Raw genomic sequence first — 142512 nt, 5'->3', positions numbered from 1 at the left:
ACTTTCGTTACAAATCTACTGACATGAATAAAGCAGCACACCAGCAGAGGTAACAGATCAGATCGAAAAGATATGGCCTCCGGGTACGTACGTACATCACCTTTTGGTTTGGGCAATAAACCAGGTTCGCGTACAAAATGGGCCCATTTGATCCTGAACTGTCGTCACACCAAAGCGTGCATCCCATCGTAACGAAACGTTCCCGCGTTCTCCATTCGGTTATTTTCCACCTTTCATGGGATAAGTTGATTTATATCGAAGCTTCATCGCATTGACATGGTGTGATAATGTGTAGCGTGTGACTTTCTATCTCCAGCACCTGACTTTACGACCCACCAAAGCGACGATGACGACGGCAGCATGTGCAGGTGTTTGCGCGCAACATTCCCAATCTTGCGAGGCTCCTGCCACCGGCCCGTAGTGTCGGATGTACGGTTGAGTACATCAAATACCGAATATCTACGCTTTGCTCACCTCACCAACCATTCTTTCGCTCCGAAGGGCGAAATCAGATCGTTACGTCTACGGAATCCTCGCCGTGTGGCAAGCACAGGAAATCGGAATCGGTTCGAAGGTGTCTTACCGATGGTTCGAGGCATTTTTACATTATTATTATCTCCGTAAGTTGCGCTCGACACAACACTCTGCCACCGTGGTGGCGTGCCGATGTGTGATGACGCCATGCCGTTGTGAAGCGGTGCATTCGCCGGTGAAACACGGATGTCTTTCGCTCGGCAGCATTCAGGCACGGATTTTCCGTCCCGAAAGCTCATCCAGGTGAAAGCGTAAAACTGTGCAGATTCTTTATATTCTCGTTCTTTCTCTCTTCTGTTTTCTGAATGCAAAAAAAAGCTTTTCTGAAAAGGTAAAAAGTGCATAAGACGCAGTTGGCAGCGTGGACAATTTGTGATTCAAGAAGCTTTACAGTGAGTGGCATTTACATAAGCGTCTCGTAAGGCTGTACATGCACGGAGTAAAGTGGAAACGCTGGAAGCACATCGTTAAAACAATGTCATTACAAAAATGAGGGTTTATAGCTGTATATCAATAAAAGCTATGATTGAAAAATAATTGGAGAGTTGCATGAACACAAATTCCTCTCATCTGCGTGGCACATAGCTCCTAAAAGTATGCAATCTTTTTGTCTATTAAGGTAAAAATTTACATAACAAAATTAGATACGTATTGCATACTTTCAGGCGTCATGCAAAAATCTTCAAATTAATCGTACAGTAGCGATTAATTACAGTACAATAAAGATGGAGATTGATTTTTTTAGTCTTTTATTCATTCATTTGTTTGTTCGCTTTATTCATTCAATGGTTTCTTATATATTAATTAATTTATGTATTAATTTGTTGATTTATTGATTTATTTATTGATTTATATATTTATTTCCTTATTTAAATATTTATTTCCATACCAAACATAGTGTATAAAGATCATCAGTCAGTACACTGAGTAACACCAGTAACCAGTTTAACACTCAAAAGAAACTATAATCATCGATAGAAAACAAATTCTTCTTTCTTTTAGAAAAAAACACCAAGAAAATCATGTCATATTTTTTACGAATTTTAAGATTACAATGCCTTCCAACGTCATGCAAGTTGTTGCCACCACAGCATCGGAATGAGAAGCCATCATCGACCAGGGATGCATACAAACCCATAGCATACCCATTGACGACAAGCTTCCAGCAGCATCCGGTGGATTATCAGATTATGCAAAGCACAAGCATCCGTTGCATGGTGCAGTTTTTCTCTATCTCTCTCTCTTTTGGAATGTCATTGCTTTCCTTTAAATTGGTATAGTCTATTGGTGAAAGACGATTCAAAACCACCACAAGCGTTTTTTTTTAATTTTTTTTCATTGAAAATAAATGCATCAAGCACCAAACAACCTTGAAGTCTTGGTTGGAGCTCAGATGTATTCCATTTTTTGTTGTCCGTTTTCTCAGTTCTCATTGTTAAAATTTTTGGCACAGATACTTATTGCTGGCTGTATGATTTATGGGGTTAAAAATTAAAGCCGAAGCGCATGATGCATTATCCTTGGATAATCGATAGCAAAATCTATGCTGTACAAAAAATAATCTCTGAATGTAAAGGAAAATAAGCATTCAAAACGAACAGAGGAAAAAAGTACATGTCAATCAAAATTAAAATCAAAGAGTATGTGCCAAGTTTTAGCTTTGTTTTAGTACAGTGTTCCCATAACAGAAAAGAAGGGGAAGTAATCAATCAGTGGCATTCAACATCGCACTCACCAACACCTGAAATGCACAATCAATTCGATCCGCAAGTATCTCGACCCAGTTAAAGCCCCTTGTTTAAGCTGAGCTTTGCCGGTTGGTCAGCCCCGCTTTTTTGGCATTAATCCAACGATACTCGATTATCGTTATCCTCATCGCTTCGGTTGGTTTCACACGACAGTGTAAATTACTGAGCCATCTCTACTCTCGCCGCCCGGGCGTTGGACGCCTGTGCACTGAGAGGGAAAATATTTTTAATTCTCGCTTGGCGGCGAAAGGCGAAAATGCTGTGGCCACCAATTTGGGTAGGCGGGATAGTGAAAGTAGTGCTTATGTAGGGCTGTAGGTGCTGTAGTGGGATTAAGGCACGATTTTTTTAATACCCACTCTATAGTGAATTTCCCTTTTTCCGTATTACCTTGGCAAACGTTTTGAGCCGATTATCAGGTGATCTCGATATGATTTTGCACGGTGTTTGTCCTTGTAAATTCGATAGGGAATTATTATAAATATGTAGGGCCAGGTCCCTTTTTTCCCATAAATTGGGTGTCAGTTTTTGCCCTCCCGCTTGCTATTACTCATCAAAGATGATTTAGAGAATCACATGTCTCCAAAACTTAACAAGATGGCAACAAGTTTCCGGTATGACCTTCGAGGAGCAACTTTCACAAGATTGACAGCTCACAGCTCTCTCTCTTTATGATGCTGCCACTTAGAACGATACTGATTCGCCCACAATCTGGCGGCATGGGTCAATCTTCGTCGACGGCCATCAAATTGGGCCACCCATAAACTATCGCAAACGTATTGCAAGCGCCCCATACCTGCGCCCAGCAATCAGCAATCACACAATATACGACGGAAGAACAAACACATAAAAAAGTGATTCCGTGCCACCCCTCCGCCACACGGAAAGGATGTTTCTGGACATTTCCGGTAGCCGTAGCACACAGACGCGCATTTACTTCAGGGATCGCTACTGACGCGCCAAAATAAAACCACTCGTAATAAATCACTTATTTATTGGCGCACTTTGCTTGCTGCTGCTGTTGGGCGGTCGGACCCAAAAAGATATGCTTTAACCTCCTCCTCGCGGCTGGACATCATGCAGCGCGACCTTTTGCCACCCCGAAAACTGCTATTGCATGCTGGCTGGCTGACTGACTGGCCGGCTTGTTTTCGAGGATTAACGAGCAGTGAAAGCATTTGTTGCTTGCCGGACGACGCGGACCGCGTTCTCTGCGCTAACGATTGTCACGATTTATAGTTGGCTCGCCACCCGAGTTTTGTCGGACCACCCCGCATCGTGCTCCACTTTGTTTGGCTGGCATGGCACTTTGTTTCGCGCAACGGGCAAGAAATCAGTACGCCGAAGTGCACCAGCTGCGGTTGCTGTGGTGAGTTGTTTGTGCTGACGCTGACCGCAAGCTTCGCCAAACTTCCCTACAGCCCGAGCTCGGGGAGCAACCGGCCGACGGAACTATGTCAGGGTCCTTTCGACCGGAAAGAAAGAAGCACACACATACACACACACACTTTAGTCTAGGAAAGCATGAAAGAAAGGAAAATAATCCCTCAACTTCGTCCGCCCCTTTTCGCGTGCCCTTTTGCCTTCGGTCGGCTGCATCTTTTTGGCCATCGTTCAACAGTTGCACGACACACACACACACACGAATGAAGAAAGATCGCACCGTACTGTTTGATAATTAAAAGCGAGCAATTTTGTTGTTTGCTAAAGAGTAACAATTTTCCGGCATCAAGCAAAATGTCAAAAAATAAGACCTCGAGCCAAAAAAACAACCGTTGTATCAAAAAGCGAAGGCATTTTAAAACAACCAGAAAAAAAGTGGAGCAAATTTTAATTACGAGCCGTTTAAACAATAAACATTTGCTCTATTGGAAATAGGCATAAACATAACATAAGAGTCATGAACTAACAGGTGAAAATGCGATGATAGTGTCAAAATATATAAACTATGTTTTAACACTTTTTGCAGGTTCACTAGTTTTGTTGATATTCACATAAATTAAATACGCTATTAATGTGGACCGTGGAAATAGCGTATCTCGAATGTTAGTGTAAGTCGAATTTCGAGGTTTTCAGACAAATTATTGCTAATTTTCGTACAATTTTGCTTGACAAGGTGGGTTTTTAGCCACTAATTAAATTATACGATCTGATTTCAATTGAAGATTATTATGTTGTACCTTTTAAAATGGTTTTTAAAATTCGACCAAAAGGGAATTTATTTTGCATTTGACGTTTGACGTGTCAAATCTGTACAATTTGTTCAAAGAACTATCAAATTTAGAAAATCGCGTATAGCGAAATGGCGAATATCAGGGAATACCTGCACAAAAACCTAAGAAAACAACAATGTAATATAAACGCTACTTTGTTTATCAAAATTTTATTATTATGAAAACATTAAAGCTGTACGCAATAGGAAACAAAACTGAATTTGAGGTAAATATGCACTAAGTAGAGAGTATTTTGTGGTACATATTATGCCCAAACACATACATGTTGGAACGAAAATATAATTTCTTTCGTTGTGTCATCATCGTTCTTCTTCTTCTTCTTCTTCTTCTTCTTCTTCCTCTTCTTTGGCACAACAACCGCTGTCGGTCAACGCCTGCCTGTACCCACTAGTGAAGTGAGCTTGGCTTTCAGTTACTTACTGACTTACTTTTGTATTGTTACCATAGCAGGATAGTCAGTCCCACGTATGGGGTCACAGTCTATTCGGGACTTGAACCCATGACGGGCATGTTGTTATGTCGTACGAGTTGACGACTGTACCATCAGACCGGCCCGCCATTATCACTACTTTTCAAAAAATATTCCGATTTGCGTAAAGCAACTGATTTTTTATAAATTTGAACTGATCAATAATGCAATAGAACGGAATTTTAATTTTTATTAAATAAGTACGTAATTCAAACAAATACAAATATCAGTCTATCAGAACAGTTTAAAAAGTAATAGATATAGGTAGTAAAAGGAAAATAATGAAGGTTTAGCAGAAAAGTTTAGAATAAAAAATCCATAACTGAGCTTAAAGTAAACATTTACAAATTTAAGAGCATTTTATGGTGCATATTTTATAAAAAAAATAATTTATTTCGTTAAGTTGTGATCTTCACTTTGAAAAACGTTACATTCCACTTACGCCAAAATACTCCGGAACGCGTTATTCGCATAACTCGGGGAATGGCTGTAGTTTAAATTGTCTCTATTCCAGAATACCCTAAACTGTATGATTGGAGCCTCGATAATGTTCTACCTCATGCTATTTTCTCTCTTAAGAGGGTTTTCTACATATTTTTGATTTACTCTGGAAAATGATAGAAAAAACTAATTCACGTGACAGAATATTACCTTCAAGCAATGGATTACAAGAAGTATTTTTAAAAATATCCACCTCACTGATAGTATTACTCCTGTTCCTTATATTTTGAGTTATATCACCTTCCATGTGCAGTATGTTTACGCCATTCTTTTAATTCTGTGTTTATTACTTCTGATACTACCATCTTCTGAGACACTCCAACAGCTTTTATTACGTCTTGGCCCCATCCAACAACCGAGGTGCCAATCTGTAGACACAACCGATTTTGCAGCATTACCACTAAGAAGCGATAAACAAAAACATCTATTACCAGCTACCAGCTGCCTCTGCTTCAGTGGCCACCAACTCGCACGCAAAGTACCATTAATCGTGCGACCTAATCCGTCTCAAGCACGCCGCAAGATAATAACGGTAGACTTAGGGTTCCCCGTTTTGCCGCGAAATTTCCGCCTGACCTGCGGCTATTTGATGGATCTGGTCTTGATGATTCGTTCCAGACGGCCCCTGGAGCCTGTCTTCCCCGTCCTACCCAAAAACCGCTTCATTGCTCTATGAAAATGTTGTTTTTAACCAACAGCGGGGGATAGAAAATACATCAAGAGGAGATGCACACACAAAAAAAAACTAACTAAGCGCGAACTTTTTCCCTACTTTTCCTACAGCGCACCCGTTTAGGATCCTTCCGTTGGGCACCCATCTTCCGACCGATAAATCTCGGCCCGATTTTCCCCAAGTGCGAGAACGGAAACTGATATACGTCCGTTCGGTCGGTCGGTCGGTCGGTCGGTCGTTCGCAAAAACCCCTTCGGGGGAGTGAAGACCCCAAAACGGGGAACCTTTTCTCGTTCGGCACACATCACCGGCACTTATTATCGACGTGACACGGGCCAGCGCTCACTTGCCCGCGAGCTGTTTGTCGGCCGTCCTCTGTCAGCCAGGGTCAAACGGGTGCCATTATTTATGAACATCGCTGCGAGACTCGAAGGCTCGGACGGAATCGCTCATCAGCTGTCGGTACTGATTTAGCCGCATTGAGCACTGGTTGGTCGGTTGTAGGCAGACACTAAATTAACATGCCCTTACCATGCATCTCTCTTATCTCGGGCACTATCTAGAGGATGCTAGGGCAGGATGCAAATAACGGGTTTCTTGCCTACCTGCTCACTAAGGTAAGTCGTGATGAGCCGAAGAAAAGGAAACTTAACCGCTTGTCGTGCCCTGCTTCCATCATCAACCCGGGGGAAAATGGAATTGAAATATATTGGAAGTTTTTTGCATCCCATCCTCACTACTGCTAATGTATAGCCAAGTTTTGAAAGGGCAACTACTACTAGCCAATATGAGCTTTTGCATCAGCAGTTTATGTTGCGCCCGTCATCGTCCAGGGAAAACACGGGAGCACGCTGTGGTCCAGTGTTGGAGGGAAATGGAATTTTAATTTGTCACTACAATTAAGCGGAAGTTTAATTTCCTGCGAGGCAGTGCTTTTGGGAGTAAAGTTTTTTTTTAAAGAATCCATCACCTTGCTCTTGTGCTGCCTGGTGTCGGTGTTCGTAAGGTATTTGAGGAAGTGTACAGTTATGGAAAATAGAGAAGCCAAAGAAATGTGCTTGCTGCAATGCTTATTTCCATTACAGTTTCTGTCTCACGTCCGCGCCTTAGCGCCTGACCGGAAACCAAACATGACACAACATCTACTACAGGGCAAACCGCGCAGTACATTAATCACACGAGAAGGAGAATGGTATTAAAAGTATTTAAAATGGTGTTGAGAGTGCCGAAAAGGGCACAACATTAAACTCTAATTAAAAATACATGTCCGTGTGGCTGTCGTACCATCTTTTGGCAGGTTCACTTTACTTAGTTTTATTCTTTTATATTGTTGTATTAATATACCATTCTCATTTAGCATTCAAATGATTTAACTTTTAACTTGTTTAAATTTGATATAAGATATTTTGGGTTTTTTAGTGACCTATTGCCTATTTCTCCACACTTTAATTACCCAAGATATTCAATTATATCCTGAGAGCATTTGAGCTTTACAGAGTTTACCTACTGTCTATCTCATAGTTCGCGGTCAAATGTGTGACATCGGTGTTATACTAAACTCAAAGTTAACATTTTGAGAACACATCTCCTACTCAGAAGAATGAAGAAACTAAAAAAAAGACTTGGAAGCTCACAAGCGAGTTTTATAGCGGAGATAATTAAGAAACCCAGTGTTTGCATCGGAACACAAGCCACGACATTGAGTAAATGCTCCCAAAAGCTTCACGATGAGAAGATAAAAAACAAGAATACGTTTTTAGCTCCTACTTGATTGTCAGAATAAATATAAAAGACTTGTCAATTGCACAATAATGATTTACCAAGCGGCTCTCGCAATGCCTCTGTAACATCATCGACATCCATAGAATCCGTTCAATACCAAAAAAGAGACTTAATAAAATTATAATTTTCCGTTATTTACGGGATTCATATCCAGTCCCTCTGACCCAAACAAATTTCGAGGACTGCTCATAATTAAAGATCCATCAATTCAATTACATTACCCCAATCTACTTCACTCAGACACACACGGCCCGATTGTTTGCAATTATTCAGTTGAAATTTATTGGCGAACTTACCGAGAATTCCGCCGAACGCATGCAACGCCCAAGTGAATTGTCCCAAGTGAATCAATCGAAATCCAGCCAATGTAGGTACATCGCCCTAAATACGGGTTGCAATCAGTGTAATTGAACACCTCACGATGGAAAACCATCGTCGTCGTGCTGCAAATGAGCACGTGTCTAGCGTGATGCGGAACTACAGTTTTTGGGGCGCATTTACTGAGTATAATTTCGAGTGGTTCATTCCAGTTTGGTATGTACTAGTCCTTTATTAAGGGTTCAATTGATAGATTATGCACATCCCTGAAGCATGGGTTAAAAAGTTCCACCCGTAGAGTAATAAATTAAGCATTCACAACACGACAAAATTAACGCTCTCATTTGTCTGCGCTAAAGTCGAAAACAATCCAAAAACTGAATCCATTCTTTAATGACTTTTGAAATAAAAAAGCGTCCTTCTTGCTTCCTTATATAAACAGCTTGCTGGAAATTCAGCAAAAAAAGTCATATCTTCCTCCGGTCCTAGCACTGCGTGTGAAATGGCCCTTATCCTATTTTCAGGCCCCACAATTAGATTAGTTTAACTTTTCGCCGAGATAATTGCCCCCGAAAACTTTATCCGGACGTTGTTCTTTTTTATCGCTTGTCTTTGCACTTATTTCTAAGGCAGTTTTGATGGGACATTTCGAGTGAGTAAAAACCAAAAAAATGATTTGATGTCCCAAGGACGGAAGTTTAAAGAAAACGAAACCACAATACATGAAAGCTAACCTAAAACCTGACCCTGATGGACTGTGGGTGGAAGTTTCGCTGGACGGTGCGAGAAAGAATAGTAGCCGCTTAAGAGTGTAAAGTGCACGCGCCAGCGAAACACTTTGGCGACAACGAGTGGCCATTACTGAAGCGCCAGTACTGCTGCTGTGTTCGTCCGTGGCGGGGCGAATCGTTTCGTCCCGTAAGCGAACCACCATTATCCAATCGTCTTTGAAGAGTTCAATAATGGATGTTGCAAATGGAAACATGAAGAGGAGAATGTGTTTATTTTATGGGAAAATTTGCTACATTTCGTTTTATGGTAGAATTGTCTTACCAAGGTTAAACCAAAACATAAGTTACTAAATCAGTAATAATCGTTTATATTATTGGTATTGCGGAAGGTTATACGTAGAATTGCTAATATTTTTTCATCTCCTCCTGCTTCTTCCTCAACTTCTTCTACGGCTCCATCCACTGATTTTAATACTTTCTTTCCACTTATCCGCCTCCAATTATTTCAGTATCACAATCTGCTTCTAACCTTACTCTTTCTTCTTCTAGTGATGTGGATAAATGTAAAATTGAACTCAACTTTGTAAGCTTCTTATTGACCATTGCTGTGTTATTACTTCTTGAAGATCTGCCATTTTTTGAAATTTATGATTAAATCCAACGAATTGCCAGAGACTCTCATGAAGTAGGATTAGAAAGCATAAACCCAACTAAATACAAAAACCATAGATCGAAGATAATAAACTAACCTGTAGTATGCCTCACAGCGCAAATAAAATATGCGACACAGACCTTAAATGTCAGATTGGGGTAACGATCACTAAAACTACATTAAACTCGCAGCACACGCAGAAAAGCAAATCAGACCAAAGCAGATGCTGCAGCGTTTCTCTGCGATATGTAGTGATCTAGCATGGAACGATCTAAACTAGTGTAAAATAAATCAACGATTCGAGATATAGTAGATCACTGCATCTGTGGTAATTCAACTAGATTTTTCAAAAACGCAAAACAAACTTGGAACTGGAGGAAACTCCTGACTCCTTGACTCCAAATAGTGTACTAGTAATAGAACCAGTTAGTTTTTAGATCCAATTAGGTGATATTACAGGTTGATCCATTGTCATCCTGCCATTATTGCCCTTATTACATAAACCGTTGAACTAACTGCAGCTATCCGACAAAAGTCCATCGTTTTACTGTCAACCGCAGCTCTTCGCTTAGACGTTAGTCATCATCTGCCAAAAATGATTGTAAAATTTCTTGACAATTGTCTGTGAAAGCAATTTTAAATCTCTTCGTTCTCTATCCCAGCTCAACAAACAGTCAACAGACCAACAACACACACTAGTTGGTACCCCCATGTACCCCATCGTCCTTCCTTCCCTAATGTGTCATAATCGATTCAGGGCACTACCGAAATGAAAAATCGTCCGCCCGCCCGTCATGGGTAAAGGAAAAGAATGTGCACTACAACAGGAATCCCGATCCTCCGCCCGCTCCTTCTCCCTTCAATAGTCGTACACTCATTGTTCTGCTGTCTCATTACATGCTGGCTCATTGCGGCCCTTATTGGCGAGTCCAATCACTGCGATCCAAGTGCAATTAGATTCCTGCCAGGGCCATACACATCCGGCATACCCTGGTGACTCCCTCCCCGGTAGAGAAAGTGCATATTGCGAAGCGACGCGGGTGTAGGTGTAGCGTCGAGAACCCATTTCGTCAGCGCTTGACCTGCCTCGGCTGTGACACACTGCCACTGACACAAATCCACTAGTTTCACCCACTACGCTGCTCGATTCCGCATGTTGTACATGACACCGTCACCAACATCACCACAAGCTCTCTCTTTCTCTCTCGGCGGCTTTTGTCATCTGGTCGAAGGTTACACTTTTGTCTTGCAGCTGGGCCGAGATATTCATGCCACGTCGTGGCAGGCTTCCGCCACAAAACCCGCTCACTGTCTCAATCTGCCAACAGCGCAGCACACTTGCACTTGTCCACTTTGCATTGTGACTTTTATGCCTTTGGCTTTGTCATGCTGTCCTGCCGACGGACTGGCTCACGGGGCTGTATGGTTGGAATGTTTGTGGGAAATAACCGGGTAAACCGATTTGTGACAGACTAGCATAAATCTTCTTTTATGTTGTCTTTCGATACAATTAGCAGCAATATTTAGTTACTCATTTTATTATCGTTTGAAGGGATTTGAAGAAACAATAAGGTCTAAGTAGTATGGAAAGATCTAATTGAAGGATTCAATCACTACATCATGATGGATTATTTTACTTTTCCATCTACTTAGGAGTTTGATAGCTAATTCTTCCTAATTGACGATCGATTGAAGATCGATCCTAATCGAAGATAACTTGCTAAATATAAGTGTAAATCTTATAGAAGTTCTAGCGACATTATTACGACTAGGTCTTCCTTTAATATTTGACCTTATAATTTATGATTTAATAAAACTATAATAAAGCTGACTTAAGACTGTAAAGGTAATACAGAACTCTACAAAGACTACTAGTTGATATTATTTCTAGACCTTACCGATTTGAAGCGAAAAAGAAATATATAAATGTAAGAAAGGAAAAGCGCTAGTGGTAGTGAGAGAGAGAAATAACGATAGCGAGATCAGGAGAACGAGAACGAACTAGGAACGAGTAGCGAGAGAGAGAACGCGCAGCTTTAAAATCGGGAGCGCGGGTTAAGCGCGAGGAGTTGAATTCGGACCGCGAAGCGAATAACATGTTGTGAACTGAAATCTAAATAAAGCGTTATTTGTCTAAACCGAATAAAAAACTCCACATTTGGTGTCAGAAGTGGGATGAAAATCCAGCAAACAGTGGTTTTACGTGTAGCTTGTGGAATGAACAAGAGTGATTAGAACGTTGAGTAGATTGATCTAAGAAAATCAATTGAAGTGAGGGAAAAGTGATCCCGTGACTAATTGATTTGAGGTGATCAGAGTTAGACTCAAATTTCTGTGGAGTGAAAGTCAGTCAAAGTGAAGGAAAGTGTTCGTTCCTGTGACCGATTGATTTTCGCCAAAAAAGTTGACTGATCAAAAATGAATGAGCTGGAGCAGCGCATTCTTGATCTGTGTGAAGAATTCACGAAGACTGGCCTAGCGAAAAGGTGCCAGCAAAAAGGGTTGCCCTCAACGGGAACCAAAGAAGAAATGGCAAGATCACTAGTGGAAAGTGAAGAAATGTCCATCGCGGATGATTCTACAATGGATCAATTTCATGACATGGAGGAAAAATCTGAAGCGGCAGCTAGCAGTGCAGCAGCGAAAGTGGAGCCGAGCATAGTACAGCAGCCCTACTCCTTTAGGGACGTGGAAGAGGGAATTGAGGCGTTTTGTGCAGATGGCTCGGTGAATTTTGCTGCGTGGCTGACCGATTTTGAGGATGTTGCGACCATGGCGGGATGGTCAGATGAGCAAAAATATGTGATGTGTCGAAAAAAGTTGGTGGGCACAGCGAGAAGTTTTTTGCTAACGATGCGTGGGGTCTCATCGTTCGGGGCTCTTCGCAAGGCGCTTGTAGCAGAATTCGGAGAAAAAGTGCGTCCGATGGACATTCATCGTCAACTTGCATCACGACGACGGAAAAAAGGGGAATCTGCTTTGGATTTCATTTACTCTATGCAGCGAATTGCCAAACAGATTGACCTTGACGAAGAAAGTGTGTGTGAGTACATTGTTGATGGTATCGCGGAGAGCGAAGCGCAACGCGCGGCATTGTACGAAGCGCGCACGGTGAGAGAGTTGAAAGAAAAAATTGCCTGGCAAGAGCGTGCAGCGCAGAAACAAACACGTGCGGTGAGATCTGCATGGCACGAGCGCGCGGGGCAGAAAGAGAACAAAAGTTTGCCGGTTCAAGACACAATTCCTGTGAAAAATGCAACAAAAGCACGTTGTCTTAATTGTGGTGTGATGGGACATATGGTACGGAATTGTCCAGAACAAAGAAGTGGACCACGGTGTTTTCAGTGCAACGAGTTTGGGCATCGTGCGAATCAGTGTGGGCAAAGGAATAAACAACAACCGGGTACAAGTACAAACCTGATAAACCATGTCCAAGCTGAGCTACCGACAAAAATGGTCCAGTTGGGGGGAAAAAATATAAAAGCGGTTATTGACACAGGCAGCGAAGTGTCGATTGTCCGTCAAGACACATTGCAAGATTTAGGGTGTGTACAACAAAGGATGGAACAATCCATACAACAATTGCGTGGTTTTGGTGGAATCATACAAAAGCCGATAGGCGAATTGGTAACAAACATTGGCATCGATGACGTTGAATACGAAATCGGTTTGCTGGTGGTCTCTCCAAATTCGATGAAGGTTCCAATGCTGGTAGGCATGAATTTTCTTCGAAGTGTTTGTTACGCTATAACCAACGATGGAGTGCAGATTTTTAAGAAAAAAAGTGACAATGAGGAATCGGGTAGCGATCACGAAAGTGCTGTGTATAAGATTGATTGTGAACAAATCCAAGAACTGGAAGTGCCGGAAAAGTTTCGAGACAAGGTACAAGCACTGAAAAGTCAATACGAAGCTTCAGTGGTGGATAATTACGAAGACAATTGTCCCATACAAATGAAGATAGTGTTGGAAGAAAACGCGTCACCTTTTCGGCATACGCCCCGTCGCTTGCCTTTAATGGAGGAAGAAGCAGTCGAAAACCATGTAGGGGAATGGTTGAGGAAGGGAATTGTTCGTCCATCGACGTCAGACTTTGCAAGTCGCGTTGTGGTAGTGAAAAAGAAAGACGGCACTAGTCGGATTTGTATCGACTTTCGGAAACTGAATACAATGGTTCTAAAGGATGGGTTTCCAGTTCCATTGTTAGAAGAAGTTTTGGAGCAGCTTCAGAGTGCAAAGGTGTTTACTGTTATGGATTTGGAAAACGGGTTTTTTCATGTGCCGATAGAAGAAGCTAGCCGCAAGTATACCGCATTCGTTACAAAATCGGGATTATTTGAATTTAATCGTGTGCCATTTGGACTATGCAACTCGCCAGCGGTGTTCATAAGGTTTGTGAATTATGTTTTTCAAAATTTGTTAAGAGAGAATGTGTTGCATATTTACATGGACGATATTGTGGTTTGTGGTAGTACGGCTGAGGAGTGTTTAGAAAAAATGGGGAAAGTGTTTGAAGTAGCAGCCGAAAATGGATTAAAAATAAAGTGGAAAAAGTGTCGTTTCCTTCAAACATCGATTGAGTTTTTGGGACATCATATTGAAAACGGATCGATTTGGCCTGGACAAGAAAAAGTTAGTGCGGTGAAAAATTTTCCTATACCGAAAAACATAAGGGCGGTGCAAGCGTTTTTGGGTTTGACAGGATTTTTTAGGAAATTTATAAAAGGGTATTCTATTATGGCCAAGCCTCTTACTGACTTGCTGCGGAAGGATGTAGATTTTAAAATGGGTAGTATAGAAATCGAAGCCTTTAATGATTTGAAAAGTGCGTTAGTGAAAGAACCGGTGCTCAAAATATACGATCGAAATGCTAAAACAGAAGTGCACACGGATGCTTCCATCAAAGGGTTTGGGGCAACAATGTTGCAATGGTTTGATGGAGAGCTGCATCCCGTATATTTTTGGAGCAAGAAGGCAACCGATGCAGAGGCCAAACATCACAGCTATGTGTTGGAAGCAAAGGCTATTTATCTTGCGTTGAAAAAATTCAGGCATTATCTCCTGGGGATAAAGTTCAAGCTTGTGACCGACTGTAATGCATTCAAACAAACATTGAAGAAAGCAGACGTTCCGCGAGAGGTGGTGCAGTGGGTTATTTGCTTGGAGGAGTTTAGTTTTGAGGTGGAACATCGTGCCGGAGACCGATTGAAACACGTCGATTGTCTCAGTCGATATCCACAGTTAACAATGATGGTGACATGTGAAGTGACGGCTCGTGTTAAAAGTAGTCAACAAAGGGACGATTCAATAAAAGCGATAGTTGAAATTCTTAACACCAGACCGTACGAAGATTACAAAATAAAAGGAGAACTTTTATACAAGTGTGTCGAAGGACAAGACCTTTTAGTGATTCCGCGTGATATGGAAAAACAAATAATTTCGGACATTCATAGTGAGGGTCATTTTGGACTATGCAAAACCATGCACGCCATAAAACAACGGTATTTTATACCGCATTTAGAGCGAAAAGTGAAACTGATCCTCAACAGCTGTGTGAAGTGTATCATCCACAATAAGAAGTTAGGACGAAAGGAAGGGTTCCTGCACCCCATTGACAAGGGAGATCAGCCACTGCAAACCCTTCACCTCGATCATGTAGGGCCGATGGACGCCACGGGAAAGCAGTACAAATACGTTTTGACTGTAGTGGATGGTTTTTCCAAGTTCGTCTGGTTGTACCCGACAAAAACGACTGGAGCGGAGGAAACGTTGAGGAAGCTGGAATGCTGGTCGACAATTTTTGGCTATCCGGCTCGTATCGTAACCGACAGGGGCTCAGCTTTCACAGCCAACGCATTTGGTGAGTACGCTAATCGCCATGGTATACAGCACGTCGTTTGTACAACAGGAGTGCCGAGGGGCAACGGTCAAGCGGAGAGAGTGAACCGCACCATGATATCGGTTTTGACGAAGTTGTCATCGGAAGATCCTGGAAAGTGGTTCAAGGTGGTGCCTTCTGTGCAGCGAGCGATTAACTCTCATATTCACGTAGCAGCTGGAAAGTCGCCATTCGAGTTGATGTTCGGGACAAAGATGAGGACGTCGGAGGTGGAAGACTTGTCGCGGTTACTGGAGGAGGAAGCGTATGATCGTTTTGATTGTGAACGGCAGGAAATGCGAAAAGGAGCGAAGAATGACATTTGTAATGCGCAAAATGTATATAAAAAACATTATGATTTATCACGAAAGCCGGAATATGCGTACGTGGTAGGAGATTTGGTAGCCATCAAAAGAACACAATTTGTAGCCGGAAGAAAGCTTGCTAGCGAATTTTTGGGACCGTATGAAGTTATTAAAATTAATCGTAACGGACGATACAAGGTTAAAAGGGCAGCCAATTGCGAGGGACCGAACATAACAACAACAAGTTGCGACAACATGAAGTTATGGTCGTTTGCCATCAGTAACGACAAAGTATTTTCGGAAGATGAAGCAGAATCGGAAAATGAATAAAATGAATTAGAAGAAAAATCTTCAGGGGCTGAAGATAGGGTAGGACGGCCGAATGTAAGAAAGGAAAAGCGCTAGTGGTAGTGAGAGAGAGAAATAACGATAGCGAGATCAGGAGAACGAGAACGAACTAGGAACGAGTAGCGAGAGAGAGAACGCGCAGCTTTAAAATCGGGAGCGCGGGTTAAGCGCGAGGAGTTGAATTCGGACCGCGAAGCGAATAACATGTTGTGAACTGAAATCTAAATAAAGCGTTATTTGTCTAAACCGAATAAAAAACTCCACATAAAGTTACAGCATAATAATAATGTTAATAATTAAATTGATTGTGAGAAAATCCATCCCAATCAGATTGGATTCCATTGGCTTAAGATTGTGTGGTCTTTTCTGAACAAACCGTAAATCCATTTGTGGTTTAAATCATTTTACTACATTTTTAATCAAGCCAGTAAACAAAACCAAGGATTTTGATGATTACATGACCTATCATCATTTATTGAGTGTTTCCCAGAATTCTGAGAATTTCAAATTTTTCTGGGAAAAAAATAAATAATTATTTGAAGATTCGAATAAATCGTGGAAACAATTGAAAAATACTAGCCAAAACATGACCATAATAGATTACTAAAAACTATCTAAAGGACTCTGGTAAATTGAAAAATCGAAAAAAGCCAGTAAACAATTACTGATTCGAATTATAAAAAAGACATATTTTTTAAAACATTACACTGTGTGTACTAAGCGCATATATCGAAGTATGAATTGAATAGTATTTACTGCATCTACTGCCCGATTAAAGAATCAATGTTTTAATGCCACTTATGATGAATTCAATGACATTTTTCCTTCAAACGGAAACCTCATTTACTTTTCCAAACACTTAATGTGTGTTGAAAGCATAAAAATCAATGCGAATGTGTAAGCTTGTTGTAATCCGTCAAGCAATCCGTATCCGGCGCAATCGGGTTCGTAACTTTAACGCTTTAACGATCGAATGGAACGTCCAACGATCACACCTCGGTGTTCATCTGGCTGTATCGGTAGACTAAACGACATTTCGCCCATTTTAAACCCAACTACTACTAATAAAACAACAAGATGGTACGAAAAGCAACGTACCAACGCCGTGCTACAGCTCGACAATACACTCCACGCCAACCACAGTGCCATGGAATCGCAATCAAGCTAATTTCTCTGTCAAAAATTCAGCACAAACCTGTGCCGTTACGATGACCATCCCCATTAGCCCGCTCCTATCCTTTAAGTGGCTCCTTCTGTACGAACACCGGGTTCCTCCGAACGTCCGATTCCGATCGGGGCAGGGACACATTCGGGAAAACTTTCTAATTTATTACTGCCCAAGACAGTTAAGACAGTGAGACAGAGTGCAGGATAAAAAACATAAAAATAGCTGCCACCCGGTTCCACTGGCTGAGAAGCACCCGATAAACACCGTTTGCGGAGTAAGAGGTAAAGCAGTTGTCATCGGTGAACGGGGTGAGTGCCGGTAACGGTTGTACCATTCTTTCGATTTCCCGTAGCAGAGGTAAGTCGTGTGGCCATTCTATACCGTGACACTCTTTAGGCTCTCTTAATTTAACCCCATCCGTGTTAGGTCCGCAGTGTCTTGGCTGAATTGTTGCCGCCACCACAACCGGGAGCTGGAACGAACGAACGTAATGCTTCGATTGTAAATTAAGCTGACAGTCGGTGTTTTACTCTTCGCTCTCTTCGAGTCCTGTTTCTCTGCGCTCTGTTTCCCCTCCCATTAGAGCAGTCTTTGTTTGGGCACGTCAAATCTGCTTAACATTTTGTCCAGTATTGTTCAAAATTTATTGGTAGTTTTTCATTACGATTTGAACAGATGGTAAATACCTGATATCTGAGGGGCATTTAGGTTTATCGAAAGACATTTTCACTCAAAATAAAATTTTAAGTTCAATCTCATTAAAAATTTATACTATTATGTTGTTGTTTTTTAGCTTTTTGTTTATGATATTTATTTTAAGAAAAACTAGTTTCTTTATAATCAGAAGAGTTTGAGATTGAAACAAAAAAGAGTTAGAGAATTGTTATGTTTAATTTCCAGCATTTTCAAATATTACAACGCCTAGATGTATGCAATGCAATGCAGCGTCACGCTACGCATCTGAGCAAATACAGATAGTGCCAAAGGTGTCAAACCCTAAGCAACTCGTAGCAATGAATGCATTGTAGCAAGCACATTTAAATTTTATTCAATTTAATATTTTTTGTTTTTGTTTTAACGATTGCAATGAGTTGAAGATATTACCGTAGAATTGCACAAAGATCTGTAATATGACTTATTAATTTATAATATGTTATAAATATTATTGTATCATATATTATATGACTACTTATTATTTCTTCATTTTTATGGCGATGTTGGATGGATTGGATTCCTTCGCCTCGGGATTTTACACTGTGTAATGATATGTTTATCCACAGGAGCAGTTGTTTTGAATGTTTTGAGAATTTACGAATCAAAATTGGCAGAAATTTCTCTAATCTCGATTTTCACCATTTTTAAAAGATGAAAAGACCATTTAAAAGATTTCACATTATTTAAAAAAAAATGATTTAAAAAAGTAAAACTACATTTTAGAGTGAAAATTAATAAAGAATAATACTTTAATAGTAATGTCGATGTTCAATATTGTCTAAACTCTTCATCAATCTTTCATGTACATTACCATAATACATTCTAAGCAAATTAAACGATTTAACTCACAACAGGCTGTGAAACCCAAATTGTGAAAATTTTAAAGGTATAGCCCTGATACAATATTTTACGATTGATTGTTATATTATTCCTTTATATACTCAACAACTCCGTACCATTGAATATTGACAAGTTCCTAGCACAATATCCCTGATAAAAATCTTTAAAAAATGAAATTTAGGGACTCAAGTTCATAAACATGTTCACACAAGCGCAAGTTATTCTTTAAAATCTCATACGCTTCCGCCAGCCCATTTTAATTTAATTTACCCGTAATAATTGAAAACAAAAAACACTCACCTTCGTTTTAACAAGCAGATTTAACAAGCAGAAAAAAGTCGTAAGTTTCTTTTAATACACCATGAACACTGAGTCCTTTTTTTTAAGAACTGTGCGACTTTTGAACTACCAGCATACACAAAAAAACGATCACGCAACACTCACGCACCAGGCAAGTGCCGGGAAGCAAACAAACTTAATAGGTGTTGATTGAGCTTTTGATTAAAATTCAACTTCACTGTTTTAGCACACACACACAGAAAAAAGGACTCACGATGAAAAAGACACACACACAAGCGCTGGTGCACATACTCTGCACGGCTTTGCCGTTTCACTTTTCCGGCGGGCGTTCGGACTAAGAGAAATTAAGAACAAGACACACACACTGTAGCGGCATTGGAAAGAATCCTTCCATCAGCACGTTTTCAAGTGGATGATGAAGTTCGTCGGTGCTGGTGATCTATTTCAAAGAAAACGAATCAGTACTAGTGGTAGTAGCGTGTGTTAAACATTACCAAGGAAATGAAATTTAAAGCAAGCAGAATCTTTCACATTTTTATGCACAAACTTTCGCTTTGATGTTCAACACTTTTCTCCACTTCGCTCGGCTAATAAACGCAAACACCTTTCACCGCAAAATCGACCGGATGCGAAAAACGGCTACATACGGAGGGCAATTTTTGCTTCCTTTCTTTTGCTTTTACAAAGTTTTCGCTTCAAAGGACATGCAACACGCAAAACCATGCGGGTAAGGGGATTTTTTTATATGTTTGTCCTGTTGTTTTCTTTTCTGTTTCTTCGCTCTCTCACCTTTGTGTCGCTATCAATAAGGAAATTACTTCATTTCTTTACACTCATTGCCTTTCATCGTTTCTGCTTAACGCTGTAGAAGCTTGCCCACACACACACACTTTCTTATCATATTCTTTTCTGATTTTGTTTGCCTCACTCACGCCTCATCACGCACGGACGGTGTTGTGCGCGCTTACACGGCTCACATTCATAGTGCGTTTGGCCGTGCGCCCGAAACAAGCAGGATAAAGCAATGAAATTACAACACCAATAACAACGAACGAAAGAAAACCACCCACACACACACACACACTTTGCACCCTTCCAAACAAAAAAACAACACCGTTTGGTATGAAATGATTGGTTTTAAATTAAATTTCACTTTAACGGGCTTCCTTTCATTTCCCATTTAGCAGCGCGGTATCGGTTGTTCACTTATTTGGCAAAGATTTGGCGCCGTGAAAGTTGGAGCATTGCTGTTTCTTTCCATTCATTCTTTCTGCTGTTTTTGCGTTGCCTTGCGCTTGCCTGTCGGGCGCTAAGAATCGGTAACTGGTTCTTCATCGCTAGCGCCACCAAATTCAATTCTCCAAAAACTACAGTTCCACACTGTTTTTTTTTTATCCTGCTGCTTCTTCATTATCGACAGGATATGCAATCACGCGTGTGAACTAGTTTCAAACGAAACGGGGGTAATAAAAACGCATGTTCTTAGGTTGTTTGTACATCAATGGATGAGCAGTAGTACTGCACGCTTCAAACGATCACTTTGAAACGGTCAGACAAAAAGAACGGTAACAGTTTTGTGCATTAAACCAACCGTTGGTGTATGTGCGATTTGTTTTTTTTATTCACCTTCCACAGTAGATTGATGGTTAAAGACAAAAGTAAAAAAAAAGTTAAAGAAAGTATTTTATATGAATTTAAATTACACGAAAATTTTAAAAATATTAGAGAAGAATGAAAAACTGAATTTTGAATAATATTATTACAGTTCATACTAATTTTAAAATAACAAATTATTCTCCAAAGAGACCCTTATTAAGTTTGAAAATAAAAACATTTATTTTTCATTCACTTGTCAAAGCTTCTTTCGTTAAATTTATCTTACAATTTACATTCTCACAGTATCTACACTCACAAATAACTAGAATTTTGCATTCACACACTCACTAAACTCAAAAATTAATCACAGTTTTTAAATAACAATTCTATACACAACTTCACTTTTCGCTCAATGCTTCGTCAGAAAACCGTTAAACCGCTCCCTGAATCGCTCCCCCAAAACCGTTAGCGCGACAACGCGTTCACACACACATAAAAATCGAGCGCCCCACCGGGGAGCGAATGCGTTCGCAGCCGACCAACTCAACGCAGCTACTGGCAGAAATGGTTTCGACTTGCGACTCGACGGCACGCGCGCGAGCCCGTTTCGTACGCCACCATGCGCCTCCTTCGCATCGTACACACGCAACACGCGGTTGCCGTCTGTCCAGTTGCGCGGTTGCCAAGGTAAACCGATGAACCAAATGGGCAAAAGAACTGATCTTCACGGTGTGGGGAGGGTTGGGGTTCGGGTGTAAACACGCGATCTTGCCACAGCCCCGAACGCCGAACACACGAACCCTTCAACCGAACCAGAGCGGAGCAATGGGCGGATGTTGAACAGACGGTTGCCTCGTTCGTGCACAGGCGCCGATGGCCGGCCGAAGCTCAACACGTGCTTTTGGCACGAACAGCGGCACCCGAATGATGGTGGCAATGTAGCAGCTAGCACCAGCTACGAATTTTGCGATTGGAATAACTTTCAATCTGTAAGGGAAATTGCAAGCCCGAAACAGATTAACGAACACACGGACCCAGAAGTGAGTCATAAAGTGGTGTTTTTGAAGCCTCAATAAAAATGATAAGTGCTGTACCATTGTCCCTCTTCGCTGCACTATACGTCACAGCCAGCAACCGCCATTGGTAGACGTCACCCGAAGGAGGCTGGTAGTGGCGCTTTTCTTCCTCGATTTTGACCATATAGCCATCATCACACGCGCTCGCGCCCGCTATTGTTTGCAACGGTTATGCTGGTTAACCGCAGGCCGGTTTCGGCTGCACCGGACAATGTGGAGCGCTGGCTGACGTGATGATTATTGCAAGCGAGAAGTGAGTAGCATTTGCACACCCTGCCTACCCCCACCAGGGCACTGTAAATCGGTTTGTGGCAACCGCAACACCCGACCGGGTAAATTCAGCCGCCGGGCTGATAAACCGTGCAGGAGAAAGAAAGAGAGAAAGAACCAAACAAATACAACAACATAAATGCCAACACCAACTTTGCACGTGCATTGATTGTTACGGCACCAGCCAGTAAGTGGTTTCATGCGGTTCAGATTAAAAGCGAAGGGAACAACGAAACAATTGTACTTTCAACCCATTCGTTCCTCATTTTATGACAATGATTATTGATGTTGAGAGAGTTGTTTTACACAATTTTATATTTAATTTAGAAATGCTTGTTGATAGCGATAGCTTTGTATACAATTTAGTTCAGCGGAGTATAAATACATATACTGCTCTACAATATCAAACTTTTTTTTGTCAAAAAAGTAAGAACATGAAGCCTTTAAATTTGTTTTTAGCATCAGAAAATCTTAAGTACTTGAAAAATGTGTGCTAATATCCTAAATGTCATACTGAATTCTTCCTAATCGCAAATAGCCTCACATATTACGAATGGTCTTTTTTGTTCCTTTCCGTTTCACAGGAATACAAATTTCCAAACATATTACACCAAGTCCATGCACATACCATGTTCCAAGAGAGGTGTTTACATCAAAAGAACAGTTACATTACATTACAGTCCCTCATGTAAAAGAAAAGAAATGATGTTCTTATTTCAAAGTGCATGTGGTTCCTTTCCTGCTCTAAAGTTTCAAATTTCAGAGATTTCAGGACATCATTTTTACAATTTATCGTTTTTACATTGTAAAAGACTACTTTCCTATGAAATGAGTAACAACATTCTTCTTCTTTTTCTTCTTCTTCTTCTTCTTCTTCTTCTTCTTCTTCTGCTTCTTCTGCTTCTTCTGCTTCTTCTGCTTCTTCTGCTTCTTCTGCTTCTTCTGCTTCTTCTGCTTCTTCTGCTTCTTCTGCTTCTTCTGCTTCTTCTGCTTCTTCTGCTTCTTCTGCTTCTTCTGCTTCTTCTGCTTCTTCTGCTTCTTCTGCTTCTTCTGCTTCTTCTGCTTCTTCTGCTTCTTCTGCTTCTTCTGCTTCTTCTGCTTCTTCTGCTTCTTCTGCTTCTTCTGCTTCTTCTGCTTCTTCTGCTTCTTCTGCTTCTGCTGCTTCTTCTGCTTCTTCTGCTTCTTCTGCATCTTCTGCTTCTTCTATTTGACGTAGCGTCCTACACGGACATGCCAGCCTGTACAGGCTAAAGAGACTTAATTCATTACCACGTAGCCGGATAGTCAATCCTTGCATGGTCCCTACTGGGCTTGAACCCATGACACGCATGTTATTGAGTCGTTCGAGTTGACGACTATACCACGAGACCGCCCCTACAATCATATCTACTACAACCATCATATTTATAATGAGTCATTTATTTACAATAATTCAGAGCTTCCAGGTGTCATCTTGTTAGAAGTTTTGTCGTAATACTATTATTAATAAAACAAAATTTTAGCATAGATCACAGTCATAACATAAGAAAATACAGTAATTTGCAATTATTTTTTAGGTATATTGCGTTATTGGTCATACATTAATATTGATAGAAAGCTTGCAAAAAAATATTTTTCTTGATTCTCAAATAATGTACAAACTAACGTTGTTTACAGCTGTTCTAAGAATGTTTTTGAAATTGTTTTTGACGATTGAATAATTCCCACATATTGTAGAATGGATCTGTTGCCCAAAATACTATTTTGCCAAGAACTGATGAGCCACATCCCACCAAGATGGGAAAATGTCAATCAATTGTAGGATTAATTTAAACATAATTGCAAAAAAATCTCATAAGATTTATTCACAAATATGAGAGGAATAATGACTAGCTCATCTAAACAGTTCAATAAATTAAAAAAAAAACGAAAGAAACTATTTTGAAACAAATAAAATTTCAGTAAATTAAAAGTTAGAGAAAATTAAAACAAATAGTAAAAACGTTTATTAAGTAAGAAACATTAGAGGTAAAGATGCTACTATTTGTAGATTTACTTTGTCTCGCTTGGACATGCATACAGCTTTTCAGAGCCAAATGAAATTTGTCCAGATATATTAGGATATTAACATACCTCACCTAGAATGGGAATGTTAATTATTTATATCAAGCAAATCGTAGAACAAACTATGAAAACATGAACTGCACTCATGATAACAGCAGCACCAAACTCCAAATTATGGTGTAAATAAAAACGAACTGCAAAATTGGCAGACATATACCATTAATGTTCAAGTAAATCGTCGTTATTTCTAAACAGGGTGAATTGCAATCACTACGCAATCAATGCTCTTTTACGTGCGATCATTCCTTAGCAGAATTACCATCATCTGTATCATCACATTACAAGCTCAACGACCATCGTAACGCAAAAGCAAACCAAATAATTAATCCCATCCGTACTGATGATAGCAAATTGCATCATAACCGCCCGTTTTCTACGCTGCAATCGAAAAGCAAATTTACGCTCCAAGCTGTTGGAAACCCGGTTCCATCGCTCTCGGTGACATTGTGTGCAATTAGTTTTATTATCAGCTTTTGCCTTAGAAGTGAATGAGATTTAATTAATCTGTCAGCACAGGCTCTTTCGCGGAGCGTTCGTTCCCTTTTCGTCCGTTCTTCATCACGTGTATGATGCTCTACTTCTTTCCTCGTAAGGATACACCTAACTTTTCATACCCCTTAAGAGCTCTTTCTCTCTTGCGTAAGCTCTCTTCTCTCTATAAGCTCACGATAGACATCACTTACTTCTTCGTATCGTATATCTTCTCGCTTAGAGGGTGCAAAAATCCCCCCCAACGGCGTTTAAAGTGAACGAGCATCGTGGTGAGCATTACGTTTGCAGCATCCTTAGCCAATGATTGGAAACGAACACCGCGAATGATTGTGCGGAAATACTGTGGCACGTGTTAACTGGGTGGCATTTCACGTGTCACGGGCGTTAATATGATCTATCGTACCTAACGCCGCCATTATCCAGTTCAACAGGTTCATTTAAAAGACTATGACGAAGGGTGCTCTTTTATGCCGGTAACAATTGTGTCATGTGAGCATGTATTGTTAAAACAGTAGAAAGTCTGAGGAATTGTCTTAAATCAAAAGGGATTTTGAGAAGGAGAACTTAATTTTATACTCTTTATAGAAAAGTACTTTAAAAATGATCCATCAAGTATTACATTTATCCAATGTGCACTTTGGTCCAATGGTGCACGAATGCCACATATAGCAGAAACAAACGAATCCTCTCCAACACATTCAAAGCCAATAGTTTGCCTTTTAATTTACTGTTGAGCAAATTTGCCGTAATGATTTCTACAAACTCCCACGCTTGTCCAAAGCTAATGCGGTCTCACAACACTGTATTTTGAAACACCCAAACAAAAACAACACCCCAACGGTCCGGCAAACTAAATGTGGGACAACTCTGGCCAACCTTCAACTCGCATGCAGTGATACTACGCCCAACAACGACGACGACGACGGCGACGGCGACGAGGAGTGTTAAGGACTGATTCAACGCTGACATTTCCCCCACCGCAACCGTACACGAGCACTACACCACTGTGGTTGGTCGGGGATGGTTGGCCTGTGCAAAATAGCTCAGTGTTTTGAGCGGTGGACTCGACACGTGGTGGAGGAGCCGCACTGTTGCAATATTCAGCAGCCATCCGAGTGGAAGATGACCGATAAAGACCAGCAACCAGTATAATCCAGATTTGGGTCATGGTTTGAATAATCCAAACAAAAAGTGTATAAAAATAGCAGTAAACTAAACTAAAAAAATAGTAAATACAAAACCTAAATCAATCAATTGTTTCAATAAGTAATTAAAATAGAAGAAAAATGTTTAACCATAAGAAAAACATAAACATGTTGAAAACAAACAAACAACAAAAACTAAATTGCTGGAGCTGATAAAGAAAACAAAATAAACCAAAACAATGATAAACCAACACAATAAAATTACGAAAAGGAACTGAAATTCTAATAAAAAAAAGACTGAGGAACAGTAAGAAATAAATGGATTAAAGATAATTCATTAACAATCAAAAATGGATTCAATAAGAGATTAAGACAAAAAACAAAAATGAATTAGTAAATAATAAAAACGAAATAAAATAAACATAAAAATAAATAAATAACATAATAACAAAAACAAAACATAAACAAAAGGACAATTTAAATAAGATTATGAAACAGTATCATAAATAAACTAAAAAACGATTAGCTGACGATCAATAGAAAAGAAAACAGTTCAAAGCATAAAACCCAACATTCTAAGAGCACTGCAACTCATTCCAGCACAATAGCACACAAAGTCCACAATCCCACAGCCAGGCGTGAGTGAGTGTATTTAAATCCTAATTGATATTGTTGTGCCGAAGCGTATGTTTAGCAAGTTGTAACCATTAAACATGAATGGAGGAGGCCGTTCTAATTCCCGGACCGTGCGCAAATAAGCTGGTCAAACAAAGCCACCGGGCAGGGCACCAGCGTCCGTCGCCACCCAGCCAGCACCCCGCGTGAAGGTCAAACACCATGGAGCCGGCGGAGCAAGCGGAGCCTACATCTAAGCCAAGTCGAGACCATGAGAACAGCCAACCAACTACCTTCAATTAAAGCCTGTCGAAGCGTAATGTGCGATTATTTGTGTGCAAACTTAACACCCGCAGCAGCTGTCCCCTTGCTGCTCCTTGCTAAGGGGAGTCTCGGGACTCGGACTGCCTCCAAGGGTTTGAGTTACGCTCCAGACTCTTTCGTGATGTTTGGTTGTCGACATTGAGCCGTTTACAAGTTTGAGCGTTTGCAGGGGCAGGAGAGTGCCCGAACAGCTCCAGGGATTTTGCTGCAAAATCTGGACCAAGCCTTTGGCTTCAGGACACAGTCGTGCAGTTGTGGCAGTTCGTGCAGCAAGTTGAATAGTTCTAGAACCTACCGGAACGCTCAAACCGGAACTGACAACCGGATCGCCACTCGAAAAGCCCTACAGAGCGGCCACCGGCCATCCGTTTCCGCCACATTCAGCCACGTGTGCTTGGAATTGTTTTTATGATATCATACACACAGACACACACACAGGCCGACATTTTAATGGACATCCAGCCGGATTCCTCCAAAAGTGCAATCATCTGTGACGCGTATGATAATGAAGCTTTTTACTGCTTATGTACTACTACCACTACTACTGTGCCCGATCTACTTTCCCCCCTTCTATGTGTGTGAAGGTTCGGTCGAAAACCAAAATCATCCCCATTTGCATACCTTCAGGGGGTTTTAGCGTATTTTTTTTTTGCTGTTGCTATTACTCACTCCCTTTACCCCGTCCCGACGTCTCGGCGGTTGGCGGCCTTGATCGAGACTGGGCCGGCCACTCCACATTCTTACCCAACCAGCCCCCCAGCGTCCTCCCATTACCGCACATTCCTTTCGATATGGCGGTTTGATTACGACCAGGCACGACCTCTAACACGGCGGCGCTCGTGCCGCAAATATTACATTCAAATTCATTCTAGCTCCAGCAAATGGAATGGCTTCTTCCATTCCTGCGAGCCACCACGCCTCGCGGTAGGCTGGTGCGTTATGAATGTATCTGTGTGTTTGTCGCTTCCGTTAAATTGTTCCGCTCTTCTGGCCTCAGTTATTCCAGCTTCCAGCATCCCTTTTTTTGTCTGCAAGAATCTGCACTAGAGTGTTTGGAGTTGATGCTTTCGCTGTCGATTTTTTTTTTTTCGCTCTGCCAGCTACCATTGTTCCTCATTTTCAAGTCCAACAGTTCAGCTGGGTGGTGCGAAATTTACACGGCAACCCCCCGCTGGAAAGGGCTCGGGGTGACTAAAGAGTGACAATAATTCGCCACCGACCACTTGGGCACGTTCGGTTTATGGATTTCGTTTCGAAGTGAAATTTTTGCCCCCTTGCCCGACCCCTCCCCGCTGTCTCTGATTGCTCTTTTTTTTTGATAATGGTGGTCATATAGGGAGCTAGGATGTACGCCGTACGTGTCCTTTAATCGATCCTATCATTAGTGCGGAGGACTGAGGGGAGGGAAGGTTGGGGCGAACAAAACCATGCACGCACGCACGTTCGTACCGAGTGGGTTTGCATGTGAGTAAAATTGTACAACACACACACGCGTGATACGGTATTGATTAGAATTGGAGCTTGTGATGAAGGTTCTGGGAGGTGCTCCATTTTTTGTCGTTTATTTTTAAGAGGTGATATCAATAATTCGCTCCAAGCTCATTTATTACATCAACAGTGACTGCTCGTCTACACGCGTTCTAATGCTGAGCAAATAAAAAGCAGACAAACACACGTTACCATGTGCACGTTGCTGCTGGCTGGTGTCAATCAGTTCTTTGTTGGGTGAGAGAGAGTTTTTGAAGTGCCTCACAAGCAATAAAAAGCAATACATGATCAAATGATATCAATAAAATCCAAAGGAAACCTCCCACAAAACAATGCACGAACAAGACGAATTTGTCATTAAAAACAACGTATTGTTAAAAGAGTTAGGTTTTGTAATGAAAGTTCAAGAAAATTTTATCAAGCGATATCTTGGGAAGTCAAAACAACAAACGAATTAACATATCAGCAGTACTCAACTCAAGAAATAAAACGATAGCAGGGAGCAATAGAGAAAAAAATATGTCTTGAATTTAAACATGTGTTAGCCACATAAAGGCAAAGTAGAGATCGTTAAAAATGTACAATCGTTATGCGGAAAAGCCTTTCTATCCCTCGATTTAAGGACACACTGATCCTGAAGGTACAATAGGGAAAATTGCCGACAGTGCAAGAAAAAGTCCCATTTGCACAGTTCGTCCCTGTTTACTAGAGATGGACGAGCCAATACGGGTCATATAAAGCTATTCACTCTGTGCCGAGATAGTAATTGATACAACTGACACAAAATTCTTTCAATTTCATTCTTTATACATTATTATGAAAATAGATTGTTTTATCTCTGCCTAATTCTAAAAATTTCTCTTGAACATCCTATTCATTTAAGAGTCGCGTGTTATCAGCATGTTATCTTTTGCTTAAGAAGAACTTACATATTATTAGCCAAAACAAACATAATTGAATTTATAAATATAATTTATTATAAAACGTCTGTTGCTGAAGGGATCACTGAAATGAAATGTCCACCATAAAAAGGTCTATCGGTGTCGAATTGTATGATGCCGGTGAAGAAGTGTCATGGCCTCTCTATTGAATAGTTAAGCAAGATTTGTAACTTGGATATAGTTCAAATTCAAGGACTCATTGCAAAAAGCTGTAATTTTAGTGAATGATAACTACGCAAAACAGCACTTTACATACGAAAAAGGTAGATTTCCGTAGGGTCTCGTCGAGAGTCGAGAGAAGACTTTAAAATATTTACTGTTAATAAGTCATGTGAAAGACTGAAGACACGAGTAACTCATCGCAATTTAATGCCTTTACTCAAGTTGAAGAGGCGATAAAATTGAAATTGAAAATATGTGTTTCTTGTTATTTTTACAGTGCTTGCCGTCATAGTCAATCCGTTCTAGCTAACTTGTTGCCGTAAAGTCTGACTTTGTGGTCGTAAGCCCTTAATTGGACATATTCCATTTTATTCTGGCCTTGTAGAGAATGAAATTAATATCGTCAAGTTTGAATGTGACGGGCGAATGAGAGGCTCTTCAGTGAGAGGTTGCTTTATAGATCCAACACAACGATGCACATTCAACACATCCCGAGTACGCCGAATTCAAACATTCCAGTGACGGATTTATACTACACAAGGTTGACACTATGCACGATTTAGGATTACGACGCTATAATACCGATAACTAGTATGCTATAACGGATTGTATATAAAAACCCTGTATTATAAATAAAGTAAAGAAGTATAAGACCTTAAACCATATGAGTCCGCATCTTGTATAAACATGATTTCAAATTCATTAAAACACTTTTAAGCGTTCCATACAGTTATTTTAGTTATCAGATAAAAACTACAAACTTTGTTGAGAGACTTGAAGTATGAAGAAAATTAAAATTATTCCTTGATACAGAACTTGGTACATAACAAAATAACAATAAAATACGTCAAGATCGTATTCTGATCTCATTTTAAAGAAAAACTTATCTCTAAAACAGTTAACAGTTCACTAACTGAATTAGATATCCTTTTAAGAATAGAAACCGAGCAACTGTCCAATCCCAATCACCTCGAAGATAGACTGATTCCTGTAATAAAAGCTCCATCTTCAAACGCACCACCACATCAAGTGCAGCCAACGATCCCCCTCTCCACATTGCCTGAGTGCCCTCCAAATTACATCTAAATGGTTCGTAAAGATCCCAAAACGAGGCCACCGCGCATAGGATCAACGCAGTGCCACCATTTAGATAACGCGTGCACTATCAGCAGGGGTACGGAATGTGCAAACCTTCCCAAAACCCCACCACCCGAAAAGAACCTTCGGGCCGCTTCTTCGTGTCGATATAGTGTCAGTGAAGCTGTTGAACTTGAGGCACCCCATAAAACCGGTCACACCGTGCCTGATTCCGTGCAATGTTCTCGTGCCACTCGGAGCTAGAACTCCTGCCCCCACCAAACCTGCCAGACAGCAAGCCCTCCCTTGCTTTTTATTAGTCACTAGCATATTCGCCCACCCTTCCCTACCATGGGAAAGCAACAAACGTCGTGGCAGGTGTACTAAAAAAACTTAATAAAAGTGTACGGCGCACGACCCGCCAGATATCAGTCTGTCGCGAGCCTGCACAGAAGCAGCAGCAGCAACGCCAAACGTTTGGTGAAGCAGTGAGCGCCAAAGAGCAAACACGCCGTGATCAACAACACAATAGACGAAACGACACCGAAGGGTGCACACGATCGCGAAGTGTAAATTTGCGCCACCGACTCTCTGTCAGTTTAGTGAACAACGGTGTACGAGCATAACAGGGGGTGAAAGCAAACAAAACAAAAGAGTGTCTGCAAATGGGATGTTTGCCTTGTGCAATGGAGTCAGTGTAAAAACCACGACAAACCACCACAATTATTGATATTATACAATTCCATTTGATGAAACTGATCGTACCCGTGCTGTCGGACACGTGTGTGTGAACTGTGCATGATGAAACGCGCCGGGCCGTATCTAGTGACCCTGTGGCTGCTGTGGTTAGGAGGTGGTGCGAGTACTGCCCACCAAGAGCGACCCAACATTGTAATCATTGTTGCCGATGATTTGGTAAGGATCTGTAGAAGGGGTGACCCGATGTTGAAGGAGTTTGTCCCGAGTGTGTCTGTGTGTTGGCTCGAAACCGAATCGGTCGGTTTTATGTAATGACAGGTGTCTCTCGATCATTCCAAGCGATGCAATCTATCCAATCTACGTGTGTTCTCGTCGTTCTTTCTGCCCTAGGGTTGGAATGATGTCAGCTTCCACGGATCGAACCAAATCCCGACGCCCAACATCGATGCGCTCGCGTACGACGGCATCATACTGAACCGCCACTACGTGCCGCCGCTCTGCACCCCATCGCGGGCCTCCCTAATGACCGGCAAGCATCCGATGAACATCGGCATGCAGGATCACGTCATCATCTCGGACGAACCGTGGGGTCTGGGGCTGGACCAGAAGCTAATGCCCCAGTACTTCCGCGAGGCCGGTTACCGAACGCATCTGGTCGGCAAGTGGCATCTTGGGTTTTTCCGGCGCGCGTACACACCGACCTACCGGGGCTTCGACTCGCACTTTGGTTATCTCGGCCCGTACATCGACTATTGGGACCACAGCTTGCAGATGAACGAGGTAAGGAATGATTTGATTGCCACGCTGGAGTTGGAGTTTCCTTCCCACACAAAGAACGTGACGGGTGATTGCTTCGGGCACAGCTAAATCACTTCTTTATGTCACCATTGCGCTGTAATTCATCCATCTCAAAAGCAGCGATTAAAATTGCTTTTTTTTACCAGCTTAACGCAGGCTTACACAAAGAACCGAAACTCATGTGTAACATAATATCCCGCTGCCGGATTTTAGTTGAAGGACGCAGCAGTTGCATTTCCGTTGACAGGTTTAAATTTATATTTAGCGCAACGCACTTCATGGTCGGCTTGTTTTTATTTTTATGCACACGGCACCTTATCTCCAACGAACTTAATTAGTAATGCGTACTTTGACTTCTGCACTGCAATGGAATATGCACTTTTAGCAACCCCGAACAATGATGGTTTGCAATGAAGGTTGGATTGATCTGCCGCAGTTCGATGGAGGTGGCTAAGCTCGGTTTAACCATTGCATTTTTTTTCCGCTATCTACTGCTCCCTCTGTGGCTTTAGCCTCAATTATGTATTCAGTACGCCGATAGTCAAATTTGTTTCATTGGCAATTTGACAAAGAAATAGCAAACACATTACCTGTTTTCATACTCAGATTAAAAATTTTACAATAATATTCAACGCTTGCAAAATGTTTTTCAACAGCTTTCATATATCTCTGATAACGGTGCTGTTCAAAAACACCTCGCAAGCGTTGAATAATGATGTAAAGATTGAAAAGAAAAAAATGAAAAGAATTGTGGTTTAGAAACCTTTGGAATGCTTTCTCTCTTCTCCGATTTTCATATTATTTTGACGTATTGCTTATTCATATTGTTATTATTAATTACTTTTTATTTCAATATTATTTTCATTATTTTTATTATTATTATTATTATTATTATTATTATTATTATTATTATTATTATTATTATTATTATTTATTTTATTTTATATTATCATTAAAATTATTACCATGTTATTACTATTTTTATTTCTATTATTATTAGTATTATTATTATTATTATTATTATTATTATTATTATTATTCCTATTTTTATTAATCGATATATTAATCAAAGTTTTTACTAACATTTTATTCCTATGAAATTAAAACAACAACAACAATAAATGTCAATCCCTAATAAACAAATGAAAATATAAATACAAACAAAAAATAATAAGAAAACTACAAACAAACAAGAACAATCAAAATCTATTGAAGGGGAAGGAGACAAAAAGGAAAGAGAAGCTAATAAGAACCAGATCAATATTAACTTAAATAAAAGAAGTTTAATGTTCAGCACTATGGGTCACAATCAACTAGGTCACATCAATCCATCAAAGATGTAAATAAATTTGACCACTTTTAGCACATTGTTGAATGTGGTCGACGTCGTTATACACAATTCAACCATTAAATTACAAAATCTACTGAAAGTCTAGCAAGAAAATAGATTTTTTTGTATCTATTTCCATTTAAAAGAAATTTTCTACACTTAATATTTGCGACGTTTAATGATCATTCTTAACCTCAAGATGAAATAAGTATTTTCAATTAACGGTAAAAAAGTATTACTAATACCTATTGCTTTCATATTTAATGTGCAAATATCTATTCCTGAAAATTGGAAACGAAATCAAACATACTTCGCATGACACATTTTCGTTTTCCAAAATAAACTTCAATCTTCTTCGTCGAAGAAGCCATCTCTTGGACGTTTGCAATTTTGCTCATCCCACCACAAAGCGTTCCCCTTCCCGAATCTGATTGCTAAAAATTGCATCACTTCCCAGACATCTGCCCGCGGTTTGGACATGCGACGCAACACCGCCGTCAACTACGACGCGAACGGAACGTATGCGACCGATCTGTTCAACGACGAAGCCGTCCGTCTAATCGATTCCCACAACAGAAGCAAACCCCTGTTCCTGGTGCTCACGCATCTTGCCCCGCACACCGGCAACGAGGACGATCCGCTGCAGGCGCCAGCAGATGAGATTGCCAAATTCGACTACATTCAGGATCCGAAGCGTCGCACGCTGGCAGGTTAGTTTGTTTGCACCGCAACCGCACCCGGGCAGCGGCTGTCACGGTCAGGGTCATACGGTGCGGGGCGGCAACCGCTGTGCAGACAGGTTTTTAACCCGTTTCGCTCGTGTTTTTCCACCCGTTTTACCGTTTCTGTGGTACTTTTGCTTTCTACCCAACAGCCATGGTATCGCGAATTGACACGGGCGTTGGGCGGATCTATCGCAGCTTGGAGAGGCGCCGCATGCTCAACAACACCATCATACTGTTTTACGCCGATAATGGTGCACCGACGCTGGGAATTCATGCCAATTCCGGCTCCAACTATCCACTGCGTGGGGTAAGTGGTGTGCTTTGCTTTTAATTGCATCGTTGGGAGCAATATGATAATTTTGTAACCGAATCATAAATATTAACAAACGATTAATAACACATAACTTCAAATGTGCTAACTTAATAACCTACTAATAACTAAACCGTATCATTAAATTTAGCAAAAAGAATCCCCCTGGGAAGGAGCCGTTCGCGGTGCCGCACTGATTTGGAGCCGTCTTCTCCCGCGGAAGGGCGTCGTGTCGAATCAATGGCTACACGTGAGCGATTGGTTGCCGACACTCGGCCATGTAGCGGGCCTTAGAATCCCACCCAACAATAGTCCCATCGATGGCCAAAATCAATGGTCAACACTAACCTCCTCGTCTAGCGGTGGCCGTACGGTTGTGATGAATAACGCTCACAATGAGTTTACCTACAGCAGCTACATTAAGCGCGGCTGGAAGTATGTCAACGGAACGTCGTTTAAAGGTGCTTACGATCGGTGGTTAGGGCAACTGAAGGACGGTGAGCAGATATCGCACGAAGACTATTACAAACGGCTGATCGCTTCACAGAGCATTGGTTCATCGATGCAGCTCACCAGGGACGACGTTAAACGGCTTCGTTCCAAAGCGATGGTAGAATGTTCAAGCGCCCAAGGAACTGTTTGTGAGCCGCTCAAGCGTCCCTGCCTGTTTAACATAGTTGAAGATCCCTGCGAGCGTAACAATCAAGCCAATGCCTATCCATACATTTTGCGGGAGCTTGAAACTGATGTAAATAGCTATAGGAAGCGCAGCGTTCCATCGCGCCAGCAACCGTCGGACAGTAGGGCCGATCCGGCACGACACAACGGCACCTGGACGTGGTGGCTGGAGGGAGTGGGCACACAATCGCCGACCCATAATTTGCAGCAGCTTTTCAGCACTTTTCAGAGCTTTATGGAATATTTTATGGCACTGTTTGCTAAGGTTGAAGCTAAACTGCTAGCTAAGGTACATGGTGGTAAGATCTAAAGGAGCAAAGAATAGCCAATGTGTTGCGAAAAATGATTGGATAAGGGGGAAATTAAATGAGTAATGCAAATGGAAAAAAAGACTTGAACGTAGCATGACGGTATCATAAAGTGGAATGAAATGGGTATCGATCGCATTTAAACAAACAAAAGAGAAAACAAATAATTCAATAAAAAATAACTGCAAACTGTTAGGAAACATGATATAAAAAATTAATAAACAAAACTTCATCTTTGTGATACTAAAATAATACTAAATAAATAAATAAACAGCATACTTCTAACACTTTGCCTTGTGATTAATCATCAATAATGTTTTTGTGAAACATATCAATGTTATGAAATAAATAACTCTACTAACGATGAAAAAGAAATGCTTGATTTTGATGTTTGTTAACATAAATTATAAGATCACGATCAACATCACTAAAAGAACCCTCAAAACTGTAACTATGCACCAACGGGCTAGACTTCAACAAGAATGTTATGAATGTTGTGTCTATAACATCCAAATGATCCTTGTGTAATAATTCTCAATAGATACAAAAGGGCTAATGCTACGATCCTCTCTTATCGCAGCAAAAGTATTCACCCTGGGAAGGAGCAGTCCGTGGTGCGGCACTGATATGGAGCCCTCTGCTACCCCGGAAGCGTGTAGTGTCCGAGCAGTGGATTCACGTTAGCGATTGGTTGCCCACACTTGGTCATGCGGCTGGCATCCAGTCTATCCCTGCTGGCGGTCCGATCGATGGCCAGAACCAATGGCTAACGTTGCAATCGGCTTCAGTCGATGGTCGCACGGTGGTGATGCATAATGTCGATCGCCGATATGGCTACCGCAGCTACATGAAACAGGGCTGGAAGTATATCAATGGAACTACTGCGCGAGGGATTTATGATGGATGGTTAGGGCAGCTCTCCGACCAAGAAGATCAAATCCGGGAAGAAGACTACTTTGCTCAACTATTAAATGATTCGTTTATTGGTAGCTCGATGCTACTTTCCGAAGAGCAAGTACGAGAAATTCGTCAAAATGCTACACTCCAATGTGCGGAAGATGTTCAAGCGATTCCGTGTGAACCGCTTGTAAAACCCTGTCTCTTCAATGTTGTCGAAGATCCTTGCGAACGAGTAAATCTGGCAGATCAATATCCGGAGGTGTTAAAAGATCTACAGTCCGACGTGGAGCGCTTCAAACGGGACGCTCTTGCACCACGCAATCAACCATCAGACAGTAGATCGGACCCAGCCCTGCACAATTACACCTGGACCTGGTGGCAGGATGAAATGGACGAGCAGCAGCACATGGCACCGTACATCCTGTACCTTGCCGCGGCAATTGAAATACTACTCATTCTTATCGTTTTATGGTGCGGCCACAGGTACTGCACGAGGTCGAGAACCAAAACGGAACCCAAAGACGCTAAGCTGGCAAACAAGTAGATAATGCTCCCGCAAATATGGTTCGTGCCCGAACCGGACTGGGTTTCGTTTGCCTTTTTAAATTGGTTAGCAGATAACATGGTGTTGACAGACATGTTCTGCGCTAGGCACCATCATCTTAAAATCATGCCCAGCTTGTTGATTAAATTAGTTTTATCAATTTTATCTTTGCATATTCACGCGCAAACTGTGATAAGAAGAGGGGTTGAAGGGTATAGTCAGTTTGCTCAGCATATGCACATATAAACGTGCATTTTGTACCTTTTTATCTTGCGTTTCAGATGCGGGTTTGAGGGAAGTTCCATTATAGCTGATGTAAAATGTGATAATTGCGTATGAAAGGAGCCTTAAAGCTGGGGATACAATAAAGAGTTAAAAGAACGTTTTAGTCTTCTAGCATTTTTTTATAAAACAAAACTAAATTTTTTAACATTCAATTAAATCTCTATCTTCATACTAAAGCAATATTCAAGAAATACTCAAGGCTAACGGCAAGATGGACGTCAATGCCCCTACATTGTAGATACATGATAAGAGATTGAGAGACCTCGCTAATTAATTACATCGGGGGCACAATAAATTTATTTGAATCTCAATAAATTGATGACAATATCTTGGCAGTCCCGCTATCAACCCATCGGATCAAATGCTTTAAAAAAAAACTAAATTGTTGAGTGAATATTAAAGACTACAGCACATGAAATTCTTGATAAGTTAACCTTTAGCAAAGGCGTATCAATACCATTGCAGTGTTACCTCCATCAAGAACTTTGGTTCAAAATAAATCCAAAGCTTCTATCAACGCACTAACATTAAACACACACACTTAGAAGGACGGCTGGAGGCCTTGTGGGGTCCGATGGGATATTAATAAATACATTTTGTCTCATTTAATTTGGTAAACATATTCAAACCATCAGTGTGAAAGCTCATTCGAAACTAGAGAGTCATTGATGAGTACAGAAGAAAATGTATTTAAACACTAAACATTCCAAAAGTCATTCAAAAGTCCCATTAGTCTCTTGGTACCGTTCTAAACACCTTCTATTCGGGTTGGAATCGCTGCAACACAAACGAATGACGACGCAAAGCTTAGCGTTGTTTAGTCTTATTCATAAAAAAGATACAATTTTGAATCTACTAATCCTTTGTCAAAAATGATAAATTCACTCTATACTCTAAACAATTCAGAGGATAGCTTAGTAATCTTACTACATCTTAGTACTTAGTAAGATCTTAGTACTACATCTTAGTAAATAGCTGTAAAAAAGCTAGCTTGCCATAAAAAAACCCCTTTGAGTTTCGTTACTATTTTGTATCTTTCGATGTTACGAAAAACAGCTACTAGCTTGGTTTGAAAAAAATGATACCTTAAAATGTGCGAATATTTGCATCCCAATTAATGGATTAATGAAAAATCCATTTCACCTATTTATTGAACACAAAATATATTTAACGCCTTCGTTTTATGCGGTTTACTAACTGTAGCCGAGCTAGGCCTGCCATAAACACTAATGGATTTGGCTATCTGTGACGTATTGGTTTACTCATAAGCAGTGTAGTCAGTGCGCATAAAGAGTTTTGATCTATTCCGTAATTGAACCTAAGGCCAGCATGTTATAAGATAACTCAAACTACGTATAAAAAACAATCCTGATGTTGCTAAACATCCAGTCATATATTAAGTAAGTAAAAATGGAAATAACGAGTTTACTCCGCACGGGTGAGTCACTCGCTAAACAATAGCTTCGCAATGCTTTATTATTTGTATGAGAAGTAAAATGGTTGAATCCATGACCATAACAATTCTAGATTATAGACATCTTATTATAAATCTCAGAAATTGGCAAAAAAAAACAATTATTGATGCGGGCCATACGACATTTCGCTCTCCAAAGGGTTATATGTAGAATATTTAGTATTTAAGAAATTAATTTAAGAATTAATTTAGAATTTAAACTTCAAAAATAATACTCTCTACATAGAACTCACAATTCACTTACAACCACACTTATCATTGCATATAGCACAGACGTTTATATCTCCGAACGTCTCGCTGCACTACTTATAACCTATCAGGCTACAGCTTCCTATCACGTTCGCGATTCTAGTCCGACGCCCGTCGCTCATGTATTATCACTGCAAACTGGGCCCTTGGGATCCATCGGTAACGACCTGTCCAGCCGATCCGATCGGATGGGAAACCACTGACCGCGGCGTCGGACGAACTATTCGCGTACCGGCGAGCTAAGCCATTGTTCTGCTTTTGTGCAACCCCAGTCGATGGGTGCTCTATCCGCAAATATGTTCACTTTTTATTCCGTGCCGAGAATGCTGAAAAACGATCGCGAGCGTTCGGTGTAGTTTAAATTACCAAGTCTGCGGTTAATTCTACTGGAAAAGCTTCCGGCTGTTCAAACAGGTGTCTGTGTCGTATGTGTCGTAGGACAAACAAAGCATCCAAACAACGCTCGACGACACTTAATCGATCGTTTATGCATTCTGCCAAGAAGTTGTATGGTCTTGCGCTGGGCGATGCAAACAAACGCTGTTTATAGTTGCACTTATGTTCTTTATTAAATGTAACCCATTTTGAAAGAGTTATTTTTAGGAGGCAAAGAAGTACATTCGTTACAGTTCTAGTAAATCATTTATCGAACCTTAGGAACCACGCACACAAGGAACCATAAAGAAGGCAACAGCCACCAATTGATTCGTTTCCTGGCCGGCCCTTTTTTCGTTCAATGGCTCAATCAATCCCCTGCCGGAAGCAGCACCATGAATAAAATTTTGATTAAGTCATTCTCAATCGAGTGAGCCTACAAAAAGAACGGGTTTGGGGTTTGCAACAACAACAATCGCTTCTAAAAGACGGTAACTTGCGATACTATCATTAAACTGAAAAGGTTTATAGTTCGCACAAGTAATTCAAGTCGGATAAGTAAGAACAAGTTTTGCCTACTTTATCCATTAAAAGTAACACCTTTAAAAAATAAATTATGTCGTTAAAATACTTCCACACGGAACTCGTCGACTTGACAACACTATCTAACTGCATGTAAATGTACCTTTTTTTTACAAAAAACGGAAGTAGTGTGTCGCGTAACAAAAGCGGTGTGATTTATTAGCAACAATCTTTTCAATTACTGGTCAAACCCCGTCGCAATCAACTGCCGACGCCGCCACCACCAGCGGGGGCATTGCTCATATCGGACAGGTTGAACATTTATATTTCCCTCAATTTTTTTGTATGTGCCTGTGCACCACAAAAATGGGTTGTTGTTTTACGTACGCAAAAATAGTCTATCTGTCTGTGGTTATTTGCCTCGATACACAGTCACAGTCAGCGTTCGCGTTTCGCGAGATAACAGGCCGCTACACGAGCGCTCGTCTTCAATTTGTTTCAAACGAAACGAGCGAAAAACATTGCCTATATGGGAGGGCATGGACGGTGGCGAGTGATCTTGTCAGGCTGCGTCGCAGCACTCAGTCCAGGTTCAGTCCACCGACAGACATTCGCGCGTACGGATCGTTCGCTCCCGTTTAGTGCCGTTTAGTGTGTAGTGCGTCTGTGAGACTGTTGTGTGTGCCAGTTCTGTGATCGGTTCTGTGGACGGTTTCTTGTGGATTGCGGGCTACCGGAGTTTGAAGTATTAAAAGTGCATTTAAAATAAGCCAAAGAGTGGACCAATTAAAGCCACCCGACACAGGGGGAAGCACATGGAAAACGGCTAGCAGCAGGTTAGGACTGGAAACTTTCACGGATGTAGAAATAAAAGAAGAAAATCCGGATCCGGAGTGGGAAAAGGCTAGTGGAGTGATCGTCAGATATACAGTTGCTAACCGTACATGAAGCTGCAGTACAAGTTGGTGGTTCTCTTGTTTTTTCTTTCTTACTTCAAGCACTTAATTTACTGACCGCTTCCGTACGATCAGACACCGTCCCAATATACAGCTCAATACAGTGGACCTATCGGGTATAGAGTAATAGAAACCGCTTCGCACCAAACGCAGCCAGTTCCACCGACGTTTGGCGCCCCGGGACCGGGACCGCCGTACGGTTGGGCATCGAAATACTGATTGAACGGGAGGCCGTTTGTCTCTCGCTTTCCACAGAACAGAGGGCGAACAGGAGAGCCACGGAGGCGGCGGCAGTGACGAACAAACAAGGCGAGGCGTTGATCTGATAAAATCTAATTGCTTTAGTTTGTTTGTTTATCGCACCACGAGATCTGCAAACGATCTCGTCCTCTGCTTTTTTTGCTCTGCAGACAGAGCGACGGACAAGTGCCTTTGGTTCTCTGTTTGGTTGTGCGTGCCCTTTTAGAGAGAGAGATAGTAAGGGAGATACAACCTGAGACAGAGAGATTGTAACAGCTGTTTTAAGTGATACGATCCATAGCAGCGACAGCTTCATCGTAGGGCTTCTTGAAGGACGGGTCTAATCAGTGCACGGGACACAGAATAAGATAAATAATTGCCCATCCCGCCTACCTCGCTGGCTGGTTCTTCCACCGATGTCGTAACTATCCCAAGGACACCAGAACACGCAACAGTTCAGCAGAACAGAACGGTATCACTTTCTAAACAGCGCACCTTCAAAAAAAATGACACATCTTACCACACCCCTGCTGGTATGCATCATCGTCGCCGCCGGTTACCGAACCCTGGCAGTGGCGGCGTACGGCCAGAACCCACCGAAGCGACCCCACATCGTCCTCATCACCGCGGACGATATGGGCTGGAATGACGTCGGGTTTCACGGCTCGAACCAGATAGCGACGCCGCACATTGACGCGCTCGCGTACGACGGTGTCATCCTGAACCGGCACTACTCGGCCCCGATGTGTACGCCGTCCCGGGCGGCCCTGATGACGGGCAGACACCCGATCAACGTCGGCATGCAGCACTACGTGATCGACAGCGACGAGCCGTGGGGCCTCGGGCTGGACCAGCGCATCATGCCGCAGTACTTCCGCGCGGCCGGCTATCGGACGCACATGATTGGGAAGTGGCACCTTGGCTTCTTCACCGAGCACTACATACCGACGAACCGTGGGTTCGACACGCACATCGGCTACCTGGGGCCGTACGTGGACTACTGGAGCTACGTGTCCAAGATGAATAGTGTGAGTATAGGGGGTGATGGACCGGCAATCAATGGTTTTACATTATGGTTTTACATTGCTTTGTACCTGTTTTGCATACATGACATATTTATTTGCGTTAAGAATAGAGATAAATAGAAATAAACACGTTTACCGAAAAAGTTCTACAATAATTACAATCATTTAGCTCACTTGCTCACGTTAGCTCACTTGATTAGCTTATGCCAGTGTTTCCCAAACTCATCAAATGGTAAACAGTTTATTAAAGACCTTCTACTTATTTGGCGCAACAATTGTCGGTCTAGGTCAGCCTTTACCATTAATTGCTTAGCCTATCACTGACTGTTTAAATACAGTATTAAACCACAGTATTAAAATTAAAGTATATTTTTATAATATCATAATATATATCCGTCCAAACTGATGCGTATATTTCTCTGAATTCCTTTAAATTAGCTACATGTTTTTAGAAAAAAGCTTTTAATGTTGTTTATTTTTGCCTAATTCCTGGTAACATTGTAGTTATTCATAAGAGATTATTTTTTTAAAATAAACTCAGAATAATCAGAGATAATTCATTAGGAATAATTAATCAGAAATCAGAAATAATTAATAATAAAATAAGCCTTTTTGGTTGTGATAATTTGGATCTAGTACTTTGCAATTATTAAAACTTTGCCAGTAGTTAATCAATATCAATAATTAATAGTTCAAGTAAGTCGTAGACAGTTGATGTTGATTATTTAAATTAACAGCATTTTTTTAAACAATTACTGACTTAGCTACTTTTTACGAGCATGGTATGCAAAACACAACTAGAGTTAAATAATTTATTATTTTATTGTCACTTTTTTGATTTATTTGCTCCATTCCACTTCAACATATCATTGTTTATAACAATTGAATTGAAATGTGTATTTGTACGTATATCTTTTATTCAAAATAGAAGGAAAATATTGCCTGTATTAAGTTTAAATATGGTTAACTGTTATGAGGGACGGTTAGAATTATTTTTTGATTATTTTTTTTAATTTCAAATATTGTTTTAGCATGAAAATTTCGCAAGAAGTTATATGAAACTATATCTTACAAAATATACGGTATACCCCTTCATAACGTTATAAATTTTTCGTATTTAGAGCAAATCAAACTGCTCCACAAACACTCTTTTTTGACGAGGAAAATTTTGCATAACAAGCCACTATTGATACTTTTTTGGACTACGAACGTTTATGCAGCTAGAATTTAAAAAATAGAAGTGGCAAAGGGGCGTCATCAACAAAATAAGTTTTTTTTATATAAACATCCAAGCTCGCTTGTTACTCGCTAAGAGCTTGGATGTTTATAATCGATTCATCTGTTTGCTGGTATGGAAAAATAAGGCCCGTCATGTGAAGGTTCACTGATAATATAAAATACAATTCGAGTTAGAATGATATTCATTCCCTCAGTTATTTACACTAATACGCAATTTCATTTCCTATTAAACACTATCATAACCTCTAACATAATTCACTTATTAGTTTTTATAACGCAAAATATCATTTGCTAAAATAGATGCTCATTACACAAAGCTTGGGAGCCACTGACTTTATAACAAAATGTATGCACACAATCTGTTTCAAGGAGATCAAGGTGTAAAAAAAAACAAATTCTGCCCCATCTGTTTGCTTGGGTTTGGTCTATAATTTGACATTAGGCAAAAAAACGGTGTCTAGAACAGATAAATGCTCTTTCATTCAACCTCCTGTGGCTATCGACTTCGAATCAGTGACCGGATACAAAACTAGTTGATCGGTCATTTTGTTTTTGCTACACCGGGGGGATCGTACCTCAAGGTTAAACGATTCAAAACACTAATAGTTGTTTGCATCTCTCGAACATATGTTTTTTGGTTGCTGTTTTGTTTTGCATCTTTTGCCCCCTTTTTCTGCAAAACAATGTTCACAACTTGTTTGGTAGACGGCACACAAACCAAGAACGAGATTGATGTAATAAAGCACACCTTTTGCTGCTGGCAAGTCACTGGCTATTGCTACGACCGGTGCCTCGCGTCACGCGTTATCATTGCACAAACAGAAGATCCCCCAATAAAGCTTACTCCCACCAGTTTCCGGGCCCATTGCTATGCAACGTGAACAAGAATGGTACAATTGTTTTCTTCCCGCGCACTCCACGCGCTCCATATCCACAGGGTACGTTCGAAGGCTACGATATGCGCCAGAATCAGTTCGTCAACTATGCCGCCAACGGGACGTACGCGACGGACTATTTCACCTCGGCCGCGCGGGACATCATCGCCCAGCATGGCAAGAGCGGTCAGCCGATGCTGCTGGTAATGAATCATCTGGCACCGCACGCGGGCAACGATGATGATCCGCTGCAAGCACCGCAGGAAACGATCGATCGTTTTGCGTACATCGGCAACAAGGATCGTCGTACGTACGCTGCCATGATGTCGAAGCTGGACGACAGTGTCGGCGCCGTGTATGAAAGCCTGCGAGCGAACGGTATGCTCGATAACTCGATCATTGTGTTTCTGAGTGATAATGGAGGTGTTACGCGCGGCATGCACAGCAACACCGGCTCGAACTATCCATTCCGTGGTGTAAGTGTATAGTGTATGTCTCTTTCGGAAATACAAATCTTAATAGTGATTTTTTCCTCCTCAATTTGGCAGCAAAAACACTCCCCCTGGGAAGGTGCGGTACGGACCGCAGCACTCATCTGGAGCCCACTGCTGAAGGACACGCAGCGCGTCTCGAACCAATGGTTCCACATCTCCGACTGGCTGCCAACGCTCGCTTCTGCCGCCGGCATTGCCTTGGGCAACAGTTCCTTCAGCGATATCGATGGCATCGACCAGTGGGAAGCACTCGCGTACGGTACGGGCAATCCGCGCCAGAGGCTGATGAACAATCTGGACGAAATCTTCGGCTACACCAGCTACATGGAGAACGGGTTTAAGTACATCAACGGCACGACACTGAACGGGGTGAACGATGCGTGGTACGGTGAGACGGATCCACTCGATCAGCTGCCGGACGATGAACAGTATCTCAGCAGTGTCATGGCCACCCGGATTGCCCGTGCTGGTCGGCTGGATGAGAAGCTTATCTCCTACCTTCGTCGACACGCGACCGTCAATTGCGGCAACTCAATTGCAACCAAACCCTGCAATCCGCTGGTGAAACCGTGCCTGTTCGACATCATCAACGATCCGTGCGAAATGCACGACATCTCGGATGAATATCCGAAACGGCTGCGTGGAATACGCAACCGGCTGGAGCTGTACCGGCTTCGGGCAGCTAAACCGCGCAACCGGCCGCACGATCCAGAAGCCGATCCGTCCAAATTCGGTGGCGTTTGGAACTGGTGGCGTACCGATCCGACCAAGGCCGCTTCCCTGCAGGACGAAGGCGATGACTCCGCGTTGCCACCACCGACGCACTCGCTCGCCAAGGACACGCAGCTGTTTGTAATTATTCCAATAGTAGTAGTCGGTATTATCTTTGTGATTGGCACCTTACTATATCTTTCGAACAAAAACATTATCAAACTGTGCCGTAGGACCAAGAGGCAAGATTCCGCCACTACGCCCAGCGAGATACCGACGGACGCGTCCAGCCCGGATGGTAAAGCGGCGGCTGATGCTGCCTTTAGCTCGAAAATCTACGTCATTAGCGATAGGGATATGGACAGGTAACGCCATTGGCAGATCGGTAATTGGCTTTCTTCTTTCTCCGAACAAACACAATGAAATCTACGTAAATTGGTATGGAAAGGAAAGGTTAATGTAGGACACTAAAATCACTACTATGCACCACAACTCTTTCACACAAGCACCTTCTCCATACGGTTGTACGGCTAACAGCGGGATGGGATGAGATTCTCTGTAAGGTTTACAGTTACCAAAGAAATTGTACACTAACACCAAAATGATGGGCAAAAACATTAGCTGCTTCCGGTTAACATTGCTTCTAATATTTGGAAGTATTTTTGTAGCGTTTGTAGCGAAGGAAGGTCCCTCATGGTCGGTGGTCTACTTGAGTTGGAAATGTTATCTATTTATTTTTGCCATGTTTTACAGCTCATCAAAGCAAGATCAGTGCAGCGTGTGAACATTGATCGGCGAAGATCTTCAGTCCCATATCGGCCAACGATCCTCCAGCAACGCTTATTTGTTATCACCGAATTATTGCCAGAAATAAATATTTCAGACTTCTCATTCAATGTGAATGTTTGTTGTCCCTGTAGATGGTGGGGTTTGGCTTGTATTAGTGACTCTGGAGAATGTTTACATAATAAAAAGTTCATGGATAAGCACAGCGGTGCATACATAGGAGTGCCATCAGGGACTGGAGGGTCGAAACTTCGGGAACCATGTTCTATAGGTCAATCCAGATCCTGGCATACGCTGATGATATATACATCGTTGGTCTGCGGTTCTCCTATTTAACAGAAGCCTACCAAGGCATCGAGCAGGCGGCAGAGAACCTCAGATTGCAGATAAACGAGGCAAAGGCCAAACTGATGGTGGCAACATTAGCGACCCTACAAACAACAAATCAAAACTTACGTAAGCGTGAAGTACAGATAGGTGAAGTCGTCGAAGAATTGATAGGTCAAAGGTCAGGTCAAACGACAATAACATGATAGCTAAGTTGCGCGTAAGGCTGCTGGCTGCTAACCGGTCATTCTACAGCCTGAAAAATCTGTTCATTTCAAAGAACCTGTCGCGACGGACGAAGCTGGTACTATACAGACTATACCTGTGTAGTAACGGAATTCACATACGCCTATGAGACATGGACACTGTCCAAATCTGACGAAACCCTCTTAGCCGTGTTCCAGAGGAAGATGCTCAGAAGGATACTTGGCCCCGTATGTGTAGAAGGACAATGGATGAGTTGTTATAACGACGAGCTATATGAGATGTAGGGCGACCACCGACAAACCGACGTGACACTTCGAACAAAATGAGCTTCAAAAGTTGTCTCCTTATTTCAAATGAAAATACGTTAAACACTAGCGCCATCTCTATAACGATTCGCTTACTACACTGACACAGTGAAGAAACTGCTAAATCCTCTTTTTGTTTTTCTTCGCAAATTCCAATGCGTATTGTTTTATATACTTCTCACATCTTTTGCATTGATTTGGAAACTTATAAAATGATTTTCCTGGGTGTTTTGTCCAATAATTCTCACAAAATCTTGCCTCACACTTCCTTCGCAATTTGTATATAGAAAAGTTGTTTACATCGAAGCAGCAGTGAGCAGAGATTACTTTGACATAAGTGTTCGCCTCACTGGTAAATGACAGTACTTTCGCGTGGGACACTTTTGTAACGCCAGTGTCACGTCGGTTTGTCGGTGGGGCGACCTCACCGTCGTACAACTTACAGGGGTTTCCAAGTCAGTTTTGAATGTGTAAACTAAGGTTTTATTCCAAACGAGTTTTTTACGGAGCAAGGTTTTTCCGACTTGTTTATTTGTGATTCCGTTTTCGAATGACAGACGTTGTCATATCCTTTTGACAGTTAAGGATAAGGTATACATACATTTTGAGGTGAGGTTGACCAAGGTTCATATTTATGATACGTCTACAGCTCGGCCTTTCCTGACTTCATTAATTGCCCTCAATTCCTATGCTATTAGTGTTGCCTAAGATTGTTTGTAAAGAGTCAATCGCCACCAGGGAGAGGGACTATCCATCGTCTTATTTTATCAGCTTCCAAAATTCCGTCATAAGCTATTTGAGTCATTTGACACCCATCAATGTCACGGACGACGTACCGATCGTTTGGAAGTATTTTGTGTATAACATAGGGGCCCTTGTATCGAGCAACAAATTTTTTGTTTGAATTGACGGTGTTATCTATATTGCGTATGACCACAAATTCCCCTTCAGTAAACACAGGTGCTGGTTTAGATTTGATAGCATGTTGTCGTTCATTAATCCCTTGATGCTTGGTAATATTATTCGATGCTATGGTTCGTATTGTATTGAAATCCCTAGGTGAAGCTTGATTTTGATCATTTAGGTATTCTGTCAGTTCATCTAGAATCGGTCCTCGTTGTTCTGTTCCAAATAAAAGTACAGATGGAGAGAAGTGAGTAGATGCGTGAATTGTATTATTGAGCGCATATTCAACCGATGGAATTTGAACTGTCCAATCAGCATGATTAGTCGGATTCGTAAGTTTGCTTAAAATAGGTCGTAGGACGCGGTTGACCCGTTCTACTTGCCCATTTGCCTGAGGTGATCCTGTTGCGTTTAGTATATGCGTAATTCCTCGAGATGATACAAAATTTGAAAAATCATCGGACGTAAAACATGTTGCTCTATCGCTAATTATTCGCTTAGGGCGACTGTAATATGACATGTATAATTTAAGAGCATTGCACACTTCACGGGTGCTTGTAGATATTGTTGGGTATAACTTTGTAAACTTTGTGAAACTATCTATTACTACTAGCAAATGTTTCTTCTTTGAATCTATTGAAGGAAGAGGACCTATGAAATCGATATGTAATGTATCAAAGGGATTGGCAATTTTAGGTATAGTGTATAAGTTTTTATGATTAGTTTTCACGGGGGCGGAATATATTACACATTTCATACAGTTTTTAATGTAATTGTGAATTCTAGTTTTCATTTGTGGAAAATAATAATTCTTATTGATTTGTAAATAGCATTTATCGACTGCCAGATGTCCTATTTTTTCGTGAATATATCGAATTACATTGTTAATCATTTCTGATGGTACATAGAATTTAAATCGACCTGGTGAAGACTGTTTGTATACTACTCCATCACGAAGAGTGAAATCACTTACTGACCTAGACTGTAGTTCAGTTTTTATTTTTTGAATATTTACATCACGAGCTTGTGCAATCCGTAATTGGAAATCTATATCCAGATCATCTATCACTGCTACGTGTTCTATTCGACTTAATGCATCTACATGAGGCATAGATGATCCAGGCCTATGTTGCATTGAATAGTCATAATTTTCTAGGAATAATGACCAACGAGCGATTTTTGCTGATAAATTGCGGTTTTGCAGTGTTTGGACCAATGAGTTACAATCTGTCACTATTTTTATGGGAATGCCATGGACGTAAGTGTGAAATCTTTTGAGTGCGTAAATTACTGAAAGTGTCTCCAGCTCATAACTATGTAATTTGGATTCATCGTCCGATGTTGTTTTTGAAAAGTAAGCAATTGGGTGAAACTTATCATCATCTTGTTTTTGTAGTAAAACCGATCCAAAACCAGTAGAACTTGCATCGCAATGTAGTTCGGTTTCTCTACTAGGGTCGTAAATTGACAGCACAGGTGATTGAATAAGTTTATTTCGTAAGGTTTCGAATGATTGAATGCATTCATTAGTAAACTCAAATGGTACTTTTTCTTTTAATAAGTTTGTTAGTGGTTTTGCAATACTTGAAAAAGATGGAACGAACCGCCGAAAAAATGAAAATAAGCCCAAGCACTGTTGAACTTGTTTCTTGCTACGAGGAAAGGGGTAGTTTTTAATTGATTTAATATGATGTTCACTCGGACGTATTCCTAAACAGTTTGCATTGTAACCAAGGTATTCTAATTCCCTTTGGGCAAATTTGCATTTGTCCAGTCGTAACTCCAAACCATTTTTGCGTATCGCGTTTAACACTTGTCCGATCAGTTCAAGATGTTGGTCAAAATCTTTTGAAGCAATCAAAATGTCGTCTATATACACTACCAATTCCCCTCGTTCTATAAATTCTCTAAGTACTGAATTAATAAAGCGTTGGAACTCAGCCGGAGCATTTTTCAATCCGAAGGGCATGCGGGTATATTCGTACTGCCCATCAGGTGTAACGAACGCCGTATATTTAATCGATTCTTCATCCATAACTAACTGATGAAATCCGCTTTTGAGGTCTAGTAACGTAAAGTATTGTTTATGTCCCAAATGTTCTAGGCAGGTGTCTATAAGAGGCAATGGAAAATTATCACGAACTGTTACTTTATTTAATGGTCTGTAATCAACACATTTTCTAACTTCGCCATTTTTCTTTCGAACCAGGACTAAGGCAGACGCGTATGGTGAGTTACTTGGGCGTATGATATTTTTTTCTAGCAGGTCCTTTACTATTACTTTTACTTTTTCTCTTTCAGCAAATGACAACCGTCTTGGTTTGGTAGAAATAGGAGTGTCATGTAAGAGATTTATTTTCATAGTATAAGTTGAGGGTACGATTTCATTTGTAGGAAACTCTAAATAATTTTTTGTTATCGATTCAATTACAGCTTCACTTTGGTATTTTGTAAGGTTTTTACCAATATCAATGGGATTTGTTTGATCAACAACATCTATCATACACAAAGAAGAAAATGTATCGGTAAACACATCGATCGACTCATGAGCTAAAGCAGAAAATGAGCAATCTCCCTCCCGACGTGCGACTGACCTCTTTACAATGTCAAGTGAATGGAGCTTTTGATATAAATTCGTTTTTATTAAAGGCAGCTTTTTCATATTATTCATGTTCAATAAAGTGTTTATAGTGTACGTATTTTGTATCTGATTGAGTTGAATATTTAACTTGGATAATGCATCTCTACCAAGAATCATTGGCCATTCCATGTATATTTTTGGAAGGACGATAAAGGTGTGACGTATCGTGGTCTTGGCAAGTTGTACTCGCATATCCACAAATCCTAACGTTAATAAATTTGGGCCTCCTATTCCTCGCAACATGGACGTCCTAGGTTCTCCAACAAGAGATTTAGGGAGAACGTTTTCATTAACGAAGCTTTTAGGGCTACCAGTATCCAAAAGAGAAACTAATTTTAGTGATTTGCTCCAAACATCTTGACTCTTATAGGCAACACTTACCTCTTGGTTGGCGTTAAGAGTAAAAACTGGTTCCGTCACAGGCGTTGTTTCTAGATGTTCAGGACCATTTGTAGTAACGGCAATCTGCTGAACCCGTTGAGGACAATTTCGATAGACATGATCAGTCTGACCGCACTTGAAACAGGACCCCGGAAGTCGAATCGGCATGCGGCAGAAGTTTTCCGAATGTCCATATTTCCGGCAATTAAGGCATCTGGGAGTCGACTGGTTTGGTTCAGCTCGCGCAATCTGGACTCGTGGTTGTTGAACAGACGATTTCTGGACCGTTGTCTGTACACGTGTTCGTATATATTCATACTCTTTCAATAGAGGTTTCAGCGTCTCGATCGATTTTGCCATGAATCGCATGGATGCAGTATGTATGGGGTCACCGAGACCGTCAATGATGATATGCACCAGTTCGTTTTCCGGAATTGAAGCTGCCGCTGCAATGTGTTGCATGTCTAACAAATATCTAAGCGTTGTTTCGTTAGCGTTCAGATGGCGTGCTCTAAGATTTTTATAGATGACTTCTTTAGAAGGCTTGTTGTTAAATTCTTTTAGCAATTCGCCCTTCAACTCCTCGTAATTTTTTGATTTAGTAGTTTGTGCCAATAAAACAGCTGTGCTCGTTAACGATCGACGCAAAAGCGGCAGTTTTTGAGGCTCTGGGACGTTTGTCATAACGAAAATGTCCTCAAGGGAACGAATCCAAGCACACACATCTTCATCGCCTTCTCCGGTGAACTTTGGCACTATTGTTTCTATATATTGAATAGTATTCATCGATATTGGTTTAAGGTGAGTTGGTTGAAGCTCAGCTATTTCTTCTTCTAAAGATAAAAGTTTTTTTTTCTAGCTCCAGGCGTTTTACTTTCATTTCGAGTGAGGCTATAGCAGCGGCTTCGTCATTTGAGGTTATGTCATCACCATCTCCACGTGTTTTATCAGCCGCCATTTCCTGACTTGTTGTCTTCTTCACGTTGTCTGCAAACAATTGTCGTAGTTGCGTCGCCTTTGCCGTCTCTGGGTATTCAATACCAGCTGCGTCTAATGACCATTTTATTTCTTCTGTTGTAGGCATACTTGTAGATTAATCCCACTTCTGAGATGTAAACTAAGGTTTTATTCCAAACGAGTTTTTTACGGAGCAAGGTTTTTCCGACTTGTTTATTTGTGATTCCGTTTTCGAATGACAGACGTTGTCATATCCTTTTGACAGTTAAGGATAAGGTATACATACATTTTGAGGTGAGGTTGACCAAGGTTCATATTTATGATACGTCTACAAATGTAAACATTGTCATCCACCACATGCAAAATGTCGTTCCACATCAATCTGACATTTCATTTCCATCACAATAATTTTTAATTTCTTCAACATGATTTTCAACACGACTCAAGGTGGATTGAGTTTGACAGTTCTTTGTTATGTGTTGAAAATCATGGCTGGTATTATTGAATCCGTTCGTAGCGGCGGCGTACGTCCCGACACTCATTTTCCTAACGTACTAGATGGTTGCTACAGTTATTCACCGCGGCGTTGTAAGACCGGGCTCATGAGATGTGTTGCCATCCCTAGAATTTCATGTGAGCGCCGTACGTTCCCGCTACGAACGGATTCAATAATACCAGCCCATGTGTTCAAACTGAAATTTCATTTTGAAGCAAATGAACGATTTGACAGATGTTGAAAAACATCTTGGATGCGGTGAATAACAATGTTTACATTCGAAACTGACTTGGAAAACCCTGTAACAAGGGCTGGCTATGCGCATGGAAATGGACGACCCAACACGTAAAATCTCTTTCTTCTCTGTTCACAATGACAGAGGAGGTGTGGTAAGCCCAGGTTGAGATGGCAAGATGGCGTGGAGGTGACATAGTGTCCGCCATTTAGGCCGGGATAACGAATTGGCAGACGAAGGCGCGAGACCTTGAACTCCTGAGGCAGGCCAAGATCTCAAGCGGACCGCAAAGCGCCGGATAAGTAAGAAAGTAAGCATACATAAGGGGCGAGATCGAGAGATTTTTTCCCAGCTTTGGAGAAGAATTGACAGGGAATTGGTTATGTCATCTATGTATGTGCATGCATGTATCGTGTCAACCAATGGACGAGGCTATTACTTCTCCCGCACATGCATATACTTTTCAAAATTGATTTTGAATTGGCTATTACAGCATGTATATCCTTAGCACAGATGGTCCAGAACTAATGTTAGTAAAGAACCACAGGAAACATCGATAGGAAACTCTCGAGAAACTTATTCTACATCCTACTCTCGGATTTTTACATTGAGTTTTTAGTAGCTTCGTGGAAAATGGTTAAAATGTGGCTTTTTACACATAATTTTCGATGTTTTCAGCTCTTTAATCAAACTGAACAATCATATTGATCAGCTGAATTAATTAAGTTAAATTTAAACTAAAATTTAAACTTATCCACGTGTGAGCGGCCAAAACAAGGGTGAAGCAACGGAAATATAATATTCAAATAAAAATCATGCTTTGACACCCCTGTCAAGGCGGCTGTTTTTCCCCGAGAGCTGTCAGTTGGCTTACAGCCGTCACATTGCAAAACATTGCTGGGTCAATACTTCACCCAAAATCGCGAAGTGCAGGGCAAAATATTACTTTTCCACAATGAATTTGTTAATGAAATTAACCTTCCTTGCCTCCGTTTGGCTATCGAGCACCTTTGTTTACGTGAAAGCGGTAAGTTTGTGTCATTTCATTAGAAATAAATGCGGTTATGGTTCTACTTACATTTGCTTGTTCTCTTCGTCGCGCGGTGGTAGAATTCCCTCGAGTACGATGGATGGCTAAACATTGCCCTGTTCCACGCGCTGGATATCGACGATCCTAGTAAATTTACCCTGCGAGGCAACGTAACAGTCACAAACCGTAACACCGGACTGGTCTCGGTAGCACAGGAACCGCTCTCCCTGCAAGACCGAAACAAGCTGAAGCGATTGGCCCAGGAGAACCGGCTGTACCGTCTGGAGGCACATGTGACGGATTCCGAGGGAGTCACCAAGTTCCTTACCTCCTCCAAAGCGGTTAGTATGCTTCCATATGTATGTGTCCATGGATTTGCAATCTCCCTTTCCTTTCAGTGCGCACTGGCAAAATCGCAGCTTACCGATGTGCTGTGGGTTTCGCTGGACCATACGGGCACGGTCACCGCCGTCACGCAATCGGTCAACAATGGCAACCTGAACGAGTGTGCCGACCTGTCCAACAGCGACGTGGACGTGCTGGACGAGTTTAACACGGATGTGTACGTGAAGCATACGGAGCCGGCACCGATTCCCGACACGGCCAGCTTCATCCAGAAGATGGAGCGCGAACGAGAGGCCCGGGAGCGGGGCGAAACCAAAGACAACCGTAGCTTCTTTGCGAAATATGTAAGCCTTGGATGCTTTCTGCTCGTGCGAATGTGCTGCTAATCGAAATTCTCTATTTTCTCAATTTTCTATTTCCAATCGCAGTGGATGTATCTGGTGCCGGTGGTGATTTTGCTGCTCATTTCCGCCACCAATCCGGAAGCAGGACAGCAGCGCTAAGCGCGCAGGAACGGCAAGGGTCCTTCTGCTTCAGTTTCATTTTCTGTCATCCACACCAAATATAAAAGAAGCAGCACGATGTGTGTGTGTGGGGGAAGAGTTCTCTCACTATCGACGACACGCCTTGACTCGTCTTTTATTGTTTCGTCTTCTCGCCGCTCGGCACCTCAATGTCCGCCTCGAGCTGGGCCGTCTTTTTCTGCAGCTTTTCCATCATTTTCTCCTCCTTTTCCTTTCGCTTCGCCTCCTTCACCTTCTTGCGATCTTCGCGCTCCTTCAGGGCCAACATCTCCTGGAACCGCTCGTCGCGCGGATCCACCTTAAAGCCAAAGTGTCTGCGCACCTCCTCCACCAGCCGATCCTTCCGCTCCTTGGCGGCCCGCGCTTCCGCCTCCTTCTTGGCGATGCGCGCGTTCAGATCCGCCGTCCACTGGTCCAGCTTTTCTAGCTTCCGGGCGACTTCCGCCTCGCGGGCCTCTATCTGCGCCTTGCGCGCCTTCCGTTCCGACTCGTTCGCATCCATCATTTGCTTCAGGCTGAAGGGAAATGCAACACGCTCGTATTCTGCTCTCTCGTATGCTTCCTTTTTCGTCGGGAAGCAAACTCCTAACATGCAGGAAAAACAAGCACAACATTAGCTTGAAGTGTTTTACCGGCCTTCCCCTTCGCACACACTACTCACGTGGATCCACCTTGCTTCCATCGATGCCGTACCGGCCCAGCATCATGCGCTTGTACTTGACCGTGTCGTGTATCCAGGACTGGGACTGTTCGTACGGCAGCACACCATGCAGCATGTTCCGGTGCTGCGGCAGCAGTCGGGATTTGTTCCGCAGGGCCGCTATCCGGGCATCGCGCGCTTCCGTCGATTCGGCATCATCGTCCACGAAGGTTACCGGCAGCTCTTCTGCCGCCGGCTCTTCACTTTCGAGCTGTTCCGCCTTTTTGGCCCATTGTGTGATGCCGCCTGTGAACGACCGGACGAGAGTAAAGCACTGGCCGACGGTTGTGGATGGCAAACGCCGAAAAGGAAGCATTTTCACTGGAAACATCCTAAAATTATGTGGTTTTCGTGCACGAGAAGAATTGCGTGCGGTTTGTTGTGTAAGTTTTTGTTTTCGTTCAGTAACGTCAAAACGGGTACTTCGTGGGCAGTGTGACCAGATTATTTGGGCGGTTTTCGATACGAAATCCAAAATTTTATCACGAGCCTTTGTTGTCACTGTTGAACCTCTGATTCTGTGTCATTAGTGATAGTTGATTGGTTTATTTGTTTATAGAGACTTTAATTCTCACGACAGTATTCGTCGCTCAAAGTTGTTAGTGATTTGAATGGACTTTAATACACAAACTGATTTGGGAAATGGTTTTATGACTTGTCGGGCAGTATTATGAAGAAATCTGTGATTTTCGGTAGAGTTAGTGATGGCTCTTTCGAGCGCACCCACGACTCCGATCCGACTACGACTAATGTTAATCCGATTCCGTCTTCGTCAAAATGAAACCACTAGATACGCCCGGAGTTGGAGCCGCCCAGAGTCGCCCGGTGTCGTACGGAATCGGAGTTGTCCGGAGTCTTCTAGAGTCGTCCGGAGTCATCCGGAGTCGGAGTCGTCTGGAGTCATCAGATTCGCGCGGAGTCATTCGGAGTCGTCCGAAGTCGTCCGGAGTCGTTCAGAGTCGTTCATAGTCGTAATAGATTTGCACGGATAATGGTCCAAGAAATGGCAAATTCGTATAAAAATTATAAAATTAACTGGTTTTATGATTAATTCATTTTGAATCAATCAATTCATCGTTGGTAAAATGTTATTTTAATCAATAACTATAGGTTTAACAATGGTTCATGAACGAAAATGAAATTCGAACAAACCACCAGATACTACAGAGCTGTACAACAAACTGGTTGCCAACTTGACCATCGCTGGAAGTGTTCACCGTACTTTTGAACCGATTTACGCGCACGGATAAACCTCCCGTCATTAATTCGTCCCCGGATAATCGACGTTCTACTGCAAATAGGTATTTCTGGTCACTCTGTTTATCGGACATGAAGGAGTGACATTTCATGAAAAGTATTTTATTTAAATATGCAAAATTCGCTTTTAATAATAGATTTGCCGTGAAAACACATTAAATTATGAAAAGATACACCACAATTAATCTAATCTGATTGCTTCTAAATGCAAAAAAAACCCAACCACTTGCAAACGGGGATATTTTTCGTGTTATCGGCCTGCTGTCAAACAGTGACATCATTTTCATGTTTTGGGGAAACGAAAAGAAAAACAACAAACGAAACAGCAACCGAACTGCAGGGACGAGAGAGAGTGCCACAGAGTGTGTGCTTTTCCTTCCATTTATAGTGCAGACGCATACCCACCGCCCAAGAAAGAAAAACAGTGCTCATTTTCCCGACGTACACACTAGTGTGCCGCTTCCCGATTCCTTTACCCACCCGCTCGGGGGAGGGGCAGGGCTCGGATCGTTCGTGCCAAGTGTACCATTCCGCACGGCGCAACAATGTCCACCAACAGCGGCGGCGGAAGCGTTGGCAGCGGGGCACACTTCCCCGCGAGTGCAGCCGTATCTAACTACCACGACATCTACGTTCAACAGGTATGGCGACGACGGGCGATGGTGCCACGGTGCCGCGTCGGTTTCGATTCTGCCCCACACCTTCTCTTGCCCTGCCCATGCGCTTCCCACTTGTTTCCATTTCGTTTGCCAAATGGGGCTCCCTTACTGCTCCAATCCTGCCCTCCCACCCCCCATTCCCCAAAGTCAGCCGAATGTCACCCAGTGAGGTGGAATTTCCCCCACCGTATGGGGATGGTTGCCGAAAAAGCATAACGAGAGAAGGGGAATGGGAACCACACAAACATCCCCACGCACACACACACATTGCCCCCCGTTGTGACGACATGGTTCGCGAAAGCGACCACACGGTCGACCATCCACAACAAAGGCGCAACATCGTGCCCTTTATTCCCTGATCGCACCGACCGCGGTTGTGTGTTTTCCGCCCACACATCCTCGACAGGCCGTCCGAGTCTAGCAGTCCGGTTTAAACAAAAAAATGGTACGTTTCTTTTACTCCGACATGTTTCAGCAACCTAGCGGCGCCGGTGGCCACGACGAGCTGGACAGCATAAACAGCATCGCCCCAGTACCACCACCACCCGTTTCGCAACCCACAGTGATAGTGGCGGGTCTACAGTCGTCACAGGCGAGGGGTGGTGGTGGTGGTGGCCCTCCGAGCAGCAGTTCGCTCTACTTCCCGACCGCCCCCCCGCCCGTCCCGTACAGTGAGCTGGGCGAACCGAGCGGCAACGTGGGTCGGCGCGGTGAACCGCCCAGCTACGACGAGGCGGTCGACGTGGAGGCGCCCCCACCGTCCTACGATTCGCTGTTCGGGCGGGTGCGCGAGGCACGCAAATCTTCCCGCGGCGTGTTGGATTTTTTAGTCAACATTGTTATTCTGGTGCTTGGCACGCGTAAGTACAGTGCCCTCTAACAGTCCCCGATAGACGGTTTGTGCTCATCCGCCTTTTTCTTCGATTGCAGTCGGCTGCACCATCGCGCTCGGCATCACGATCGTCATACCGGTGTGCATGATCGTGTTCGGTTCCATCTACCTGTACGACTGCCCGCAGGGTGAGTACATCCCGGTGTACCTGCTGGTCGGCGGTGGGTTCGGTGTGCTGAAGCAGCTGCTGCACCTATCCACGCGCGTCCGCAGCCGGGAGGAGCAGGAGCTGGAGCGGCTGCGGCAAACGCCAACGCAAACGCTCATCAACTGCTTCATGCTCGGGTGGTTCATCATCGGTTCGTTCTGGATCTACCAGATCTACGAGCCGAACTACGACCCGGCGCTCGGCAAGTACTGCAACAAATCCCTGTACCTGTTCACCTTCTGGCTGATCACCTCCGTCTACATGATGCTGTTCGTCGTCACGATCGTGCTGTGCAGCGTTAGCATCATAAGCCTTTGCTTTCACCGGCAAACCTAGCCGGTGGTGCTGCTGCCGTCGCCCCACCTGACCCAGCATGCGCAACGCTAGCGGGCAGGTGCGAAGGATTTGCGCAGGTTTGGCATCGTTTTTTTTTCACGTTAATTTTATAATCAACCTCGTAGTAACTGCTCGTGGCGTTAAACCGCATCCGTTGCGTGCTGGAAGAGTGTGTGAATTCGTCCACTTCCACTCTGCTGTTCCTCTGTTGAGTTATGGTTTTGCTTTACAGGCGAACGCACAATCGATGGGCGATCGGTACCATTCAGGTCAGGGAGAGGGGGGTACATCAAACCTGAATGTTTGACGATGCAAACACGTTGAACGTGATTTGCTTTATCTCGAGTATTTGTAGCAAAAGGAACAGTAATACTTCCTTCAACTTGTATTAAAATCATATTGGTTTGCAAAGACGCAAAATTTGCACCTAACGTATCGGTCATGATTCAGGTCAGGAATCATTCCCAATCCCACCCAGTTTTTGGTGCGTTTTTTTCAACTGTGCCAACAGCGTGTTGTTGTTGTGGCATTGCATTAAATTTAGTCCTCTTGAGAGATATCGAATTCAGCTTCGATTCTTGATGCCAAACGAAGAAGCAGCGTGAAATACTTACTAGGAAAAAGTACACGAACTGATGATACGCGGGCAATCGCTCCTCTCTACCGATTTTTGGTTAGTAAGCTATACTTCCATCTCTATCACCTTACCTTATCCAACGTTATTCGGATAAGTTTGTTAGTCTATAACGGCGCCGCGCACCCTGTATTGTGTGATGTTGGCACGTGTTACAGGGGTTTTCAGGAGCTCCCATAGCTGTGGGACTCTTTATTTACTCTTTCTTACGTGAACTAAACCTATTGCAATGGGAATTGGACTCTAGCGCACCCTTGTTGAACAAATCTAGTAGGAATTTTCAAAGGAGCCTGTCTAAAACGGGTGCCGTAGAGTTCCGTTTTCAACAAATGAAATTCACTTCCAATAAGAAAGAGCCAAGGAAGTGTCCCACAACTATCAGAACCCCTCGAAACCCGTGTAAGCATGGAGAATGTGCGTGCGTGTGTTTGAATGTATAATTACACCGCCTAATGTGCTGCTGATGTTTTCGTTGGTCTATTTACAACCAAAAACAGAAAAAGAACAACTACCCTCTAAGTCTCGAATTTCTAAACAGCTCCTCTATATGTATGTGTGTTTGTACAGTGCAGGTGAATATGCGCTTCCCGAAGAGATGCTTTTGAAATAGGCTGTGTGCATTGCTCGCTACTTTCCCGATTTAAAAACGCACCCCCCGTAGTGTGTGGTATAAAAATACTTTACAACATAACAAAAACGCCAAATCTACAATGTACAGAAGAGAACAAAAAACCCAATCCCCCACACACACGCACACACAGAGAGTACAATGCTGCGTTCGGTGTTGCACATGATTTACATTTTTAGCTATATTAGTCCAAGCGCCAGCTTAAGAAAGCACAATACAGGAACACACTCGCAAAGGCAAAAGTGCGCAAAATGTTATAAAGTAAATAGGGCATGAAATCGCTTTCCTTGTCTCTTCGTTTGAATCGCTACACGGCATCCCGCACACCCGGAGAAAAGGGGTATGAAATGAAAATACAACCATTTGTATGTGTGTGTGTGTTTGGCCCGAGGGTGTGATATAAATAATAACTTCTATATAAATATATATATTTTTTAAACTGATCAATTTCAACACCACAATGATAAATGGTGTGTTACAAACCTCTTAACGATTAATTAAATGTGTAAAAGCAAGGATAAAATATACATGCATATATATATATATATATATATATATATATATATATATACATACATATACGCGCAAACGATTTATACAAAAGAAAACAAAAATACCTACAAAAGAACGAGGGGGAAGGCTTCATGAAAAAAAAAACAGACCAAAACGTAATTTGTAAACTGATAAATGCCATGGCAATAGAGAGAAACGAACCATATGCCCACAATGAATGAGCAATGAGTTATGAGCCGTACTAATAATAATGCAACAGTTAAGTGGCTTTCCATGGAGAGCAGAAAAAAGAAGAAGAAGAAGATAAAACAAGAAGGGTACAGCCCCCAGCAGGGCCTACAACAGTCTGTTCCTAAGGGCACCAGCACTCCGACCGACCATATAAAGTGGGCTTATATATTCACGATCCTATTAAACGAGGCTATGTACATCACGACAGCTTGTTCTACACATCTACATCGCTTCACTTCTCGCCTCAGTTCTACCAGTACCGCCGTTTCTTCTCGATCTCCAGGTGGGCTGCCAGGTGACAGAGAAAAAAAAACCCGATGTTGTAATACGAACCCTTCTCAAACTCATTGATCACATTGAATAAACAAATATTGGAGACAAACCATGAATATAGTTTTCACAAAAAAAGGTGGAGTTTCTTGTTTCTAAAAGAAGATGACAATGTAGGATGTAAAATAAGTGACAATTTATTACAATTTCATATGTTAACTAACAGATAAAATGTCTTCAAATTACAGGGTCAAGTTTTCCTGATGAGTCTCTCCATCTCTGGAGTACATCTAAAGAGGTTACAAACCTACAGCAGTTCAGTAACTGAACAGAACCTTCTTGCGGAAGTGCTTGCTGACCTGATCCCAAACTAGTGTAATCCTATTCATCGAAATCAATTGTAAAGACCACAATAATTCTCAATGCATCACATCATCATCATCAACCTTTACAAATCCTAACAAATATCCCATATGTATGCTGAACCAAGAACTGATCCCAAACTAAATCTGATCTTGAAATTTCCAGAAATTGATTACAGTTCTTTCCTGGTCCTGAAACAAACAAAAAACATGTTCACAAACAAAACATCATGATCCCCATTGCCCTATATTAATTTAATTTATAATTCTGGAACTAATATTTGGCAAAAAAAACATAGGCAAGATTGGAAATTGATGCTGAACGTATCTCGGTTTGGAAAGGTATAAAAAAAACCTATTCAGATCTAGATACTGGTATTCATCCTATAAAAAATAGTTTTTTAGAACCTATTCAGGTCCTGGAACTGACCATGAACCTTGTCAAAATCTGGAACTGATTTTGGATCTATTTTGGAGCTAGAATTCTATTTTGAATTTGTGTTTGACACTGAAGTACCATCAAACCTCTACTAATCTAAGAACAAATCATGAAACAATCTCGCGTCCGCCCAATGGATATAATTTTTTCCCAATTCTGGAACTAATATCAGCAAACAAACTTATAGGAAAAATACGAAATTGATATCTCACGTATCTCAGTATGAAAACGCATAAAAAAACCTATCCAGATCCAGCTACTGGTTCATCCTATAAGAAATAGAAGCTTATTTCGAACCCATCCTGGTCCTGCAGCTGATCATGAACCGTTCCAAAATCTGAAACTGATCTCCAAACTATCAAAACTATCCTAGTTCTGGAATTGACTCTCAACTTAGACCGATCTAGAAACTAAGAATTCATTTATTCCAGTATAACTACTGTTACCAAAGCTGGAATGTACAACATATATATTCAGGTCTGTAAGCTGATGGAATCAATTCTTGTTCCAACTTTGAAGACATCAATTCAGCGGCTGGAACCAATTTTGCCGCACTCTCGCAAAGCTTATCCTACACCTAACCAGGAACTGGAACTATCAAGATGCTGAACTGTTAACAATGGTAGATACAGAATCTTTTTCGGATTAGATATTGACATGGAACTTGCCCCAAGATCCTGGAATCAGCTTCATCTTTATATATGTAGCAGTGAAGCAGTGAATTTATACCAACTCTGGAAAATACCCCTTGGGTTATCGTGTTATTTACTTACTCCAATTAAAATCTACATCAAAACTCAGAGCAACGCAAATCATTCCGTAAGGAATAGCATCTTTATTGCACCTAATTTTCTCACATTTCAGATAGTAGTCAACATGTAGTATGCCATAACCGTAGCCGGTACGATCGCCAGCAGTAGTAGCAGGGCAGCTCCACCCAGCATCAAACCATTGCGCACCAACGTCTGCGTGATCGCCTCATAGCAACCCGTCCGGTAGATCGTAAGCGAAGTTTGCAGCTGCTGGCAAGGACGCTTCCGCGCTCCGTAATCATCCATACAGCACGAGTCCGGTATGCGCTCGTTCCAGTCGCGAAAATCCTCCACACCGCAGCACTGCAGATCCTCCTGCGTCATGTCCCAGGACACGGTCGTCAGGCGGCGCCGTCCGTACTGGTCCAAACTCTCGTACATTTGGTCCTGCAGGCCGAGTGCAATGCGCTCGCGAAACGCGTACCCCAGCACCGAGCCAACGCCCAGCACCACCACCGCTAGGAACGAAAGCAGAAAGTACTACAAGCAAGCGCAACCATGCGTACAGCATAAGGACGGGAAGAAATACAGGGAAAATGTTTAAAGTTCTTATCGCTCCTCTCTTTATTAACACCTAACATACATAAAAGCACATGGAAGTTGTACAATTATCGTTCACGCTAGCGGTAATTTTGCATCATCGATGTTGGTTTGTCTCGCGTGTGTCCGTGCTGCGTGTGTTTCGATCGTGTTAAATTAAAATTAAACAAAATTAAAATCTTCTTATCGTGTACGATGATGTGATGAGAAGCGCACAGAGATGCTGCTGGAAACGACACTTCACAAAAGAAAATGAAGAAAAAAAAACAAAACGGGGGAAAGCACATGTACAAAAACCTTAAATCTTACATACGAGCACAGCTAAAGGTAGGGAGAATTCGGGATCGAGCTCCGTGCACGCTTTTTACAACAAACAAAATTGTGCGCTGGAGGCACCGAACGCTCTGGACGGAATACGGAAGTGTAGAAAGAGCTGGATCAGTGTCCCTCCAGCTTAGGTACGGCAGCTTAGTTCACCGTTACAAAAGGGACAAGAAACGATGGAGATGGAGGCTTAAGATATTGAAGTATAAAGATATTGTGCGCATCTTGGTAATAGATAGTGTTATCCGCGGTTTGCTTGCTGATATTGCTGTTTTTTTTTTGCCAATACTTTGTCCCAGGTATTCGGTAGCCTGTCCTTTCCAACCAAAGTTTGGAAAATCTCTACCTAATACCAGAACACCACCCCATCTCACTCGCAAGGAGCTCAGCTCCCAGGAAACTCAGAGCTTTGTTGTGTACAGTGGTGACACTCGGCAGCAGCGCACCACCATCTATTCGATCATCCGGAACAGTGAGCAGGAGAATATCATGCCGAAGATGAGCAGCACCGCCACCCCGATGCCGGCCCCACCGATGATGGCCGCATTGTCGCGTATGTAGCTCGAGGTGATCTCCAGACACCCGTTGATGTAGATGTTCTCCGGGCTCGGATTTTCGATGCACGGCTTGTAGCCATCGAGCGTCCGCTGGCAGCAGGACTGCGGGATGTCGCCCCGCCAGTCGCTGTAGCTCCGGACGCCGCAACACTTCAGCCGCTCCTGCGTTTCGTCCCAGGCCGTCGTGATCGAGCGGCGCGAACCGTACAGGCTCATGGACGAGCGCATCTCGTCGCCCATCGTTTGCGACACCTTCTCGCGGAACACGTACCCCAGGATGCCGCCGATCAGCATCGTCACGAAGATGAGAAACACTAGGATGAAGTACTGCACCATTGGCAGGCGCGAGTGCGAGCGGTAAAACGGAAAACAAAAAATGAAAGCATTTTAATTGCACGAAAAATAAAAGCGTAACGCGAGGGAAGCGTGATCGTTGATCGTTCCAATTGGGATTTAAAGCCTACACTACACTACGGCCTAAGCTGGGAGGAGTTGTTGGAGCCCCCCAAGACTCTTACCGTCAGCAGCATACACTTGTACTCCTTGGCCGCGCCCATGCATCCGAAGAACGACAGCAGACAAACCAGGGCGGAGGTGGCGATCAGCACGTACACCGCACCGGAGAACAGGTTCGTGCCGAGCAGCTCGTTGATGAAGTGTTTATCCACCAGCGTCCAGATGCCCAAACTGAACACGATCGCACCGCCAAGCTGTTGTGTGTCAATTTACAAGAATCAATCAATTGCTGCTCCGACTTTTTGATACGATCCTACCAGACATCGATACTTACGAAGATGACAAAGTTGGCCACAAACATGCTGTACTTTACGCACTGCCCGCAGCAGTCCATTCTACCGCCGGATCCCATGGTTGGTGGGTTTCCCTTTCGTTCCTATCTCACGGAAGACGCACTGCAGAGAACCTATCAGATGTAAAGTAAGAGATCGTTGGTGATGTCTTCATTTTTGAGATCATATTTCTTGCTGTTATTGAAGATCACATTAACATACAAAACCTATCATAATCACTCGGAGAGCTGTATCTCTCGGAAGATGAACATGACAGTTTGATGTCACTGTTACTAGTTTCGGGAGAATTTATGATCGTTTTGGTGTGGTGGATTTTGGAGATCGATCGACATTTTAATTCGGGTCTTATCACTCTTTATGTTGTTGAGCTCCAAAAACCAAGATCAAGGCGTCCATGACTCATTGAACTGTATTTTGCGCCTCAAATGAGAATTTCACAACATAGTACGTTCTAGAAGTTCCTCCAGAAATCACTGCGCAGTACAAATAGACATCGAGAAACGAAACAATGTGTAGATCACTTCACACCGCACTTAGTGTCATGCACTTTCCGCGCCTGATTTACAGGCACGCCTATAAATTACGATCTGATAACGTGTCCATCGAGTCACCAACGTGCGTGACTCATAGACAACGAACTCCAAAGTGTCACCTTCGGCATGGGCACGCGTGCACCAACGATCGGTGCAAATCTTTACGGGTAAACACACACTTTACCCCTTCAACTCCACCGCAACAACCGAAGGGTAGAATTGCTTCCATCCCTCTCCCCCTTTCCCTTATGGATCGTTTCCCGATGTCAATTGCTTAATTGAGTTTAATGTAAGTCCATAGTAATTGTACGACGCGACGAGCGTGGCCCGGGGGTGCACGGGTAGTTAAACCGTGCGCTCCCGTTCGCGGCCACCGTCGTCGCCTTGCGCTACCGGTAAAGGCCACGGTTGTCAGCCCGAGTTGGCACAGATATTGTGTGTCATGTGTGTTGGTAATCGTAGGCTCAACCACAGCCAACGATGACTGGTCGCAACGGACGCAATGTGGATCCGCATGCCATGGCCGAAGGTCATACACCGGGGCCGGAGGTGTTTGCGTCGTTTGGAAGATCTGTAACGCTACGGGTCGCTGATGTCGTTGTTGACTCCGATGCAGAACAGTTTGTTCCGCAACCGGATCATACGGTTCTGAACGGCTCAAGGTCTGAAGTCATTTCAATATTCTTGGCCTCATCATCTGTGGGCGTTTTGATGAGAATTGCTTCGGATGTTAACACGTAATATGGCGCTGAAACTGTCAACATATTGCAGTCATGTAGGGGAGCAGCATGCTCTTTATATTGGAATTCAAGGTTCCATTAATTCTCGACATGTTTACGGAAGAGAGATCTTCAGAAAGCGTTGTGATATTTGTAGCTAGACTTCACTGAAGAGAAAATACGTTCATTGCCACCAATGTCGCTGATTAACGGAGATATTTCCCCCATTTTTACCCTCCAATTTGGCTGTCCTTCAACACACAAATCGTTTCCAATCTCACCCAATCGATCTCGACACAGCTTATCGGACGGACTGATCAAACATTTTCTTCACATCGAAACGATCGCATCTGCCATCAACCGCACCACAACTTCCTGGCCACTTCTTGTGGCCATCCCCTGTCCGGCGGTGTCGCGCCTGAAAGGAAAAGTGAACGCAACCTCGCGTCCACCCAAAACCGTCGGAAGGAACGGTCCGAGGGTCAATGCCGAAATCGCGGCACCGGCCGCTTTACAAACAACCGTCAGCACCGTTCACCGTCCCTGACCGTCCGGTCGGGTTCCGGTTTCCTTGGGAACGAGTGAGCGAGACGCACACGCACGGTACTTTCGCTTTTCGTGTGCGTGTGTGCCACGTTTCCGAAAGCCTTCCGCTCTTGATCTCTGGAGTGGTTTTTGGGAACGGAACGCGTTCCACGCATTGTTGGTCTACTTGCAGCGGCCTATCCCCTTGTTTGGCCGGTTCGGCAATGATGATGCTGGCGTGTATTACTTTGGCGTGTAAAGTGATGGCATTATGCAACCAACCCATTCCAGACCAGACCAGACATCACGTACTGGAAGAGTGAGTTGAAATGGAGGCAACGACGACGACCACCGTCTAATGGTGTCGTCGTGAGGGCCCGATTATGTCGCCAACGGCTTTTTTAGTGGTACCAGTCCACCAGTCGCCGGTTTGGAGAAGCATGTTCCATCGATATGGCATCGGGCGGTTACGACACACACACACACACACTGGGCCGTGTGTATGACTTGAAACATGGAGCCCTCCCGGTGCCGCAACGTGAACACTGTGAGGCGCGTTAGTGGCAATTAGGGTTTTTAGGAGAAATTGATCGTCGTTTCATCTTTTGTGTGATGTGAAATTTTGCACAGAAAAGAAAAATAAATTCACCGCACAACTAAAAATCATTAACGATCATCGATTAAATCTGTTTTTTTCGTTTGATGCCTCTTTTTGGGATGCTTACGTTCCAACAAACACACACTGATAGAGAAAGTTGAAGCGTTTTTTTTTTTTCATTCAATCGTTGTGCAACGACGCTTACGGGACGGGACTTTTTGTGTTGTTGGTGCTCCTTGCTAAGGTTGGACTCTATCTTTTGCCTGCAAAGGATCACCTCGCGGGCATAAAAGTTGTGTTCCGTGGTAGGGCAGCCACAATCATATCTTGACGCTACCACTACGCCTATTAAACCTAACGATACAAGTATAATAGATTAATGAAACGAATGGGAACCACAGGAGAAAATTTAGATGGTGTGGCGATCATTATCAAGTAATTCACTTGTACCACTGGTTGTTAACACACCGTTTAGGAGAGTATTATCTTTTAATCCTGTCAATACAACAGAAATAACGCTTCGCTCTCATGATTTGTCTTTGAAGAGGTTTGAATGGGATGTTTCGATTTTTGAAGGGCAAATTGATGTTTTTAATACTTTGCGTGGGGCATATAACAATTTATTGTACGCGCTATTTGAAAGGTTGTTATTAACACTTCCATTAGCAGCTTTTTACAGTAACCAGGTTCAAGTAATTGATCGTCAAATAACAAATTAACAGCGGCTAGCAGCTAGTACCAGTAACTAGTTACAAGTACCCGATTGTCAGAGCCGAAGACAGGGTTTCCCACGATTTATTGATTGGTTTCTATCCATTTTTGGTGAATTCCCATATTTTTTAGGTGCGTTCTCACGATTTTTTGGCCATTTCCCAGAATTTTTTTATCCAATTGATATCCAATCGGAAAATACCAATACATTATGGGAACGAACCAAAAATCTATGGGATACGATCAAAAAATCGTGGAAACGCACCAAAAAATCATGGGAACTGACCAATAAATCGTGGGAAACCCTGTAAGTAAGAAACATTAAATTAACTAATAAAAATAACGAATTATCCGTATCTATCGATACGAGTAGCTATCCGTAAGTAACTGGTTGTTGGAATGCAAATGAATCAATTTAAAAACAAACTTTTTATCTATAACTTGCAAAAGCAATCAGTTCATAACATCTGATCGCCGGAATACTTTTTATATACAAAATAATAGATAAAAAAGAATTGAAAATATAACTAGTAAATTTGATTATGGATTTCTACAAAGGTATTCAAAAACTTCAGAAACATATGGACTTCTTTAGTTCAAAGCAAACTAAACGTTTCACAGACAAAATCTGTATTTTCCCTTCTACATTAAACACTTTGAGGACGTACATGAAAGTACTTTGCAGCAATAAGAGAGGATACTGGCTTTACTATCTCTAAACCTAAAGGCAAAGGCAACATTATACAGCTAAAAATAACTCCTTCCTCCTCAATCCACCACATGGATTAGCACTTTGCTTCGTTTAAACAGCGCTTAAACGGGTTTTAAAATAAATATTCATCCAACGACACACACAACGCTTTAATTCACGCATTTCAGCTCCACTGGCTTCCGCACACTCGCGATCCGCTTATTCCTTCCTTTTCCCTTCAATCTTGGGTTGGGTTATAAATTTCGTGCTATCGAAGACCGAATCCCCCGAATCCGTCTGATATCCGCTGTCAAAATCACACCCATGTGTCGACGGCGACTCCCTCGGGCCGCTTGATCATCGGAAGCACCGTGACAAGTGCTAACGATCAAAAGCTCATAACCGCGCCATAGCAGCGGCAGGCAGCGGCAGCACTTAGAAGAAGAGCTGTTCGTTAATCCACAACACAACACAACATTATACTAAGCGGTTCGGTTTCATCGTCCCAACGAAACATAAATCTACGGCGACGGCGTGGAGGAATGTGATCTCCTCGCGCAAGGGTAAGCGATTATGAGCATGCGGAGCATTATGATTCATCTATAATTCCTTTTCCATACGGATTTCACAAGTTTGCTTAATTATAGTGTTTGTTTTGCTGCTTTCGGTTCTACCGCCAGCAAATCAATATTCAAAACACTGACACACGACCCGAAGCCGGCGTGGAAGGACAGCGTCGATCATTACACGCTGTACAATCAGGTACACGTAGAACGTGACTCGTTTGTATGACTAGCTCCAATTAAGCGTTCTATTTCCAGCAAAAGTGATCAATGCTGCTGGAATGTTACGTTCTGTTTTGCTCCGAGGACGCCCGTCCTCAACTCGTGACTTGAGTCATATGACCACTGTGTACACCGTGTGGGGGGAGCGATTCAGGTACGCGTTGTGCTTGTGCCAATCGTCATACGGAGCGAAGAGCAATGTTTACCTTTACCAATTCCCACGGCTACTGACTCTTATTTTTGGGAGAGAAAAAACACTCCTAAACCCACTAGATAAACTTTTAGTAGCGCTTAAGAGACCATCAGCAATTGCACACAAACAGCAGCATTGAAGGTACGGGATTTTGTCGCAACCGTTTTACGTAACCGTCCGCAATCTAAAATTTCAAGTTTGTTGCCTTACTTTCGGCAGATCCATGCGCAAACGGTGCGCTCCGTAGCATAACAATCGAATCGATCTGAGGAATGGCTAAGCACTAAACTTTGAAGAAATAAAAAGAAAAGGTTGTGAAAGCAAACATTTGCAAGTTTGCGATCGAACCGCACACACCAATCAAACGATTGAGGTGGTTTGCTTTTATCGCTCGGAGTAGTTTGCAGTCGGGCGCGTTTTGAATTTAAATTCGAAAAGAGCACTCCAAATGCAGAGGTGTGAAATTAGCATGGCGTGTGATTTGTTAGTGCGAAGAGAGGGTAAAGGCTCGAGTGCGCATGAGAATAACGATAGGCTGCTCCCATCGATCCCAAGCGATGGCAATGATCTGTGCTTTCGTTTTTCTTTCGGGAAATTACTGTTATTTTTGTGTTGTAAGTAAGGAATTTCAGTTAAAAGGTCCATTTTATGATCGCGTGGAAGAGAATGTGATTAGAAAAACATTTAAATAGCTTTTCACATGATATTTATCGAAATTGCAGCATAGAATATCTTTTATTCCATTTCTTTAGTAATACTTTATATTATATTATATGATGAATATTTTGTGCGATATTAAAAAAAAACAATATTTGACGATCATCTTCTCATGATCACTAAACGTAATTGGTAGCAAAGAAACCGCATTTTAAATAAAAAATACTTGTAGGAAATTTTCATTGTAAAATATCATTGGAATCTAGTTGGAGTTTATTTGTTCATATTTTAATGTCAAATTATCATTGAAACATTCTTTTTAAGACGGCTTATAAACATAATGGTTTAGGAAAATGCAATGGAGTTTTATAGTTACAATCGGCTCGTTCTATGATACAAGATGTGAGAATGGAGCCGGTATTAAAAATGCATAATACTCCTCGTAATTTCTACCATAGAAAATACGATTATCGTAGCCTCTTAACCCGATCGGATCGTAACTTTCAACGACCTAGGCCCTATAATTAGTCCCTCACAAAATTATACGGCCTGTATTTTTTGTTTTCAAAACTATCTTTTTCTTGGAGTCTCATTTTCGTAATAACTCAAACCTGAGTGTTCAATAATTCTTTTCCGATTTAAAGCTTCAAAACCCCAAATCCACCGCCCGGTCGATTTTCTAGGAACTCAAACGGTAAATTAATATACCGTATCAATAAGCAGGAAGGCCGGCCATGGACGACCGAAGGACAAGGTGAAACCGTTGGCAGTGTTTTAAAAACAAGAACCACAATAAAACGCACCACACAAAGCGAAAGAGATAATATTTAGGCGGGGCTGTAAAACGGTTGCTTGGAAACTTGCCGGGGGCCGATGGTTTGCTGGAATTTTCGAATTTATTGACCACATCCTAGAGTGCTAGAGAGGTGGGAAGTGGTAAAGAATGCGAACCAGTTTTAATCTCCAAGTGTTGGACCAACCGTCAAACAAGCTTGTTAGCATCCTATTAGCATACGGGGCCACGGTTGGAAATCGGTTGGTGCTGTGTGAACAACAATGAATCGATCCGAAACCCGGTGCGATCAAGAAAGTTGCCCGCTAATGTGTATAGGGGAGTTGAAGATTAATTAGTATAGCCGGGTGTTCGACCGGTGATGCATTTCGACTTACTGTGTGGCATAGCAGTGCACCACAAAACAAATTAAAACCCATTACAAACAACATCGATGTCATTCTATTGAAAGTGACATGGTTTTGATGTTTTTTTTCTTCGATTTGTGACTTTAATTTTCCCTCTCACAGACACAAAAACACACACAGCAACAAAAGGTGACTGACCCTTCCTGTCTGGTCCTTAATAGCATTCGTAGTCATTGCACCCACGTTCTATGCGATAGGAATCATGTTCATGTTTTTAAAAATTGCACTTTTCTCCATCTCTCTCTCTCTTTCATTCCTTCCTATTGTCCCGAGCTACCAGGACAATCGCTCGATGGACGGGACACCCTGGTCAAACCTGGCACTTAGCTGGCCCACCCTGTGCTGTGTGTAACGACAGTAACAGAGGGGGAAAACACCGGAAATGGGGATGGGGCATAGTGTCAACCTGGACTGCCGCTTTTTATGGACACTTTGCGTGCCGTTTGCGTGATTGATGAAGGAGCGAAAACGTGTCAATGTACGCTCAAACTGGGGGTTCGCTTGAGGTTTGAGCGCGGAGAACGGTAAAGTTCATTGTACATTCAGTAAATACGGGCTAGACGACAGCACCCGCGTATTGTGTGGAGCCCTTTGAAGGGAGCGGGCGGGAAATAGAATGTGTTTAAATAAAACTATTGCAAACGTAAGGGCAGGAAAGGCACAGGGAATATATGCGATAGTGAATAAAGTAGTGATGGGAAGAATAAGTTTTTGTCGGAATCGATTCCAACTAGCACCGATTTTTTGTGGAATTGATTCCGGATAGTAAGTCCGAAATCAATTTGCAGGATTGGTTTCGGAATCGACTCCAGAATAAGCTCGGAAATCGGAGTCGGCTTGGCAATCGGAGTCGCTTACGGAATCAAATTCGATTTCGGTATTTCCATGAGAATAGGCGTTTGGGTTCAAATTTATTTGTAAACGACCCATTCTCATAGAGATTTCCGAACTTATTTCATTTCTAAGACTACTGATTTCAATTCTAGAACTGACTCTGATTCTGGAGACAATTCTGATTCTGATTCCGGAGCTGATTGCGATGTTGGGGCCAATTCCGATTGCGGAGTCGAGTCAGAGTCGGCTTCGAAATCTATTTCGGAATCAGCTCCAGAATCAGAATCGGAGTCGGCTCCGAAATCAGTTCTGTAATCGGTTTCGGAATCGGCTTCGGAATCGATTACGGAATAGGAACCGATTTCGGGGTAGGATTCGATTCCGAAATAGGAATCGATTCCAGAATCGAAATCGGCTCCGGAATTGATTCGGAACACGAGACAAGAACCGGGATAGGAATCAGTTTCAATTGAATACAATAAACAAAACGTAAAAGTTCCTATGCTTCTTCTAAGCTTATATTTATCTAATTTTATTACGAGTGAAATTGTGAGATAATGTATCTGTTTTGGATGCTTTACATGTCCAGTTGAACAAAGAGTTTTTACAGCTCATGAAATAATCCCACACAATTTGAGCTTCCCTGTTTACATCCCCACAGACACGTTAAGCTCTGCTTAACACTATACTTCAAAAGTCGATTGCTTAGTTCAGGGGTCTCCAAACTACGGCCCGCGGGCCGCATGCGGCCCTCAAGAGCCTTTAATGCGGCCCTCGATTACTGGGCAAAGGTTAAATTAAATAGCTTTCTTTTCTGACTAACTAATCAAAATTTATTTTTTTAGCTCTGAAAGACGAAAATCAAGATTCAATAAAAGAAAGCTCCAGAAATTTTATATATTTTGTTAGTATTTTCTTATGAAAACGAGATTTGAATTTCCACTTATTCTAAAGGTAGCGTCAAAATGGCCCTCAACAACGTTGATTGTGAAGCAATGCGGCCCGCGAACCGAAAAGTTTGGAGACCCCTGGCTTAGTTGATACTCATAACAGCGTGTTACTCATTTCCTTCTAATCGATAGACCGTGATCAGGCTTTCAAATAAAGCATTTTAGCATATTGCTTATCGATCGCTTAAACTTAACGTAAACCGATAGAAACAAAAAATGGATAAAAGGAATATTTAAAATAATTTTAATTATCATATTACCTTTCCTATCTCTCTCTACATATGCCCCTCCCCGCTGGGACACCATGAGAGCCTTGAGCTTCCCGGACGCGGGCGTTATTTTCTAATTTTCCTAACACACCTGCTCCACACCAAACCCTGCATCGCATGATCCAACCACATTCTAAACACTCTCCCTGCGCGTTTGTGTATTTTTGTGTCCATTTCTATTGGTCAAAAGCAGGCAAGAGTGTGCGTGGCTGCCCAAACGTACAACTTAATTAATTACACTTCCGCCTTTTTGTGACGCTCACCATACCATAGGGAAGATTCTTTCTAGCGGTGTGCATTTGTTTTTTTTTTATTATTAATGCCACTCTACACTCCCATTCAAAACAGTTCACGCATTGTCAGCTTCATTGCGAGTTTGCGGGTCACTAGACCCTTCCGGTCGCGTCCAGTAAAACAAAAAAATGGTGAGGAAAAATTAACCAAAAGTTGACACCCTTCTGCTACGAAGCGAAGTGCGTTAGCGACCCCTCACCGAGGCAGTTCCTGTTCCGCTTCGACGGCCTCAATGCGATCGTAAATTATTCCCCAAAAGTAGTTTCGTAAGAGAGGAAACAATTTAACACACATCTGCACTTTTAGCGCTAGAATTTCTTCGCCTTACCCCGCTTTCCTAACACCTATCGGTGGAAAAATTATAATCTTTTCCATTCCTCATCGCCTCCGGACGAGTCGTCTTGTTAGCATACCACCGACCAGGGGTCGTCACAACGTGTGCCCCAACTGCCAAATGGGCATCGTCGTCGTCGACCGTTGGGGAAATGTCGAATGTAAATGGAACGCATTATTTCAATGATTTATGCTAATCGTTACCACTCACGGCAGAGATGTGGTGGCGAAGTAGCAACAAAACAGTGCATATTGGACTGCTCCCAAAGTCAAAAGAGTGAAAGTGTTTGAGTGATGCAGCACGACCGGCAACACACCAAAAAAAAGTTTCCAAACGATACAGTTTCCTTCCCGTGGCCACAACATGATGGATGCAGACAGCAGTAGAGATAAATTATAACTCCTTTCCTGTTGGGGGTTGGTTGGTTTTTGGTTTGGGTTTTGCGTTTAAATCTTACACCAGGTGACATCAGAGCGTGCACCACCGGTACACCACAGCTATCAGGGCAAACGTGACCGGAAACATTATCTTTTAACTAATTTTTAAAACGCAAAGCTTCCACCCCACACACACTAACGGCCCATCATCTGCGGCCAGATCTAACCACTACTAGCCTTTTTAACAAAAAAAAACTAAAATAAATGCTAGTTTTACGACACACATTTCCGTATAACATCGCCAAGGCTTACATCTGCGGCTGTGTGTTGTGCAACGGTTTTCACCATGCACGCGCGCGCGCGCTCGCCTGTACTGATCCAGTCACGTGTCGCCCTTTGTCCGCATGAATGAGTTGACGGATCATTGGGTTCGTGGTGTCGGTCCTACACTCTGTACACTGCCGGTTGGTGTAGAGAATTTCAATGAATGCGGTACCGTTGCTTGTATGTCTCTGTAGAAGGTGCAATGGTTCGCTGACGGCATTATTAGTCGTCGAAAGGGCGGGTCAGAGAAATAGATGGAAGTTGGCAGATGTTCCATGTTTGATGCACAAAATTGTGATTACATCACTGGTTGTGGTGATCTACAATTGATTGGGTTTGAGATTCGCCTCTCGTAATGTGTGTTATGCCTATAAGCGGCAGGAACTAGCCTGTTGCGTTTGATAATAAAAGTTAGAAGAGTTCATGTATCACCTCGCAACCATCAAGCGAATGACAAGTTACTAATTTCAGTTATGATAACAAGATCTTACAACTTATCTCTTCTATACTACGCATTCTTCAAACTTATAAGAACTTCTGTAGTGACCCCCAAGACCTGGCAGTTCCTTTGGTTTAGAAGTTACATGGAGATTACTGTATCACGATGTGATGTTAATGTGATCAAAGACTTATCCCATCAGCAGTAGGGCGTATCCCACCGCCAACAGTTATTGTGTTCATAGATCAGAATAAGACACAGACCTACAACATGCAGAGCTTACAAAACTGGAAATTTGACGAAGTGCTCGTGCAAAGTCAAAGACAAAAAAAGGACCGCTCCTGTTGACTCCGATCGCCTTTGGACAACTCCCAATGACTCCGACACAGAAAGACTCCAAATCCGGTCGACTACAACCAAATCCGGACGACTTTGACTCCAAACAACTCTGAATCCGGGCGGAATTAGTGGTTTGGATTTTATCTGAGTCAGAATCGGCAAGCATCTGCTATGCAACAAGTCAGTCCAAACTGATATTAAGTATAGCAATATAAAACAGAACACTTTGGTTGATGTAGAAGCTATCTTGGAACTAGTATATCTCTTGGATCTTCTTGAGACTAGCATAGCTGAAGTCTCACACAAATAAGTAAAACATATGGGAAATAGTAGATTGGTTTATAGTTTGAGATGTTCTTACTATTTCTATGGAGTCTGAAATTTGTTCACAGTTGTTCAAAACAGTTATTGAAATAGTCGTTAGTAGTTGGAGGTGTACGAAATGATAGGAAGACTAAAGAATACTTAAGTTATATGCGAAAATCCGTTGAAAACGATTCCGACGATTCAAGAGGTTGAAATAAAGAACTGAAGCAACAATCTAACCACTCAATGAACTACTAACCTAACACAAAAACACAGAACTAAATGTCACTTACGTGAGGATCATGTTTAATCCCATTCCCAACAGTCATGCCTCCACATCACAAAGCCTTCTTCAGATATATGACTGTAAGAAATTGGTCCCCTTTTCTTCCATCCAGCAATACAATGCATCATATTCATTCTTTTGTTTCGCCCTCGACATTAAGAGCACGAATAATGGGCCCCGAACAATTTACTTCAAACTTTCTTAAGCTGATGCCTTTCAATGTCTTGTACGATCGCTCCCCCCAACGTCGATCGATGTGCGCGCGCCCACCACATTCGGTCGTTTCGGTTGACGATTTCTAAATAAAGCCATTATAACGATAACCGCACACAACATGGGCTTCCTTTTCGAACGGGGCACCGAAATCCCGGGGGCGATACGCTCGGCGTGCGCACTATCAAACAAGATCCATCCGCTTCCCATTCCGATTGGAATGGCGTTCCGACACAAAACGCCAACGCAACTACATCCTATCCCAAAGACACGGACACGACGCACGCTCTTTTAACGACGCGCTAAATTTCGTCCAACAACACCAGCGTCATCGGGTGTGTGTGTGCCGGCTTGTAGCGAGGGCGCGACTCGCTGTCACTGCCGGCAGCTGGGGTTTGGTGAATAAATCGAAAACAAACGAAAAACCACACTACACCGTGGGCTGTCGGTATCATTAGAAACGTAAACAAGCGATTCGTTGTCAAATTTACGACCCACGAACGGAAAAATCCGTATGATCACACGCACGCACACACGCACCCCAGCGGACACATGCCACGGGAGTCTTTATGACGAGTTTTAATGGCCTAAGGAATCTTAGGGCACGTTGTGTGACAATTTACGAGCTTGCCGCACAGTTGTGGGAAAATTATCGAGAGGTGATCTAGCTTCTTGGGTTTCCCCTATGCTGGGGATGAGTAGCACAGCACCTTTCTATAGACACACGGTAGCTTCCCTTTTGGGTTGTTTGACGTGTTTATGATTCTTTGTTTGTTTGGAGAATTTTGAGCGATTTTGTCACATTCTTAACTTTATGATTGCTTTGTGTCAACAGGAAATCATATCAAGTGGCATGATTAGGAAAGGGCATGATTTTGTACTGTCACACTGTGTTTTTATCTATTTTTTATGCATATTTAAGTAGTTTTTACACACAATTTTTAATGATGCTTTATCATGCTGTTTACGTTAAAAATAATTAGTATTCATAGTTCACAGCATCTATAAACGATTAATTTAAATTTTATTTTATTACTATTACAATCGTAAACCTTCTCGGTTTTTCATTTAATTCCATAAGGTCCTATTTTGACGTTTACAGTATTTAGTTGTGATTTGCGGTACAGTATGTATGAAAATGTACTTTTTTGTCATACTAACAACAACATAAGCTAAAATAGGACGATCAATGTCAGTGATAGGAACGATGGTTACATGGAGGAAAAATGATTTATTAAAAATCATTTAATTTATTTTATATTTTCAACCTTCGACCTTCTCAACTATCATTTTCGTGAAAATGTTTGATTGAAAACTGGTTTTAAAAAATGATACACATCAATTTGGTGCTTCATTTGGTGCATAAATCATAATATTGTAGCAAGTTTTTAAAGAAACCAAAAGTGTAGTTTTTACGCTAGATCTGTTCGTACCTTTATAGGAGCATGCCGATTTTTTTAAGCCATTTTGACATAACTTAATCATTTTTTCATTATGATTTGCATTGGAAATTATTGGAAATTCATACATTGTAATAAAACAGAATTAATTCATTTCCATAATAAATAATTGATTCAATAAATTATTCAGTTTAGTAAGGTATATCTCGACCGGACGGTCAAATAGGTGGATTCCAATGACAATGAACGCTTCTACCCGATAAGTGCTACAAATTAAATTTAGATGAATGGATTCACTCAATTAGCCAATGTTAATATAAACATTTCAGCTTAAAAAATTCTTGCTCATTAGCGAAAAATAAACTCGCCATACCGGATGTATCGCAAGAACGGATGATCACGCAAATGGAACAGCACAGCACAGAGCGCAGTACTGGCATGACAGAGGAGCATATGATGCATGACGTGAAGTTATGGAAATCAGTTTTCATATTCATTAATCGAACGGAATCTTAATTCCCACTCAATCACAAATCCATCCCGCGCTCCTACATGCTCGTCCCTCATCGTGTGCTTGCGAAATCCACTTCCCATAAAATGTGAGAGACGCCAAAGCCCTCCAATACCAATTCGGGTCAATGCCATCGCCACATTAGCTATGGTAAATGGTTTGTGGGGGAAGCAGCTACCGCCGTTCTAAGCAATCGTACCGAATCGTAACTTAGAAAAAAGCGGCACACTGTGGATTGCTTCTCCGATGGATTGCTCGTTTCTAGCACAGCAGCAAAGTGCTTCCCACCTCTGCAGCAGCAGCAGCAGCAACAGAAACAGACTTTTGCTGTCCAAACACAAGTGGCTGGAGACAAAATAAACAACACATAGTCTGTTTCTTCTTAACTTTTTTTTCAAAGTCGATTTAAAGCGAGAAGAAACTACGAAACCAACACGACCCTGCAGGTTCCTGCCACGGGGGCCTCTTGCGGTTGGAATGCGCGCAATAAAGCGCGCGCACTCTTCGGTCGGTTAATTGCGCCCGGCAGTCGAGATTTTGCCCGGCGAAGGACGTGGAGTTTTGGAATTATTCATTGGTGCTCGGAAGGAAGCAGTAGAAACAAAAACACACACACCAAGTTCATTCCAGCGCAGACCTAAAATAATCTTTTTGTCCATTTTCTTGTTGTTGTTTTTATTCCAACGCTTCCTCTCCAAAACCACCCGAGAGAGGTCAAAGAGCCTGCCTCTCCCCCCCCCCCCCCCCCCCCCCCCCAAGAAAAGCAACAACACCTTTCTGCGTCTGCTTTACTGCGCTACTTGATCGATCGTGCCCGCGCTCGACCAAACTCAGTTTCATCGAGCATCAAGCCTAGGCCTGGTGACTTCATCGCGCGCATAGAAAGGGAACGTCACTTTTGCTGGCTGGTGGCTGGGTTGCAGCTGCAGTTGCTTTTCTGGTGGGGCGGCGGCAGGGAGGAGCTGGAATGTCGTTGCCAGTAACACGGTGGCCAACATTCGCGTACCACCACCACCACCCTCTGCTCTCCGGTGGTGACCACACAGTTAAATTCGGTGGAGATTACAAAAGGGGACGTGAGAAAAGAGAGAGAGAGGGAGAGCATTGGAAGCAAAAAAAAGACCCGCCTAATGACCAACGCGCGGACGTGCGCACGGACGCAAACACGGGGGGGGAGGGAGATGATAAAGGGAGGCTTTGGCTCTTTTTCCCAGCTCTTGTTGGGGCAAAGCTTGTTGAGAAAACAAGTTTCAAGCTGCCATGACGACCACGCGCGCCCGCCAACACACCAACACACTGAAAGCGGCGGCCCCACTTCGCGTACAACTACACTCGAAAGGGCAGCGCTTTTGCGCTGCAAGGCTGCGTGTGTCGTGCTCAACGCGCTCATGCCGGCGTCGGCGAGGTTGGTTGGCAAACGCTGTACTGCTCTGGTGCGCTTACAAAATCGCTCAAACAAGCCGTAGACGCGCGCTCGATCGCGCTAGCACGTTCGAAGGGGAAGGGGTCAGGTGTAGGTTGAGCATCACATGCGCGGGTTCACTCTGCGCGGGTCTGTTTTTGGGGTGAGCCGCTGGGGCGCGCTTATGCAATCTGTTCTTGTAAATTTCCCACTTTTCCTCCCGGATCAGACAGTGGGATCAGTGTGGGTGTTAAAAAATGGGGACGATTTTAGGGTGCAACAAAATGCTACCACAAAACGAACCCACAAAAAATGCCCAAATTCGTCGAACATCACCGAGAGAGAGAGAGAGAGCGTGCCATTACACATCGAGAAGAACACACACACACACAGAAGACGCTTAAGAAACCATAAAAAATATCAAGCACTTTACACAGCCACCAGTCAACCTGTTCCGCAGCAGGCAGCAGTGATCGTTACTTGGCGAAACCACAGAAAGGAACACACAAAAATGCCCTCTAGTAAGACGCCCGCCCGCCCGCACAGACACTTGTTTCACACACTCAACCAGGGACGATAAATTATTGTTATTATTACAACCAGTTTGTGCATGTGCGTGCCGGACGCATTAGGCCTTTGATTACATCGAGATACGGCCAATTCTCAGATGCATCTCCCCACTGTCTGCACATTCGCTTCTCAGCGTACCGCTTGCTGCCCTATAACCTTGAAGGTTAAGTATCTTTTCACATCTTTACTTCTACCAACACAACTAAACACACACACACACTGGCTTATTTTGTTTCGCACACATCACATTGCAGCATCCTTTTCTTAAACACACACAAACTTATTTTATAAACAATCACCACAAAACTACGATTCGATCGCTTGGACGACGCTCCACTCTACAAGCGAGCCATTGCACAATCGTTACATTAAAAAAAGCATGCCTTTCACAGTTTAGCCTTGCCTTTGTGTGTATTACTTTGAGGAGGGCAGAGAAATAAAACACACACACACACACACACACCACTGAACCTTCTCTCGAAAGGTTAAATCGTAGAAAAGCTTCGACGCTGGAGCAGCGGGTCACAATTTATACACAACACTTCTAAATGCCTTCGTTCTAATCCAATCCACACCACACTAAACCGATCGCCAACGCACACTAAGGGGCAAACCGAAGAACGATGCAAAAACAGCGGCGGGGGGTAATGAACGATTTTGTAAAGCACTACCTACCGGACAATATCAAGGAGAGGATGATGTGTGTGTTTGTGTGTTTGCTACTAAGGCACGATATCCTTCACACTAAAACACTCAGAGTAAACGTGCGTTCCAACCGTATTCCAACTGGGACTGTACCACGGAGAGAGTGGCGCGCAACGTGCCGTTCCGGGCGAGATTTCAAACGAGAGTGAACCACCGTGCGTGTTGTCGGTGATGGTTTGGCGTGCCGTTGCGGCGGTAACAGGTAACGCGACAGGGCTGTCAAACGCAAAATGGAGAAAGGGAACATGGAGGGGAGAGGGGGAAGAAACAATTTCATGAAAATATAGTAAAACAATGCTAAATCTGTAACACTGATTGTGTTTGATAAGTATATAGGCTCCATATTTTAACTTCGTTTCAATATAATGTTATTTCATATATTCATTATAACATCAAATTTAAATGTTTTAAGAGTGGTATATTATACGCTTTCATTTTTCATATTATTTTTTGCTATTGTATCGGTAAATGTCTAATATTCAATACCAAATCTAACCATTTGTTTGACTGTTGTTTTATTGAATAAAGTTGACTCTTTTGAACACTTTTCTCACCAACTGTTCGAGAAGCGCATTAGAAAGGATGGGATAATCTCAACAGAAAATGGACATAAATTCACCCGAAACTGTTTGCAATAGTGATTAATGCTTTAATCTATTCTAAATATTAGTCAATAATGAATTTTATTATTTTTTACCACTTTAAAGAACTGATAGAAAGGCTTTTCCAAAATGAACATCAATCTTCGTTTCGATAATCAATTTCATTCCAAGTAGCGGAACTTGGGGCAAGTGTGCCATCTTAAGCATTTCAAGTTATAACTCACTAAAACGTGTTTTTCAAAAGCCGATTTAAATCTCATAATCATTTTACATCTATTTCCTCACTTATAAATGAGTTTCGCTTGAAAAACGTGCAAACAAAATTGTTTTTGAAGCGTTTTAAAAAGGGTCCAAAAAGACGTTGTTTTTTGGGCTATGGGGCAAGAGTGCCACTCGTATGGGGCAAGACGGCCACCTGGTTAAAATAACCGTATTTCTTAGATAATTGGAAATTATTACGTTTGTACCACTAGTGTATGTATTCCTACATGTATTTAGTCAACAATGAACCCTTTTTGACCACCAACTGTACCACAATATGGTTTTTTTACTGTTCTGTTTTTCTGGCGTGGAATCCGCTCACAATAGCGCACCATTCCGCAGCACGCTACAACAATGTTTACATTTTTGACAGCTCGCGCCTATGAAAGATGGTGGCACACTTGCCCCAAACAGAGATGGCACACTTGCCCCAAAAGTTGTAACTTTTTTGAAATTGAATTTTTCAGTGACAAAAAGAAAGTTTTTTTCAATTAACCCCACAAAAAATTTCACGTTTTCTCAGCTATACGGTGGTGTAAATATTTTCTCGGTTGATTGTTCGCATGATTTTTGAGAGCTTATTTGATTGGATTCAAAAATTATAATATTCTGCTCAATTTTGAAACTCAATATAAATCAGTTCAAAACAATGGGGAATATCGATTGGTCTATATGAAATTCGGCTCAGTATACCTAGTCATTCGAAAGGAACCAACTGTATACACAATTGATCATTAAACTAAAGTTTTTAAGGAAAAATGCTTGGTGGCACTCTTGCCCCGTATGGCACACTTGCCCCAAATTCCGCTACGATTTAAAAAAAATGCATATCATGCGTTAGTTTGATAGGCGCGATGAAATCGTTTAGCGCCTGTGGTTAGGCAATGCACTAAGCATTGCATTGCATAAGGCGTTGAGTTCGAATAGTTTTATAGGGTACGGTGGGGCTCGATTTGTATTTATTTACTTCAACCTTTTTTAAATAAATAATTGATTAATAATTTTAAAAAAATGGATACACTCAAGAAACCAGACATTCCTATGGTAAAGTATTGCGCTAAAATTATGTTTCTCTAAATTTATTAGCAGACAAAGAACATTACTTCCTAAATAAGAAAACATACGAAGCATTTTTTCATATGACGTACACTTTCATCTGTATAAAAGATTATTGCTTATACATTTATCAGGTGCAGACCTACAGAAATTGTCATGCCTGGTGTATGAAAATGATACCAAATCGAATGAACGAACTATTGCGGACAAATGTGTTTTTGTTGCAAAAGACAAACATCTAGTTTTTTTTACATTTCGGACGCGTTTGCATACCAAAAAGGTCACGAAATAATCCTGTTGATACCAAAACGGTCATGAAAAATAATCGAAATAATTACAAAATTTTAAGTGATTTGAAGTAATTATGACCAATAATTATGACATAGTTTTTGAAAAACAAAAAATGCAATTAGAAAGTATTGATATTGGACAAATGTTACCGTAACGTAGACCCGGGGGCGAAGCAAACGTAATTCTTAGAACAAAACAAAAATAGGTAAGATAATTAGCAATCATATGTTTCAAAGGTTTTAAGCAATCTAAGACGAAATATAACAAATCGTATAAAAATACATCATCTACATTCATTTGTTCTTTGGCGGCCTGTTCGTAGGTTGAGCATGTTGTCAGACCTACAGCTGTCTACTTTTATGTTTGCCGTAAAGGTAACAAATAACCACGATAACATTATTAAGAACTAGTACATTTCATGAAAATGGCCTACCTAGAATAGGCTTGGGCAATTCGGTTCATTTCCATGAACGTGAACGTACAAGTTCTTTCATTTAGATGAACTGATCATTCGTTCATTTCAGTTGAAGAAAATATGGTAAATTGTTGCATTTAGAAAGAACATAATTTGTGTATTATATCTATTAATTATTAGGCGGACTTTGAATGATCTTTAGTCCGATTGGTAGGACGCTCTTTTCATGCACGTCCTGGTATTACGGTTCACGTTCATATTTGTATGGGGGAAATGAACGACCTGGCGTACTAGGACGTTCTTTATTTCGACGGGTAGGACGTTATTTGGATGACCAACTCAGTACATTATGATTTATAAAAAATCGATGAACGTTGATTAGATGAACGTAGGTTGTTCGTTCTTTAGGATGAATTGAATGAATCGTACAGTTCTGGTACTTGAGGCACAACTCTAGCCTAGAGGCGCAACTGCAATACAGTGGCCTATAAGTGGTAATTAAGATTTTTCTCCTCGGTTAAATCGGAAGACGATTTCAATTTGAATCTGAACTCATTTGTCAGAATGTCTGCGCTAATGACTACGATTATCGTACATTTCAACATGAATTTTATCAAATTTTCGTTCTTATTAAACAAAACTAGGAATTTATACTCCACTATGATTGGGCCATTTTGATGCACGGTATGTAAATATAGAGAAACATGGCATTCATCGTGCAAACAGTTCTATTGCTATGTTTGCATTCAAAACCAGCTTCTTTACTCAAACAGCATACTTCACGAAATAAATAGTCACATCACCGCATCAACGGTATACAATGTAGTAAAACTGTCTAGACTCTAGAACACCATCCAACAGTCAAGGACGCGCGATGGCGCTAGCCAATTTCTATACAGTATGATAGAAAATGGGCGATAATGCTGGGTTCCTTCTTTCCAGTGAACTTTTCAGCAAGCGTTGTAATACACCGGTCACCCTTTTGCGATAAAGCAGAATCAGATGGGCAGCACCGATTGCTCCTCGTGTGCACGCTATCGACCAGTGTCAATCGCGATCAAGTTCTTGGAAAACTGCATGGTGCGATCGCATCGCCCCTTATAGATGTAAAAGGCTTTCCCCGTTGTAAAGTTGTTATCAAATTTCAACCGAAACCACCGACACAATTAGTGAGCACCACCACTGGTGCAGCGATCTTATCGTCATGGTCAGCACATGCTGGTATTGCTGGTGGCATATCCACAGTTTACGTGCTTTTGTTTGTTTTGCACATGAGAGATTGAAAGGGAAAGGGCTTGTTTCTCCGTGGTTGACCTTCAACATTTGAACGAGGATACAGCCCGCGTGTCATCGATGTGAAACACCGTGACAAGAAGGTTGGCATGGATCGAAACGTGAGAAAATGATGATTTTTCTCGCTTCCTGTCGGGAAGAGATGATTTGTTAACTTCACGCATCAACAACCGCTAACGACTGCGCATGATGCTGCGTATGATGATTAATGCGTATTTTACCCATTATAAAGATGTTACTTTATCCCCAGCTGTAGTCACTGTTTTTTTCCTTTGTTTTTATAAACGTTTTTCCATTTCTTTGCCCATTTCTGCGACTGTTCCGAACGACATTTATCCCATCGGAAAACACTGTCTAAGCCGGGCAGTTCTGGCTTTGTTCTGCAACTCCGATGTAATTATTCATCTCTCTATGCAACTCATCGGAGCTGGATGCATGCAAAAAAGTACGGCGATTCCCAGCTCAGTGATTAATTGCAACATTATGGTGGCGTTCTGAGATCCTCCGCTCGAAGCTCGGAAGAATGCTGGGAGAATTCTCCGTCCCAGAGAATCCCCGCACACTTTGGTGGCTTCGTTGTGAAACGCAAAACGCTAGACGCACTCAGCATCGCGAAATTCGCACACCCCTTCGCATTGAAAAGGGGGAAAAATCCCCTTTTGTGCCAAAAACTCGGCGAACCGATAAGAAATTCCAGCCCGTGTACAGCAGTCAGCTTCTTGATCTGCTATTTCTGGATTGTCAAAAAATACCTGATATCAGCAGATAACAGCGCTCCACAAACTGGTGACGTTAGAAAGAAGCCAGACACACCTTCGAACTGAAACGACGACGTACAATGTACCGAATGCCAATGAAGCACTATTTAGGTAACTGTGGACACGTTTTTGTTCTTTTATAATGTTTTATTTCCTTTAAACAAAGCCAAATCGCAAAAGGTTCTACTGTGACAAGCTGATTGCATGAAGTCCGTTCAGTTTTTGTCTGCACAGGGACAGGCACAACTGCTCAATGAAATGTTGATTATCACCTCGGGATATGGTCGGCAGCCAAGAATTGTGATAAAGTTTAACGAGGTGCCTGCTCGGCATCGATTAAAAGGAAAGCATTTCATTGATGGATGACATTGGCTGCGTGACGGACTTGTTCAGTGAGGTTTAAGTGTCTCAAATTAGTGAAAGTTAACAAAGTGAGTGAGAAAAGTTTTATTGGTTTGTTAGTTTATTTATTGGTGTATGAATTTAAAGCTTTTTTGTTACTTCTCAAAGAAGGTTAATAGAAGGTTTTTGTAAGTAACTAAATTTTTTAAATATATTTTTAAAATTTACATACAATAACGAATTAATTTTGATTTTGCTTTATTAATCAGAAATCGATGAAATAATTTTAATTAGTTTTAAAATATTTCAAATGGTTTTCGGTGATTTCATGTTATTTGCATTTTACTTATTTATTTTAAACAAAGATTTTAAAGTTTGTTTTTCAAGACACGCTATATTTAACATTGTTTTTCCCCTTACAATTTCGTGTGTATATATATCGATATTCAGAAGCACATAATACAAAATGACAAAGATGGAGATCAACATGTAAACCTAAAAGTTCTTAAGCATGTAGTGAATCTTCACATGACGAATTTATTCAGCTCCAGTTTATTAATCATCATTGTGAAGTGTTCATGATTGCATCTTTGGTTAAAACATTGGTAATAAAACGCGTCACAAATACAAAAAAATCTATCTTTATTGATTATGCTCTTTTTCAATTTGCTTTTTTTTTATTTTAACAACGTTAACGTTCGTGATACGAACATGATGAAAATTGCACTCCTTATGCGAAAGACTCGTCATAACAGGATTCACTGTATATGGCAAAATGATCATTATTTTTGTGCATCGTAATCTTATTACAGAGGACCCTCTCATATGGATAACGTTTTTCCACTTAACGAGCAATTCTTAATGCTTTATAAATAACCCTTTCGTCGAGCGAAATTTCGTTGAAATCATTGCTAAAAGTATGCCTAACCAATCATTTTGAATTTAAATAGGGATAAATAGGGAATAGGGAATTCTAGAATCCTCATATTTTGGGTTTTTTTTATAAAACAGCCTAGTTTTATGCCTAGTATTTTTTTAGTCGATAAAGACTAGTTGCGCTCTGCAAGAACCTACAAATGAGTTCTGCACACAAACTACTTTTTAACCAGGCTTGTATAAGGAGGAGCTTGAAAAAATATGAAACTAATGTAAGTTAATCTTAATGTTTTCAAAGCTAGGTGTTATGAAGTCTGGCCTTAACTTTAATGATATTCTTGTCAGTTGTGAATTACACCAGCTTATCACCGTTACCAGCTTATTATACGAGGTGTCAGTTGTTAGGGCTTGAAACTCTTGAAAAGAGAAGAATGGTTGCCCAAGGAACGTTTATATTTAAACTATTAACTGGTAGAATCGATGCACCTCTATTGCTAAGTAATGTAAATTTTTATGTCCATACTAGATATTTAAGAACACGACAATTTTTAATAACTGATTTTCGTTATCGTCTTTTCTGTGCTAGGGATCCGTTGTTATTGATGTCCAAGAATTTTAATTTATTTTCAAATTTCATAGACCTGTCCTTTAGTGTACCGAAATGTTCTAGTGTCATACGAGACTGCATTACGTCTAATTGTAGGAACACATAGTTTATAAGACATTAGTTGTAATTGTGTATGTAGGCCATGGAGGCTCGATACCATAATAATAATAAATAAAAAAAATAAATACAACTGGACGATCCCGAGGTACAGTCATCACATCGTATGACTTAACCACATTCCCGTCGAGGGTTCAAGTCTTCAATGGACTCTCCACCACGTAGCAGGAACAGACTATCTGGCTGCGTGGTACTGAATAAGTCTGAATAAGAAAGCCTTGTATAGGCTGGCAGGTCCACGTAGGACGCCAAGTAGAACGCCAATTACGCCAAGTAGAAGAACTACTGGCGTAATTCGGATTTTCGCGTAAGTCGAAAATTACGTTTTTTAGCCGAAATATTGTTGAAAATTCGATTATTTCTGTCTGTTTACCAATTTGAAACCTTAACGCAATAAAAACAATATTTTGCATTTGACGATTGTTTTTAGAAAATTGTACCGATTTGACATTTGAACTGTCAAAATTCAAAATTGGCGTAACTCCAATTCGCGCAACTCGAGTGTCGCGTAACTCTGGAAAAGACTGTATTACATCATCAAACTTCATATTGGCCCTTCTTACATTCCTTCTTATCCCCATTTTATTGGCAATTGGCAAACGTACCATCAAGCAAAACCTGATGAACGTCTTATTACTGAAAGGCATTCCAAAAACATCCGCTACTGATAAACTGCACGGGCTCGATACGATTGCACGCCCTATTGCTATGCTCTCTCGTTATGCCATTTTGTATGCGTACATCCGCGTGCGTGGTGCGAACAAAATTCCCCATCCAACAAATACCCTTTTCACGATAGCCAACGACCAACGTTATGCACGCGCCTATTCGACTTTCGGTCGAGTGTAGGACCTAACACCGTACCAAACCGAAAAAAAACCTGTTCGCAAACTCCGATAGAGCTCCGCTAACCGAGCCTTTGCGTCTCGACTCTTATCAAACGAGCGTTGGATTTATTATCGCCTCGTATTACTTCTATTTCCACGTGTCGAGAGACCATCGTCCATGATCACCGCCACGCCGTGACTGATCCGAATCTGAACCATACATCCATACACTCCCTCCCCCCCGGGGGCATGCAGTTTTATTTGTTCATTCATCAAAACACATCTCCTTATCTAATCGCAACCCTTTGCCAAAACCACCTGCACAGAATGTGGCCCTCCTTCCCTCTTCGCTCGCCCTCCATCCGGCTAAAGTCTGCGTCAAACGTATGAATGAATCTGCTAGCGCCTTATAACCCCTGCAGCACCTCGAACCCGTTCATTGATAACTCCGGACAATATGGGCTAGTTTAGTCCGCGAAGCAGACGGGAATGCGCATTCCTTTTCCTACTCGACCCGAGGGTGCGAGTGTACTGAGCCACTAAAAAGCGGCAGGCAGTGATAAAATCATCCTAAAATATCGCCGCTAACAGGATGTTCGTCAGAGCTTTGGAAAGGAATGAGCAAAAAAAAACCAACGAGGCACAAAGGCCACCCATTTCCTTCCATTCTTTCCAGTGCTCTCTTTCACTCTCACTGAAAGTAATTTGAAATTATTTTTGGATGTCACTGTTGCTAGTGAGTTTATCACAGGAAACAGCTAATTGGTCCCATTTATTACACGCGCCACCAGTCAGGGTGAAATTATGAAGCGAAGAAAGAGCCGCAAATCTCCGTGCAAAGGTAAAAGGGAAGCAGAGAGCAGTGGTTTCTCGGGCATTGTTTTTCATACCGTCGCAGTCTATTGTTGTAAGTGGTACGCATCTGGTGGGACATTGCATTAATCTTGCATCCTTGATCGACGCGTAACCGACGCGAATCGATCAATCAGTAACACAGGAAGCGAAGAAAGGCTATCACCCGTGAGCATCGAAAATACGCAAAAATAGCTCCGTAATCTTGAGCTACGTGGTTGAGCTTGATACCATTGCAATCGTCATATTTATCAACCCTGTTAAGAAGAAGGTAGAATAAAGAGAAAATGGTTGTGTGTGTATTTTTTTATACATGCAAGCCTGTGGCAAAATGTAATGGATTACCTTGAAACCATTGCGTCTATTGCTATGTACGGAGAGCTTAGTGGACAGCGCCGAGGACAAACACACTACACTGATAAGTGGTGATGTGAGTAGGGCAGCGAGGCTACTGGACAGATATGAGGAGATTTCATAGAAATGATTTTATCAACTCATCTCACTCGTTCTAATTTAATCACTTCATTCTCCAAATATTCCTTATTAATGTTGTACTAAGAATACGGTTTAGTATTGATAGTCATGTACTAAAAAGATCTAAAAGATTTTTTAAATTCATCTTTCAGTATTTTGATGTTTTACTGCATTCATGAGGTACACATTGTCCTCATATCAAAATCCATCGCGATCACCACGTAACATATAAGATCTTCAATGATCCTATTGAACTGTATTCATTCCTTGCTAGCAGTACTCAGGTTGTGTTTGAATCCCCTGTTTCTAGTGCTTTTCTTATTAATTTCGTTCTTCCATACACCCCAGTACACGGTACGGAATGTTTAATGTCACCAACCGGATACTCCTGTACCGAAAACAGCAAATTAGCTCAGTCTTACTGGCGTAGATATACAAAGATCAGATTGTTCGGCGTGATGCGAGCGGAAAGAACCGACTCAAGATCCGTATGCAAACACTCCATCGCCTGCAACTCGCATGCAAATGCTGCTGGCGTGATGAAGTGCCATTAGAGCTGATGCTTCAAAATGAGATGCTAAAATCGGATTAAGCAGTTACTAAAAACTTTATCTATCGTTTTCCTCTAGTGACTCATGGATGCGGCAATGTTTATTCCGTGTTTTATCCCGACTTAAGAGCATTAATGGCAGGGTTTGCGAAATTATTGAAAGCTGTTGTTTGTTTCGCATGGTACATGGTACAATGTGATTTAATACTTTTCGAATAAAAAAAATGCCAGGCAGTGAACCACTTCTGGAGTATAATAATGCTATACTTTTACGAAACAGTTTAGCTCAGTTGCGAACCATTTTAAATGTTTCTTTTCTTTTTGGATATAATTGAAATTGTAACCACATATTATCCCTGAGATACGCTATGAACGGGGACTGCAAAGAAAACGATTATGTCGAACTTCCGGTAAAGTGGAAGTTCACAGTTTTTAGCCAAATAAAGCTTATTTACTTGTAATTTTGCTCAAAGGGTAACATATTTTCTAAGTTTATTAGGTTTTCTACTTGCTAAATAAATTCCTAAATTCCCTAAATAAATAAATAAATTACTGTTTTAATGTTCATTTCTTGACATTTAGTCATACTATGCGATGCCGTTGATTTAATAAAACAAAATCAATTCTAAAGAATCAAAAACATATTAAAAATGATAAAGCGGCATAAAAAAAACTATAATTAAATTCAACATTTTAAGGAACACTATGCAATCTTAATCTGAGTCCAAATAACGTTTGCTTTAATCTGTTTTGGATTTCACATGCACTTTGATGTTCTGATTAATTTCTAAATCATGTTACAATGTCATATTACACACGTTTCAGAATAAAACAACTGGCAATAAGTCTGTTCGGCAAAGCTTTGAGAAAATAGTATAGGGTCCCATTATTTTTTTAATACTATACAATCTGTTCCTGACTTCTTTCTCGACTAACGCGGAATTGGATATGCACAGTTGTCTGAATTTTATAGTTCTTGGAACAAATTTTAACGACACATTAATACCAAAATAGCAAAAAAATGGTTTGTTAATAAAAAATAAAACAATTCAAAAATAAAACGAAACAATAATTGAATATTTAAAACAGTGCAATCAAAATTACACATGTTTGTAATAGATATTAACAGAATAACGTAAAAACTGTAGAGGACTCAAGTTTTTTTAAAATAATTAAATTAAATTAAATCAATTGTTGTCACCTTCTCGAATAAATAATATAAACCAATCAATCAAACGCATAATGGTTTACTGTTTAGTTACTTTGAATTTAACTCAAAAAATAATTTAAAAAGGCAAAAAAGCTAAAAAAGAATCGTTTCAAACTTTCAAGTAATGCTGCAATGACAATTAAACAATTATTTCGGTTAGCTGAGTGTCATGTTCAATTAATTATTTATTCAACTCAAACTAGCGTAACCCGAACCCGTACCGGAGTTTACTTCGCCAGTCTTTCTTCACACCGTAATCCAACGTTTCGAAGCTTCAAACTCGATCGACTGAAGACAAAACAGCGACAAACACGTACACAGCGCGGGCAACCGATCCCGAAACAGGGACAGGTTTTTGTTTTTAATCAGCTTATTTATTCCACCTTCCATTCCTTTCCATCCCCTTCTCCATCATGCTGTGTCCCGCGAGCAATTCGTAAAAGTATTCCTTAACAAATAAATAAAAAAAGCACACACAGTCAACACCTTCAGGACCAGCAGACACACACACACACACACTTCGTCACGTACACCACAAGCACGGGGCACGTCTGTCTGCACATACTGAGGCCACACATCGCACACATTCAACAATTGGTAAGATTTACAATGGTGCCATTTTGGCCTCGGGGAGCGGGGCTGAGCTCACCATTACCCCCGCAACGTCGTCTTTTTTTCTTTCTTTTTTCATTCTTTCTGTTGATTTTGAGGATCGTGTCCATTTGTCAAAGGTCCCCGGGTCTAATGTCTTCGTGGCAGTTGTCTATCAAACGAGCGATAGTGCCGCACATCGCGTAATGGTACAACAATATAGTTATGAGACACTGTTCCACGTATTTTTCGGGTGAGCCGGAGTGAGTGAGTTCTTTGTGCGGACGTGTTAGAATCGTGCTAGTGAACCGCTAGTTGCTAGGTGCCTCCGAAGCTGCCCAAAAAGGGTTCTGTCAACAGTTGCTGCGTTTGTTAGGTGGGATGACTGTCTCCTCCACGCTGTAACAATCTATCATTCTATTCGTCTATCGCAGCTTTCGAATCGGGGAAAGCTTGCCAAAATGCTTGGTAGCTAAATACATCCTCTAACAGGTGGGGGGTGGGCAACATATCGCATGAATCAGTTGATTATATCACGAATTTGTGAGATAATATGCTTCATTATTGTGACATGGAACACTTTGCAATTGAGCATTGTATATTGGTTTGAACAGCAAAAGCTTGTTTTATGACAAACAGTAGACAACGCAAAAGAATTCATTGTCAAACTCATAGCATGTGTTATTATGCACAAATGTGCCACTATAAAGACTTTTGATGTAGCAATAGATATACCGTTACAAGAATTCTTAGTTTTAAATATCGGGTTAAATTTACAAACAACTAAAAACACAACAGTCAAGGAAATAAACTCATTATTCTGCACAGTCAATAATACAAAAACATTAATTTTTTTATAATTTTCATCTGTCGTTGTTTTGCACTTTCAATGTTTAATTACCAAAAAAACCGGTAAAACAGTAGTTTGAGATGGAGATTTATTCAGGAGCAATGGTCCAAAAAATCCGTCATGTATGAAAAAGAATTCAATATATTTCCTTTAAAAATCTCAAAAAAGCCTACAGACCGATACAGCTTGTAAATTTGATACATCTTGTAAATTTGATTCCTAAATTTAAATAAATTACTAATGTTTTAGAACAATTCAATTCATAATCTGTTTAAATTCATACACAAAATAATAATACTAATAAACAAAATAACAATCATTGCTACAGTGAATAAGCCCACAACAAATGCCTAATCCATGATTATGAATACAGTAAAGATAAAATAAGTATTGAATGATATTTATAGTATTGAGATCCACCAGTCATATTGTACAGTGTACTAAAAAATAAATGTATAATGCTTTATATTGAAAAAAAACCCACAAAATTTAGAATAAAACATCAAACAAAACTTCTAATAACGTAAATAGTGCGAGGCAGTAGAATCAGGTATGTAAGTAAATTACATGAATTTTAAAAACGTATGCAATTGAAAATAAGTTATTCTGCATTGATTGGTTTTCTAATTGTTGATAATAAGGAAAATAAAATAAAGTGCAAATAAAAATTAATTCAAATTCAAACAAATTTTAAGTAAAATAAAAGAAAACTAAAAAAAACATCTCGTACATATCAACCATAACTAAACAGACCAGAGAGAAATAAATATTGAAGAAAAAAACATACAAACTACAACACATAAAACAAAAAAATACAAAAAAAACGTGCGTGCTCATCGGGCACGCACAACCAAAACCATCGAAACAATGACGTGGGAGTGAATACAATATCGAATAGTCTCCAATAAGCAAACCCCCCAACAAAGCAATAGAAAAACAACAAACAGCAAATCAAAGACAATTAAATATATAAAAAAAAAACATTGTCAAAAAATAAAAACACACGCAACACAGAAACAGAGAACAGAAAAAGACAACAACAAGACAAGAGCTTAATACAATCAAATACAAACACACAAGCACATACAAGCACACACACGTAACCAGTTTGTGGCAAAGATGTGAAAAATAAACTTTCAAACGAGACACGCTCGCGGGAGCGGAGCAGCAAAGAAAAGAGGGGAGAGAAGCAAAGCAAAAAGAGAGAAAAAAACACACACACACTCGCACGCACCCCTCCTCACGGGGGGTTGACGGTTTTGCGTGTTGGGGCCAGCGCCGCCAGTCAACCACTACCACACCACATTCAGCAATTCAACACAACCCCCACACGTCCCTTACTGTGTGTGGGGGCTGGATGGCACTGGGGGCGAGCCAAGTTTGGGGTCGAACCTTCGTGCTTCGCCAATAATCTCCAGTGCTCTCGTTCTCCCGCTCAGACCCGACACGCGAGAGCGCGCCAGTGCGAGTGAAAGCGCCAACCAGCGCGCCCAAGCGGCCGGCGGCGGGGGATTTTTGCGTCGGTTCGGCCTGGCGCGCACGATCACGGCTTAGCGCGAGCGCGTTCGCAAACCGTTCGCTTATTCCCGAACCAAAAGCCGAACGAAGCAGTTGTGCGTCCGCCGGATGCTGTGCGCTCCCCATACCTGTTCCAGTGTTTGCGTGTGCGTGTGTGTAGGTGTTTGTGTTTAATGATTTTTCACAAACGTAAATAAATAAATTGTGCTTTTTTTGTTGTTTGTTGATCCAATTGCAAGTGTACGGGCTCCCGCTAAACGCAATGAACAGTAGCGCTGGAAAGGATCAAGTGCGTTGCAACAACAGTGCGGTAGTGCGTCGTGCTGCCGAAACAGTGAGCCAAGGTACGACCTAAAGACAGACAGACAGCAAAAAAAAGGAGTGAAGTGGTTAACCACACCAGCGAAGGTTAAAGGTTTATCGCGCGTAGAATCGGTGTGCGGCGTTTTGCAAGTAAATCACGTAGAAAAAAGGCAACCCCGAAACGACCACCACCGTCCGTGTGGAGGGCTTTGGGAAGGGCAAACAAGGCTACAGAGAAGAGTCGAGAGCAAACCAAAAAACAAAAAAAAAAAGAAAACAAATCAACGAAGTGTGCCACTCTTCGCTGATAGCGCCATCCCATTGCCAACAACCTGTCTTATCAGTGCTCCGTGCCAGTGGTGTCCAGGCTCGCGGCTCTAGACCCGAACCGTTGTTGGCGAATACACGAAACGTCTAAAAAGCTTTATTTAAACGCACATTTATACCTTTTTAAGAGGAAGAGAGAGAGAGAGAAAAAAATCGGCGTCTTAAAGTTGCAGCAGAACAATCGTAAAGATACCTTTGAACCCGTGCGAGGAGATTGCAATTACAACACGCGCAAACAAATCACACCACCCACTCACTGTTGCATCTCTCTTTTTTTCTGTGTGAAGGAGATAAGTTTTGCTTTCAATACACAAACACACGCACAGAAAAGTTCGGCTTGCGAGTGAAAGGTGAAATAACAGCCAGTGTAGCCAGCAGCAAGTGTAGTGTCGTGTGTGTGTGTGTGTGTGTCTACAGTGCGCGTGTGTATGCCTATCAGCAAACTCCCGCGATTTGATAACGCGCGCGCATCCATCCACACACCGTCATCGTAATCAAGCGTTTGCGCCGAAACAAAAAGAGGCAAAAAGATTACCGTCTTAATACTACCACCACTACTACCTTGAAAACGTAAACAAACGCTACGTCGCTCATTACAGCAACAAACAGTAGCTGCAACAAAAACAACAACAATGGCGTACGAGATGATGCTGTACCCGAAGGAAAAGGTAAGCGACAGACAAAGCAAGCGTGGCAGGGTGAGAGTTTTCCACGCTCTCATGGCGTTGTTGGAGGGGGGGGGGAGGAAAGCAAAGCGGCCGAAAAGAAAATAAGCGTGTGATGTAATGCTTCACACTCCGCCGCCGTGGCTGGAATGGCGGCGGCTGCAGTGCCGCGATCGATGACGCACTTTTCGCCTACTTGGACGATCGGGCGCACTTTTTTTCATTTCGCTCGTACACCCACCCATATGTAATTGACGTTCGTTCGTTCGTTCGCATGCCCCCTCTCGAACGGGACGGGAGGGCAATTAAAACGCATTTATTCAAGCGGCTATGCGGCGGCTCTGGAAATTGCCAACGACGCGCTCGCCTGGCCGGAATGGATGGAATAGTTAATTTCGGTGCAAATATACCTGGTTCAAGTGCAAATACACACAAACACACACACACACAGGCACGCAAGACGTTGGAGGTGTATTATTTTGCCTGATTGAAGCATGGCCGCCTGTGAAGGTGGATGTGCTCTGCGGAACTCGACGACTCGCAATATTTGCGAGATGGATATGTTTGTTTGATTCTTTACCCTCTTCCCATCGTAATGGGGGGATACGAATGGGGGGATGGTTTTATGACGGCGCTAATGTGCTTAGTACAGTCTGGACATTTTGTGTCGGTTTGCGTGTGTGTTGTCCCTTATTTGTTGTTTTGTTGTGTGTTGTGATGTAATTAGCATGATTATTGCTTTCAAAACTATCACAGCACGCGCTGGAGATGCTTTCAATGGCGTCAACGCCTCTTCTGGAACCGTTTTGAGATGGTTTGGTGCTAATAATTTTAATTAAAAAAAAAAAAAAAAAAAACTTTTTAGTACAAGTGTGCTAAGTGGAAGTTTTAAAAGCAAAAGTTTTAAAGTCCTTAATAAAAAAATGGAAAAGACAAAATGTATTTTAAGATAAAAAGACAAAAGACACTTTTAAATTAACCAATGTTGTGAAATAAGCCTAATAGATATACTGAGTAAACAAATGAATTATTCCCCCCAAAAGCTCACATTACGTCAATGACCATGCTTCTCCATCTTGAAGACATGAGGCACGTTTGAGCGCTTACTTACGCTCCAAGAGCAGAACTTTGAATTATATATTGAGTGGTAATGCTTAAACACAGTAGTTGTTGCAATGTTTTATCTATAAGTCATCAATTTTTGACATTGTGCTCCATTTTTTGCTTCTGAGGCATCAGTTTTTGACTCTTGTAGGAATCATGGTAAATTTATAAGACATTTGTGTAGATTTACAAATACTGTAGTTTTTAATTACAAACGCACTACAAAGTTTTGTATAATTAGACTGTGTTTAGTAAAAAAAATGAAATTTCAATAAGTTTTCTAAACATTGTTTACACCTGAAAATACATGCGAACTTTTTTCACTTCATTAATTCTTCCAAAATTGGCATAACAATGTTATAATTTTAAATTCTATCAATTGAATTAATAATGACTTTACTGAAATTCAATGCTTTTGAAACACACAGTTTCTGGCATTACGATGCATTTAGTAAAAAAAAAGCGATTGACTTACTATAAACAATGCCTAGAGTATGCCATAGAGACAAAAATTGATGGCCACTGTCCAAAATTGGTGCCTAAGAGGCAAACATTGTGACACGCTGTGCAAAATTGGTGCCTCAGAGCCAAAAACAGGTGAGTTTGAGCCAATATTTAGCGGCAACAGCTGTAAGTAACTAACAAAACGTTTATTTTTCATGTGACACAAACAACAAAAAAACAAAAAGTTTTTGTAAGTTTTTTCCTTCAAAGCTAAAGCATTTCTTGAATAATCGATTAAACGTTCACTTCCTGCGTAATTAGACATTGTCATCGTCAACATGACGATTTCGTCTTCCGGGCACTGCACTGTACGCCTTGCATCGATCAAAAATCCCCCTACTCGATCGTGGAATTAATTTCCCTCTCGACCCCGGTCTCCACTGCTGCATGACGCTAACGGACCCCGTGTTTCCTACCACAGCGCAAAGGACTGGTTTCGGACGGACGTCATTAGTGTTTGTGCCGCGGTTACTCACTCGCCATGTCCTGCGCCCACTGCGGGAAGTGACGTGCGTGATATGCAAAAATCAGTTGCTCAGATCGCTTAGTCAGCGATCTACTACCACCTACAGCGGCCCCATGAGTACCCATGGGCTTTCTATTGGGTTGGAATCTACACTACGATAATCACCGCCCGCCACAGTGCTAGGAATGTTACACCATTTCACCAATGTGCGGTTGGTTAGCGAATGTCATTAGCGACTCTGAAGTCGGAATAGCTTCGGAGCATTCCGGGTTTATTGTGTGATATTGCAGAAAAAAACGCTCCAAACGGACCGTCCATCAATGTCTACGTCTCTTTGCATACGCGCAAACCCACTCGGAGCGCTGCGAGGTGCAAATTGTAAAGATCACCTGAAACGAACGGCTGGACGGTCCCAGGTATCTCACCAACACACACCAAACCTTAGCCTAATCCACTACCGATGACATCATCGTCGTCTTCGCGCTCGCACAAGATGGTTTCACAAGCTCCAGGCTTGGCACCGGGCACGCTAGCGCGCCTGTTTGACGACTACGGGGCCACTTGGGGGCAAATACAGTGTGTGCCAGTTTTTGATGCCACGCCACACGATCGTGGGACGACCTTCACAGTACTTTGTACTTTTGCTTCGCCTTATTTGCGTTGAGCTTTGCACCTCTCCTTCGTACGACCTGAGATAAACGCTAATAAAACACAAGCGCTAGTAGTAAGCTGGTAGGCAAGTCTCGCACAAGGTGTCGTAAAAATTGCAACACCATTTTTCTTTTCTTTCTTTTTTTTTTTTGCAAACACAACCACCACCTGGACACAACAAACTTTCACTTTTATTCGTTTGTGTAGTTTATTGAACGATGGCAATAGTGTGCGCTTGGACCTCGAACCACCACCTTACTCCCTTGAAACCCCTTCTGAAAAAAGGTAAGGAGCGAAAGGCAAATCCAACTTGATTGGGCCAGATGTTTCCTGTACTAAACAGATCGAGGTGCTTTGTTCTCGAGGTTTGTTTAGCTGTACGGGCATCCAGCAAACCACCTTCCCTTATAGCACAGCTATAACAGTTTGTTTGCTAATGGGAACACATTCAATCCGGCGCATTTATTGATGTGGTTTAATTTGCATTTAATCCTGCTCGCCGCAGCACACCACGTACGTTAAGAAGGTTCTATTTTTAGCTTTAGCTTGATTTGCAGAAACATGCGAAGCAAAAGCAAATCAAAACGACGTCAATCGGTGCGATTCTGGCGCACGATAAAGTCGCCTTTCGCAGCGATCAATAATGAAGCAAAGGCAAAAGCGTGGCCGGAGTGCTTGGTGTGCCACCCGAACCAGGAAACCGATCTGATTTTGCTGTCCCATGTCGTGACAATCTTTCAATCTGGCGCACATAAATCCGGCTTAAACGACTCCGGTTCTTCATCAGCGGCTGGTGCGACGGGTCACCATATTTTATACCGTACCCACCGGACAGGCTGGGATTTGTGTACACCGTCTCGGCAGCAACACACACACACCTTTTTTTCCTTCACCCGTTTAGAAACGTTTAGAATTCTATTCTATTGCCCATAATGCTGCACTCCCTGCAGGCAACCTTGAGCCCGTGGGGGAGACACATATTCAAAGGGGCCCTTTCAAGTCTGCCCTGAGCAGGCAAGAATGTACGTGAATGTTTACGCCTCTCCGCCGCCGCTCGGAGGTTGGAACAGAGATCATGAGGCCACAGCGAGCAACGTTGCTGAAAGGGAATGGAATTCAACCCGCTTCCTGGATATCCTTGCTCCGAATCTTGGCTCCAGCGCCAGTACATTACAGCACGATTGCAAGCGAAACGAAACACGAGTTCGTCACTTGTTCCATCGCGCAATTGAAGTCCCCCGCGCGCGCGCACGACCACTGCCTCAAGATGGCTGTACACGCTGCTGCCACAAGCGGACCTGGCTTGTTGTTACGATGAAGAGAGCCGTGGTCGATGAGGGCCGTACGGTTGTTGGGTTTTCCCCCTTGGCACTCTTGAAGCAATGGAATTAGCAACAAGCCGTCGCTCGATCCACCGCCTTACGTAATGGTTCGTGAGGAAAGAGACGCACACGAGAGAGAGAGAGATTCTGCAATGCTGCGCCGATTCTCTGGTACATACTATCGGTAACATGTTTGTGTGTGTGTTTGGGAATTTCCAACCAATTCGATGCTGCTCGGTGCTCGAAGGACAGATTCGTTTGACGTCGATCGCTGACTCAGACTGACTCTGCATGACCACTTGCGCCGTGCTTGTGCAACACTGGATGGTGCACTGGTTGAAAATCTGATTCACAACCCTTCATGGTGGCAGTGGCGCGCTTTCAAATGCTTGACGTCACACACGGAGAGGGGAGGGGAGGCGTTCGGGTTTGGCCTTTCACTTTCACTCCGGCCGGAGTGACCCAAAAATGCAGCTTCGCTCGAAAGACTCTCGAAGCGAATCGAACTCGCCTGCACCGTGCGCCGTGGTAGTTACGCAACGTTAATCCAGTTGGAAAAAAGAAAAACATACTCCCCAACCCAGCTTCTCAAGGCTGGCGAAGTGAGCCTGTGCAACCCTACGGTGGATGGGTGCAAGGTGCAGCGACTAATCCAGGAAACGATCCGAAGCTCCGGGACAACACTTCAACCTACGACAGGCGATCTGTTTTCCGTCACACGCGTAAACACCAGTCAACCCCGCAAAAGCGTGACTTGTTCTCGAAATCGAAAGTGTTGCTTCAATTCGCTACGGCAAGGGTTGCCCTTATTGCGCCGCAACTAAACAGTGGTGTTAAATAGTTGCCCGAGTCGCTTCGGCGCACAGCCGCACTACGGTGAGAAGATCACGAGATCGCACATACCCCGAAAAGCTTACCCACTCCCCACTCAACAGGAAACCGGTATTCGCGTTCTGAAAGGTTTCTGCTCTGCGCGGCCATAGAATCTCCGGTGGAACAGACGCACACAGACACAGAGAGAGAGAAACGGCTGTGAACAAAATGGCAGCACGAATCGAATCGAATTTTGTTGCTTCCGCGATCAGCATTCGCAAACAGCAACAATTGGGGAGAACCGGTCGCCCGGGTGTGTTCACTCATTTGCTGCCGTGTTTATTGCGTACATTTGGGGCCCTCGCTGGATCTTTGGATGGCAGCAGTAAATGAATCTCGATTCGAGACGGAGCTTATTCCCCAGGGCTTGAGAGAGGAAGGTACGCGACGGTTTACATGCTGCCCCGCGTGTCGAAGTTGTCCCTCCGCAAAGCTCTGAGCAGCAGCAGCAGTCAACAAAAAACCTCTGTCGAAAATCTGCCTTTACGCTCCGCATATCGGTAGTTAATTTTGCATAATGTTACCAGATTCCTGCATACTAATGAGTGTGACCGGCCCCAGCCCCAAAAACTCACCCCGCAGGGTCTTGAGGGTTTAGGCTTTTGGGGCGGGTTTTGGGAACAAAATTTATAAATAATCTCTTAACGGGAGGATCAGAATATGGCAGCCGCCGCGGACGTTAAAAGCGATTGCGTGTTGAATTCGCTGTGGTGTAATTATTACTCCTTTTTTTTAGTACAAAAAGCTTTAGAGTTGAGGGATTGTGTGTGTGTGTGAGTGTGTCAGTACCAGTATCACGAATTTGTAGTCTCGAAATTCTTCGAAACGGAGCAAAAGGGCATGACCGTGGCGATCGATTTGTCCGTTACCGTTCCACAGTTAGATCATCATGGTTAATGCAAACATGCAAATTTACTTTGCTATATTATACAAAATCGTAGCTGCATAGCAAAACCCAAAACTGCTGACTAATCTAAATGACACACCTCTTGTTCCACATTAGCGAGGGTTTTTTGTTGTTTTGCAATATACTGTGGTGCGGTGTGCGTTAAGGTTAAAGTCGAAGTAATGGTATGGATTCAAATGGCATTTATTGTTGCCTGTTCTTCTACCGTACTTTTTCGTTATACGGTGATAGAATTGAGTTTAGTTTCAAACCAAACATCCATTACTAATGACACGAAATTGGCATACCAATCGAAGCAAAACAATTTCCTGAGCACCGTTGGACATGTTCGTGAGCTTTAATGCCATTGATGATCGCGTGGCACAGGGTCCGATAGAATCGTTAGAATTAGGAAATTCCAGCTGACATACACGCCGAATAGAATAAGACATTGAATGTTTACATTTTTAAACCTTTATAGTTGAACAATTTAATCAGGAATTTAGCCAGGAAACCAGGAATAGTGAATATCAATTCAAACACGAATAAATGTAATTTATAGACCATCATCTCAAGATTGTGACCCCCTTTCTTAAATCTAGGAGACATTAGGAAGTTTCATCGTACGCGAAGAAGTCGTTTAGATTCAAGAATGATTATTTGATTTAAAGAAAGAAGTCATAAATACGTCTTAATGCATGCATTAAAGCATCATCTAGGGCCAAACATGTATCTGGCACACTTTCAGTCTTCTCAGATATGAAGATAACGCGGATGTGTTGTTTTTGTTACGACATGTTGTGACATCACATCAAAGTCCAATAAAAAGTCCAAAAATCATGTCAATTGTATCAAATCACATGAGAACCGTTCCTCACTAATAATTTTCAATTAGTAATTCCATTCCTACCAAGGCTTTAGGACGACCTAAGCCTTGGATTACATGAAACATTCAAGAAACAGCATCGTTACTAAGAGAGCTTTGGAAAGACTAAACCGATCTTTTACATTTAAAATCAAACAGATGTATTATTCCTGAGTTTTATGAAATCATATTCAGAACTCGATCAAGTGATTTAATGTTATCAACATGTATGAAGATCCTCAGAGCAAGGTTCTAACATAATGATAATTATTTCTTATTGCAAAGGAACAAATCAACAAATAGATCAATAAAAGCACCCTTAAACCTGCTCTGATGTCTGCTGCTGATATATTGCCACAAGCAGCGTCTGGCTTGCACACGGACTGACCATAACTCACCCACTGCACTGTCACTCATTTCTTTTCCTCATTCATCACAGCCCAATTCCCAAAACGCCATTCATCATCGTTCGATGCTGCTGCGCCCAGTATGTTCCCAGTAAACCTGCTATTCTTGGCTGCTCGCTGCCCCTTCCATATATGGTCCCATCGAAGCCGAGAGTTACTACTTCCGCAGTGCGATCCACACCTGTTGGCCCTTTTTTTTTGCGCCACAACAAAATCGCACAACAATCGCAAAAGGGAAACTGGGACTTGGCTTTAATTTAATTGCTCCAGATCGATGTCCCCTTGGCCGTGCAGTGTGGTTGCAAGGGAAAGTTGCTACCGAACCGGGATAACTCACCAAACGTGGCTGAGCCAATGAGAGGAAGACCTTGGGAAGTGGCCTCCGACCAGAACCAGTCGGCCGATGGGCATGCCCATCCCAAGATCGTGTACATTCTACTGGATCTGGATTCTAGAGCGCACGTCGGTCACTTTCTTCGGCTGCGGCTGCGCTGCCTAATTGCCCTTATCGAGAGCATCATTGCCAAGCATTCTGGTTTGCCTTTAATTAGCAATGAACCTTGCTGCCACCCGGGTGTACCGTGTCGTCGTCGGGAAAGGTAGACACGATCTCGAGACACAAGGCCAAAATGCGCGAGAAGCGGTCGCTGTCGAAAGTGTGCAGCGGGACGGTGTTTTCTTGAGCAGTGTCTGATAGCTTCATTAGATTTCTGAGTGCGTTCGCGCGCTCGCCAACTCGGTACAGAAAGTTGGCCGCTTCTGCCAAACAGTTTTGAGCCCTTCAGTTGTGTGCCGATGTGAAGCACGAGAAGCGGTAAATTTGTTTGCCACTTTTTTTTTATTTGCTGCCTTTGCAAGTTGAATGCAAAGCCCGTGGGTGTGGAAGGCTCGAAAAATGCACCATGCGCTGCCGGTCGTCGGGCGAAATCGCCATGCTAGAGCGTGCTGACATAAATATTTATGGTGCCGCATACCGAACAGGGGAGATGCATGTCACACGTCTGTCGTTGTTTTCTTGCATAAACAATCCCCTGGAGTTTAAGGTGTGCCAGCATAGAACAATCCAACCGGTACGGTACGTGCTCGGGAGCGATCGTGCGGCGCGGCCTGGTGTGCGCACTGTAGATGGGGACAAAATTTGCAAATGCACACATTTTCACCCGGTTGTCAATAATACACGCGTGACGCGTTTAATTCAAACCCCAGTGAGAAAAGCTAAATATCCATTCAAACGGACCCACCACCATCGCGTAATGCTAACAGCGACCCACAAGCAAGCACATGCATCAGCGCCTGGCGAGACTTCGCTGGAAATTGTAGCGCCCGCGAACGATCACTAGAACGTTAGAGCGTTAGGCTCGGAGATTCTGAGAACGGGGCAATAATACATGCAGCGAGAACCGTCATTTGATGTAGGGCACTATATTTCCCACCGAAAACCGCTTCACAACACAATGATCCGAAACAGCTTTTCCCGAGCATCGGAAACAGTGGCAATAAACGATTTCCCACTAATCGACACCCGGCGATCTCCCCCGGTACACAGACGTGCAGGTACTTTTCCGAGCGTCACAAACGATCAGATCAGAGCTATCGATGCTGACGTCAAGCTAGTAGTACCGTCGAGTATATAGGTGGAAAAGCGGTGCCACGCCGATGATCTTGCCACACACACTTACACACACACTGGAACTAACGTCTTCAATGATCATCGTTTGCAATTTTTCGGTCACATTGATGGATCATGCTGGATGATCTTAAACGATCGGCAAAGCTGTACGACTCCCCCTTCCCGCACAGCAGACGATGATTGAGCGATTATTTGACGTGCGAGACGTACGTCCAAGTTGTGAGCTAAATTTAGATCATTACGTTACCGATCATACCGGTATAGGTATAGGGCGGTGAAGCAAGCCATTCGCAAGATGGAAAACGAGTTTGTGTCGACCTTTTCTGCTGTTCTGATTGTCTAACCCGCCCCTCAGGACATTTCCTCTACACTGCCAGGTAATGGCAATAGTCCGCCCCTTGTTAGGTGCTGGAGCCCAAAGTCTCTCCCATTGGTGCTCCGGCGAGGTCCGAGGCTGGACCAATTGCGACACAGAATTTGAATCGATTCGAAGATATGATGAAGTTGCTAATGAAGTAACTGAGCAAAAAAGGCCATCAAAATATGGCGGCATTGCAACAAAGTTGGTACAGTTCCAAGAACTGGACCGGGCCCACTAGAAGTGCGTCTCTTATCAGACCAACCACCCATGTTTGGTGCCATTTATGTAATAGAATCTTAACTCGCTCGAACCTAGTTGGAATTGGTTCGATAGGATCTGCGAAAAGAACGTCCCCGTGATAAGACGTACAAGGAAGATAGTTGATATGAGATGTTTTTTTGATTAGTGCGAATTGCCTGAAGCGCCTGAGGAGCACCCAGCGCAACTATAAAAGGGGCGCAATCAAGCGAGCTGCGTAAAGCGTAACCGCTCTTCAACAGTGACACAAGTGACACACAACCAGCACCACCGCGCGAATATGCCTAAACGATCTTCGAACACTGACGGTGCTGGGCGGGAGACTAGCACCCTCATGATGGAGCAACTGGCCCGGGTGGCCGAGCAGCTCCTGAACGAGCTACTGAAACAGGTGGGAGCAAAGCACGGCGGTAAGAGTATAAGCGCTCCTCTATCGATACGATCTAAAGCCCACACTGCTCCACACAGGTGAAGCTAGGTGAGCTCTCGAGCAGCGCGCCCCAACAATCTCCAGTCAAGCGTGTAGGCCTTGGAGCCTGTGCGCCTGTCGTTTGCGAATACTAATGCGACCCGACGACGTGTACACCGTGCCATAGCCGTTAGCCGGTTGAGATGACGCAGGCGCTAGAACCTCCAAGCACGAAGCTCCAGCAGCGCTCCGCTCCAACTTGTTTGTCAGCTCGCCCCCTGGGAGCAGATGAAAGGAGACGAAACAACAGTAGCTTCTGTGTGTGTGTTGCTGTGTGTGTTTTGTTGCCTGAGGTGCCTGAGAATAAGACGAATCCATTCAGAACGCTAGAACGCCTCCCGGAAGAAGAGAGAGAGAGAGGCACAGGGAGAGATAGAGAACAAAAAAAACGTGACACAGTGTAGAGCAGGAAATGGCATTACGCGAAACGATGGCGTAGTAGAATGGGTTACCTTACCTACTAGTGCGCGCATAGTGCTTGATAGTCTTTTTTTTTACTTGACGATAGCTGCTGACGTTCCCACACCGACGTCAACGACGGTTGTGACTCTACTACATACGTTCGAAACATGGGGGCTTAGGCCCCAACAGGGAGGAGAACGGGCCAGAGCAATACACCGAGGTGGAAAGGAATTCGCGAAACGTACTACGTTTGCTGTTCTCTCTGTTTGTGTGTTAGTTTGGCGAGGGGAAGGGACGAGAGTTAGATTCGTAAGATGGCTAGAATCGCCTCCGGCAAACTGCGCTTGCCTACTACACCTTGCTCTAGGTCTGGAAGCGTGTGTCAGTCTGTGATATGGTTTGGAAGGCTCGATACACGCTTCTCGGGCGCGCGCGTGTGTGGTGTTCGTCTGTGATCTAGTTGCTAGTAGTGAGTGTCACCGTTGACATTTCGCAATGCTTGGACTACCTTCTTGATCCCACTAATTCTAATTCAATATCTCTTTTGGTTCCTCTTCCGTCCACTCCGCAGACACCGCAAACAGTGCCGGCGGCCGGTAACTATACGTCGGACGTGTACGCCTCGTACGCGGAACTGTTCGACCTGTCCGTCAACCTGCCGAACGACGGCGAAGTGCCGCTAAGCCCCCAGTCCCAGCTGCACCAGCAGCAGCAGCAGCAGTCGTACGGCGGTCAGCCCGCCCAAAGCCCGGAGTACATACCGGCCACGATCTTTCACGACTTGCCGATGCAGCCGATGAAACAGGAGCACCCGTCGACGGCCTGGTCGGACAGTTGGAGCAGCAGCAGCAGCGGCTACAGCAGCTGCGGCAGCATTATCAGCAGCAACCCTGCATCGCCGGAATCGACCGCCTCGTCCTACGGGCTGCTGGACCATCCGCACCAGCAAACGGGCCATCAGCAGCGTACCGTGTCGCCGTACCACCATCACCATCAGCACCAGGCGGGCAGTCTGCTGGATCAACCGATCATCAAGACGGAGTACGATTCCGGAGCGGAAACCAGCATCGATCTGGAGTCGCTGCTCGGTGACTCATCGCCGTACCACCATCAGTCACAGTCGCCCTCGCCGGGCTTCGTAAAGGTGGAACCGAACTATTCGGGCCCGCTGGAGCAGCCACCATCTGGCACCGCCAGCAAACCGCAGACCGGTGGATTCCAGATACTGCGGGAGCATCTACAGGACACCAGCTTCCAGCGCCGGCACAATCTGAAACCGTTAGAGCTGGATTCGCTGATCGGAGGGCTGACGACCCATGCCGACATTGGGCCGGTGTTTGAGTTCGCCCTGCAGGAGATGAAGAACGGTATGCAGGCGACCTGTACCGAGCTGGGCATCTCTTCCGGTAAGTGATCTTGGGAGATCTTAATTTTTTGAATAATGTGATGCCAATAATGCGCTATAACGTCCTTTTATTTGCTGTCTCTCCCAGATCCCAAGCAGTGGACAACGGCCAAGGTCCATCAGTGGTTGGAGCTGGCGATGGGCAAGTACTTCCTGCCCCGGTTAGACAACCTTGCCGCCCTGTTCCCGGAAAATGGTGCCCAACTGGCAGCGCTACCGTTGGAGGAGTTTGTCCGTCGTATACCACAGGTAAGCACGATCGCACAAAACTGTTGGCAAACACACAACCACACACATAGGTCCAAGGCCCGGTTACCGAACAGATCTCAACACCTCGATGACGTCAGCCTCTCTTCGCTCTATACACAGCAAGCGATCGCGAGAAGGCCAAACGCGCACAACCACAGCTGGAGAGCGTCACCCCGTCACAGGGGTACGCCAAAAATCGCTGTATGCCTTAGCTCCGCTACTCATCGTGGTCGTCTTTTTTTATGTGCCCATGGATTTCGATTCGCTCACCAGTCATCCACTCTAACCGCAAAACTGGTTCGACCATGTGTGTATGTGTGTGTGTGCCCCGTGTGTCTGTTGTGCCATTTGGACGCCCGCTCGGCGCATTCGCTTCGCCGGGCGGCTTTTCACTTTCACCGCGATTTTATGTATTTGTAACGCTCGGCCGTATCGCTCCGTAGTCGTAACAGCACGTCTCGGCCCACAACCCTTTTGCTAACCTCGCTCGGTGAAACAAAAAAAAAACCAGTCTTCCCCATCCGTTGGGGACGCTTATTCCGTTTCTGCGGAACATTCCATTCCAATGCTCTGTGGAGTGGGAGCTTTGAAGGGGCATTGGAGATGCGTATTCTAGACTCCTTCACTAATCCATTTCACCTCATCTTGCGCATATCTTCCGTACACAGGGTGGTGATAAGCTGCACGGCTACCTTGATCTGTGGAAGCAGATCAATCGGCTAATGGTCGGTGATAATGCTACGGTCGATAGTATGGTTACCGACAATCTCACTTCTACCGGTGGCGTCATCTCGTCGATGGGATGCGCTCCAGTGTCTGGCGATGGCAATGGATCTAGCTTTGCTGCTGGATTACCCACGGACAGTAGGCTGGGTGGTGTGATGATGGCCGGCGTTGCAACTAGCAGTGGTAGCAGCTGTGTTACACCCGGCCCAAGCAGCAGTCCACCGATTGCGGAGAACTTCGACAGTGACTCAATGAATGGAGATATCAGTGACGGTAAGTTGATAAAGAATTATGTATTATAATCTATGCGATTGGGATATTGACATTTGCTATTCTGATGTTGGAATATAGGAATAGATAAATCTATTGAAGTCTATGCAAACAGGACATTGACAGATACTATTGCAATATTGGGAAATAGGAATAGATAGTCCGTCTGTACCAGGGCGGTTCCGTGGTACAGTCGTTAACTCTAACGACTCAATAACATGCCCGTCATGGATTCAAGCCCAGAATGGACCGTAGCAAGGATTTACTATCCGGCTTCGTGGTAATGAATTAAGCCTCAAAAGCCTGTATAGGCCGGCATGTCCGCGTAGGACGTTACGCCAAATAGAAGAAGAAGAAGTTCTATTTTAGTCTTTGCAATTGGGATATTGAATTTTTGAGCATTCTACGTGATTGGAACCAAAGAGGCTTCGTCCATACGAAGTAACTAGACGAAACAAATGATCGTCTTTTATTGTTTGAAACCTACATGTGCAATGCTTCCGAGATCCTCGGGATTTCAGAGGTGATCTTTGCAATGCTTTAGGATCATGCCTACTAAGAAGCATTTATTTCTACTTATTTTATAAATATCAGATCATGTTTCAATTCACTGAAGATCACCCTTTTTCCCCCTCCAAAGTACCTCTAAAGTATTCAAACTTATGGAACTCCTACTCCAACAAAAAAAAGATCATACAAACCATTGAAAAACCAATCCTACCACAAACACTGTTGCCGTCGTATCGATACACATCGCGTCGACCGTTGCGCTTAAGCATCGACGACCGCGCTCTTCTCCCCACAGCGCAGCAGCGTACCTTAACCGATCAACTGTGCCGCTTCTGGACAAGACTTTCTCTGGTGAAATTGATTTTGCTGTTGCGCCGTGGTAGATACACAAGCGCCCTTCGCTCACCTGTCCCTTTACCTCGCTCCGCGCAACAAACACACGCGCGCAAGACGGCACACCGTCCGCGCGAGAGGACGCGAGAAACCATTTCGCCTTGGAACGACCTTCGGAATAACGATCAGCAAAACGGCAAAGGTCTTTCTCCCTTCCCGCTTGTTTGTTCCTTCCTTTCTTGCTCGCGTCCTGTGTCCACCTCCCCACCCGCCCGTGTGTGTGTGTGTCTGGAGCTGGATGGATTGTGTTTTTTGTTGCTTTACTTCTTAAACTGAGCAAGTTTTGCTTTACCTTTCCTCTACTTTCTGACACTGACTCCCTGTTCCCATTGCTTCTGCTCCTTTGGGGTTGACAATTGGGGGAAAGGAAACAGGTTTCGGGATCAAAATCAAGCAACCCCAACATCGAAAAACATTCACTATTACGCATACGATTTTTTAATCCCTTCAGAAGCGTGTTTAATTAACACAAGCTTTTTCGTTGTTCGAGAAATAGCTCCGATGCGATGTAAAAATATGAGTTGGAGTTTAGATGGAATTTTCCATTAAAACGATCTCGTTGTGTATTCAATTCCAGAATGCAGCAGCACAGCTTGCAATCCGTCAAGACTGACTTTTACCTTTTTCCAGAGGTGTTGTGTATATGATAAACAAACAGTTTCTTTCCCTGTGAACCCGAGAAACGAAGAAACGAAAAAAAACACGCACACAACGCCCCAGACTTTCGATCGTAACCCGATTGCAATTGAGCAACGCATTCGCATCCACAGCACGCAACAGCGCTCTTTCACTGCGTATTATTTCCTTCACGTAACTTTGGCTAATTTGCCGTGCCGTGTGCCAAGAGAAGAGAGTTTGTTTTCTTCACACCCCACGAAACCATCCCTTCTCCGAACAGCACAAGCCACCCCTTGTTCCAAAAGTTTGTTATTTCAATACAGAGAGGGTAGGATGAGTTATCTCTCACTCTCTCTCTCTCTGTCTCTCTCTCTCTCTCTCTGTCTGTCTCTCTCCCTTCCACTTAGTCTTTCATCTTTTTGCGTTTTAAGAAAACCAAACAACGCCGTTTGATGGTAACTGCGAAATTGCACCACTAATTTCGACGCAGCCAGCAAACTTGGCAGATAGGGAAAGAGAGGAAGAGTGCAGCAAAAAAAAAAAACTAGTCACCCGCATGATGCGGTGGGTGGGAGAAAGTGGCCGTCCAAACACCATCCCTGCCCGGGAAAGGTAATTCGAGTGTGGCTGTGGCCAAAGAAAATGGCTCCATCATCGTTTTGAAGGCACTTACGCGCTCCCCCCCTGGCCTTCGCGGCTTTGGTCACATATTTTCACCATATCCACTAACCCCCGGCCCGCGAGAGGGGGGAGAGAGGGAGGGACAATCTTTCACTTCTCCGAAGGTGCACCCGGTGGAAGATGGCGGAGACGGGCGCACCCGGTCGTTGCTGCTTGCCTACTACATAACCTCATCGCAAACGTCCTTGAGGTTTACCTTTTATCGATTGAAAACCAACAACAACAGCAGGAAGAAAAACACAACATGAAGAAAGATCGAGAAAGTAGGGAAGAAAGAGACAGCGAGACCTCCCCACATCCCCGTCATGAGGTAAATAGTCAACCTCATCAGCCACGAATGTTTGCTTTCTCTGCTTGATCTTCGATCGCGTCGCGTCTCGTGCGGTGTGTTGCCAAACCGGCACCCGGCCTACCATCATGCTTCATTTCGTTCGCACCCGTCCTGTCTCTCTTCAACCATTCCTCTCAATCTCACCCAAAGAGACGTTGAAGTTTTGTCGTCGGTTGGTCACCCTCTCTCTCAAGGGGAAAGCGCGTGTGTCCCGAAGCGCCACAGCCAATAATAATACCTGATTATAAGATCCATCTCAATTCACCTTCGAGCAGCAAGACTATTATTAACCAGTCTTCCAGCTTTATTTGTGGGACCTTGGGATTTTGTAAAAAAAAAGACTTTAATCACACATTTTACGTGTAACAAGTTTTTTTTTTTGGTTTCAAATAATTTCATCGCTCTCCATCCTTTCAATGCATTTAATCGAAGAGAAGGCTTGTTTTTTGTCGTGCTTGTTTTACTTTAAAACACCCCATGACAGAAATGAGGGGAGGTGCAGGACCTTTCATATTTGCATACCACCTCCCCTGCCTATGGTAATTGAGCAGTGGTTCGAAGCTCGCGAGCCTGCAAACCTTTGTCTTACACTTTCCCCTTCTGTTGCGGCAGTGGCGACCACGACGGTGTCACCGCGGCGAGAAACAGACTTGTCTCGGTTCCGGTGTTAACGCGGCCATTAATTCACAGGCACAGTGACACAAGCGCTCCGGAATGTGTCTGAAACCGTTTGGCATTTAGCGCAGTCTGTGTGTGTGTGTAGAGGGGCTGTGTGCTGTAGCTTTCGATGGTTGAGCTTTGCCGAAGAGCAAATGCGGGAAGGGAGGCGATTGAAATCACTTGCCGAGGACATGTTGGATTGAAGTGTTTGAAAAAGGAAAGTTTTTGTAGAATCTTTTCGCTAGATTGAACTCTTGTGCGATTATAAGGAGTTTGTTTGAGGCTTTGATGTCTGTTAATCATTGATTATGTGATTTATGTTTACTTAAGATCTGACTAGAAAGTTCCATGCCCTAGACAACGACATTATGGTGCTCATAGTTTAGGGTTTTCCAAAAATATTTGATGGAACTCAAATGAAATCCTTAAAATCATGAAAGATGAAACTCCAATCAAATTTAATCTCACGTAATGTGATTCATTCACTCTGTTAGGACCTAGTGGAATTTCTCAGAATCTTTCACCAGATAGCAATCTGCGATGATATCGGCGAAACCCCTCATCAAGCTAATTAGGTGAAGGCCACAAAAACCACTTTGGAGCCCAAAATCACAAACTCTCATGTTATTTCCCATTAGTCATGTGGGGATCTTTCACGTTTCTTCAAAAAAAGATCTTCCTCACTCACAATTTATCCTTTGTTTCATGTTTGTTTTTCTCGCTCTTTTTTCTTTTCACCTCTAGATGACGACGAAGACATGCCGCTGGAAAGCCCTGGCAGCTCATCTTCAGCCGGTGGTCCATCGACAAGCGCCACCAGCGCCACCACGGGAGCATCCGGAGCACCTGCCCCGGCCAAGGCCCGGCACGGTGGGTCCCACATACATCTGTGGCAGTTTCTGAAGGAGCTGCTCGCCTGCCCGGAACAGCACCAGAACGCGATCCGCTGGATCGACCGGTCCAAGGGTGTGTTCAAGATCGAGGATTCGGTGCGCGTCGCCCGACTGTGGGGCCGGCGCAAAAACCGTCCCGCCATGAACTACGACAAGCTGTCGCGCTCGATACGGCAGTACTACAAGAAGGGTATCATGCAGAAGACGGAACGCTCGCAACGGTTGGTGTACCAGTTCTGCAGCCCGTACGCGCTGTAGAGAACCGCAACCATCCCAACCACCTTACTTAAGAGCGACCCCGGCCTGTAGAGCTGTAGTTTCCCGTTTTGTTTTACTTCCGCGGCTAGAGTGTAGGACAATATTTATTATGCGTAATTTATTTGAAAAGAACAACAAAACAGACAGCAACATCAAACGTTCAGAAACGTAAACAGAGGAGCACATATCTCGCGTATGCTCGGCAGGATACCTTAGCAGCTTAAGCACACTTTAACGCACAGTTTGTTGCCGATCTAACCACAGACAGTCGGTTAGGCATCATTCTCTTGCACTTGCAGTCAGCTAAGACGTAATCACTCTTTTGTATTATCACTCACAGGCACAATCACTCTTCTCGTCACTGCGGAGGGGGTAGTGAGCATTGTAGATCTAGCCGGATTTCGGACGACTCTACCTTCTTCTTCTTGGGTAGTATTAACCCAGGCAGAACAATGGTGACAGACCGATCGGTATATATGACAGATGACAGCGCTTACACAACCCTTAAGAGAGCGAGATAGAGCTTACAAGCTTTAGGATAATATTCTTAAAAAATGATGTGATTACTTACCGTCCTTGATATTGGTCCTGGTGGAGCTCTTCTTGAATGTAGGAGATCCTCCTGGTACCAGCAAAAATCTCCAACACATACACACCACTCACTTCTGTTCTCCTCCGTTCGGTGTTATCCTGATGCTGGATCCGATCTGTGGATGGAGAAATCAGAGAAAAGAACACACACACACCCGCACGTCGGACATGGCGTCTCGCAGGTGGAGAAGCGTCCTTTATATCACTGCTTTCGAAAGCATTCGAGAGAGTAACTGCATTCTCCGGCTTCTCGAGTAGCAATCCCCATTTAGGACGCAGACGAGTCGTTATCTCGACTTTAATATTCGTCGTTTACTTTTTAACGTATTTGCTTACCGTTTCTGCTGTGTGCTGGTTTCCGGGCGCACCGGGTATTACGGGCGCCTGGCCACAAAAGGCAGATTCGGTAATTTCGGTCCCATATATCTATGATATATTTTTACTGTAAGTTCTATGAACATTACAACGTTTTAAGGTTTAGCGAAGACGAAGAAGAAGAAAAAACAAACGATCGTAACAAAATAATTTAAAAAAAACAACTAGGTATGTAAGTGAATCCGTACGGTTAGGTTAAGGAACTCTCTCCGACACACAGCTCCATTGTGCTGTTGTGTTTTTGTTTTTTTAGAAATTAAATGTATCTGTTCTGTTTTCACTTTCACACTCTACAAACACTTACTTTTTCTCTTTTCTTTGCTGTGCACAACACTTTCATACACTTTTATCTCACTTTTAACGAGTTGAAATCTTTCATCTCTTCTCAATAAGTATAAAAACAATTAGCCACGTAAGCAAACAATTACCGGAACCGGTTTCGTAAGTCGAAACCTCACCGGTAGTACTAGGCTATCGTTGCAATATTTGAAGTAGAGTGTTAGTGTTTTGAAGCAAAAGTGGGAAATGTTTCCCCATTGATATTATAGAAGTAGTAGTAGAAGTAGAAGTAGAAGTTGGTAAAGTCAATAGGGAGAATGAATTGTGAGGAAGATTTCGTGGCGGCTCTGGACACACAACCGATCAACAGTCGTCGATGAGAGACATTTGAGCTCACTTTCTCATCGTAGACTTTTCGCCGGTTACATGTGATGTGTCAGAAAGGGAAGGGAGTGATCGAGAGAAAGGAAGAAGAGTTTAATGGCTTGTTTTTTAAATTAAACTAAGAATAATACAACAGAATCTTCACTCAAAAGTGTGGTCATTCATAATAAGTCAACAGAGTTGTTGTTAAGATTTAGGAACTATCTTTAAGATCAATAGCCACAAGTCTCCCCTTTACACCAGCGCAGTGTAATGGAAGGGCTATAAGCTTTTCATTGAAACAATTTGTCCAATATTCGTCTATTGTTAAGCAGATTATTCATTAAAGCGTTAGTTAGCGCTTATGTCTCACACATATTTCTCTACCACCTTGGTGCATGGGTAGCTCCACGCGAGAGGAGCATAATTTGTTTGTAGTAGCTTATAATAACAAAACAACAAAACAAAAAAAGATATTTAGCCGTAAGCCACAACTTCTAAGAAAATAACTTCATGTGATTTAAGTGCCTTTCCCAGTTTAATATATGTAACAGAAAACATAACCACAACCAAGCTATTGATGTAATCGATCGATCGATTAGAATTTAAGATAGATCGCTAGGTACCGCTAGGTGAATCTTTGCTACCACCAAGTTTACCGATACATCGATGTCGAACGCACCATCGCACGCATATCTTTTGGTCAGATACACACACAATATCCAGGCATGGAATGTTTGTTGTTGAAAGTAGAGATTAGCTAGCACCTGTAATGATGTAATACACGCATTGATTTGTACAATAAACTAGAAACTAAACAAAAATCCGACTATTTCTACGTTTGAATTGGGAGAAAGAAAATAGTTGTGGAAAAAATATAGAAGGAAATCTGGTTAGGGAGCTGGACCATATAAAAGAAGTAAGTATGATTTGCTGAACAGTGTAATACATATTCCAAACATGATGATCTTACAAGAAGATTACAATCCCTGTCGATTTGAGCTGGACAAGGTTGTCCTAATCAGTCAGTGGTAGTGTTAGGTGTATCAGAATCAGATTTATGAATCTGAATTAATCTTTGAAATGATTCAATGAATCTGAATATCGGTTGCAAAGATTCATTAATCTTGAAAGATTGATGAATGTCTAGGGGGATTCATGCATCTCGTTAGATTCATATAGCTTAAGCTTCTTCTTTTTTCTTCCTCTTGGCGTAACCGTCCTACGCGGTCATGCCAGTCTATACAGGTTTTCGAGACTTAGTAAGGTACCATGCAGCCGGATAGTTACTTCTTTCTTCCTAGGAAGGTCCATACGAGGCTTGAACTCACGACGGCCATGTCGCTAAGTCGTTCATGTTGGCGACTGTACCTCGGGATCACCTCCAATTAAGTATCTTGTAAATCATATACGTCTGAAGATTCATGATTGTAAACAGATTCATGAATCTTTGGAGATTTATGAATCTTTCTGAATTCATAAATCTTTATGCTTTCATGAATCTTTGAAGATTCAATACGAGATGCGAACCATTCATCGCTTAAGATTCATTTAAATGAATCTCAACGAAAGAATCTAGATTCTTAGGGCAGCAATGACCGGCTCATAAGATTAGCTATCTCATTTGCTAATTGGAGTACCTATCGTATCGACGACTTAAAAAAAAGGTAATTAACTAGTGTAAGAGCTACATGCACGATACAACTAATTAAAAATATGATAAATTCCTATGCTACATCCACAAACAAACACCCCGTCTGATCGATATAATATCTGTTCAAGGAGTAGCATAAACACGAACATTTTACATGCGGCTATAGGCCAATTGGTAGCACTGTATAGGTTTGCAGTATCGTACCAGTCGATACTTCAAACAAGAAGATATCCGAAAGTGATAAAATTAGAAGCTTCATACCAAGTAGAGATGTCCACACTGAGTAAAAGTGAGTAAGTGAGTTGAATTGGACAAGTTACTATGTTTGCTTTCAACTCAGCACAAAGAGTTCTGATGACTCTCTGTGTTGCTTATTGTATTTTTACAGGTCAATCTTTTCGGAGAAAAAGTCTCTAGTCTAGTATGATTCTGTAGTGAATCGCTCGTCGCCACAGAGAATGAGTTAGCTTGATCGCAAAGGAATAGTAAATGGAAGTGTACAGTGTATTATTTTTTTATGAATCTTCAAAAAGTGAGTTAGAGATTCCAGGCTATAAGTTCACTCTTCTTACCCGATTCAATGTTGGTCCTGTTTTTGTTTGGTACTTTGTACTAAACGATTCTACAAAATTTGGTACTTGTTAGTTTTTCTCAATTCGCAAATATTAGCTATTAGAGAACCAAAGCCTACGAGTTAGGAATAAGATAGGAACGATTAAATTGGCATAATTTCGGAGCATTTCAAAGCATTTAGTTTTGTTATGACACGTTACTGTCCGACAGCAAAGATAACAAGTCATTGCTTCTATTGCTTTGTAGAAAGCTGTGAAACATGTTATCAGTTACATCATGCGTATGTGTTATCAAGAAAAAAAACATCATGTATTCCCTCCCGCAGGGAAGGTTTGCGTAGATGTACGACCTGGATCAATCGACAAAAAGGCTACTCTTTAATGTTAATGTTTTAATGAGCACGTTTAAAGCAGTGGTGATAGTGCTGTGGCGAAAACAAATTTAATGATTAGATAACATACCGAAAAAAGACGTCACTGGCGTATGAGCGCCAAAGGTAGGTAGAACACACGAGGTAAGAATATGACGGCTTCATTACTTCACTCCTACTTTTCCAATTCAAGTTCTACTCTCGATCTTCTCTCTTCTTTTTTCTCAACTTCTGCCCCGCAGCAAGAATCTACAATTAAAACAGTTCAAATTACACTACTGGATGTTATTGTTTTCCTCCTTTTTCAATCGTGAATATCTTTCCACCTTGTCTTACACTACCTAGACTTACGCTATTTTGCAATAAATGTTATCGACCAACTTTACAACACTCTGCGCTCCGTTTGCCGTTGCCTAATCCGACCCGATCTCTCTAGAGCGCATGCGTCACATGCTCGATCTCCATCAGATCGGCACAGATCTCCTCGATGCGTGTGCCGATCTTTTTCGCCACCTCGTGCTTCTCGTTCGCCGGCAGCTCGAGAAAGCTCCACACCAGATCGCCGTCCACGACGCACCGGCTCGGGTTGATGGGCAGCTTGCGCGTCTGCTTGATCGTGCGGTACGCCTTCGGGTTGAGCCCGCACGTGTGCGGGCTGTGCGTCAGCAGCACGTTCTGCAGCATGAACAGCCGGCGGTACGTTTTCTCCGGCAGCGGCAGCACAAACCCGATGCCGCCGTCGAGCGTCGCGAAGAACGTCGTGTGCTTGTTGTCATAGTTGAGCGTGCGCTTCATCACGTCCGTCTCGTGGAAGTCGCACTGCACCCGGAACATGCAGTTCACCTGCTGCCCGAGATGGTAGTCGCTCTTGCGCAGCAGTCGCTGCCCGCCGAACGATTCGCGCGACTCCGGCTGATACATGTAGGTGATCAGATTGCACTGGTCGTCCGACACGAGAAAGCCGAGGTTCGCGTTGTCCACCACGTACTCGACCTGGTACACGTTCAGCGGATGGTAGTCGCGCGACACCACGGACAGCGTCCGGTACTCCTCCTGGAAGCGCAACAGGCTCACCGATTTGTACACGTCCGCCACCAGTATGAGCGACTTGATCGAAACCATCTGGTGCACGAAGATGTTCGTGTCGATGAACGCGACGCCGACCAGATCGTCGTCCTTCATCTGCCACAGGTACACCTTCTGCCCGACGGCACCGACGAGAAAGCCGCACACGTGCGAAATCGCCGACACCGGGCCCTTCTGGTCCTTCACGATCACCTCCTTGAACTTGTGCTTGGTGAGCGGTTTGCCCGGCTCGGGCACCACCTCAATGATGTCGTACAGCAGCAGCCGGCCGCGCGACGTGATGTCCTCGCTGTAGTTAAAGTTCGTGCCGACCGCAATGTACTCCTTCAGCCCCGACCGGGCACCCTCGTACGTGAGGCTCACGTTCTTCAGCGCTATCACGTGCTCCCACTCCTCCAGATTGATCGACGTTTCGGGGACCACCTCCCAGGCGGCCGGTGTCACGAGCACCACCGAGAACCGGTGCCCCATCGGGTACAGGAACCGCTCGCCCTTGTTCTCCTCGGTCAGCTCCTTGTCCTCCCCGTTGAACCGGTAGTACTTGTTACATATCTCCTCCGCATCCATCACCACACAGTACACCTTGTTCTCGCGATGGTACACGATCTGCTTGGGCGAGCTGCGCAGCGGTATCTTGCGCACCGGCCAGACGGAATCGTACGACAGGTAGGTCGGAAAGATGGATATCTTCAGCTCGTACTGCTCGTCGAAGTAGAGGAACCCGTTCGGGCAGTTGACGTTGTTGAACGGCGCGAACGCTTTCATCACGGTGCGCGCGTACAGCCGGTGGGACCGCAGCTCCCCGTGCGCGGTCAGAAACAGGAAGTAGGGCTTCTCGCCGCACACCGCCACCCCCGCGTACCCGGACACGTTGGCAAAGTAGCGTATCATGGAAATGTTCTCGTACAGTACCTTCGTGGCGCGTGCCTGCTGCTGCTCGTTCGCCGCCTCCGTTGCGCCTGCACCGGACGGTTCCGGCTCCGTGCTGCCGGCCGCTGTCTTGCTATCGAGATTGGCGAACCGTGCCGGGACCGTCCGGAACACCGGACAGGTAACGCTGGTCGATAGCCGCTTGAAGCGCAACTTCAGGTGGCCCTTCGCGTACCGAAACACGCGATAAATCAGCAGATCGTGCTCGAGCCGTATGAAGAGCAGCGGGCGGGATCCGTAACTCCCCAGCGCCACCATCAGTATCTCCTTCGGCAGCAGCGAGGCGGACACGCCGAAGCTCGCCCCAAACGCACTGCTAGCGTCCTCCTGCGACGCGCTCTTGCCCATCGGCAGCGGCACAAACTCCATCGAATCGGACAGCACCTTGTTGCCGTTGCCGACGTTCGTGATCAGGTAGACCAGCTTCAGGTCGGGCATGGAGTAAATCTCCAGCGTGCCGTTGTCGCGCGCCGCAAACAGCCAGTACGTCGGCTTCACCTGCTGCATGTACTTCATCCAGAAGTCGGCGCTGCCCCCGCTCTTGCCCGCGATCGCCATATCCGCCATCGAGGTCATCTTGAACGAGCGGCCCGACTCGCCGTACAGCAGGTCCTCCTCGTCCTCGATCTTCATGTGCGGCTCCGGCTTCATCGACCCAAACCCGCTCGAGTACGCGGACGCGGCGCCGCCCCTGCTGAGATCGTACACGTCTTCGATCTTTTTCGTGAACAGCCCGGACACGTCCCGGTACGCACTGATCGCGACCACGGCCGGCGTCGGGCTGATCGTGTTCTTGTTCACCGCCAGCCGGGGTGTGCCCTTGCCCTCGCGCAGCGCGAGCGTAATCACGCGCCCCTCGGACGACCGCACGCACACGTACGGATCGACGATCGCGACGGACGCGAGCGGGCAGCCGAGATCGATCGGTATGTTCTGCAGCAGCCGGGTGCCCTGCAGCAGCCGGATCGATTTCGTCGTCACCTGCACGATGAACCGGTTCGTGCCGATGTTGCCCACGTGGATCGTGGGCACCGTCGTCGCGAAGCCCGTGTTTTCGATCTCGTTGATCTCCTCGCCCGTCTGCAGCACCATCGTGCCGCCCTCCTGCGACAGTATCATGAACGCGTGGGTCGAGGGGCCGTCCTCCGCCCTGCGCGCCACCGCCTCATCGAACACCGTCCACACGTCCACACAGCCGGACAGGCCGAAGCTGGTGATGACCTGCGGTTTGATCGAGCTCTGCAGCACACACAGGGCGCCGTTCTTGCCGTGCCCGCTCGACGTCACCACCTCGATGTCGAGCTTGTTCTGCACGATCTGCACGTCGGGCTGGTTTTCTGCATCCTCCTCGGCCACCCGCTCGCCGACCGCCATGTGCGCGATCGGGCCAATGTTCAGCACATTGTCGCACACCTCGAAAATGTAGCTCGTCAGCTGCACGGACGTTTTGTACCCGCTGCCGTACACCTCGAGCTCTTCCTCCTCCAGCCGCGGTCGCTTCGGCTCCTTCTCGACCGCCCCACTGTCGTCGATCGTGATCACCAAGCTTTCGTCCTTCTCTTTGAAGCGAAGCAGCAGCGAGTTCCCGAGCCGGGAGCCAAGGAAAAGGTACTCATCCTCACACACACAGATCTAGGGTAACGGAGAGAAATTGATTTGTTAAATTATATGAGCATTTTCGCAAAACAAAACGAACACCTACACAACTCGTCAGCACACTGGCGGCGGCCTTGTTGAAATGAAAGTTTCGCACACTGCGCATCGAGTCGGCACAGAGCGTCAGCACGTACAGCTCGCCGCCCTTGAGCGAGAGGACAAGCTTTTCCGGCTCAATGAAGCAAACCTGCGCCGCATCCAGGCTGATCCGCACACCGTCCTGTGGTTCTGTTCAACGTAAAATGCTATTAATATCGCGTAAAAGTCTTTCGGCTGTCTTCTAGTGATGGGAAAATGAAGATTCGTTGGAAACGATTCCGGCTAGCTCCGAAGTTTTTTGGATTCGATCTGATTCGGTCAGGAATCAGTTTCCCGAATCGATTTCGAAATTGGTTCCGTTATCGATTTCTGAATTGTTTCCGTTATCGATTCCGGAAATGGTTCCGGAATCGATTCCGGAACTGGTGCCGGAATCGATTCCGGAATTGGTTCCGTTATCGATTCCAGAATTGGCTCCGGAATTGAAATCGGCTCCGGCTTCGGAATTAGCTCCAAAATCAGAATTGATTCCGATTCCAGAGCCGATTCCGTCTCCGGAATCGGTTCCGACGTTGACACCGGAATCAACTCCGAAATCAACTCCGGAATCAGAATCGGTTCCAGGTTCCGGAATTGATTTCGAACACGGAATCGGGTAGGTCCGATTCCGGGCTCCCACCACAACTGTCTTCCTCCTGTACTTACTCAATGGGAAGCTTGTGCTATGATCGGCACTACTATTCAAGCTAACACCGTACGGTGGGACGCTCTGGTTGAGGTAGATCAGCGAGTTGACGCACATCACCAAACACCCCCCGATCGGTTTGTTGATCGGGATCGCCTGTATGCAATCGAACGGCAGGCTGTTTACCGTCCAAATGACCGGATGCACACGCTGCTGAATGTTTAGCGACAATGCCACCATCGTGCACGTATCGGAACGAACAGCAATACGACTGCAAGTTGGAAAGAGAAAGAGCAATCAATCGTACGCTTCAGGTGAAGAACTTTCCCTCCAAGTGACTGCACAACCTACCCCGGAAACGTTCGTACTGGCTCGTACAGTATCAGCAGCGTCGGCTCGTAGTACCCGTGCAGGAACTGTATATCGATCACGTTGTCAATCTTCTCGTCCAGATCCTTCAGCTCGATGATGTACGACGCCAGAATGGGCGTCTTGGCTACCAGCTGCATCGGCGCCTTCTTGATCGGCTTCACGTCCTGCAGCTCGATCTCGTCCAGCGAGCTGTCCTTGCGGAACGGCAGCACCACCAGCTTGCGCCCGTACACCAGCATCACCGCGCACCGGTTGTCCGGATCGACGCGCACCATCGGTATGTGGTAGTGGCCCGTCCAGCCACCGCGGATGTCCTCATCCTCGAAGTAGTGCAGCGACAGCGTCTTGAGATCGAAGTTGTCCGGATCGAACTGTACCACCGAGAGCTTCGCGTCCGGAAAGCTGATGAGCAGCGCGTCCCGCAGCGAACCGGCCAGCGATACCGATTGCATCGATTTGATGTTACCATTCAGCCGGTACGATGCCACACATTCCAGCTTCATGTTCGGGGGTCGTGCCGCTGCAAAGAAAGAGGGTTTAGCACACAAGACGCGATGCAATCCAATGCATGAGCCGCGAGCTTACCAGTGTACTTGTCCCGCGTGGCCGGATCCGCGTCCGGGATGACGCGGTACACCTTGAGCACGTTGGCACCGCCGGTAACGAGCGATTTTTCATTGTGGTTGAAGAAATGGCACGTAAGCGAAAACTCGACCGCCGTCGCTTCGTGCGGCTGCTTGCACAGGGAAAACATTGCCGTTGCCGGCGCTATGCGAACTGAAAGAACCTCAGGCCAAACTCAATTGTGGTGCAATTTCCTTCACTGATTCCCCCTACACTTATATCATTCCGGGAAAGCCGGAAAAACTACACTATTTTGCTGTTTTTGTACGTGAATGGACGCAAAAATGTTGCCCGCTGGTACGGAAAACAACAATAGCCGGCGTGTATGTTTGACAGTTGTTGGTGTGTTGAAGGGGGGGACTTCATGGCATCCCTTCAGAAACGGCGGGCTTTTTGCAATGCGCTGCTTTTATGGCACATTGCACGAAATTGCTCGATCGCGTGGATGACACGTTTGAAATGAACGTTGCGGGGTTGCTTTGAATTGTTATTCGGTGCGTCCCGAATTACCGGTTTTTTGTTGAATGTACTAACGTTGAGTAAATCTGATTCAGTTTCATGAATCTGAATGAATCTGTAGAATGATTTAATTAATCTGAATCTAAGTTGGAAAATTCTTCAACCTAACCTCTGTAAATGTAGCTAAATCTCACTTCACACTTGGGGTCACACAGAAAACACGTTTTGCTTTTTCGGTTTTCAAGTGGCAATTGAGCCGGTTTATTTCTACGATTTGACATAACAACTGTCACCGGGTTGCATCACTTCGCTTCACTCTCAGCTGTCAGAGGTTGACGTTTGGGCGCGAAATTTATAATTTTCTACAGCTCGGCCATCCTGACATTTAATTGGCCTCAATTAACTTTCGCCTAAGTCGGAAGCAGGATCTGTTTCTTGCGAGATCCACTTTCTCAATTTGTCAGCTTCTAGTACGCCGTCGTACGGAATTTGAGTGTGCTGTATACCGTCAATGTCCCTTACTACATATCTATCGTTGGGCAACCGCTTATGAATTATGTAAGGTCCCTTGTACCTAGCTATCAGTTTCTTATTTACATTAGTGCTGTTGTCGACATTGCGGATGACTACAAGATCTCCTACTTGAAACTCAATTGCTGGGCGATGTTTTTTACTAAATTGTTCCTCATTGATTATTTGTGATTGAATAATGTTATCTGACGCAGTTTGTCGTATGCTAACTAGATTTGCCTGTACCTGGGTCGACTTTTCTTTGAGAAATTCTGTTAATTCATCAACTTGGGGACCACGTTGGTCCGTTCCAAACAGTAGCATTGAAGGGGTAAAACATGTTGAAGAATGTACTGTGTTGTTCAACGCGAATTCCAACGCACGAAGTTTAGTGCTCCAATCTGAGTGATCGTATGGGTCAGTCGTTTTGCTAAGCATGGGTCGTAATACTCGATTCACTCTTTCCACCTGGCCATTGGCTTGTGGTGATGAAGTGGCCGTTAAAATATGGGTAACGCCACGACTCGACAAAAATTTGGTAAATTCGTTCGATGTGAAACATGTCCCTCTATCGCTAATGATTCGTCTTGGCCGGCTATAGTATGAGAAGTACTGCTCCAGAGCACTACATGCGCTCTTGCTGCTAGTTGATGTTGCTGCATAAAGCTTTGTAAATTTAGTAAATGCATCTATCACAACTAAAATATACTTTTTCTGCGATGCGATTGATGGTAAAGGGCCCAAGTGATCAATATGTACAGTGTCGAAAGGAAGTTGAACTTTTGGTATGCTATGGAGATTTCGCTGGTCTTTACGTGCAGGTGCAGAATAGATTAAACATTTCAAACAGTTTCGTACAAAATTTTCAACGCGTGCCTTCATTGTAGGGAACCAATATTGTCTACTAATTGAAGTACAACACTTGTCTACGCCTAAATGACCCATTTTTTCATGAATACTGCGAATGACGTTATTGATCATTTCTTTTGGTACCAGTAATTGCAATTTATCCTGGGAAGGTTGCCTGTACACTACATTATCTTTTATCAAATAACCATCAATTGAATTCGCTTTTATTTTTTCCTTCAGCTCTGATATGTATGAATCACGAGACTGAGCGATCTGTAACTGCAAGTCAATATCTTTGTCATCGACTACTATCGCTACCTGTTTACGACTTAGCGCGTCGACATGGCTCATCGAACTACCTGGTCTATGTGTTATTGAATAATCGTAGTTCTCCAAGAACAACGACCAGCGAGCAATTTTTGCCGAAGTGTTTCGATTTTTTAGAGTCTCTACTAAGGAGTTACAATCGGTGACAATTTTCAATGGTATTCCATGAACATAGGCATGAAAACGTTTCAAAGCATAAATGATGGACAATGTTTCCAACTCATAACTATGCAATTTTGCCTCGTCTGAAGATGCTGTTTTCGAAAAGTAGGCAACTGGATGAAGTTTTCCATCTTCTTGCCTCTGTAATAGAACTGAGCCAAAGCCTATCGCACAAGCATCACAGTGCAGTTCTGTTTCTCTTGCAGGATCGTATACAGATAATAAAGGTGCTTCAACCAATTTTTTCTTCAGAGTTTCAAAAGCTGTAACACATTGATTATCGAAGACGAAGGTAACTTTGTCTTTCAACAAATTGGTTAAAGGTTTGGCTAGTATAGAAAAGGATGGGACAAAACGACGGAAAAAGGAAAATAACCCTATGCACTGCTGCAATTGCTTCTTGTTTTGTGGCTGTGGGTAATTAGTTATTGCTTTTATATGATGATCGCTGGGGCGTATACCAGCAGCATTTGCACGATAGCCTAGGTAGTCCAATTCTTCATGCGCAAACTTACACTTATCCAAACGCAATTCCAATCCATTTTTCCGCAATGTATATAAAACTTCTTTAATGATATCAAGATGTTCATAAAAATCAACTGATGCTATAATGATATCATCAATATATACGACCAGCTTACCCTTTTCAATGAAATCTCTCAACACGTTGTTTATAAACCTTTGAAATTCGGCCGGCGCGTTTTTCAGCCCGAATGGCATACGTAGGTATTCGTATTGCCCGTCAGGCGTGACAAAAGCTGTATACTTGATCGAATTTTCATCCATTTTAACCTGATGAAAACCACTTTTCAAATCAAGTAACGTAAAATAATTCTTGTTCCCTAAATGCTCGAGGCACGTTTCGATCAGTGGCAAAGGATAGTTATCACGGATTGTGATTTTGTTTAAAGGCCTGTAGTCTACACACTTTCGGATTTCTCCGTTCTTTTTTCTCACCAGCACAAGGGGCGAGGCGTAGGGTGAATTACTAGGGCGGATTATATTCTTTTCGAGTAAATTTTTAACAATCTCTCTCACTTGGTTCCGTTCGGCGTAAGACAACCGTCTCGGTTTGGAAAATATTGGAGTATCGTGCATTAAGCTAATTTTCATACCATACTCCGGTGGAATAATTTTCTCTGAAGGAAACTTGCAGTAACATTCTTCAACAGTTCTAGCTACTAACGAGATTTGTTCATCAAGGAGATCTTTACCTATGTCAAATAAAGTGTCATTATCAGACGAAGTATCAATAGCGCACAATTGTAAGAATGTATTGATTGTGCCCTCATCTTGAGGAGAGGTCAATAATTTAGTCGACAATTTTTTACCTACTTGTACATCGCCTCCTAGCTCTTTTAGAATGCCTAGATCGCGAAGTTTCTCTGCCACGTGTGTTTTCAGGGGAGGTATTATGGAACTCAATTTATGGTTTAATAATGTGCTTTTATCATAAATTTGATGTTGCAATATAGCTAGAGTAATTTTCAATTTTGGCATAACATCTCTACCTACAATAATGGGCCATGACATACAGTTTTTAGGCAAAATAATAAATTCATGTTTTATTTCATTTTTCCGATACTTGATTCGGCAATTAATTCGTCCCAGTGACAGTAACGCACTATTTCCTAAACCGCAGTATCCCGAATTTTCCGGTTTTTGTAAGAGGCTTATGGGCACCAAATTTTCATTTATAAAGCTTCTGGGGCTCCCTGAATCGAAAAGAGAAAACACACGTGGAAGAAAACTATTCGGCCCACTTAATTCTACAAACGTCACACATACCTCCTGCATGGCTGGAATTTGTTGTAAATAACCCGTTTCCATATCCATTGAATGCACCGCAGCGGCTGGTACGTTGTTACGGTTCGGACATTCGCGATGTGAATGTCCCGTCTTCGAACACCGGAAACACGATCCATGAGGACGTTGGGGTCGTTGGCATTGGCTTTGATAATGCCCTTGTTGCAGACAATTGTAGCACTTCACGTGCTCGATGTTCATGGGTACGTCGCGAGTAGATCGTCTGTCCTTGGGTGCAGATGTTGACGGCTGGTGACGTGTCCGCATCTCTTCATATCTTTTCAGCAAGGGTAGGAGATCATCCATCTGACGAGCAGCATAACGCATAGCGGCGGTGTTGACCGGATCATTTATTCCTTCGATTATGATGTCAACAAGCTCACCCTCGGGAATTTTCGCTTTCCTGGCAATATTCTTCATGTCAATGAAGTATGTTATGGTCGATTCGGAGGCAGAAAGGCGGCGACTGCGTAGCTCGTGATAAACACTTTCAACGGAATATGTTTGTTGAAATGTTTCGATGAGTGTTTGCTTCAGAGCATTATATTCTAATAAACCTGAAGCTCGAGCTAATACTTGAGCTGTCCCGGAAAGCAGTCGAAGCGTTATCACCAGTTTTTGCTTTAAGTCGATGCTGAACAATTGAAAGACTCTTTCTAATTCCTCGAACCACATAGAGATGTCAACGCCATTTTGTCCGCTAAACGACGGAACCAAGCTTTCAATCGTCGTAAGGTTGGGAAGGTTTTTCTCAGCATTACTCTGCAGCTTCATCTCCGAAACTTCCTTCTGCAAGGTCAGCAGTTTCTTCTCCAACTCCAGCTGATCAATTTTCTTCTGAACGGCACAGCTATTACCGGAACATTCTTCAGCAGTGTCCAACAGTGTGCCTTCCATTTTGTTTTCCTTTGCTTGCTCCGGCATCACGGCGTCATACAGACTCCGGATTTGGTTAATTGTAGCGTTGGCAGGACAATCTACGCCAGCATCCGATAAAACACACACCATTTGGTCCTTTGTAGGCATTTTCGTGAGTAAATCCCACTTCTGAGGTTGTAAATGTAGCTAAATCTCACTTCACACTTGGGGTCACACAGAAAACACGTTTTGCTTTTTCGGTTTTCAAGTGGCAATTGAGCCGGTTTATTTCTACGATTTGACATAACAACTGTCACCGGGTTGCATCACTTCGCTTCACTCTCAGCTGTCAGAGGTTGACGTTTGGGCGCGAAATTTATAATTTTCTACACCTCGAAAGATTCATGAATCTCAAAAGATTCTTATATCTCGAAAGATTAACAATATCTAGGGATTAATGGACCTCTAAAAATTTTAAAGCTTGATTCTTCTTCTTGGTGTAACAACCTACGTGGTCATGTCAGCCTATACAGTCTTTCGAGTCGAGTCTTTCTTGGATAGTACCACGCAGCTGGATAGTCTGTTTAGATACGGAGAGACGGCCCATGCAAGGCTTGAACCCACAACGGGCAAGTTTTCAGTGGGATTGGCCAATCTCAATATTTTGGAAATCATACATCTCTACAGATTCTTGAATCCCTGAAGATAAATGAATTTTAATGGATTTATGAATCTTATAGATTCATGAATATTTAGAGATTTATGAATCCTTGGAGATTCATGAATAATTAGAGATTTATGAAATGAAAAATTTTAAAACACATTTTGATAGTTTTTTTACGATAAGCACCGAACATTCTTTGCAATATCTATTTAAGCTAAACGATTGTAATGATTTTATGATGAACATGTGTGTTATTGATGTGCAAAATTAGGCTATTAAAAAAAATTAGCTGTTTTCGGTTGTACAAATAGTAATTATTGGTGCAATGAAGGAAATCACATGCTCCACATTAAATACTACAAACATTTTTTTCATAATTGAGTAATCAAGCAAAACATTACTATACAAAAAACTTTACCCAATTATGCATCAATTTTCTATCCTGAAGATGATTTCAATTTTGACTTCAAATCGTTTTTTTTCTCTAAAATCTCGTAACCCAATATCGAGGCAAAAACAGTTCATGCGTTGCAAATGATCATCCGTGATTTATTTGTTTATTTATTTACAGAAAACCACAGCGAATTAATTTCCCACAATCCAACCCACGAACGGGTGGCAGGATGAGTCATCCGAGAACAACACAGTCCAAAGGGGGGGGGGAGGGTTTGTAACGAAACAAGTAATTTCCTTACCACTCCAAATTCATTTTTAAACTCTCTCCGATACTTACCCCTGCTAGCACTCGTCATCACGTCTTCGCATTACATGTGATATATTTTTCGGGATAAAATTGAAGACAAAAAAGGAAGATAAAAGCGTAATATTTTTTTCGATTAGCAGCAAATTGCGGGTTTCCCCCGGTTTGCAAATATATATTAAAACATTCCTTTTCAAACGGTTTCCTTCCCGCTCCGATTTTCCCACTTTCTTTATATATATATAATTGGCATTGGTTGTACAAATACCTGCTATAATAATAGTAATAGTGTGATCATTTCAATGTCGCAGTTGATCTGTCTGTGTGCGGGTGCGTGTGCCTCGGTCGGCACCCTCCCTCATCGGCACACTTGTGTCGTAACACAGCGCACCCGTCATTAATATGTACACAAAGTAAATTCATATTCATCATCATCCTCATTCTTATCGTCCTCGGGCCGTATCTCGCTCTCTCTAATCATAAAACAAACAATCGGAAGGGGATGGGGCGGCTTCACTAGCACATTACCACTAATATAGATATATACTTTTCTTCTTCTTTTTTTTCTTTTTTTTCTATTTTCTCTGTGTTGTGTTAAAAAATAGCAATAACTCGATTTTCATTCCCACCCCACGACAAACTATTAGCACCTTCTTATCTCTCTCGCTCCACAATAACGGGTTTTGATATCGCGCGGGGTCCTCATTTTTTATCATTTTCGTTCGCTCCTTCTCTTCCTCTCTCTCTCTCTCTCTTCCCTTCTCACTTAACTCACTAGTAGCTGGCTAGAATATGTATGTTGCGTCGTGTGCATATGTATGTTTCGCATACTTTTGCTATCGATTTAACGCAAATGTTTGAATGTATATTTGCTTAACCTACTCCTCACACTCCTTCTCCTTAGCTCACCCCTCAACGAATTGTGTGTTATTATTATTTAGGTTTAATATATTATTCGTATCGCTTTATGTATGTTTTAGTTGTTTTTTTTTTACTTTTAATGTTTGGAAAACTAAACGCGCAACGCTTTAACGCTTACTAAACCAATCTCTTTCCAAAAGCAAATCAAACTGCCTTCAATACTTCTCTCTAGTGGATCAGTTTTAAATTGCTTCCTGTGTTTCCTCCTTTAATCAATCCTTTTATGATGGTTTAATTTTTGTTTTACATTTTTTTTAGTTCATTTTGTCCACAATTACTTTACAACCTGCTTCCTGTATGTCCCACTGTATGTAATCGCTCCCTCTCCTATCAGAATCTTATATGGAAAAATAAAATTAATAACAGTAAAGAGAAAAAAAACACGGAAGATAAATATAAATATACAACTCCTAGAACAGAGTCAGCTCGCACGCAACACCTAAGCAATAAAAACGGGATGGGGATGTGAAATAAGTGTAAATATGCGCATTTAAAGCAACTAAATATGTGATTGTAACAAAACACCTTCCCCCGTGCTTCGTAATGCAGGCAAAAGATCAAATCCGGTTGAAATCTATTTTTCGCTTTTTTTCGCTTTCTTTTTGAGCAGGAGGAGGACGCAACGCAACGCAACCGGGGGGTGGCCAAATAATAGTAAGTTCATAATTCACAAAAAAAAAAAAAACAAAACAGACAAGCACCTACAACTCTTACTACTTAAAATGGGGGTTGTTGTTAAGCTTTTTGTCTGATATAAACGGAAGGGGGTGTTGGTGGTGTGCATCTATTTTCCTCTTTCTTGTCTTTCAAAGCACACCTGCACGACAAAACCCGCCGAAACGGTTATGAAGCTTCACGTCATAGCTGTGCTTCTTGTTTTTTTTTTGCGCGCGCTGTTTGTTTTCACTGCGCCGTTACACTGTCCTGTTTTTTCCCCTAATGCCAAGACACGATTGCACGTTTAATTATGAGAAGTAGTAGAAGTAGCAGCAGCAGCAGTAGGGGAAGGCCCACAACACACCGCCCGAGCGGGGCATGGGTTACGGCGGAGTAGAGTCGGTTTTATGATGAGTTGCATAAACCAAAAATAAGCAGGAAAACCCATACCCCACACAGAGGAGGATGAGTTGGGGGGGTAAGGGGGGCTTGTTAGGTTAAGTGGCATGTTGGGCCGGTGGTGGGCCACTATGTGCACTCACTCGCGCCCTCTATCACAGCAGCAGCAGCAACAACGTAAACGCGGAACACATTTTTTCAAATCCTTCGGCGCTTTGGGCCGGTTGGTGAGAAATGGTGTTACCGCCACCGCGTAGCAACATTGCGCAATAGAAAGGCATTCGTGGTGGTGGTGATGGTGAGCTTTGCTTGGTGGGAAGGGAAATGGGGATCCAAAACCGGGGCAAAATAGTCCCCCTTTTCGCTATGATTGTCAGCGCAAAACACGATCGATCGCGTGCGCGCCTGTGATTGAATAAAGTTTACCGAATCGAACACTGTTACGGAATCATATTCCTCGCGTATAATCGAGTGGGAGAGAGAGAGAGATAAGGGTGGAAAGTGGAGGGTAAATCCAATCCATTAACTCTCCCACTTAAGTGCGAAAAACACAAACACAAAAAAAAAAAAAACATGTGTCTTATGCTACAGCTGGTGGTGCTGCAATTATAAGGGTTTTTGGAGTGTACCTACAAGTGCACACACACACACATTTATGTAAACTTTCACTTTTGCAGCACTGCAACCCGACCACCCCCACCAACAGGGGGGGGGAGAAACCAAAAAAAAAAGTGCGAAATTTCCTATCACAATCCATTTCGACAAAGTGACACGTACACGAACACACACACACACACACACATCTCCATCTCCGTCAATGAAGGGTGGGGTAGGTTTGGTAAGGTAAGGCCACAGCTGAGAAAAACTGAGCGAGGCCAGCCCCAAGCAGAGAGTTCATTGACTCCCGCGCGATCGGTTCGAATGCAGTGGGGATGGGAGGGGGGGTCGGTTATACACGATCGCCACCTTCGCCACTGATTGCGGCAAATTATTGGCCTCCCACCAGACCTTCTTCTTGCGTGGCTTGCGGAGAGCTTCTTTGCCCTTTTTGTGTGAGAAGAAAGAAAGAGAGAAAAAAAGCCGTTTATTGTACGGAAATTTGAATTGATTCGAAATGAAGTTAGCAATCTGTTTGTCGTTTTGTGCTGCAAATCTAAAAAGAAACAGCTAAACGATTGTAAACCTTCGCAAGGGAGTGGTTTTTTTTATGTTTTTATAAATAAAAGAAAAAGGAATAATTGTTCGATTATTACAATAAATTGAAAAGGTTTACGGCATTGAATTTAATTAAAATTCCTATCACTGACAATTCCAACGCAATTCCTGTTGGCAAAGAAAACAACACAATACGAAAATCTCCTATCGCACCAACCACATAACCACATCCAATTGGAAATTCAAATTCATGCGATTTACAGCGCACTATCAATAGTACTTTCGAAAGAAAAAAAACCTGCAATAAAAAAGGTACAATCACTTTTCGTGTCTGTCCCTCTTTCCCTAGCGCAGAAAAAGCGGCTGCAAAAAAAATAATAAAAAGAAGAAACCATCACACACTGCTATACTAATCAAGTTCCATTTGAATGATTTGCTTTGCGAAAGTGACCATCATCATACACATAACACACAAAAAAAGTCTAATCTCCAACACACACACACATACATAACATCCCACTGCTGTCTCTCTCTCTCTCTCTCTCTCTCTCTCTCTCTCTCTCTCTCTCTCTCTCTCTCTCTCTCTCTCTCTCTCTCTCTCTCTCTCTCTCTCTCTCTATCGCTCTCTTTCTGTGTCCTATCATCTTCACTACAGCTGCCAAATGGCATGTAATTTGCTCACCCCGTAAACGGAAACAACTTTCAAAAACCCACCCATCCCCCCCGCGCCTCTTCAATCCGCCCCAGCTATTGGGCCAGTTGTAAATATCGAATCGATCATCTCACACCGTGCCAAACGTAGAAAGGGATGGGGAAGAAGAGGGGGGGGAGTGGATCGCATCTCTTCTGCATATTATGCGCCGTACACGATTGACGTATACTGCTGCGCGCCCGCTGGTTTTTCGGTGAAGGGTGCAACAAAACGCCAAATGTACTTTCATCTCTTCACGTCGTCACCTGGGCAACCGGGCGGGGTGACCTCTGGTTTGGCGTACAAATGCACGTCGTGGTACCACAGTGGACACACCACACCGGTGCGGTACACAAATATATATCGCATCTTCATCTTGGTTTCCCACCCGCTACCACCCCGCCATGAAGCATTAGAAAATGCATCGTACCACCAACTCACCGTAAACCGTGAGAAGGACGGCTCTGTACGTGTGTGTGTGTACAAAAAAAAGAGAAAATGCATTATTGCAGCGACGACCCTCACACGTTGTCTTTGTGTCTGCGCGCAAACCACCCAACCTAACAACTGCGGGGTGGGGGGAGGTGCCGTGTGTTAGGATTTTTCGGTGCCCTTCTCTTTTTGCACGCCCCCCCCCCTCCCTTCTCCCCCTTCTACCTCTTTTTTCCCTATTGGTATTTGTGCAAACACAGGTTTAGCGCAACGCTTTAACGCAACAGCGTCTTTCCCGCCCGCGGAACGGGGGGTGGTGGTGGTGGTGCAAGGCCTACTTTGCGTGTGGCGCTTCTCAATCGCGCTCTCTCTCTCTGTATTTCCTTTCGTTCCGTTGGACGCATCATTATGCTGGGTGGGAATGCCGTAAACGAAGCAAGGAACGTGAAAAGCAGAGCCTCCGATTGATGGGGCAATGGGCACAAACACAGACAGAGGCGGCAGCAGCAGCCGCTAAACCAATTCAGCCTCCTTTCCTCTCCCCTCCAATACGGGAGCAGGAAAAGAGCGGAGCTACTTATGCTTTAAGCGCACGCGAGCGCCCCTTTACTACCGATCGCCCGGGCTACACACATACGCCCGGCTGCTGCCTGCTCGCTCGCTTGCGCGATCTTCAACCTAGACACGATCGCGAACCACACACCGCAGCGTCCACTTACTCTTGGCGCTGCTTTTTCATCCTTTCTCTTCTATGCAATATATTTCCTTTTCCCTCTGCTCTGCCCCATCTTTCTAGGGAGAGATGTAAAGATGATACGCGCGTCACGCGCATTGAACCAGAGAGGGAGGGGCTGCTAACAGGCCCTTCTTCTTCTTGCTCTTCTAAAGCTTCTCACACTGACCGGGAGGGGGTAGTGAAGGGGTGAGTTTTATGGTTCTCTTCTCTTCCTTTCTTCTTCTAAGCTCAATTCGCTAATGATCGTGATGTTCGATGCAAAGTACCGTTTTGCCACCCGGGTGGGGGGTGGTACAAACCGATCAACTCTAACCCCCCGCCACCCCTATTTTACGCCCCACCATACTCCTTTTATCCATCATTTTTACGTGTGTGTGTGTGTGTGTGTCTGTGTGTGAAGGTATTAAAAAGGGTCAAAAGAGGAAACCGCGGATAAGGCGATTGGGAGCTAAACTAACTGCTGCTGCTGCTACCATCGGGTCTGCTCTTTCTCTGCCACGGTCAGTGGCTTTTCCCACACCCCACGAGCACAGTAGAGGGAGGGGAAGGGTGGGTTTTGAAATTCGAAACTCGAGAGCCTAACCTAACCGATAAATAGTTTGATTTGTGAATGTGGAAATGGAAAATGGGAGCTGCTGCTGCTGCTGCTTCCGTTACTTCTCAAAGACTACTTCTATGTAAGAGGCACTACCCGCGCGCACAAACACTCATTCAACCCTACCATTACCCGTTTACTGCCCCTCACGCTGCTGTAAAAAAAGGAGAAAACATTCGATTTTTTCACATTTTTACGCTGACATCCCATTTTGTTCCCCTCCCCAGCGACTTAGGTTAGATATTCTACTATCACGTCCGTTTTTTTTTTTGCTTTTGCTTTTGCTCTATCTGTCTGCAAACAAACCTCCCTCTCTCCCTGTCCACGCACGCACGCCGCACGCACCAGCATTAGTTACACCGTCATCGTCAGGTAGCCGCGCTGGCCGTGATGCTGCAGCTGGCTGGTCAGCAGGGAGCCGCCCGCATCCGGCCGGGCGTCCTTCTGCGCCTGGGCCGCACAGAACACGTCCGGCGTCGAGACGGAGCGGGACAGGTTGCCGAAGCTAAAAATCGAAACCAAAGACGTTATCCGGTCGATGCTCTCGACCGACGGGGCTGGAGCTGGGGCGGCCGCGTCCGTTTCCTCCGGGTGCTGCTCCACTTCCGGCTCTTCCACTGCCAGTGGTGGTGAAGTGTTGCTGCTGCCGCCGCCGCTCGTGCTCAAATTTTCCGCCTCCAGCTGCTGGTTGACGCACGCGGACAGGGTTTCCGCATCGCCCGGGCAGATGGTTTCGTGCGGGGACGAGTAGAACTGTGGCTGGGGGCAGAGGGTCGGCGTTAGGGGACGCGGTTGCTGCTGCTGCTGGTTGTCGATCGTTTTGAGCCGCTTGGCGGACAGGAGCGGTATCGGGTGGATGCGGTCATCGTTCGTGGACTGCTGGTCGGGCAGCTCCACCGCCGACCGGTCCCAGTCGGACGAGCGGCGCCGTTTCGCGGGTACCGACGGGAACGCTTGCTGCTCGTCGTCCCCTTCCGTCCGGTGTCTTCGGCGCCGTCGCTCGTGCCGGGCCGTGCGCCGATCGTCCAGATCGAAGTAGCGCAGCGCACCCTTCGACCGGACGGCCGACTCGAGCTGCTTTCTGGCCAGTTCCGGCTGGTGGTCGGCCGCTTCCTGCTTCCGCCGGTGGCAGGACAGATCCTGGCAAGTGTTTTCCTCCTCCTCCTCTTCTTCGTCGTCCTCTTCCTGCTCTTCTTCTTCCTCATCGTGATGGTAGTGGAACGGGGACGCTGCCGCCGGCAGGAACGAAAAGGAACTGCCGATGTTCTCCTTGTTATCCTCGGGCGCACCGATCCAGGGCGCCAGCGCGGGCAGCAGGAACAGATGGGCGGCCACATCCTGGCACGTTGATGTTTGCTTCTCCTCCTCTTCCTCCTCCTCGTCCGGCTGCTCGTGCGTGTCTCCGGCGGGAGCTGCTGCTGCTGAGGGGGAACCATTGTTGCGGCACATGTTGAGCGGTTCCAGCGGGCCCAGGCTCCCGATCGTCGTAGGCAGAATGGTGGTGGTGGTGTTGGTGGTGTTGGTGGTGTCACAATCGTACGAAAGGGTCGTCGTGGCCCCGTCCTCCTCCTCCACCGGGTCCACTAACTCCTCCACGGGGCTGCATCGCGCTGCGAACAGTTGCTGCTGGTGCTGCTTCTCCTCCTCCTCTTCCAGCCCACTACTGCACTTGCTGTTGTTGTTGTTGTTGTTATTGCTACAGTCATCATCGCAGCCGCCGTCCTCAGCCGGGGAACCGTCGCAGTGCCCCGCCAGCAGGTAGGCCGCATTCTGCTGCTCCTGCATCAGCTGTTGATGATGGTGTTGCTGCTGCTGCTGCTGCTGCAGATAGTGACCGTGCACGATGTGGTACGCTTCCTCCATGAAGATGTACCGCGCCTTCTGCAGCACGGTCGCGACCAGCAGGTTCTTGTGGAGCGAGACGCCCCCGCGACAGACCCGCGATTGGGCGATCTTCGCCAGCGAGATGCCGATCAGCCGCTGGGCTTCCGCCATCGTTTCGATTTTGGACGCCGTCTTCGGTGCCGCTGCTATCGGGCGGCCACTGCTGCAGCCGTTGGCGGTGGGGTCAGTGTACGGGCCCGTCGCACCGCAGCGCACGGCAGACGACGGTGGCGGCGGCCGGTCCGGATGCTGCTGCTGCTGCTGCCGCTCGCTGTGTCTCGCCGTCCGAGACACAATCGACACCGGTGCTTGCTTGGTACGTATTTTGACCGCTTGGGGCAACCGCACGTCACAACGGGGGTAAAGATGGCGCTGGCAGCACGCGCCCGACTGCTTTGATTGATCGCTGCACTGTTAGCGGGCGCACACATGCACACACACGCACCAACACACGCACTGCTTTATACGATACGAGCTTTAACCTTCTTTTATCGTTGTGTATCGCACCGAAATTGCCGTTTGCCAAGGACGCAGTAAACGCGCCTAGCTGCCACTGTCGATCATTTAACACACACACGCACAGCCCGCACAGCAAAAACTGGTATTAATTCAAGGCCGCGCACACGCACGCACTAGCACACGATTCGTGTTAAACGGTTGCACTTAACAGATCAATTCCTTCTGCCTTTTGTTAGATTGCGTTATGCTTAATGCTTAATCATCACACAAACACAAACATGCACTGCTGCGATGGCTGTCGCTTAATTAGATGAACATTTCCACTCAGCAGGGGTATTGCCCGCCGTTTTGCCAAGACACACACGCTCGAAGAAGGAAGCAAACACGCTCCGACACGTTCATTAGCGACCCGCACTCACATCCAATTAATGGCCGCTCTTGATATATAATCCGATCTGCCCCGATGACGCACACACAATCTACTGGCGGCCGCACACAACAGATGACATTTGCGATCTGTCGATCACAAACACATTCCTTCTGCTTCTCTTGCTCACACACGCGCTCTCTCTTTCTCTGCCGCACGCCAAGCGATGCTGCGGTGTGCTTTGATAGTGTCGTGCAGCGCTGCTCCTCACACCAACACACACCGTCACACAACTGGACAAAAATCCACAAAATCGGAACCGCTACCACACACGCTTCACACACTCACGGCGCTCTCCCGCTCTCGCACTCTTCGCAGTGCGTACGTTGCACGGGGCCCAAGAAGCGCGTAATTATTATTCACCCCTTATTATCTCCTGTGTACGGCTTGCGCGCCACTCTCATTCATTCGTAATCTCCTTTCCCCGGCCGCTCACGGGCTCGCTCCTGCTCACACACACACTTGTACCGTAGCTGATCGCGTGCGCGCTCGCTCACTCTCGCACTCTCGCAACAAGTCATCGGTCACATTCATCAACGCAGATCAAGAGGGCGACGACGACGAATTACCACCAATCGAACAGCAGCGCGACGGATGAGGATGATGATGATGACGACGACGCCGATGATGATGATGATGATGGGGTGCTGTCGAATTGCCCGTCAAACACACACACAGTCGCACACATTTACACCGTCACGGATGGGATGATCTTTGGGGCGACCGTCTTTATTGATTGTGGGTCGTGCGCTATCTCGCTCTCGCACTAATTTATTCACCAACCGTCGTGTGTGTTGAGCTAATCAATTACCGACCGAGAGCAGGCAATGTGATTCGGGGCGTACAATTTAGTTGCGTTTGCAATTTCAATCACTTGATATTAACACAAATCGTTGATAAATGAACGTTTCTGTCAACAGCAATAATTCGTTACACTTTTTTAGAACGTATTTATGTGCACACCTTTACACCGTTTATCCGTTTTTATGGAAACTGATTTTTAAATTTCACTTTTCGATGCGTTTTTGCGAAATTAAATCCCATCCAGAAGCAAATGGTGCATCCACTTTCTTTAATTGCACCGAGCGCGCACTCAATCGCCAAGAGCGCTGCTTGCACAGAACAGCGCGACAAACGACCCGCCGACGCAAAACGCAAAGCGAAATTAAATGCTCCACAAATAAATCACACCAAAAAAAACCCCCCACCGGAATGGTGTGGTGTTACGGTCGCGAAGACACGTCACGTAGCGGAGAAGCAACCTTTGCTCGAAAAATTGCAACCACCGTCAGCACCGACACACCACCCTTTGCCGCTACACGGCACGACAAACGGTTTCGTTTTGTATATTTTACTACTGCTTCCTTTATGCCTTCCCCCACCACACCGCACAATCCCACTGACAGGCCTTTCACCTACACACACACACGACGACGACGACGACGATGAATGACTGCGGTCTGGTTGTTTCTCGGAGGGGGGTTGGTCACTCTCCACACACACACACACACACGTTCTGGCGCGTTTGCTCTGACTGGTGCGAACAGCAACAACGCGGAGCACCGTCTGCACGTGGTTCGAACGGTTCGGTTTCTGTTGCAAGACTGCGAGACTTTGATCCGTTTATCACGCGGAATACCCCCTGGGCGCGCGCGATTCGGTGCATGATGCCACACACAATCGCCGACGACGACGACGACGGTGACGGCGAGGACGCCGTTCGAAAGAAGAAGGAGCCAACACATCATCGTAACCGCTCCACCGCGTCCCCTCCCGTTGTACCCTTACTATCATCGTACGCTCTCTCTCGCTCTCTCTCTTACACATAAAAGTCGCGTGCTCACTCTCTTGCGGGCACCCTTCTTACACCCTTGCACGCACACTTCCGTTTAACACGCCGCTACAAAACAACAACAGCAGCAAGAGCAACAATAACACGGCCGCCGCCGACAACGACGATGAGCTTTGATGAGTGTGTGTTTTTGTTGTTGTTGTTGTTGTATGTTGTTTGTCTCCGCGAGAGAGTGCGCCCGTTCTCGCACTTCGCACGCTGTCTTTGGCTGGCGCTCTGCTTTTTGCACCATGCACACTGCTCCTCACGTGCTGACCGGGAGGCTGGGTGTGAGTGCCACTGAGTGTGTTGTGTGGCGAAGAGTGCGATAGAGAGCGCAAAAAAGAGAGAGAGGGCGATGAAGGGGAAATATCACTCTCTTCCGATCGGACGCACCGCCGTAAAAAAACGCATAACCGCACACGTTTTGTTTTGTTGCCGTTTTGGGCCGATATCGCACTCTCTCTCTGTCTCTCACACCGCGATGGACGGCGCACTCACTTGACTAACCTTTCCCAAATGAGCATACACGGTGCACAAACACCAACACACTTACACCCAGATTATTGTAAACCACACCGCGCGCGCTTTCTTGCTACGCTGTGTTGATTGTTTCTTCTTGCTCTTCTTACTCTACACTCTATTATTTTGTTGATAGATTATATGCACTCACGCGACGCGCGCCCACCGTCTCTCACTATCTCTTTCACACCTTTATTTCCTTCTCTCTTCTTCCGCTCATTGGATTTGGCTCTCGTTTTATGTGTGCCACCAGCAGCAAAAACACACACACGATAGCCAAACAAACACAGCCGCCGTCACCGCCACACATGACGTTTGCGATGACGCTTCACCCTTTTCCCTTCTTCCTCCAACACTCCTCTAGCGCTACCGATACGTCGTCAATGATGACGGCGGCGACGGCGGCGGCGGTGCCTACTACAGATGCTTTTTCGCTCTCTTTTCTTCCCACTCCGGTGTACTCCGTTTTCTTCACCCCCTATATCGGCAAGGTGAGCAACCGGCGGAGTGGCAGATGAGTGAGTAAGAGAGAGAGAGAGAGAGAGAGAGAGAGGCACATATAAACAGGGTTGCACATCGCCACCGGGGTGGAGTGGTTGCAACGCAGGGCAAGGTTGTTTGTTTACTCTCCGGGTTTTGTTTCCCTCCCTCTCACCCCCCGTTACCTCATCAACAACAATAACTCACGAGCGTAAATTCGCTCTCTCTCGCGCGCACGTGTTCACTGCGCCCACAACGACGCGTGCTCTCTCTCTCTCGCGCGCGCATGAAACCCTCAGCCCTAAAAGCCAGAGATTAGCGAAGATCGCGAGCAATGTTCGCGCCTCTCTGTTGTGTCACTTGGGTTGTGTTGTTTTTCCTTTTTTTTTCTTTCTCTTCCTGCTGTATTGTTTGGTGTCATACTTTACTCACTCTTGTCGTTGCTCTTTCCTTCCCACAGCACGTGCGCTCTCGCTTCTTCGCCCGCAACACGTGCAGTTGTTTTTATCTTGTCGATTTTATTTTAATCGCTCTCACTCTGGCTGCATATAATTTTCCCTCCCTCCCGCTCCCTCTCCCCCCACGGGGAACGCAACGAAACTTTCCGTGACTTCCAATACCGTTTGTTCGAGAAATTTGTGCCCTTTTTGTGGTGTCTTGTTTTGTCTCTTTTGCTTACCTTTTTTTCTCTGTTGTTTTGTTCCTTGTTTTTCAAACGCAATTCAAAGCAATATAGTCACGGGATGCGGCGCAACCGCTTTTCCTCTCTATTCGCTCTATTCGTAAGAGGCGTAATGGGTGAAGGGTTCAAAAACGGGAAGAAGCTGCACTGATTACAGCGGGGTTTGATGCGATGCTTTATGGCTGCGATGCGGTCGGCTGTATTAGATTTGTTGGTCATCTTTGTTGCTTTCCATTCCATGTACCCTTCTATTTCAAAGACACACACACACACACACACACACACGTACACCGTCAACCACATTTGTGCCTTTTTATTCCGATCCGATTTGAAAGTGTATTTGCCCAGCGGCGGGCTTATTGCATTACATATTTTTAAACTGTACATAGTAACGAGCCTGACGTCACCAACCTACTTCGGCCACCGCCACCGCGCTAAGAAAAACCACGCCGTTTTCTTGGTGTGGTGTTTTGATATTATGTATAAAAAAAAAGAAGTGTAAAATCTTGCCTTCGCACTTTCGGGGTGAAACGGTGCGATGAACGATGTTTGCCCTTCCTTTCTCTCCCCCTTCTCCCAGCCTGCTTCCAGCCCCGTTGGTTTGATTGCACCGTTGCATCGCGACGGCGACCATTCGAAGTCGCAATTTTTAAAGTTCGTTTGTTTTGGCTTCTTCTTCTTCTTTGACTGATTTTTACGTTTCGCGCGCGCGCTCTCTCTCCCTCTCTCAGTCGTTGTCGTTTGCTCTCTCGCTCTCAAACCGTGTCTCAACTTGATGCATCTTGATGGGCATGGTAAAACGGGCGAAATGAATGGCTTCTTCGGATGCTTCTTAGGCGCGTGCACACAGACACACACACACCAGAGGACGGGCGGAGGACGGGAGACGGGGTGTAGTTGCTGCTGTTGCTGTCGTTCGACAAACACTACCACACATACGTGAGCACTGAAACAAACCGAAACTACTTTACCGATAGAGGATACCGCAGAGTGCCCGCCGTACGCCTTGTTTGGCGATTGGCGAGCGCACGGGCGTAGGTCGTAGGGTTGTGGAATGCAATTTCAAGATAGTGGTGTTAGGGGGGCGCGTAAGTCGGGGTGGGGTAAGCTTGGGAAAGGGAACGGTGACGAGCGCTTTGGAGGTAACATTACGGTTGATCGATTTTTAAGCTAATTTTGCAAACAGCAGCAACAACGGTGAACAAAGCATTTTGGGACAGTTGGAGTGCATGCTCGGTTTCGGAAGCGTTTTGTTGTTGGGAGACGATTTCTAAATGATTTTATTTTTTGTTTAGATTAATCATTAATTATTGTTTGTTATTCTTCAATTGATTTTGTTTTCAAGTGTTGAAATCATCAAGTTTCTAGCTCATTAATTATGCGAGATAAGGTTTTTCCATTCTCAACACTATAACGTGGTCACAATTTGATAACAGTAGCACCGAAAAACCGGGCAAGAAATTGAGACTCTGAAGGATGAGTCACAAAATTCGGCCCAAACATATGGTCACATATGGTCAAATCAACATCTGACTTTGCATTTCAACTCATCGACAACAATAAACGAATGAATCATTCCAGCCCGCAAAACCCATAAAAGGGAGATTCAAGGAACTTCATCGCATAAGGTGAAGGTTTCCCCCCCCCCCCCATTTATATTGATGAGCGATCGGAGGACTCATCCAATACTGCTCGTACAGTCGAGAGACGGATGTAGTTTTCAAAATTCCATGTGTTCCTTCTAAACGCCAACCAGTCATCGAATCACGTTCACGTACAGCTTTAGTTTAATTTTAATGACGCTATAAAATCTGGCCTTTTCAACATCCTGGCAAACGTTTGTTCATACTCTATCCTATGTCCATCAGTTTTAGAATGTCATAAAATGGTAATTATTTTGGCACGATTAAAGGACTGCAATGAAATATTTGAACGTGTACATAATCACAAACACGTAAATTTAAGTTCCTGGTAATGTACTGGACAGTCCCACTCTTTTTTATCTAGTCTCAGGAGCTGGTACTGCTATCTTACATTCCTCAAAATCAAAAATCTTTGTACATTCTCTGGCAACTGTTCCAAAAGGTTTCAGATT

The 142512-nt window shown here is 43.7% G+C and overlaps 10 protein-coding genes and 2 long non-coding RNA genes across 18 annotated transcripts; 6 read left to right on the top strand and 6 right to left on the bottom strand.

The window, feature by feature from the left end:
* Positions 1-30757: 30757 nt before the first annotated feature.
* Positions 30758-37147, top strand: LOC4577585 (arylsulfatase B). 2 transcript variants are annotated; one of them, XM_309303.4, is made up of 5 exons: positions 30758-31399; positions 31574-31963; positions 33769-34021; positions 34186-34343; positions 34498-35879. In XM_309303.4, exons 1-5 carry the CDS (start codon positions 31283-31285, stop codon positions 35332-35334), a joined length of 1755 nt encoding a protein of 584 aa, XP_309303.4. In that variant the 5' UTR covers positions 30758-31282; the 3' UTR covers positions 35335-35879. The 2 variants fall into 2 exon arrangements, with proteins under 2 accessions (XP_309303.4, XP_061514912.1); XM_061658928.1 differs by lacking the exon at positions 34498-35879 and adding an exon at positions 35913-37147 and having other exon boundaries at positions 30766-31399.
* A 3029-nt stretch (positions 37148-40176) lies between these two features.
* On the top strand, positions 40177-46117 carry LOC1270591 (arylsulfatase B). 3 transcript variants are annotated; one of them, XR_009766087.1, is made up of 5 exons: positions 40177-41905; positions 44079-44492; positions 44565-45362; positions 45455-45586; positions 45975-46117. XR_009766087.1 is itself a non-coding variant. In XM_061657769.1 (4 exons), exons 1-4 carry the CDS (start codon positions 41384-41386, stop codon positions 45521-45523), a joined length of 1803 nt encoding a protein of 600 aa, XP_061513753.1. In that variant the 5' UTR covers positions 40177-41383; the 3' UTR covers positions 45524-46117. The 3 variants fall into 3 exon arrangements, 2 of the variants coding, with proteins under 2 accessions (XP_061513753.1, XP_564139.4); XM_061657769.1 differs by having other exon boundaries at positions 45455-46117; XM_564139.4 differs by having other exon boundaries at positions 44565-45586.
* Positions 45921-46829, bottom strand: LOC133393310 (uncharacterized). Its single transcript, XR_009766088.1, has 3 exons — positions 46657-46829; positions 46224-46438; positions 45921-46135 (listed from the first exon to the last, which is right to left on the bottom strand). It is a non-coding gene; the product is annotated as an uncharacterized LOC133393310 (long non-coding RNA).
* Positions 46830-49842: 3013 nt separating this feature from the next.
* Positions 49843-51971, top strand: LOC133393255 (uncharacterized). The gene is made up of 3 exons (XR_009766057.1): positions 49843-49981; positions 50054-50095; positions 50186-51971. It is a non-coding gene; the product is annotated as an uncharacterized LOC133393255 (long non-coding RNA).
* A 1359-nt stretch (positions 51972-53330) lies between these two features.
* On the top strand, positions 53331-54458 carry LOC1270581 (ER membrane protein complex subunit 10). Its single transcript, XM_309304.4, has 4 exons — positions 53331-53489; positions 53573-53833; positions 53891-54181; positions 54266-54458. Exons 1-4 carry the CDS (start codon positions 53418-53420, stop codon positions 54338-54340), a joined length of 699 nt encoding a protein of 232 aa, XP_309304.4. The 5' UTR covers positions 53331-53417; the 3' UTR covers positions 54341-54458.
* On the bottom strand, positions 54438-55472 carry LOC1270580 (large ribosomal subunit protein mL64). The gene is made up of 2 exons (XM_309305.5): positions 55023-55472; positions 54438-54946 (listed from the first exon to the last, which is right to left on the bottom strand). The coding sequence occupies exons 1-2, from the start codon at positions 55390-55392 to the stop codon at positions 54477-54479; spliced, it is 840 nt and encodes a 279-aa protein (XP_309305.4). The 5' UTR covers positions 55393-55472; the 3' UTR covers positions 54438-54476.
* A 928-nt stretch (positions 55473-56400) lies between these two features.
* LOC5668066 (uncharacterized) lies at positions 56401-60229 on the top strand. Its single transcript, XM_001688124.2, has 3 exons — positions 56401-56959; positions 57453-57837; positions 57908-60229. The coding sequence occupies exons 1-3, from the start codon at positions 56864-56866 to the stop codon at positions 58351-58353; spliced, it is 927 nt and encodes a 308-aa protein (XP_001688176.2). The 5' UTR covers positions 56401-56863; the 3' UTR covers positions 58354-60229.
* A 1919-nt stretch (positions 60230-62148) lies between these two features.
* Positions 62149-62837, bottom strand: LOC1270598 (tetraspanin-9). The gene is made up of 2 exons (XM_309307.3): positions 62826-62837; positions 62149-62722 (listed from the first exon to the last, which is right to left on the bottom strand). The coding sequence occupies exons 1-2, from the start codon at positions 62835-62837 to the stop codon at positions 62291-62293; spliced, it is 444 nt and encodes a 147-aa protein (XP_309307.2). The 3' UTR covers positions 62149-62290.
* LOC1270595 (tetraspanin-11) lies at positions 62782-80810 on the bottom strand. 2 transcript variants are annotated; one of them, XM_309308.5, is made up of 4 exons: positions 80608-80810; positions 64454-64585; positions 64182-64373; positions 62782-63990 (listed from the first exon to the last, which is right to left on the bottom strand). In XM_309308.5, exons 2-4 carry the CDS (start codon positions 64529-64531, stop codon positions 63559-63561), a joined length of 702 nt encoding a protein of 233 aa, XP_309308.4. In that variant the 5' UTR covers positions 64532-64585; positions 80608-80810; the 3' UTR covers positions 62782-63558. The 2 variants fall into 2 exon arrangements, with proteins under 2 accessions (XP_309308.4, XP_061518957.1); XM_061662973.1 differs by lacking the exon at positions 80608-80810 and adding an exon at positions 80396-80530.
* A 13368-nt stretch (positions 80811-94178) lies between these two features.
* LOC1270604 (DNA-binding protein D-ETS-4) lies at positions 94179-115046 on the top strand. Of its 3 annotated transcripts, none has more exons than XM_061662971.1 (5): positions 94179-95425; positions 106192-107026; positions 107114-107274; positions 107943-108273; positions 112208-115046. In XM_061662971.1, exons 1-5 carry the CDS (start codon positions 95390-95392, stop codon positions 112612-112614), a joined length of 1770 nt encoding a protein of 589 aa, XP_061518955.1. In that variant the 5' UTR covers positions 94179-95389; the 3' UTR covers positions 112615-115046. The 3 variants fall into 3 exon arrangements, with proteins under 3 accessions (XP_061518955.1, XP_061518954.1, XP_061518956.1); XM_061662970.1 differs by lacking the exon at positions 94179-95425 and adding an exon at positions 104917-105140; XM_061662972.1 differs by lacking the exon at positions 94179-95425 and adding an exon at positions 105227-106089.
* Positions 115047-117083: 2037 nt separating this feature from the next.
* On the bottom strand, positions 117084-122552 carry LOC1270599 (cleavage and polyadenylation specificity factor subunit 1). The gene is made up of 5 exons (XM_061657249.1): positions 122173-122552; positions 121567-122107; positions 121236-121486; positions 120538-120719; positions 117084-120467 (listed from the first exon to the last, which is right to left on the bottom strand). Exons 1-5 carry the CDS (start codon positions 122339-122341, stop codon positions 117252-117254), a joined length of 4359 nt encoding a protein of 1452 aa, XP_061513233.1. The 5' UTR covers positions 122342-122552; the 3' UTR covers positions 117084-117251.
* Positions 122553-133542: 10990 nt separating this feature from the next.
* LOC133392971 (uncharacterized) lies at positions 133543-139362 on the bottom strand. The gene has a single exon (XM_061655636.1). It carries the CDS (start codon positions 136125-136127, stop codon positions 134487-134489), a length of 1641 nt encoding a protein of 546 aa, XP_061511620.1. The 5' UTR covers positions 136128-139362; the 3' UTR covers positions 133543-134486.
* Between the last annotated feature and the right edge of the window lie 3150 nt (positions 139363-142512).

Source organism: Anopheles gambiae, chromosome 3, assembly GCF_943734735.2.
Source record: "Anopheles gambiae chromosome 3, idAnoGambNW_F1_1, whole genome shotgun sequence".
In the NCBI taxonomy this organism is placed as follows: domain Eukaryota; kingdom Metazoa; phylum Arthropoda; class Insecta; order Diptera; family Culicidae; genus Anopheles; species Anopheles gambiae.
Note: the sequence above shows the minus strand (reverse complement) of the source record. Positions and strands in the feature narration are given on the sequence as shown.

Excerpts from the sequence above, each read along its gene's own strand:
- LOC4577585 (XM_061658928.1), top strand. The coding sequence starts at position 31,283 with ATGATGAAACGCGCCGGGCCGTATCTAGTGACCCTGTGGCTGCTGTGG. Across the intron at positions 31,964-33,768 it reads ACAGCTTGCAGATGAACGAG|ACATCTGCCCGCGGTTTGGA; the intron begins GTAAGGAATGAT and ends ATCACTTCCCAG. Across the intron at positions 34,022-34,185 it reads GAAGCGTCGCACGCTGGCAG|CCATGGTATCGCGAATTGAC; the intron begins GTTAGTTTGTTT and ends TCTACCCAACAG.
- LOC1270591 (XM_564139.4), top strand. The coding sequence starts at position 41,384 with ATGACACATCTTACCACACCCCTGCTGGTATGCATCATCGTCGCCGCC. Across the intron at positions 44,493-44,564 it reads CGAACTATCCATTCCGTGGT|CAAAAACACTCCCCCTGGGA; the intron begins GTAAGTGTATAG and ends TCAATTTGGCAG. Across the intron at positions 45,587-45,974 it reads AGCGATAGGGATATGGACAG|CTCATCAAAGCAAGATCAGT; the intron begins GTAACGCCATTG and ends CATGTTTTACAG.
- LOC1270581 (XM_309304.4), top strand. The coding sequence starts at position 53,418 with ATGAATTTGTTAATGAAATTAACCTTCCTTGCCTCCGTTTGGCTATCG. Across the intron at positions 53,490-53,572 it reads CCTTTGTTTACGTGAAAGCG|AATTCCCTCGAGTACGATGG; the intron begins GTAAGTTTGTGT and ends GCGCGGTGGTAG. Across the intron at positions 54,182-54,265 it reads GTAGCTTCTTTGCGAAATAT|TGGATGTATCTGGTGCCGGT; the intron begins GTAAGCCTTGGA and ends TTCCAATCGCAG.
- LOC1270580 (XM_309305.5), bottom strand. The coding sequence starts at position 55,392 with ATGTTTCCAGTGAAAATGCTTCCTTTTCGGCGTTTGCCATCCACAACC. Across the intron at positions 54,947-55,022 it reads TGGAAGCAAGGTGGATCCAC|GAGTTTGCTTCCCGACGAAA; the intron begins GTGAGTAGTGTG and ends CCTGCATGTTAG.
- LOC5668066 (XM_001688124.2), top strand. The coding sequence starts at position 56,864 with ATGTCCACCAACAGCGGCGGCGGAAGCGTTGGCAGCGGGGCACACTTC. Across the intron at positions 56,960-57,452 it reads ACGACATCTACGTTCAACAG|CAACCTAGCGGCGCCGGTGG; the intron begins GTATGGCGACGA and ends GACATGTTTCAG. Across the intron at positions 57,838-57,907 it reads TATTCTGGTGCTTGGCACGC|TCGGCTGCACCATCGCGCTC; the intron begins GTAAGTACAGTG and ends CTTCGATTGCAG.
- LOC1270595 (XM_309308.5), bottom strand. The coding sequence starts at position 64,531 with ATGGGATCCGGCGGTAGAATGGACTGCTGCGGGCAGTGCGTAAAGTAC. Across the intron at positions 64,374-64,453 it reads TGGCCAACTTTGTCATCTTC|CTTGGCGGTGCGATCGTGTT; the intron begins GTAAGTATCGAT and ends GACACACAACAG. Across the intron at positions 63,991-64,181 it reads ACAAGTGTATGCTGCTGACG|TACTTCATCCTAGTGTTTCT; the intron begins GTAAGAGTCTTG and ends CCAATGGTGCAG.
- LOC1270604 (XM_061662970.1), top strand. The coding sequence starts at position 105,030 with ATGCCTAAACGATCTTCGAACACTGACGGTGCTGGGCGGGAGACTAGC. Across the intron at positions 105,141-106,191 it reads TGAACGAGCTACTGAAACAG|ACACCGCAAACAGTGCCGGC; the intron begins GTGGGAGCAAAG and ends TCCACTCCGCAG. Across the intron at positions 107,027-107,113 it reads CGAGCTGGGCATCTCTTCCG|ATCCCAAGCAGTGGACAACG; the intron begins GTAAGTGATCTT and ends TGTCTCTCCCAG.
- LOC1270599 (XM_061657249.1), bottom strand. The coding sequence starts at position 122,341 with ATGTTTTCCCTGTGCAAGCAGCCGCACGAAGCGACGGCGGTCGAGTTT. Across the intron at positions 122,108-122,172 it reads CACGCGGGACAAGTACACTG|CGGCACGACCCCCGAACATG; the intron begins GTAAGCTCGCGG and ends CTTTCTTTGCAG. Across the intron at positions 121,487-121,566 it reads CCAGTACGAACGTTTCCGGG|TCGTATTGCTGTTCGTTCCG; the intron begins GTAGGTTGTGCA and ends TCCAACTTGCAG.
- LOC133392971 (XM_061655636.1), bottom strand. The coding sequence starts at position 136,127 with ATGGCGGAAGCCCAGCGGCTGATCGGCATCTCGCTGGCGAAGATCGCC.